At 47.5% G+C, this 121,896-nt stretch overlaps 4 protein-coding genes and 1 long non-coding RNA gene across 18 annotated transcripts; 1 reads left to right on the plus strand and 4 right to left on the minus strand.

Moving 5' to 3' along the window:
- Positions 1–14,732: 14,732 nt before the first annotated feature.
- LOC128342517 (uncharacterized) lies at positions 14,733–16,550 on the minus strand. Its single transcript, XR_008315037.1, has 2 exons — positions 15,073–16,550; positions 14,733–14,971 (listed from the first exon to the last, which is right to left on the minus strand). It is a non-coding gene; the product is annotated as an uncharacterized LOC128342517 (long non-coding RNA).
- A 1,171-nt stretch (positions 16,551–17,721) lies between these two features.
- On the minus strand, positions 17,722–22,543 carry TOMM5 (translocase of outer mitochondrial membrane 5). Its single transcript, XM_053288545.1, has 2 exons — positions 22,274–22,543; positions 17,722–18,174 (listed from the first exon to the last, which is right to left on the minus strand). The coding sequence occupies exons 1-2, from the start codon at positions 22,392–22,394 to the stop codon at positions 18,140–18,142; spliced, it is 156 nt and encodes a 51-aa protein (XP_053144520.1). The 5' UTR covers positions 22,395–22,543; the 3' UTR covers positions 17,722–18,139.
- Positions 22,544–32,682: 10,139 nt separating this feature from the next.
- Positions 32,683–39,001, minus strand: LOC128346397 (transmembrane protein 17-like). The gene is made up of 4 exons (XM_053299660.1): positions 38,769–39,001; positions 36,564–36,667; positions 35,778–35,891; positions 32,683–33,558 (listed from the first exon to the last, which is right to left on the minus strand). Exons 1-4 carry the CDS (start codon positions 38,878–38,880, stop codon positions 33,205–33,207), a joined length of 684 nt encoding a protein of 227 aa, XP_053155635.1. The 5' UTR covers positions 38,881–39,001; the 3' UTR covers positions 32,683–33,204.
- On the plus strand, positions 33,548–66,024 carry LOC128346396 (translation initiation factor IF-2-like). 7 transcript variants are annotated; one of them, XM_053299655.1, is made up of 5 exons: positions 33,548–36,710; positions 52,414–52,564; positions 52,813–53,194; positions 62,805–62,875; positions 63,386–66,024. In XM_053299655.1, the coding sequence occupies exon 5, from the start codon at positions 63,917–63,919 to the stop codon at positions 65,069–65,071; it is 1,155 nt and encodes a 384-aa protein (XP_053155630.1). In that variant the 5' UTR covers positions 33,548–36,710; positions 52,414–52,564; positions 52,813–53,194; positions 62,805–62,875; positions 63,386–63,916; the 3' UTR covers positions 65,072–66,024. The 7 variants fall into 7 exon arrangements, with proteins under 7 accessions (XP_053155630.1, XP_053155626.1, XP_053155633.1 ...); XM_053299651.1 differs by lacking the exon at positions 33,548–36,710 and adding an exon at positions 45,334–45,888; XM_053299656.1 differs by lacking the exon at positions 33,548–36,710 and adding an exon at positions 50,780–51,710.
- Positions 66,025–78,711: 12,687 nt separating this feature from the next.
- Positions 78,712–121,462, minus strand: LOC128348058 (sulfate transporter-like). Of its 8 annotated transcripts, none has more exons than XM_053303571.1 (5): positions 104,641–104,990; positions 101,900–102,010; positions 98,944–99,118; positions 84,533–85,183; positions 78,712–82,713 (listed from the first exon to the last, which is right to left on the minus strand). In XM_053303571.1, exons 4-5 carry the CDS (start codon positions 85,169–85,171, stop codon positions 81,223–81,225), a joined length of 2,130 nt encoding a protein of 709 aa, XP_053159546.1. In that variant the 5' UTR covers positions 85,172–85,183; positions 98,944–99,118; positions 101,900–102,010; positions 104,641–104,990; the 3' UTR covers positions 78,712–81,222. The 8 variants fall into 8 exon arrangements, 7 of the variants coding, with proteins under 7 accessions (XP_053159546.1, XP_053159547.1, XP_053159550.1 ...); XM_053303572.1 differs by lacking the exon at positions 101,900–102,010 and adding an exon at positions 103,595–103,654; XM_053303575.1 differs by lacking the exons at positions 101,900–102,010; positions 104,641–104,990 and adding an exon at positions 121,364–121,462.
- Positions 121,463–121,896: the final 434 nt, after the last annotated feature.

The raw sequence follows: 121,896 nt of genomic DNA on the forward strand, positions 1-121,896 counted from the left end.
ACTCTGGACAACACCTCCTGATGTCATATGTTCATTTCTAGAGAATTTCTCCCATTCATCCACTGTGTTAGGTCAAAGCTTGTGGGTCATGATATGGATACTGGCTGACAGAAAGACTAAATTACTCATAAGTAGTCCCGTGTAAATTAACTGGACATGTTAGTCACGACCAATTTGTCCCATTAATTTCAATAGGGCTACTCATGAGTAATTTAGTCTGGCTTCAGCTGATGTCACCAACCAATACATATGTGGAATTAAAATTCTGGATGATCTAAGTGGAAAGAGGGACATTTTGACATATAGTTTAGCCCCATGCACATAGGGAAAAGTGCTTTCCATTCACACATTGGACTAAATTAATCTTCATCCAAGATACTTTGAAATGTTCTTGAATAAACAATGCGCTAGTCAACCTTGTTGCTAAAATGAGGAGTGTTGAATTGTAGGACTTGACCCCAGTGTGTGTTGCACCAGCTGCAGTAGTAGCCTGGATAACATCCATGTTTATTTTTAGGGCTCCATCTAAGCAAAGAGCCTCATCAAGGCCAAGGGGATTCGCTTTTGAGCATCTGTGGCAAGCGGTTCAGATCACATCTCTGCCCATGGGAGCTCACCAGCAAAGCAAGGCGGGGAAGGGGGAGCAATCCCTTGCAGGGGGGAAAGGCTGAGGAGCTGAAATTGAGCTGGCACCTGAATATTGCTAGACCTACCAGACTGGGATGGTTAAGTTATTTGTATCAGCAAATAAACAAAAGGGGAGATCCCCCCCCCCGTATCAATAAAGGGAAGGGGGCAGGATTTTTGGCACCAATAAGAGGAGGATGTCTAGGCTTTGTAAGGAAGTGGTGGAGGGGAAGGGCATGAGGAAAATAGGAAACTGCAGCAAAAAGACGTAATAATAATAATAATAATAATAATTATTATTATTATTATTATTATTATTATTATTATTTTACATTTATATCCCGCTCTTCCTCCAAGGAGCCCAGAGGGTGTTCTACATGCTTAAGTTTCTCCTCACAACAATCCTGTGAAGTAGGTTAGGCTGAGAGAGAAGTGACTGGCCCAGAATTACCCAGCTAGTATCATGGCTGAATGATGATTTGAACTCGGGTCTCCCTGGTCCTAGTCCAGCATTCTAACCACTGTACCACACTGGCTCCACATATCAGGTGGTATAAAAATATGATAAATAAAAAAGGGATAATGCCACCACCCACCCAGGATCATGACTGGGCCCTGTCTTGGCTTCAAACCTTGGATCCTAAGTGGGAATCAACATCATCCATGCACAGACAGAATGGCACAGATTCCAGAACGGGGCAGGTGGGACTAAGGTGGGGGGGGGAGTGAGCCAAGCACATCTGAACCCCACCCCAGCCAAGTAAGGAGATACTGGCTGCTGCCCTCATACACTCCCTCTATTTCAAGGTGTTCCATTCCAGCAATACAGGGGGCAGCTTTGGGAAGGGGTGGTGGTTCAAGATGGGCAGCAGGAAAGAAGACAGCAATTAGAATCATAGACCTTCGGAGGTGGAAGGGTCCTTAGAGGTCTTCCAGACCACCCCACCCCCTGCTCAGTGCAGAATGCCAAGCCCCCATCCCCCTTAAATCTGGGGTTTCCTGCTTGGAAGAAGGGAAACAGCCAAGCAATTCCAATACTGTTTGTTATTAATTGGGGCAGTGGGGGAGAAGTGAGGGAAAGATGATTTTGGAACAGGCTCCCCTTAAGTTTGGGTAGGAGAGGAAGGGCCATTTATGGATTGACGTTGGGGGGCGCAAGGAAGGAGAGCAACAAGCACAGGGGCATAGCAAGGTTGGAGTGGGCCCAGAGATGAGATTTTAAAATGGACCCCCCCACACACACACACTGCTTTCCTCTTCTTCTAGTCCAGGGCCTCCACACACCCCAGGCCCCCAAGGATTTAAGTCTGATATTTCAAAATAAGTATGCTGCCTGGAAATACATTTCACTGAATACACACATGCACACTTCACAATATCCATTGCTCAGCTTTGTACTATTATTATTATTATTACATTTATATCCCGCTCTTCAAGGAGCCCAGAGCGGTGTACTACATACTTGAGTTTCTCTTTCACAACAACCCTGTGAGGCTAAGAGAGAAGTGACTGGCCCAGAGTCACCCAGCTAGTTTTCATGGCTGAATGGGGATTTGAACTCGGGTCTCCCCGGTCCTAGTCCACCACTCTAACCACTACACCACACTGGCTCATTGATAGTATGATAGTTAAGTCAAGTGACATATTTCAACTACCTTCAACTGAAAAGAGCACCTAAGGGAAAGGAGCACTATTTTTTAGTGAAGTGCTTAACAAATCACAAAACAACACACACAGAAGATGGTAATATATACACACTGCACTTTTTTTTTTTTTTGAAGAGTCTACAAGCAGCAGAGGGCATGAAGCACCAGCAGAGAATTGCCCTTATTGAATATGAAGCTGTAAAAATTGGAATTGACGTTTTATTAGGTTTTTCCACCTCTTGGGGTCAACCAGCCGGACTAGAGTGCTGGACTAGAACCAGGGAGACCCAAGTTCACATCCTCATTCAGCCATAAAACTCACTGAGTGGCTCTTGGCCTGTCACTTATCTCTCAGCCTAGCCTATCTCACAGGGTTGTTGTGAGGATAAACACACCACTCTGGACTACTTGGAGGAAGAGTGGGATAGAAGTGTAAAAACAAATAGAGTAAGAATACACAAATCTGACAGGAAACAACAGCTAGTAACGGGAGTAAGTACTGTATTCTTCAATGCAGCTGCACTTCAGATGTAACACTACTTGCAAAAGGCCACCACAGACACAGGTACAGTAGTTGAGTATAGAGGAAAGCCAGCTGCAGCAACTCAGCCTAACCTACTTCACAGGGTTGTTGTGAGGAGAAATATAAGTATGTACTGCACCACTCTGGGCTCCTTGGAGGAAGAGCGGGATATAAAATGTAAATAATATTAATAATAATACACACAAATTAAATGCAGTAGTCAAGTAAGCAATAGAAATATCAGAGCAACTTCTCTGGGGTACTGGTGGGAGTGAACCAAGTTTTAGGTCTAGGCATAGCACTTCTCTGTAGAGTAGAAGTTAACCGGAGACCAATATTATTATTATTATTATTATATCCCGCTCTTCCTCCAAGGAGCCCAGAGCGGTGTACTACATACTTGAGTTTATCTTTTTCACAACAACCCTGTGAAGTAGGTTAGGCAGAGAGAGAAGTGACTGGCCCAGAGTCACCCAGCTAGTTTTATGGCTGAATGGGGATTTGAACTCGGGATTTGAACTCCCCGGTCCTAGTCCAGCACTCTAACCACTACACCACGCTGGCTCTCATGTGACACCCCCCCCTTCCCTTCATACAATAACTCTAGCGCAAGTCTCAGACAGCTTTATGTTGAAGTCTTTGTTGAGAATTCTCTCTGGTAAGAGATACCCTTCTATTATAGCACAGGCAAAACACAGTGGAGTCTGCCTAGGCATGTGTGTATGCTGAGAGTAAAAGAAACTTGGAGCCAGTTCATAGTTTCAAATCAATATAAGGAGTCTTTATTAGTTAACTCCATTCTAGATAGGAAAGTGGAGAGATAGGATCTCTAATCCATCTAGCTAGCTGGATGCAGATGGGTGCATCTCTGCACACATAGTGCAGGGAGAGAGGAGCATGGGTGTTGCAAGGCCTAGAGACCTTCCGTAGTGGCAGCCCACCAATCAGAGCGCTCAGGCGGGCAGAAGCAGAAAGGAACCTCAGGCAGGCTCAGCTGAGCGGAGGGGAAAAAAGAGGGAGAGGCGCGAGAGTTGCTCTGTGTGTGTGTGTGATGATGTTGATGACAACATGATGATGATGTCTGGGAGGCACACTGAGACATGACGCACATGGTGGTGACTCAAAAAACTGGTTTGGTTTATATGGCTTTTTTCATGGTTAGTAAAAAAAAGCCAGAAATAAGCCAAATGGCCAAACAACTTTGAAATAAGCCAGTTTGGTTTAAGATTAGCCAATGTGGGAAAGGAAGTAAGAATACATACCAAAGGGATAGTGTCAGAGTAGTAGAGAAGGGATGACCAATGTCTTTTCTTGACCCCTCTAGCCCTCTGACTCACTAATCTGTCCCCCTCTGTCACTGAGACATGAAACAGAGCAGAGTCCTTCACTTCCAACAGTCTTTAAATCTACCTTTGGCCCAGATAACATTTCTATGAGAATACACACACACACTTTATCTCTGCCTAGTTTGTTTGGCAACAGTGGTGGCAAATTCTTATTCTTATCTTGCTGTAATCAGAGGTTCACCTTGGTAATTTTGGAGCCTGGTCCTAAAGGCTTTTGGACCCTGGATACCCCCACCTCCCCCCCTTATGCAAATTACGCATAATCATGCTCGGCCAGGTGACCAAAACACCCGGGACAGATTATTCTTGCTGAATACACTGGCTTCTTCTCGTTTTAATTGGGGTGGCAACCTCTCTCCTCTTTTTGTATCGGTAGAACTATATGCTGTGCTTATATTATGTTTGAAAGTTTAAACATTCAACTCTTTTCTTGGCATTAACAGAAGTACAGTATGCTGTTTGAAAATGAGAGAAACTGACTTTGTAAGAGTACCTAATCCACACACCACCCCGCCCCATGTAAATGGAAAATGTCAAAAATTGCATTTGAAAGGGAAGTGGGATAAATTTTCTCCCAACCCAGTTGCCCACTTGCAAAGTACAAGGAACCATTAAAAACAAAACACCACACCAATGCATTATTTAATTGCATCTTTTAACTGTGTTTTGTAGGAAGTTGGGGAGTATTTCTTATCTGCTCTTTTTCCCCTTGGCAATGTTGTGATTAACAGTGTCCATACTTGTCAGTTTAGAGAGAAAGATGTGAATTAAATCCATCAGCTTGGTTTCTCAAGGATATCTTGTCCCCTGTAGCCATATTCTCCATCCACCATATAAAGGCCAACATCCTACTGTTGTATTATACCAGCGTTGCATCTGCTAGCAACAGGTTAGAACAAAGAGCAAACTCAGAGCAATTATACTGAATAACTGAGCAATTTTAGTTAAACCAAAATGTCTTTGAATGTTTTAAAGATTTTTTTAAAAAATAGATAGAAAGGAATGGACACAACATTTTCTCCATTATCAACAGAATAGCCACTTTTAATGTCTAAGTACTACATAAATGCTTAACAAAACCCCAGAAATATATGTTTTCTATCTAGATTAAATCTACTGCACTATGTGTTTTCATAATAAAATGCGATATCCTTCTCACTATACAAATAAATTGAACTCCTTCATATATCTTCATCAAAATAGAACAAGAATAGGTCTGACAAAACCAGCATGTTTTGCAGCAGTAAGTCAAAAGCAAAACCAGACTCAGAACAGCACATAAAATAGTATATCACAATCTTCCAAATGTCTCCCACAAGCAGCACAGTTCTGCATCCTGTTTATACAATCCTCTCCGCCATACAATGCAGGTCAAAAAGAAAATCAAGACCTACTTTCAGCACAGCTGTAAGTAAAACAATGCCAGTTGCCACAATGTTTACTTTTTAAACTAATCAGCTAGCACTCCGTTATCAGACACTTAACTCCCCCCACCCAGTTTGTTTCAACTTCTATTAAGCCCAAGTTCAGAGGATTTCTTTTTTAGTGCGTCCATGCGAGTGGTGGGTGGGTGGGGAGAAGCTGAAGCAGAGTCCATGCGGGCGGGTGATGGGAGAGAGAGGCGGAGTCCATGCCGGAGGTGGGAGGGTGGAGGAGAAGTGGAGTCCATGCGGGTGGGTGGGAGAAGTGGGCCACCCATGCCCATGAGGGCGGGCGGAGAAGCAGGCCCGGCCATGCTGGCAGGAAAAAGTTGGCATGCCCATGCAGGCGGGTGGAGAATTGGGCCATGTGGGTGGGTGGGCGGGGTGGAGAAAGTGGGCTATGTCTATGCAGGAGCCAGCAGGTGGGCAGAGAAGCAGGGTAGTACTGTGGATCTTCCTTTGCTCTAGAAGATGTCCGTCGGACTCTTCTTCAAAAAGAAGCTTTTTTCATTCATTATTATTCAACCGAGGTACCTCTAGGTCTGAATTCTGCCAATGATCTGTCCTGTTTTCTATAGTATCTTCTATCTTGATACCATTCATAGGGTTTCCTTGTTCATACCCTTTGGATCTGTTTCATTTCAGTCTCCTTTTAGGTTTCCCTTTACTTATTTCTTACTAGAGGATTATCTACGTTTTTCTTCCTCTGTCTTGGTTACAGCTTATGAGGCATGTAGTTTTTTTCTTGGGGCAGAAATATACATATGTTCTGGGTTGGTGTGGCTCTCTTTCGGCTTCGCTTTTTTACATGTACTTATTCAGTCTCTTTCGGTCCCTCAGTGGTATGGAACGTTTTTTGCACCTTGTTCATTAGGTTGTTGTTAGTGAAGGGATGACTTATACCTAACAATCACCTCTTGAGTTGTATGATCTACATGACATAGCTTGAGGTTAGCATTCATGATAGGCTACTACTCCTTTTAAGTGCTGTTTGAGTTCTTGGGAACAGCTGAAAAACCTTTTGGGTTAATTTTCCCTCCTTTTATAACCTGTGATGAACTCTCATTAGCTAGGTGAACCCTGAGGCTTTAACATAAGGACTCCCTTATGGTCAGTTTTTACGAGTAAGATGTAACTCTGCCTGGGATGCAGACTTTGAGCGGGAGGCTGAGATTCTTGAGCAACAACTGATCCAGAGAGGTTACCCCCCTGTTGTGGTCAAGGAAGCAAGAGACTGTGCCAGACAAAGGGACCGAGCAGAACTTTTAAAAGATCAACCTTGGGAGAAAACACGTAGAGTCATCTGGTCCATCGACTATACCCCACCCCCCCAGCTTTTAAGATTCAAGGGATTATTCGGAAACACTGGCACATAGTTGATGATATTCCAGGCTGTGAATGTCCACCGATCACTGCTTTCCGTAGAACTATGAGTATAAGAAATATACTTATTAGATCAGATTGCTTAGAGACTCAGACACAGACGCAGGTCACTACAGGTTTCCATCCATGTGGTGCTTGTTCAGTATGCCATCTAGCTATCCACACCAAAGAGGTTCAACACCCCAGGGGAATTGTATATGCTGTTACCAGCCCATATGGTAAATGGTATATCAGCAAAAGTGAGAGATGTGCAAGCATGAGGATTGCTGAACACAGGTCCAGGGTTAATCTGAGGGTGATGGTTCTCTCAGGGTTCCGTACATGCCATAAGACCCCGTTGAGAAGATGGAGATGGCCCTGAACATTTTTATTTTAGATAAAGTTTTTTCACCCCTTGTCGATTCTTACCATGGATTATCATCACAAATCACATGGATTATCATACAAAAATCCAGAAAGAACAAAAAGAAAGAGAAAAAACAGCTGCTGTAGAACTTTTGAATGTCTTGGATTTACCATCTCCTCTCATTCATCTGAAGATCAGAAAGGAAATAAGTTAGTCACATGTGAAGTTGAAATTGTTTCAAAAGAAAGGATTGAAAAAAGAGAAAATGATGAAGTGGATAAAAATAGCTCTAATAATGGAAGTGGTTCTAGTAATATAGCAACTTGTTATCCGAGCAGCACTATACTATCTTTGGAACCACAATATGCGTCTGCAGATAAAACTGATGTTACCATCACGGAGGCTTGTTCTTGCACTTCTTGCTCGACCAAAAATAATATTGCCAACTTCTGAAATTGCGCTAAATAGTCATGAGAAGCTATCAAATTTTGATATTGGCCTTCTAGAATCAAATTTCACAGTCAATGAAACGTCATTTGATGAGGGCCAGAACCATAGCCTAAAATTTTACCATTTGATAAATATAGCAACCAATTTCCTATTTATGTATTGAATTTTTGCTTAAGGAATAATGTAGTTCCTCAAGATTGGTTGGTGTGGAGTAAAGCTAAAGAAGCCTTGTTCTGTTTCCCCTGTCATTTATTGTGTAAACTTCCAGAAGCTCATAATTCAATTTTCATGTCTAAAATTGGCTGGACCTTCTAAAGGTTATAAAAAAACTTTACAACAGAATACCTGGACACTGAAACTGTAAAAATCACTGAGCATGTTATGTAGAGTGGTGAAATCTAGAACATAATCTTAATAAGAACTAGCTGAACCCATGCAGAGCATCTGCGCGCTAGTACCTTATAGCTGTTATTCCTGTCCGCCACAGTATATATTTATACTCCTTTAAATATGCAGTTTTTGATCTCTGGTTGTGATGATACCACCATTAGTGAGTCAAATGATCTAACTCGCAATAGACCCATGTAAAGTTGTCTGTGGCTGAACACTTTTTTTCCATGTAAGTATAGGCAAATTTTTTCAAAAGTTTGTCCCTGTGATTTGTTGATTCGCAAACCCCTGGTCCATCACTTTGTTGAATTTCAGCATTCTGCAGATGACATCCGGTTTTTGTATTGTATGTACACCAGACGCATCGATTTGCACTTGAGGATGTCCAACAGTCCCTTTTGCAAAAAGAAGCCTTCTTTATCTTTGTATACCAGACTTTGGAGCCGGTCGGGCTCAATACCAATTTAGACTTGTCTTGCTATCTATCTATAGGAGTGCCCTACCCTAGTTTTCCTGGACAGGGGATGAACGCCCCGTGTTCGATCTGTTTTCTGCCGATTAGTACTAGACTATTTTGGTTCTCCCCCGGTTTCAGCTCCCTAATATTCCCTGTCAGGTGCTGCATGTCCCCTGCCCCTTTTTCAGACATGCTTGTCTCCACTTGTTCCGCTCCCTCTTTTCCTCCCTCTTTTTGTCTGTTCCCTGTCAGCATCCAGTCTCCTGTCCTATTCAGGCAGGATTTATGGCCTTTTATAATGTTAGATCTTCTGCCATGCTGTGTTTTTGTGCTGCTCTTCCATTATACACACCTTCTTTGCCCTTGGGCCATTACAGTTTTTAGCCATTGGACTGATCCTTATCGGATCAATGATCTGTTAAATATGAGTGTGGAGATAAAATTGTTATCCGAAAGGATGACTAGCGGGACATTTTTGTTGATAGGTTTGAGAGAGACTATTTTGCATAATGTCTCAGCTCTTTGCAATTCATTCCTAGGGACCCTTTGTCCATTAAGAGAAGTAGGGAGTTAATGGTCTGTCAACACGTCCTAACTTACTTTCTGCTTAGTCATCTACATGCAGGCGCACATGTTTGACTTTGATTTAAATGAAGCTGCATGCAGCTGTAGGGAATGTCTTGATTAGATTGGTATAAACTGAGGAGCTCATACCAGTATACATGCTCGACAGCACTGATAGGCTTTGGTTAGCCTGAGAAGTGAGGAATTGGTGTAATAGGAGGTTTGTGTTTATTTTTACATAGGGGTGTTTTTCTTTTCTCTTTTTTCTTTGTCGCTATATGCTCGGTGGGGTGAATGTTTGGCTGACTGTATTTATGTTTGATATCCAATAGGCTGATGAAGCATTTTGCAAAATGGCTTGTTTAAACATCCGGACAGAGCCATATGTACACTATTGGATATACACATTTTGTCATATGAAGGTCAGATTTATCTAATGGCATGTGGAGGCTGATACGTGCTGCCTTTGCAACATATTTATCTTACAGAATTCTACAGCTACTGCCTGAGATTTATTGAACTTGCATTTTACCGAGGCAACGCCCACAGCTGGACTTACTTATGGAGTTTGTACTTCATAACCCTTGCACGAATGCAAGTGAGACAGTGCCATTGAAAGTATTTTCTGTTAGAGGTTGTTGATTTTTACCCACAATAGGTAAAACAGCAGAGCACTAACATAGGAACATAGGAAGCTGCCATATACTGAGTCAGACCATTGGTCTATCTAGCTCAGTATTGTCTTCACAGACTGGCAGTGGCTTCTCCAAGGTTGCAGGCAGGAATCTCTCTCAGCCCTATCTTGGAGAAGCCAGGGAGGGAACTTGGAGCCTAGATGCTCTTCCCAGAGTGGCTCCATCCCCTGAGGGGAATATCTTGCAGTGTTCACACATCAAGTCTCCCATTCATATGCAACCAGGGCAGACCCTGCTTAGCTATGGGGACAAGTTATGCTTGCTACCACAAGACCAGCTCTCCTCTCCTGAGGAAGAGAGTGTGTGCTCATTCCTAAGGAATGAGCACACACTCATCCAGTTACAGAGTAGGTAGCAGAGGATGGTTTGGATATTGCAGCTATTTAGAGAAAACACATGGAGATCCTTGTATGACTAAACACGAAATATTTATTGGTTAAATACACTTGGATAGGAAAGACCTATCTCTAATCTAAAGGACTACATAATGAATAGGTAAGGAGAGAGAGAGATGTTTCCATCTGCTCTCTAGGAGGAAAGGAAGGGTTGTGACTCAGCACAGGAAGTGCTGCAGAGTCAGTTCAGGGGTCATAGAGTAGGGACAGATAGGGAGACCCTGACTCACTGTCTTTACTCCCAATGCCCCTAGTGGTCATTAGGACAGTTGGTGCAAAAGGTCGATGCACTGGAAGTTCATCTCCAACATCTCCTGCTAACTGGGCAAAGAGGCACCTTTTACCGTGGTGATTCTCTTTATTTAGCAGGGGGAGAGTAACTGGCCCTATCCACCCCCAGCACAGTACTTCCAGTGACTGTTGCTGGTGTCTATCTTAGGTTTCTTTTTAGAATGTGAGCCCTTTGGGGACAGGGAGCCATCTTATTTGTTATTTCTCTTTGTAAACCGCCCTGAGCCATTTTTGGAAGGGCGGTATAGAAATCGAATTATTATTATTATTATTTTCATCACATGGCAGCCGCACCCAGTAACAGTCCTCCTTCTGTCCCCCAGTACTGGCTGTCATGAATTTTTAATTTTCACTCTGTTGTTGTATTTCCATGGCAATTGGTTAAGTAATATATATTGCTTTATGTTATGGATTTTAAAGATATAACGTTTTAGTTTTTCCACTCTCTGAGCTTCATAAACTGTTTCAGTATTTAGGTTATCCACCTCAGTTTTGCAGACTTTTAGCTCTTGTATGAATTTCATGGCTTTATTTCAGCCACTCCTTTGATGTTAGCCAGTTAGGGACAGTCAGCTCAGGGCCTTATCCACTTCATTTTGTTGCTTTGCAGCCCCACATTTGTATTGCCCAGTATCACCATAAGATCGTTTTTGTTATTATCTGTTATGTTCTAAGCATTAGTTGTTATTATCTGTTATGTTCTAAGCATCTATTATTTCTGGTTCTAGTTATTATTCTTCCAGCCATTGGTTGGTTGGTTATTAGTATATATTTTCAGTTGTTATATTCCAATAAAAGGTCTTTCCAATATTATTTCTGTTTCATCCACAGGTGGGTTTTTCTCTTTTCTGTCATCCCCTTCTTCCCACCCCCCTCTCTGTGCCCCTTGGGCCCCCTCCCAGCTAGATTCCCTCCCACTCCCCCCTCTCTGTGCCCCTTTGGCCTGCTGTCCCCTTCCTCCTGCCATCTCCCTCTCCCAGCTAGATTCCTTCCCACTCCCCCTCTGCTTGCTTGCCAGATTGGCTTATTTTAAGCCAAACTGGCTTATCTCTAACTTGTTTGGCTTAAAAAAAATTGGTTTGGCCATCTGGCTTATTTCTGGCTTTTTTTCACTAGCCATGAAAAAGCCAAATAAGCCAAACCAATTTTTTAAGTCACGTGCATCACAGACTGAGAGAGAGAGACTAGTGAATGACTGACAGTCAGTGCGTGAGTGATACATTACTTACTGAAACTGAATGAGTGATGATGAAATTGAATGAGTGAGCGAGTGTGAGCTGACTGAGCACACGTGAGGCACACACACAAAGTAACAAAAGCAAAAGCAGTTAGCGCGTGTCGTGTGCGTGCCACTGCCTCAAGGCTCGGGACAACCCCAAAACCAAACCAACCAATAATCAGCCAGCTAGCCTTCCTCCTGCCATCTCTCTCTTTCACTCTTTCTCTCCTGCTCTCCTCCTTTGCTCTCTGCTCTCTCTAGTCTCTCTTCCTGTCTTTTCTCTCTTCCTCCTTCCATTCTCTTCTCCCACACAGCTGCAGCCAGCACCTGCCAGCCTTTTACATTTATTTTTAAAAGTATTTTGATTTAATTTGTCACTGCTTGGGGGTGGGTGAGTCACCTCAAGTAGTGGCTCATTCTGCCCTCACCCTTGACCACCCCGGCTGCCTTTGCCACCCTGTCTGTGTGCCAGCCCAGTGGTCGGTCGTTGGTTTCTGTCTTTGACCAGCAGTGTGTGGCAGAGAAGGACCGGAAGAAGAGGGTCGAGTGTGTGCATGCGCACCTTTTGTTGTCCTCCCCACCCCTAGTTGGTGGTTTTAAATAGGGCCTCCTTTATTTTGCAATGCATTTGGGTGTGGGGAGGGATATTTTGTGTATTGTTGTTTGCTTACAGAAATTGCTTTTTCTACTGCAGGTTGTTTCTCTTTTTTTGCAGTTCCCCCCCAGGCTGTTGTTGTTGTTGTTGTTGTTGATTGGTTGCATTCTTGTATTGCTTGCTGTGGGTGGGTAGGTAGGTTTTTGTTAAAGGGGTCATTTTAAATAGGTTAGGCTTAGCAAATAAATTTTTACCCCCCAACATTCAAAACTTCAGTTAGCACTAAAGAAGGATTTTGTTTGATTTTTAGGTTCCCCAGACTTTGACTCCGTCCCTGGTAGGTGCTCCTCGTTAATCCCCCCCAATTCTCTTCCACCCCCAAAAGCAAAGCTTGCCCCCCTCCTCCACCTGGTTAGGGTAACTGCCTGCCACCCAGGGGTCACCTCTTCTTAAAAAAAAAAAAAATCCTAATTGAACACCTTCCCCCAATTGGCTCCCCCCAAAAAAGGTTCACCTCACCTCAATTGGCCTCCCCCCTGCTAAAAGTCTTCCCCCCCCCACAATTGGCACTTTTCAAAAAGAGTCTCCCCCCCCCAATTGGCTTTTCTCCCCCTAAAAAACTTTTTTGCCCCTTTCCGGCCTTCCTCCTAAAGTCTCCCACCAAGGTTTTAATATGTCTCAGCAATGCGAGGGCCGTGTTCAGGCCAGGCCTCGCAGAAGGTTGCTAGGCAGAGGTGAGAGAGGCCAGGGCCCCGGGTAGGCAGTTGTGGCTGTGGGGCCCAGAGGACAAGGAAGACACCAGGAGCCTGAAGACACTCCAGTCCTCCCCATCCATGAACTTTTTGCCCCAGCTGAATCGTTGATGCGCAGGCTGGACTATGGTATGTCCCCCAGCCTGCTGCCAGTGCTGGCTGAGGCACTAGGAGACCTTGGTTTTGAAAAATATGTAAACCAAGAAATCATGTGGAGTTGATTTGCACTAAATGTTTAATAACTTTTTAAAGCTGAATGAATTCTCATGGTGATTATGGTTTTACTGATGTTGACTGATGAAAAAAAAAAGATAAGAATAGAACTTGTCAACACAACATATTGATTGATTGTCTTAAATGGGTTCTTTGTGGGGAGGGGAGGGAATTGGGACTGTGTAATTCAGTGTCACTGTGCTTGTACTTGTCTTGAGAGAAAGGTGTGGGGGGGGGTGAGAGTGGGTGGAGGCTGTTTCTGTTGTGTGTGCGTGTCTGTGTGGGTGGATGCTAGTACTGTCTGTGTGGGTGGATGCTTGCTGTAGTGTAGTGTCTGTCTATCTGTGTCTGCATGTTTTCTCCCCTCCCTCCCCTCATCCATTCCTCTATCCTCTTCATCACCCTTCCATCCTCCCCTCCACACCCACCTGCCCCAACCTGGTCTGGCAAAATAACTGGTCTCCCACCGAAGCACACATCACATGTGTATGTGTGTGGCATCCAACCTACTCTGAGCCGGACCTCTTCTCTCTTCAGAAACCCCTCCCCCTCCTATCTAGATAGCAGAACACACACATACACGCACACACAACACCTGGCCAAACAAACACAAACACACATGCACACTGGTGACACCACCACCTGCCTTGGGCCTCTGTGTCCTAGAGGAAAGATGTGGTGGACTAGACACAGAGGCATTTATTTCCACAAGCAAGGCAAAAGGCATGCACTGTACGCACAAAGAAGACACTAGACAAGCAGAAGAAAACTAGAAAGAAGAACTAGTAAATCAGCAGGTGAGTGTTGCTTTGCTCTCCCTGACCTACCAGCTACACTATGTGTAGACTGGTAGTAGTTCCTTCCAGTTGTTTCTATGTGTTAGAATTGCCTGCCCATAATTATGCCCTCCCATTTTTCTTGCAGTTGCATTGTCACACGGGTTGGCTACTACTGCCTTGCACCATATAGTTAGGTCTTGTTGGCTTGTGTGGGCAGCAGCTGCTGGCTGTGTGCTATGCTGTGGTGTGATGTTGGCGTAGCAGTAGCTAGCTAGTCTAGTCTGTGCTTGGTTTTGTTGGCATTTGGTCCCCTGCCTGGACCCCTTCTTGGCTTTTTCAGCTGTAGTGTGCATGCATGATGCAGGAGGAGAGCAGCAGAGCAGGTCTCCTCCTGTCTGTGGTGGCCTCAGTGGCACACATTCCATGCTTTCCAATGAGATATTATTTTAATGCTTTTAGAGTAATTTAATAGTTATTTTTAAGGCATGTGTGCTGCTTTTTGCCACAAGGCTTTTACATATCTGTTTTAAAAAACCGTTCTTGAACTTTACTCTGTGGTGTTCGTAACTTTGCTTTTGTCACCAACATCTTCTCATCATAATAACATGATGCCTCATGGAATGATATTTAGACCCACACGTGCTATGTCAGCATTTATTGACAAGGTTCAAATGGTTTCAGCCTCCATGGTTCTTTGGGAATTCTTCCTGAGTCTTCAAACAGGAGTGGTTTTGTTTCACTTTTTTGTTTTGCAGAGTCTTTAGTGCGATGAGTGACTTAAAACCAAGGTCACTGGACACCATGAAGATGAAAGGGCTTAGTCGCGGTCACGATCTCTCCTTCTCCTTCTCCCCCTCCTGTGACCACGTGATCTATGACCTGGAACAGACAAACACCAATTAGTTATTGTCTAATAATCAAACTCACCTCCAGTATATACTGATAAGATTCAATGTCCTAAACGATATAAGGATTGTTACCTCTCCTTCCTCTGCCTTGGTGTCGTCTTCTCCCCCTCCTTCCAGATCTGCCTCCTCGACTGGCCCTTTGGTGACGCCTGCGATGGATACGGGTTTGTCTCTGGCTCCTGCTGCGTTGGAATCTGGCCATTTCTCCTGCTACATTCGAATCTGGCCAGGTGCTTTTCCTTGTGTTTTTATGTGCTCTTAACAGGAGGAGCACCACCTGTCCTTGATGACCCTTCCAGAGCTTGTGGTTTTCTCTGGTATCTTTGACCATTTAATAAGCAAACTGCAGTGTTAACAAAGACTAGTGATGTCACATTCATTTGTGATGAAATGCAGGTCATGGGCCTCCCTATCTGGGACTACAAGGGGTGTGTGTGTGTGTGTGTCTGGCCATGTAAGAGAAATTAAAAAGAAGCAAGCACTGATCACTCAATATTCTAAAAATGTGTACCCTACTTTTCATTTTACACATCCCCAAAGCTGCTAAGAGAAGTATTAAACATGTGCACACACATTTTAAAAAGAAACATAAAAAGAAAAGGCCAAATGTAAAGAAGAGTGAAGCCCTGGCCAAAGAAGATGGTGTCCTGAGAACAATGGGAATGGCAGATGTTTACGCTGGCAGAATGGGAGGGGCAGCTCCTCTGACATGAGAGAATTTTGGAGGGCAAGCATGGGGAAAGGGGCTTAGATGGCATGGAGTTGAGAGCTGTCAGGGCCATTAGGAACTGGGGACAGCAATGGTGCTGATAAAAAGCTTCAGTCAGGCCAGATGTGGAAGGGTAGCACATTGGAGGTTTATGCACTACTGTTGATGGTGTGTCAGAAGAGGGCTATTCTGCTCTGTCTTAAAGTTGTGCAGCAGCCACCATTTCTAGTGGATACCACGTCATGCAACCCCATTTGTGCAGTTTTAAAGACGGGTTTCATAACGCCATCAGTGATGCTTACACACATGCAGCCTGTGTTTAATTGCACAAGGTTATTTAAGGAGAAAGGATTATCACTCCCTTGTCCCTGCTTCTGTGCCTTTAACAGTTGGATCTTTTCACATCACTTTATTTCCATGCCAGGAAAAGCTGTTCCTGCTTGTGTCAGGCTGCTGGTAAAGGCACAGGAGCAGAGGCAGAAAAAAGCTAGAAACCCTCCTAACACTGCTATAAACCTGCCATTTGGGTGGTGTTTGTGGGAGACTAGAGCATCTCTCAATGCTTCACCAAAAGCTTTTTTTCATCAAGTATATGGGTCTGCCATGCATGTAAGAAGTACATAAGAGCCCTGCTGGATTATACCAAAGCTCCACCGAGTCCAGAAGCCTGCTTCCCACAGTAGTCAACCAGATGCCTCTGGGAAAGCCAGAAAGACAGACTTGTAAGTGAATAGTCCTCTCCTGCTGTTGCTTCCTAGCAACTGGCATTCAGTTCTGTAGGCAGAGCTGTCCTTCACAATACGGACTGCTGCAGAGACAGCACTATTTCTAGCAGCCTGTATCCCCCCCCCCCCCGCCCTTTGTACAGCTTTGAAGTAGGAATTTGTTTCTGATTTTTAAAGAACTATACAAATCTATATATGGCTGGCCGCTGAAAATTTAAGTGTGGTAACAATTGTAAAGCAAAAATAGCTGACTGCTGACACCTGCTGGCTATTTTCGTTCAGGGAGATGCTCAGTTGCTGCTTGTCTCTATTAAGAACAAATTCATGATAAGTGATTTCTTACTATTTTGCTGCCACATAGTGAATATTGCATAACTGAATAATCAAAATGAAAATAAGTGGCTGGGTCATTACCCAAAGGAGGCTCGCTAATCAAGTTGAAGGTGTAGTACCTCTGAATACTGAGGTTCTGTTTAGGTTATCATGGCTTTTGACAGACTTCTCTTCCATGAACTTGACTAAGCCTTAAAAAAAAAAAAAAGTTAATCCTTTAAAAAAACATTACAAGTTACTTGTAATGTATGGGCCCAATCCATATTGTTTGGGAGCCAGTGCTGACATGGGAGCAGTCATGTTGCTGTGGTTACCCTGCAAACAAGTGGGTCACAGCTAAGCTAGCTGCTACGACCACCACATCTTGGGGCAGTGAAGTGCCTAACCTATACATTACATGAAGCAATTCCTGTAGTCTTTCCTGATCTTACCTCTAGTCCAGGGATTCTCAGCGTTGGGTCCCCAGATGTTATTGGACCTCAACTCCCATAATCTTTAGCCTCAGTGGCCTTTAGCTGGGGATTATGGGAGTTGAAGTCCAATAACATCTGGGGATCCAACGTTGAGAATCCCTGCTCTAGGCAACCACACTGAATGAAACCAAGTTCTAGTTATGAGAATGAAAAACATCTCTATCCACTCTTCGTTAATTCTTCCAGTGCCTTCTAACTTGGAATGATACCATGATTCATTAAACAAATAGTAAGACTAGTCACTTCAATTTTGATGGGCACAGTTTAACATCAGTTAGTTTTGAATCTCTTTGCACATGAACAGTGCCATTTTGAAAAGCCGCTGAGCACCACAACGCTCAGTATTCTTCATTCTGTCCATTCATGCTAAACTTATTTTTCCACATCTATCCTTGCCTGCTTTTGCTCTATATGAATGAGAGCTTGTGGTGGGGGTGGGGAAGAGATCAGCATCACTGATTTGACTACAGACACACTGTGATTAGAACATAGGCACCATTTTATTCCAACCATTCATGTTTTAACCACTGAGATTTCACATGACAGTCTTCACTGCACAGACGGAGACAGTCTAGTGACAACATCACCACTGTGACACTTCAGAGGGAGCTTTGTTCCAAAGCACTCTGTTAACAGCTATGTTTCCCCCAAATAAGGTTGGAATCTTTGAACTACCAAAAAATAAAGTATCAACATAAAGAATCTGCATTCTGACACATGGAAAGTGCAGTGACAAAAAATATTGTTTCTCTTCAGTTATTCTATAATTTCCCTAAGAAGTGTTTGGATTCATTTGCCAAGATATGATGTCTCTTCTTTGCACCCTATTTAGAAACAGGGAGAACCACCACAGTCCAGCTTGATCTTCCATGCAGACTGTCTTTGAAGCTCTTCTTTTCTCATATGCTGTCCAGCTTCTTTAGAATGTAGGGAGCTAAAGAAAAAGAAACATCCCTTTTGTTTAAAGCCATCTAGTTTAGCGGTCATCACTACATCTTGTGGCATGGAATTCCATACATTAAATTGTGCATTTGGTGCAGAATACTGTCAGCATTCTGAGTCATATACACTACTGCACTCTGAAAGCGGAGTATTTCTGCACAGTACTCGCTATGCAATTGTAAGGTCTGTGCACCCACACTCCAGGAGTCTACCATCTGTGGCTGACCTTGGTAACCAGGAAAGATTTGTGGCTCTGGGCCATACGGAGCTTTGAAGATACTTGGAGCATCTCTGAGGCATAAGATTGGGGATGATCTACCCTTCCAACTTCGGGGGAGAAGGCTCATGTGTGTCACACTGTGCTTTAGAGATTCTCGGAACTCCTCCCTGTCTCAGTGCAACCTTCCTCCAAGCCCTTCTCCCCAGTTCCAGTCATTTGGGAGAGGTGCAGGGGACATAACACTTGCCAGAGGAAAGGGCCACTCACCATGTGAGTGTATTTGGGATCCCTTGCAAGACTCATCCAGTGCTCTTGGACCACAATCCACAAAGTGCACTAAAGCTACTGCATTAACCACTGCAGTGTATTCTCTTACAATCAGAAGGTTTTGTGGATATTCTACTTGTACAGCAGTGTTCCCTTGAAGGCATGTGCAAGTGCCTGTGCTCGCAAATTTTTTGATGTCTGCTCAGTTAATTTTAGATCCCGCTCAGGTTGAATCAGGAAGGCCCCACTCTGAATGCATATGTGCGCACACTGCCTTGATACTGCTGCCCAGAACAAAACTCATTCCTCACACAGATGAATTTTTTTTAAAGAAAGAACACTTGATATTCTCCAAGGAACTGTGGCCAACTGAGGCCCCTCAACATGTGTTTCTACAAAAACTGTACATGAGGTGGGATGAAAGAAATGTGCGTTATCTGCTACCTTTACATTCTGCTATTGCTCCATAACCACCCTGTAGCTGAGAGAGCATAACTTGACCAAGAAGCTCCATAGCCGATTTGAAACTGGTTTTTCCCATATTCAAGCTCAATACTCTAGCATCTACATTACCCTGGGTCTTGGGTAGGCTTCAGGTATTGTGACTTTAGAGCAACTTCACAGGACTCAACAATGCCCAGGCACCAACTTACTACAATACCGAGAAGGTTAAAACCTGCCACCTGAGCCAGGCGAGGGACAGATACATAGTTACGAGGAATGATCAAGAAAGACAGGGTGTTCTCTCCTTCCCTGATCATGCTGATTCATCACCTGCCTGAGCAGGACAGATGCAAACAGGAAGAGGAGGGAGAAAACCACCCCCACCTTGCTTGCTTACTTCTCCACCTGGTCATGTCTGTCTGGCTCAGACAAGTGATAGACCAATAGACCAACACAACTGGTGGGGGAAGAGAGAGAGCGGAAGCAAACTCCTAGTTGCATTGGCCCATTGTGCAACCAGAAAGAGGAAGTATTAAATTAAATTTATTTATTTAGGTACAAGACCAAACAGAATGTACATACAAGCAGCAATAGCACAATTATCGGGGGGGGGGGGGGAAGGGGGGGAATAACACATAAAACATCAATTAAAATTAGTTAAAACATTTCTTAGAAAGAGGAAGGAGAAACCTGCCCCCACCTTGCTTGCCCATTCCTCCTCCTGATCATGTTTGTCTGAGCCAGATGGACAAGACCAAGAGGAAGAGAGAGAGTACAAGGTGGGTTCTTACTCCCATCAACGGAGCAGAGGGTGTTGCTGGGGGAAAGTGGTGAATCTACCCAACCACACCCACACACACACACACCCCAGAACAGAGGGTATCTGGGCTGGCTCCTAGAATAAAAGAAAATGTATCAAGGCCTGCCACTTCACATATTAAAGGTGACAAATGTTCCTTTCTACAAATGTACACCAGCGGGCTGAAGCTGGGCAGTTACACCTTCAGTAGGGAAAAGTACATCTATATTATTAATTCTCCAAGACAGGCCATGCGTGGGGATGTGGTAGAAAGGGCCTGGGCCTGTTAGCAGCCTGAGGGGAACGAGCAGCCATGGTGGTGGCAGCAGAGAGGAACAGCCCGGTCAACCACTGCTGCTGCTCCTGAAGGGAGGAGCAGGCTCGGGTGAGGGTGGGGAGGTCTCTGGGGATAGGGGGCTGCAGCTTGGCCAATCGGCGGCAGCAATGCTGCAGCCACGACCAAGAAGGGTGAGGGGGATGGAGGAGGAGCAGGAGTGCAGTTCAGGTGAGGGTGGGGAGATCTCTGAGGTGAGGAGAGCAATCAAGTAAACTAACGTGCAGATGCTCTAGAGCGTGCAAGAGTTCCAGTACTGATGCGGAGAGAAATAATGGCGGCGGTCAGGATGCAGAGGTGGAGGACCGGCAGTCGAAGCCACTCCGGCCAGAAGAGGTGAGTGGACAGCGGATGAAGCCCCGCCAGCCAGGAAGAGGAGCCGGTGGCAGGGAGAAATAACTGTGGCTGCAAGGAGGTGGGCAGACGGCGGGCAAACCCCTACCAGCCAAGAGAAGGAGGTGGGAGGCGGCGGCGGGATGGCCTGGCCCCAGCCCGCCCAATGGGGAGACCTGGGGGGAGAGTGAGCGAGCGGGCCGCGAGGGGGGAGAGAGCGAGAGCGGGCCGCGGGAGGGCAAGCGAGCGAGAGCCGGCCGCGGGGGGGCAAGCGAGCGAGAGCCGGCCGCGGGAGAGGTGAGCGCCCACGCGAGAGAGGGCCGCGGGAGAGGTGAGCGCCCACGCAAGAGAGGGCCACGGGAGGAGGGAGCATGCACGCGAGGGCCACGGGAGGAGGGAGTGTGCGCGCGAGGTCCGCGGGAGTGTGAGCGAGAGGGCCGCAGGGGGAGAGCGAGCGAGAGTGGGCCGCGGGGGAGCGAGCGAGAGCGGGCCGCAGGGGGGGCAAGCGAGCGAGAGTCGGCTGCGGGAGGGGTGAGCGCCCGCGCAAGAGAGGACCACGGGAGGAGGGAGCATGCGCGCAAGGGCCGCGTGAGCGTGAGCGAGAGGTCCGCGGGGGGGGAGAGCGAGTGAGCTGCTGGGGGATGCCACAGGTTCAGTGCACAACTGCACAAATGCTCTGTGCGGGGTCAGCTAGTTGTCATTTACTTCAATATTAAAGTTGTGCCTTCAAGTCAGTGTCTACTCCTTGTGACAACAGAGCCCTGTAGTTGTCTGGTAGAATACAGGAGGGGCTTACCATTGCCTCCTCCCACACAGTATGAGATGATGCCTTTCAGTATCTTCCTTTTTAATTGTTAACCGCCCTGAGCCATTTTGGAAGAGCAGAATAAAAATTGAATAAATAAATAAATCGCTGCTGCCCAATATAGGTGTTTCCCAACATAACAGTGGGGATTTGAACCAGCAACTTCTTGCTCCATAGGAAAGTTACTTCCCTGCTGTGACATTATTTGTCCCCCAGATGCTGCTGAAAATGAGCTAATTCAGCAATTAACCAAACTACAACGGTAAGAAGCTCTTCAGTGGTATCATTCTTCTATATAACAAAACTGTCTAGCTAAAATTGTGGAAAACAAGGGCGTGATAAAAGTTCTCCTAAGAGGAAAGATGATCAGCTAAGCACACACACAGCTACACATTTGCTGCTGGTAAATAATCCTCTGTATTCCTTCAGCTTTTCCCCTATGCTGATGAAAAGAACACTTTAATGCCTTTTCTCCGTGCGCTGTTCTGAAGGCATTTGGCGAACAGATTTACTCGCAGCAGAGGCATTTCAGTCTTAACAACACATGGATTAGCAGCCGGGGTGGGGTGGGGTGGTTCACTTTTCTGCGGGAGGCCAAAATGCAGCAATCGTTTTTTCTGGAAGAAAAATGCGAGTGAGGCCTGATGGGTCACCGCCTGAACGCCCACCCACTCTAAAAGGGCTCAGCAGACAATCCCGTTGCCACAGAGGCAGCTTCACCATATTTCTGTCTCTACGTTGGCAATTAAGAGGCCAAAAAGAGTTCTTCTCACACAGGGCCGAGTGGACTCCCCTACGTCTTATTAAATCGCGCGTTTAACCCGCCGCCCGCCACGCCCTGAATCCAGGCTGGCAACCTCCAGCACTCACTGCACGGCGAGACACTCACTGGCACGCAGCACGACCACATAGAGGAGGAACGTGCGGACTGAGGAGAGAACGTCCTCGCGCATCTTCCGTTTGAGCTCTTCTGGGTCCAGCTTGGGCCCCAGCCCTTCGATGCGGAACATGATCTGCTCTCCTCCTCCGTTTCTCTGGCGGCGGCTCCCCTTAGCTCGGTGACGCCTCCCGACCCCCGATCGCTTTAGTCAAAACCGGCAGCCACTTGCCTCCGCAAGGTCCTTGCTCGCTTTGCTCCGCCTCCCTACGGAGTCTCTACTGTGGACAAACTTCCGCTAGCTCACCCCTAGAGTCGAGCACTATTGCTGTCCTTACGACACTTCCGGTTAAAATTGAACTGGTTTTCACTAACGTACCACGGAGAATGCAGAGGAATTTCACCATAAAAATGCCGAGAGAGAGAGTGATGCCACTCTAAGTCCACAGAGAATCATGGACAATGGTTCTTGCAACTTTTACCAGTCCAGGCTGTATGTCACTCAATTTTTTATATTCCGTTACCCATGCTGTTACCCTGAGCTGTGCAAGCGCGCTAGGTGAGAACGGTCTATCTTTTCAACTCTGTGGCACAGGCAAAAAAATGTTGGAGTTAGGCCGTTCTTTTTGTTTCACCACGGTGGGGCACTTGAAAGGAGTCAGCAGCATCCAAAACACAAGTCAGCCTACATGCACATACAGCTACAGCATGCAATACCCCTCTCCCCCTCTTAAGAGTAAGATACACAAAATGAGCAGGCAGAGCTATTGCTGGGGAATCTCAAGGTTAGGAACAAATTAATTCATAACACTTAGGTACAACACTTATGAACACTCTTGGAATGTTAGTCAAACTGTTCCCTCCTTCCCCCTTCCAATAAATCAGTGCAAACAGCAGAGGAAGAGAGATTTCTTTTATTCTTCTGCAACAATCAAAAAATCCATGTGTCCATGAGTTGCTGGAAGGGTAAGCCAGCACGGCTAAGTGCCTACTCCCCTGCCTGCCCACCCCCTCCCCTCTAACCCCCTCCAACAACAATGGGGCACAAAGTAAAGCCCACCCAAAGAAAGGAAGATTGGATTGAGCGGGATGAGGGGAGAGGGGTTGCTAATTTAGAGCCTGCAGAAGTGTAAGGAAGTTTAAGGAATAAGGAAAGGAGCGCACCTTGGGAAGCAAATCCCACCCAGGCTTTCCCAAGGGTGCCAATTAACGCAGTCAGGCAACTGCCTATGCTAATAAGTTTAATGAGTCTAGTTTACAAACATCAGAGAAAAGGCAAAGCAGGAGGAATCACCTCTTGAACGTGAGCTGGTTAGCTGTTCATGGCACTTGACTTTAACCAGATGAGCAGGAGCCCCAGCGGCAACTCAGAGCAAGAGGAAGCAAGAGACCGCGAGGGAGGCAGGCAGGCTGGCTGGCTGCTAGGGGTGGTGGTGTGGCACCTGCTCCCTGCTTAGAACTTCGGGGGAACTCTCCCTGCAGGGCTGATGAACCCTCCATTCGCAGACACTGCCTGTTTGCCTGAAAGTGAAGAGCCAAGGCAGGGAGGGCTTGCTTGCGGGGTGCCTGTATCCTCCTGCTCTGCTGCCTGCCTCCTATGCACAGGTCTTCAGGCGCCGGGATACCCAAACAAAGATTTGCCTTAGCAAGTCAACGCACATGGCTGGGGCTGCACACACATCCGAGTTCCCCAGACCCCACAGACCCTTCGAGGACTCTGTATATTATACATACATTTGGGGGAAGGAGAAGTGGTTTATGCAAGGCAGCAGGATAGGGGCGCGCTCTCTCCCTCTCTCTCAGACCCCACCGAGGCAGGTAGCTATAAATCATGGCACATGGATGCGGGAAAGGGGGCAAGGGAGAGGCGAGGGGCTCCTCCACGCCAGCCAGGGGAAGCGCAAGCCTCCGCAGCAGACAGTGCAATCCTCCCTGCTCGAACTGACGGCTCTAAGAGCCAAGGCGCGGCAGGGAGCAGGACTCAGAGGGCTCTTGGGGCTGCAGTCACACACACAGCCCCCATCCCGACCCTAGACCCAAATGAGAACTGACTCTTACATTTGGTGGGACTCGAGTCCAGCAGTGGCTGCTTCACATTACATGGGATGGGATATATACAATCATTCATGTCAGACCAAACTAACTCTGGTGTCTGGGCTGGGCAAGCACTGAGGCTAGAAAGGGGCGGGGGAGGAGAAGAAAGCAAACTTGTCTTTTTAAAAAAATTCTCTGTGGGGGGAAGCTCTGGAGCAGAAGAAAGCCTCGCTCAGTCTCGGGCTGCTTGACTCACTCGAGGAGCAAAGCAGGGGCAGGGGGGCAGAGCTTCTTCTCACCCCTGCCTGGCTGCGCAGCCATGAGCTGCCGCCCCTCCCTCCCTCAGACGAAGTCCCGCCCAGCCGCACCAGCCTCTTCGCCTCCTCCTCCTTCTAGCTAGCCTAGTGGGGGGAAGTCTAGGAAGGAAGGAAGGCTCTCTGCCGCGCTGCCGCAGCCACCACTCAGTTGTCGCTTGTGGCCCACTAGGGAGGTCGCCCACTGCCCGCCCGCCCCCAGAGGAGAAGCAATTTGTGCCCCTGCCCTGAGCACTGCCCTGGCTGGTGGCATGGTGGGCCATTTTGATGATGGAGAGGAGGAGAAGGAGGATGGAGGAAAGAGAGGCAGACAGGCACGGACGACAGGGGCGGCTGCTGCTTTTTACCAGTATCAGCCAGGCTGGCAGCTCCCTCGCTCAGTCTAGGGCGGGCTGCGGGCACGAGAGAAAGGACTGATTCACTCGAGCTTAGCAGGGCAGGGACAGGAGACGGAGCTTCTCACCCCTGCCTGGCTGCACGCCATGATCTGCTGCCCCTCCCTCCCTCAGACTCAGAAGAAGTCCCGCCCAGCCACGTCAGCCTCTTCAGCAACTCTCTAAGTCCTTCTTCTTCTAGCTAGCCTAGTGGGGGGAAGTCTAGGAAGGAAGAAAGGCTCTCTGCCACACCGCCGCTGCCTCTCCTACAACTCCCAAAGTTGTCATTGTGGCCCACTGGGGAGGTTGCCCACGAGCCCAAGAAGAACTGCACAAACACCCTCCTCCCCGCCTCCTGGGTAAATTAAAATAATTTTTTTTAAATAAAAAAACACCACTACAAGTCAACAACAACACAGACACACATCAACTTGGGGTGGTCACCCGCCACCACCAGCCTCCGGTGCCCCGCCACTCCCAGCCCCGAGACACCCAAAGAAGGAAGCCCCAAGCAGTCAACTTAACCCTCCCCCCTAAATTTAAATTTAATTGAAAGAATTGAGTGGTTTTTTTTTTTGTTTTTTAAAAATAACACTGAGCCTGAGCTGACTCAGTAGAAGCTCTCTCGCAGCGTGCACAGCACGTGATGACACCACCATAGAGATCTCGTGCTGTGCAAGCGTGTGGGGGCAGGGGGAGTGCCAGGTCGTACGGCCAAGCCAATGCAGCAGCAGAAGAGCGTGCAGCGCCATGGAGGCGCCCAAACGAAAATGTTGTGGTCGGGGGGGGTGCCGGGGTGGGGGTGCCAAGGGGCGGGGCAGCCAGTGGCTTTTTTGCACCCCCCCTCGAGTGGCGCCTAGGGCACATGCCCTGCCTGCCTCACCCTGATTACGCCTCTGCTCAGATGGGCAGCTGCTTCCTTGGGCATCACAGAGGGTAGTGGGCCGGGATGTGTCGCCCCAGCCAATGCACCACGTGAGTGCGTGGTGCATTATGGGGATTCCCTCAATGCCACCCAGGAGCCCCGCAGTCTCCCAACCCCCTTTAAGAGGGTGGATGGCTTGGCAGGTTTACTGCTGAAGTGCTGCCGGGATCATGCTTGATCCTGGCAGTTCTCACACGCAGGTAAGACCAGGTTTGACTTTGTTCACCCAGTTTTACCTGCACATGAGAACAGCTTCAATATGTGGTCTGCTTGTCACAAACTAGGATAGGTGTGTCCCTTAGAGTAAACATCTATATAATTAATTCTCTTAGCTGGCACACGTGTCCAGGATTTGGCGGCGGAACTCTTTGGTGAGAAAAGCAGTGTGCGGGCGGGTGAGAAAAGCGATGGTGGGTGGGCGAGAAAAGCAGCGGCGGGCGGGTGGATGGGGGAGAGAGAAAAGCCATGGCAGTGGCATGTGGATGGGAGAGAGAGAGAAATGGCGATGGCGGTGGCAGGGCCCTTCTTGGCCACCCACCGAGGCTATGTGTGGGGGGAGGAATGGGAGGGGAGGAGGCCTAGAGAGCGCGGGGCTGGAGGGAAGGGGAAGAGAGGAGAGATGGGGGGGCAGGAGGAAGAGGGAGGGGAAAACAGCCAGCCCCAAAGTAATATCATTAATTCCCTCATTTCTCATCTACATTCCATTGGGTACCATTTAGCTTCCAATTTAGATGTCACATGGAACCACAGTCAAAACCTGGTCTTACACGAAATTCCTGAGCATATACTTGTCCTTCCCCTGCTCATGCAAATGCTAAATGCAAATTTATGAGAGGAGAGCTGGTCTTGTGGTAGCAAGCATGACTTGTCCCCATAGCTAAGCAGGGTCTGCCCTGGTTGCATATGAATGGGAGACTTGATGAGTGAGCACTGCAAGATATTCCCCTCAGGGGATGAAGCCGCTCTGGGAAGAGCAGAAGGTTTCAAGTTCCCTCCCTGACTTCTCCACGATAGGGCTGAGAGAGATTCCTGCCTGCAACCTTGGAGAAGCCACTGCCAGTCTGTGAAGACAATACTGAGCTAGATAGACCAATGGTCTGACTCAGTATATGGCAGCTTCCTATGTTCCTATGTTCCTGCTTCTGATTTAAGTTGGAATGAACCAAGATTGGTCATGATGTCCAAACCAATCCAACTTGATTTTTTTCTAACCAACTTACTTGAAACAAAACATCCTCTATAATAAAGAGCCAGGGTGTAATCCCGTGTCTCTCGGCCCGTGTCTTTCTCGGCTGTTCTGGGCATGCGCGGAGAGCATGCCCAGAACGTCCGAGAAAGATATGGCCACAGAGACACAGCGGCCATGTTGGGTCCCGGTAAGCGGCGGCGAAGCAGCAGCAGGAGGCGGTGGCGACTGGGGCTGATGCCGGCCGTGGCGGGGCGACAGGGACTGATGGCGGCGGCTGCGATGGGACAACGGGGAAGCGATGGCGGCAGCGAGTGGGGCCCATGGCGGCGGCGGCCACGGAGGGGCGATAGTTGGTGGTTGTGGGGCCGGCCCGGCAGTGGACGGGCAGCCCGCAGTGGGCCCCGATACCAGGGGCAGAAGGTGGAAATGGGGGGAGCGGTGGCTGTCCGGCAGCCGGCTGCAACGATGGACAAGCAGCGGCAGCAGCCACGGCAGGCTGCGTGGCGTGGCGGGCCCGCCACGGCCGGCATCGGACCCAGTCGCCGCCTCCTGCTGCTGCTTCGCCGCTGCTTCCAAAAATGTTAACTGTTAACTGTTTGCCGCCCAGGAGGAGGAGTGGAGGGCCGGTAAGAAAAAAAAAATTAAATGCAGGGGGCGGGGAGTGCAGGGGGGAGGGGCAAGAGGGAGTGGGGCAGGGGGAGGGGCCAGAAGGAGTGGGGCAGGGGAGGGGCAAGGGCAAGTGGGAGTGGGGCAGGGGGGCAAAGGCAAGAGGGAGTGGGGCAGGGGGAGGGGCAAGGGCAAGAGGGAGTGGGGCAGGGGGGAGGGGCAAGGGCAAGAGGGAGTGGGGCAGGGGGGAGGGGCAAGGGCAAGAGGGAGTGGGGGAGGGGAGGGGCAAGGGCAAGGGCAAGAGGGAGTGGGGAGGGGGAGGGCAAGAGGGAGTGGGGCAGGGGGGAGGGGCAAGAGGGACTGGAACAAGAGGGTGAGAGGGAGGGAGGGTGAGAGAGAGGGGTGGGAGGGGGAAGGAGGGCAAAAGATTGGGGTAGGAGGGAGGAGAAGAGAGGCAAGAGTGTGGGGCCAGAGGAGGCGGTGGGCCCGGCCGGGTGGAGGAGAACGTGGTGCGGCCAAGGCGGTGGTGAAGCCGGGCGGGGGCGGACGGAGCCGGACGGTGAGGAAGGCGGGGGCAGGCGGCACTCTTGATGGCAGCGGCGGAACTCTCCCCTACTAGCGTCCGTTATTTTAACAGGCTTGAAAACACTAGTGATTTATAACATGCTTCAAACCTTGATTGGAGCATGACCAATCATGGTTTATTTTAACCTAAATTGGAAGTAGGCCAATTTTGCGGACAGGGGAGGAGGGAGCTCCCAAGGTCTGAGGACCCTGCAGGGCCAGACTCCAGCCATGGTTCTGTGTGACTTCTGAACCAGCCACTCAGTCAGAAGAGAGAGAACAGCATTTGCCTTCCACTTTCCCATACTGACTTTTATTTGATTACAGTCAGCCAACCCAGAACAATTTGCCACAGAAGACCTTTCTCATATGGAAAATGTTTTGATAAGAAGTAGACTTTCCCTAATTGCATGCACTAGCCACTGGAGATTTTGAGGGAAATGGAGATGGGCATCAAGATCCATGACCCAAGGGCACATTGCCAAAGATCTTTTGTGGGTAATGGTAGAGGAGGAGCCAAGCAAGAGGTCTTCATTGTGTTGCATCAGCATAGCGCAATTTCGAGTAAGAGGCTCATTTGGCACATCCTAATGTGAGAACAAGCCAAGGTAACTCCCATTCTGTATATAGTTGAGGTGCATTGTCTTGGTCTTGTACTACTACTACACTCTTTTCAAAAATGTTATCAAAGTGGCTTACATAGAAAAATAAATATAAGATGGTTCCCTATCCCTAAAGGACTCACAATCTAAAAGAATCATAAGGTAGACACCAGCAACATTCTGTGATTCTGTGATTGATTTTTAAATTGTTAGTTTTAAACTGTTAGTTTTTAATTGTTTTTATGTGTTTTTATATGTTTTAACTGTTTTATCATTGTGAACCGCCCAGAGGCACGCGTGTGGGGTGGTATAAAAGTGTAATAAAAAACAAACAAACAAACAAACAGCCACAAGAAGGACGTTGTGCTGGGGTTGGATAGGGACAGTTGCTCTCCCCCTGCTTAATATAAGAGATCCAACACTTTAAAAGGTGCCTCTTTGCTCAGTTAACAGGGGTTTTCTCAAGATAGAACGTGCCTTCATCCCTTGTTGATAATTTTATAGCTCAAAAGAAAAAACAAGGTCAAAATTTTGTGTATAGAATTAGATTGTCCTGTTGCAATTTCTCTCAGAATACATTATTACATATAAAGGAGAAAGCTTAACAGTAGATTGCTATGGGCAATTTTTTTCCAAAAAACCCACCCCCCATTATTTACAAAACAGATCTACAATGGTTACCAACAGCTCTTCCTAAAACATATCAGAAGTAAATTACATTGAGTTCAGTGGGACTTTCCTCCCCACACCCGTAGCAAGTATGGTTGGGACTGCAGCCAGGGTCTCATCTGAATTTTGCCCAGTGTCTAAGTAATTTCTGCATCAATTTATCTTTGGTATTGGTTAGCACCATACTAAATTATCCTTATGGCAAATGTCACACAGTTCCTTCAGTACATCTTTTCTTTCTTTCACAGCTGTATTTTCAATCTTGGCTTATCACTATCATATTTCATGTCCCATGCTCCTGGGGGGGAAATTCAATATTGAAGAACAAAGTAATCCAGGGCTTTCCTTCATTTCTGTTTTTTATATTCTAAGGCTGTCCCAACTCAATGACCCAGTTTCGACTGTGTTGCATTTGGCTCTTGCTGCCTGTTACCAGCCAGTCTAATCCTTTTTGTGTCTTCTTATCACTCATTTTTGTAATTTGTCCCCCCCCCTTAATTTTCTCCATACTGCCTTCTCAAGCATTAATGCGTGTTTATTTCACTTCCTCTAAGAAGCTTGATACCTTCCCTTCATGTTCATTCAGGTTTCTGGTCAGAAACACAAAGACATGCCAGGGGTTAGCATCAAATCTTGACAATTAGTATTGCTTTCCCCATCATGCTAATCTCCTGAGTTAAACTGACTTTTGAATCTCCTATGTGGAACAAAATAAATAAATCCCACCCCCTGGGAAGTGAGGTAGAGAACAGACCACAGATCTATTTTAAGATAATTGTGGAAGAACTTTGTTGGCAACCTTGCAATGAAATTTATATTAGTAATGCTTGAAACACAGCACTCTACAAGGGCACCAATATTGTCATAGCAAGGATCTTGGGTATACCTTGGGCATGCTAATTGAACTGCAGGGGGTCCACAACTCCAGAGCATCAATTATTGCTAAATGGTACTGAGAGCTGTGGGGCTATTTGCATGGGCGAGTGGGCAAGGCAACGTTCAACCTACAGACATCCCACAGACGATCAAACTTAGTATTTTTGGCGCACAAGCCATGTGCCCACACGACCCACACTGCCAGGAGCAGTGTGGATCAACAGAGGCTTGGACCCATTTTCCCAGCCTCCGGATATCCCACAAGGCACCACACAATGAATGCGGTGCCTTGGGGGATTCCCCCATCAGTTGGGTGCTCTATGTGCCATCTCAGTGTCTTCTAAGGCTGCGTGCGGCCTGAGACACACGATCCCAGCAGCCAGGTTAAGGGTGTGCTCTTGCCTTTAATCTCAGCTAAGAGCTGGGCTACAAAGTGGGGTTAGGCTGCGCGGGAGCACCCAGGACTAGGCTACTCATGGTAACAGCCTCTGTTCTTTGCTAAAGCAAAGATTTCTTATTGTTTTACAAATTTACCTGGGAGGAGGGGATGGAAAGCTTAAAAAGGAGCCAGCTTTGCTCCGCAGAATTTGTAGATTAATCTGACATGATACTTACAAGGTGGAAACCGACTTAGTGATATTAATGAACCTTAATTTTGAAGCTAATAGCTTTCAACAATACTAGAAATGCAAGTCCCAGGGCAATCTCAGTCAGGAAACTCAGTTTCTTTCAGTCAGGAAACCCACCTTTCAGGATATTCAGGTTGGAAGAGAGGGGGCAGCATTGATCCTCCATTTTCCATAGGCAATGTTACTAGTAGTGGATTCCAGGGCAGCAGTAGGCATCTAACAAGTGGAATGCGATAATTAACTAAATCAAGTTCAATTGATGATCCTCAATATCATCAAATGTTTTAGTCCATTGACCATATCCACAATCCAAACAACCACTGCCCCCAAAACAGGTATCAGTCACCTCCCCATTAGTACAGGTTTAGTCTTGATCACAAGATTTAAAAACATTACCACTAAAAGAGTAACAGGAGAATCAGACCCATTTACATAGAAATCAAATAAGCACTCAACAGATTCTCCTGGGCTGTGCTCTGATCAATGGGAACACCAAATCTCCCTCAAATAAAATATGCAATTAAAAAATATGAATCTGAGAGTTTATCTTATCTGAGTCACATGGACAGAGCCTTAGGGACACCATGATATCTTGTAAATAACCTTCAAGATAGTTGGATGGTATAACATTAACCCTAGCAAAAAGGGGGGGGGGTTCTTTACTTAAAATGTGTGTTTGTAGCATTACTTATAGAAAGCATCAAAGAATGGGTAGATGGTATTGTTCAGCACACAGCATATGTTGGGCATTTTCCAGAGTGCAGGTTTGTGCAGATGAGTTTCAAATTGATAGCAAGAATAGTCAAAGCTCCTTCCATGGCTTGAGAAAGTTGACTTGTACACAAAAATACATTTTTTTTAAAAGCCCAGAGCAGTAATTCTTAAAATGTGTAATACTGAGGACCACTAAGTGTTCCCAGGTGGGATTGGTGTGGGACACAGGAAGAAAGTCTGAGATGAAATGGATTCGTAATTAGATTTAGCTTTGCAAATAAATTAGCAGAGAATTGCACCTGTGGTAGATGGATACAAATTGAGCATGATAAAAGAAAAGGGCTTGAACAGAAGGCAGCACTGGTAACAGAGTTAGAGAAAATTATAAAAGCAACTGCTGAAATATTTTGCTAAATTGCCTTTGTCCTTTTAATTCCAATGGGTGTACTCTGAATAACTTTCCATATGTCAGTAGCCTGACACAGAGATGAGGGAATCTCCCAAGGCACTGTGTTCATTGTGTGATGCCTTGTAGGATATCCAGAGGCCAGGAAAATGAGTCCCAGCCTCTGTTGAGTCACGCTGCTCCCAGCAGCACAGGTCATATGGGTGTGTGGCTTGCACACTGAAGAAACACATATCGATCATCTGGCAGAAGGTAGGTTCAATCCTGCCTTCCCCACAGCACGGTCATGTGAATAGCCCCTTTGAGTAACACAGGCCTCTCTGCCTTTGCTTTAACTTACTAAGTAATTATGAAACTTCCTTGATGTTCATCAGACCAATTCTGTTTTAAGTTTTAAAATAATTGTGAAGCCTTTTTACAAAGTGCCTCTTGTTACAGAGAAGCAATGTGCATAGTGAGAGCTATGCAACCAACTGCAGAGCATCATTTGACAGGAAATGCTATCATCACCATATACAATTAAAAGATAATTACAAAAATCTTTATTTTACAAAATATCCCTTTGCAACAGTTATTGAAATATTAAGTATGTAAATGTGTGCATGCTTAAAAAGTAAGCATTTTGGTTTTTTTCAAAACAAAAGGCATTCCCACTCAAGAAAAGATGACGTCTGAGCACTGATGCTGATATAAGGTTTTTCCACAACCGAAAAATGACCATGGATGAATACAAACAGAAATACCACAAAGCAGAGGAAAAATCCATATGGATTTTTTTAAAAAGACATGAGCAAGACTGGACAGAAATCTAATTTTCAGTTCATGAGGCATGCCGGCAAAGTACAGGTAGGTTACACAGTCCAATGTTATGTTTTGCATCACACCAGAAGATGACTCTCATTTCATAGATTACTTGTAGAAGAGTGCCTTCTTGTTTTCTCTAAAAAGGTGAACTCCAGAGAAGGATACTCAAAAACACAAACAAGGAATCAGGAACCAAGGGACATTTATCAACAGGTGGCTGCCTGCTTTTCCAGCCCATCAAGCTCTCACTGCAGCTCCCCAACCAACACTTGTTGAACGAATTTCTTCCACAGGTGGTCTCACCACCCACGGAGCATCCATCCTCCTTTGCTTCCAGGCTAGATGATCAGAGGGTAACTGTTCAGCGAGCCGGTCAAACTCATGAAGGTGGAAGCGTGTTGCCAATTGATTCACCATTCTTTTGAGGGCTAGGAATGCAGTAATGACCTGGAAAACAAGGAAGATTACGAAGATGATGTGGACAGCTCGCTCCAGCGGCTGGATCTTCAGGCTTTCATTTAAAAGCAGGAAGAGAATTAAGGGCAGTTGCAAAAGGAGACTCAGGAGCCAAAATCCAGCTAACTCGGGAACCTGGGAAGAGGAGGGGAAATGGCATCAATTCACCATCATTCTGGCAACGGTACAACACAAACAGAGGCTATGAAGGTGTAGAAAAGCTATTGGTCAGACTTTCTACACCAGTGTCCAAAATGCAAATCCTGAAAAACATCATTTCAGAGTCAAAGTTCAAGGAAAGGCTTTTCAGTACCAGATTATGGAAAATCTGCTCCTCTTCTGCACAAAAATCTCTTGCCCTATTAGTGCTCTCAACTCAATCCTGCCAGCTAAGTGCAGCACATCATTACCACTGCGAAACAGGATGCTGGACTAGATGGGCCTTGGGCCTGATCCAGCAGGGCTGTTCTTATGTTCTTATGACCAGACTTTTCAGTCAGGTGTCTCAGCCAGATGCCATTCTCTGAGGCTGTTCTCATGAGCAGCCTAGTCTGGGCCAGGCTACTCGTGTGGCGCGCCAGGCCCTACGCAGACCTCAGCCGAGGTTAAAAGAGCAAGCATTCCTTTAACCCGGCTGTTGGGATTGTGTCTCCTCGGGCTCCACGCAGCCTGTGGAGAAACAGAGACAGGCGCCTAGAGTGCCTGTCTGATGGGGGAATCCCCCATGGCACCACACTTGTCATGCGGTGCCATGTGGGATATCCGGGGGCAGGGAAAACAAGTCCCGGCCTCTGTTGATCTGTGCTGTTGGGAGCAGCACAGACAGTACACGGTGCTGTTCCCAGCAGCGTGGGTCGAGTGGGCACGCAGCTCATATCCAGAAGGGATAAGTTTGATCATCTGGGAGAAGGTAGGTTGAATCCTGCCTTTCCCCCCACCCACCTGGTCATGTGAACAGCCCCTCTATATTGTTCCAGTGACAGGGAAAATATAACACAAATAGAACTAGGGGTAGAGGAGAAGAAACAAATCGCTTGTCTGTCTCTTTTCAGCCGGAAGCATTGCATCTTAGCTGCTATGAATAGTAGCAGAGGGAAGATTGTATTGATCACATTCTCGACTGTCTTGCTCCTAATAGGGACCAAAAGGGCTCAGAGAACAATAGCAAGGCCTGATCTTGTAGCATTTTTCAAAATAGGAAGGCAGGATTTACACCAATAGCAAAAGCTAGAACAAAGAGACTATAGTTTGGGCAGAGTGGAGGGTAGTGGGAACAAAAACCTTGTACCTCACAATAGACTTAAACACACAGCATGGGATTTGCTGCGTTTTTCCAGCAGTTAAAGAAATATACTGCTCCAGAGCTTCCCCCCACAGACAATTTTTTTAAAAAGACAAGTTTGCTTGTAAAATTTTGGTTGGAGTTCAACTAGCTACGTTTCCTGGAGTTTGTGCTATGTCTTCTGTGGGGAGAGACTTTGGGAATCTAGAGTCAGCTATTACCTTTCAAGATGCCTTATTCAGATGAACTGCCTGCCAAATGTACCATTCTAGGGCAAGTCATGGCGCATTAACACCAACCTTTTCCTTGGTTATGTACTTGGCTCTAGTTGTATATCCTCTGTGCTCAGATTTTTAAAACAACCAAATTCGTTGGTTGAATTAATGTGGTATGTTCTGATCTCAGTAGATTCTGTATCCTTGTATCATACCCTGCATCCTTGCCTTGGTCTTCTCAATCAACCTACTACATAGGCAGGAGTTAACCCTCCAGGGAGTTGGGTCAGCAAAGACTGGGAACTGGCAAAGTGGTAGCTAGTGAGATTTCTCCAATCACACTGGCAAAGAGTCTACTTTGCTGGTAACTCAGAAGGTGGTGGCAGCTATCAATTATTTATATATTTCAGGGTGGATCTATTCTCAGTGTTATAACTGGAGCACCCAAACACTCCTTTTATTTGGTGTACTTAGTGACCACTGGGGTACCCAGGCAAGAACTCTTGGAGGGGCCCCAGGAACATCGCAATGCTACCGAGTTCTTACTTTAAATTATCCTGTGTTTTATCCAGTTCAAAGCAATTTATCCAATTGTCTAGAACAGTGATAATGAGCCCCTGGTGGCGCAGTGGTAAAACTGTCGCCCTGTAACCAGAAGGTTACAAGTTCGATCCTGACCAGGGGCTCAAGGTTGACTCAGCCTTCCATCCTTCCGAGGTCGGTAAAATGAGTACCCAGAATGTTGGGGGCAATATGCTAAATCATTGTAAACCGCTTAGAGAGCCCCGGCTATAAAGCGGTATGTAAGTGCTATTGCTATTGCTATTGCTATATTCAAGCAAATGAAGCAAACTTACCTTTTCCTGCAGGTTGCCCATATACCCCAGGTACAGGCGGATAATCTCAATCAGAGTTGATAAAATAATGACTGTCACCAGGATGAATTTGTAGTAGTCTGGTAGGAATGAATACTAGAATTGAGGAGGGAAGGGGGAAAAATATTTGGAGGCGACAAGAGATGAAGTGGTTAAAACAACTATGATAAAATGGGCTCAAGATGTGGGTCATAATATAGATATGGCTGCTTGGGAAAAATTATGGAAAACTGATTTAAAGTTTACTGCATGTAAGGGTTTGAAATATAGTAATAACAGCAGGTTGGGTAGGGTAAAATCGAGAAGTAATGTGGAGTATGTATGTTTCGAATTATTATAGCAATGGCTTATAGGTATAGTTAATGTGAATTGTGCAGACAGGTAAGCGGGAAGTCAATATTTACTTAATTAAATAAATGAATGTAATTTGATTGTAAAGCTATTGTAAAAGCCAATAAAAATTTTAAAATGCGAGAAGGGAAGAAAAAATAAATACACTATCCAGGCAAAGTAATTTTACTTACAGAGTCATCTTTCTTGAAATCCACACCATACGGAGAATCTTGTTTTTTTGATATTTACCTGCTTCTAAACCCATCTGCAACAAATGCTACCATTTGGAACATATTTTATGGAAATCATACTGTATCATCACTGCTGTTACTAGGTATGTTAACTAGCAATAACCGGTCTCTCTGTTTCAGAAAGTGTCAGGAAATAAGAATGGACAGAAGGGAAACTTAGATACCAGTTGTCTTCTGGACTCACCTTCAATTGCAGCACAACTACACTGCTCAACCACCAAAATGGGAAAAAGCAAAGGTTGAAATAGAGGGACATCTGCAAGGGTAAATTGGAGACGATTTCATTATCTGAAGAAACAAAAACAAAAAAGAGAGAGCAGCCACTTGAGAGGTATGTGCTGGAGACTGCAATCCAATGCACAATTACATGGGAGTAAGCCCAGTTGAACACCTATGACTTAATTCAAAGTAAATATGCATTTCATTAGGCTGAGACAGTCCAAAAAACTGCAATCCCTAGTCATGCTTTAATTTCTGAGCCTAATCTGATTGATCTGCAGTGTTCAAGGGCTGCATGATCCATGCTTGTCCATGGTGTGTTGTTTCTTTTTAAAGATGGTGCTATAAGAAGTAGGGACTGCTACTGCAAAATATAATATTAGTATTAGCATCAATATATAATATTTGTATAAATAATTAGTGCCTCTTCATATTTCCTGAGATGAGGAGCCATTTTCTGCCTTGCGTCAAAATACCATACTGTACACTGCTACAGGCAGAACAATTCTATCAGATTGTCTTGGCTGAAGTCATGCTATGGCAGCTGTCAGATATTTTTAAAAAACTACTCTTTGCTCAGTAAGTAGGGGTAACAAAGAGGTCATTCTCACAACCATTCGTGCCAGGGCTGGGGAGAAGGCAGGACATTACCTACCTTCCTCACATGATCCACACGGTGCCCAGCCAACCAATGTGTGAGCAATTCCGAAGTGGCGAGGGGGAGTGGGGAAAATAGGCTGCTTCCTCCCGTATCTCACAGTGCAAGGAGCATTATGGATTCCCCACTGCCAGGCCACTCCTTCTGCCCGGGCTTGCCAGGAGGGCACATGCTACCTCGCGGAGGAGTGTCAGGATCAGGTTCTAATGCCAGGTAGGGCAGTGCTAGCCCAGGTAGGGCTGGTCATGAGAACGGCCTTAAAGACTTGTTTAAATGGGTTATTCATTTTGTGGAATTAAGTGTGGCTGGGTTAATCTAAAACTAGCCGACCCCGCACAGAACATCTGTGCGCTCTTCAGGGCTGGCAGTTACCTCTCTTCCCCAGTCTCCGACCATCTCCGCAGCCGCCGCCACTTGCCTCCACGGCTGGCCCGCTGGCGGGCCGAGTGCCGCCTCTGCGGCCGGGCTGCCACCTTCCTCTGCGGCCAGGCCCGCCACTGCTTGCCTCTGTGGCCGGCCCGCCGGCGGGCCGAGTGCTGTTTCCGCCGGCGGGCCTAGTGCTGCCTCTGTGGCCGGGCCTGCCGGCGGGTCGAATGCTGCCTCCGAGGATGGGCCTGGTGCTGGGCCGAGTGCTTCCTCCATGGCTGGGCCCGCCGCCGCTGCCGCTTTCCTCTGTGGCCGGGCCCGCCTGCCGCTTGCCTCCCCAGCCATGCCCGCCACTGCCTCTGGTCTCCTGGGTGTGCTGGCACCCAGCCAATCAGCTGGGAGCCGGGACGCACATTCCATGGCACACCCAGGAAAATTATTATAATAGATTAAGGGCATCGTTCAGCTAAGAAGTTATTCACAACATTGAAACTTTCCCATTGTCTCCCTGATGCCAGATCATCCAGATGAGCTCCCGTGCTAACATATATAATACACTGAAGATAGAGAGCCAGAGTTATAGGCTAAAGCCTAAAGCACCATGTCATTATGTGGCAACACAAAAATCACAGGCACCATGTTGGGCCATTAGAAAAATCCAAAAGCCACATGGGGCCATGGAAAACAACACACAAGCAAGCTTTTGGATTCCCCAAAACTCTTCATCAGGTTGGATGTCAAGCAAAGCAAAAAGGAGGAGAGGAGAGCTGGGCAAGTTGTCAGTAGAGCCCGAAGTCTGCAGTTTAATCCTCTCATGGCGGAGGTGGAGTTTGAGCAGGAGATCTGCAGTCTCAGGGGGTTAGTCAGGACCACCCACTGAAATTAACTTAGTCATCTCTCCTTTGTGTCAGTGCTGCTTGGCCACGATCACCTGGCTTGATCTGGATCCTGCTCTTAGATGTGCACTTTGCGAGGCAGACCTAATGAAACCCGCGCAGCCAGCTCCTCCAAAACAATATGCGACAGGCGAGGCTGGGAATGGATCCACCCCACCCACCCCACCATCTGCTCCCTCCCGCCAGTCCGTTGCCAACGCTACGCCGCTGCCCGCCATCTTTGTCACTGGCACAAGGCAGGGACCCTCACCAGGAATGCCGCAGTCGCCACCTCTATCCTCGGGTTGGGTGCGGTTGTTGTCAGTAAACACTGTTCTGCTGAACGAGCTCAGCCGTTTCCTCACCGGCTCCGGCAGTGACATGAGAGAAGCTGCCGGCCTCCACTCGTTGCTATAGCAACGAGGAGAGGTTCTGTGTGTTCACGCAGCAGCAGAATCTCTACTCTGTTCAGTCGTCCAAAGAGACCTACAACGACAAGCGTACCACACACCACCCTTACTTCCGGTTCCTATTAGAACAGTCCCTGGACCACCTGTGAGTGGTAGAAGTACATGGGGATCAATATAAAGCATATTCATGAAAAAAGAGCAGGGTGAGACGTTTCTTTTCAAAACACTGCAGCGAAAGAAAGATGCTCTCTATACAGAAAGGTTATTTTGCTCACTGGACGAGCCTGCTCCCTCACAAGCATAGAAAATCTGAATTTTTATTTTTAATTTAAAAAAAAAATATATTTGGCCTATTTGCTGGAAAAGAAGACACTGAGGAAGAAAGCTGGTGTTGAGTAAATCTGAGTTTAATTTACTTTTTGAATTCGCAATCCAAGAACTCATAAATATTGTAATACTGGATATTGTAATAATGCAGTATTACAGATCCCTTAGGATTTACCAGCAAGAGGTTGCCACTGGGCCACCATATCATGAGCAGAAAAAGAAGGCCAGAAAGTCAAACTGATAGTTGATTTGTTGGAGAAACGGGCAATGTTTTAAAAGAAGTCCTATGGTGTCCAGTAGGATTCATTCTCAGGTAAATATGGGAGTCAAAGGCCCACTGAAGATTGATTGATTCATTAAGTGCCATCAAGTTGGTGTTGACTCTTAGCGACCACATAGATAGATTCTCTCCAGGATGATCTGTCTTCAACTTGGCCTTTAAGGTCTCTCAGTGGTCCACACTGCTGTCGTAATCTAGTCCATCCATCTTGCTGCTGGTCATCCCTTTTTTCTCTTTCCTTCAACTTTCTCCAGCATCATGGACGTCTCAAGGGAGCTGGGTTTTTGCATAATGTGTCCAAAGTATGATAGTTTGAGCCTAGTCATTTATGCCTCGAGTGAAAATTCTTTATTGATTTGTTCTATGATCCACTTGTTTGTTTTCCTGGCTGCCCATGGTATCCTCAAAAGTCTTCTCCAGCACCAAAGTTCAAAAGCGTCAATACTTTTCCTATCTTGCTTCTTCAAAGTCCAGCTTTCTCATCCATGGAGTATAACAGGAAAAACCATTGTCTGAACAATTCTAATCTTTGTAAATATAGAATGTTATGGCATCTAAATATCCTTTCCAAGGCCTTCACTGCAACCCTATGAAGTGCTAGTCTGCGGTGTATGTCTTGACTGCGGGATCCTTCAATGTTGATGATCGATCCTAAAAGGCAGAAGCGATCTACCACTTCAATGTTTTCATTATCAATTCTGTGCTCCCTGACTTTCATTAGTAGAGCTTGCAGATCATCCGCATTCTCAGCTACCAAAGTGGTGTCATCAGCTTAGCACAGGTTACTGATGTTTCTTCCTCCAGCTTTAAAACCACGCTCATCTTCTTCCAATCCAGCTTCTCTCCCTATATCTTCAGCACATAAATTGAATAAATAAGGAGAAAGTATACAGCCTTGTCTTACTCTTTTGCCGATCTGGAACTAGTCTGTTTCACCATGTTCCGTCTGGACTGCGGCTTCCTGTCCTGTGTATAGGTTTCTCATGAGAACAATGAGATGTTCTGGGGTGCCCATTTTCCTAAGGATATTCCACAGCTTACATGGTTGACACAATCAAAGTCTTTTCTGTAGTCAATAACACACATATTGACTTATTTTCGGTATTCTTTGGCTTTTTAAATTATCCAGCATGCATCAACAATAATGCCTCTTGTTCCTCGGCCTTTTCTGAAACCAACTTGAAAATCCGGCATTTCCCTTTCCATGTAGGGCTCTAATCTGCGTTGGATGAGCCTGAGCATTATTTTGCTAGCATGGGAAATTAAGGATATTGTATGATGGTTTGTGCAATCTGTTAAAGTCAATCATTCAACATCTTTATTACAGTTAAAGACCAGCACAGGATATAATACAGATACAGTAAAATAAAAGATCATGTGTCAATAAAATCTTTACATTAAAATTATTATAAAACAAATTATCATGAAATAATTGCAACTGCATTATTAAACATTAATATACTATAATTAGACTATATTTTTTTGATTTATAAAATACAACTCTAAGAATTGTGGGGAGACTAATAAAATAAAAATAAAGCAAGGGTAAATATATAGGTACTAGCCAACCCAGCACAGAGAATCTGTGCGCTCTTTGGGGCTGACTGTTAGAGGTTGTTGATTTTTACCCACAATAGGTAAAACAGCAGAGCACTAAGGAATGAGCACACACTCCAGTTACAGAGCAGGTAGCAGAGGATGGTTCAGATATTGCAGCTATTTAAAGAAAACACATGGAGATCCTTGTATGACTAAACACTAAACATTTATTGGTTAAATACACTTAGATAGAAAAGACCTATATCTAATCCAAAGGACTACATAGTGGATAGGTAAGGAGAGAGAGAGATGTTTCCATCTGCTCTCTAGGAGGAAAGGAAGGATTGTGACTCAGCACAGGAAGTGCTGCAGAGTCAGTTCAGGGGTCATAGAGTAGGGACAGATAGGGAGACCCTGACTCACTGTCTCTACTCCCAATGCCCCTAGTGGTCATTAGGACAGTTGGTGCAAAAGGTCGATGCACTGGAAGTTCATCCCCAACACTGACTGCTCCCCCCTCTCTCCTCTCTCCCCTCCAGCCCCACGTTCTCTTGCCCTCTCCCACTTCCGTTCCTCCCCACCACCACGTGTACAGAGCCTCATCGGGCGTTGAGCGGCCAAAAAGGGCGCCGCCACCGCTCCTGCTCCCGGGTGCTGAACAGGGAAGCCCTGCCACCCGTCTCCCTCCCGCCAATGGCCTCCCTTATGCTCCCCCCCACCTGCACAGAGCCTCACTGGGCCCCACTGCCGCAGTTCCTCCTCCAGGGCGGTGAACAGGGAAGCCCCACCACCCATTTCCCTCCCGCTCAGGCCTCGAACAGGCGCTAGGGCTGTGCCCCGCCACCTGTTTCTCTCCCACGCCAGGCTGCAACAGGCTCAGGGGCTTCACCCCCACCGCCTGTTCCCCACTCACCCCCGCCAGTGCTGCCCGGGCCAGGGCCAGTCCCTCCCACTGCCTACTGCCTCCTCCCAGCCCAGGCCGCGGCCAGTCTAGGCCTACAGCCACCGCCGCCACCTCAATGCAGCTGGGCCAACCAGCACGCAGCTAATCAGGCACCTCCGCCGGCCAACCAGAGCTCAGCCAATCAGTTGCCTCCTTCGCTGGCATGCATAGCCTTGCCACATCCCCATGCATGGTTGGCTAAGAAAATTAATTATGACTAGCCGACCGCGCACAGAGCATCTGTGTGCTCTTTGGGGCCGGCTGTTTTCCCCTCTTTCTCCCTCCTGCCCAGTCTCTCCTCTCCCCCCTCGCCCCAACCACCTGCACAGAGCTGCTGCCTCTCGCCTCCCCCCCCAGCCCTCCCCCCCCAATGTGGTTTTTGGCCTGGTGGCCCAGCCACCTCCTCACCCTGGCGGCTGGGCCCACCACCACCTCCTCGCTGCTGCCGCCACCCCCGCTGTGGCCAGGCCCGCCGCCTCTCCTTGCTGCGGCCCAGCCTGCCACTGCCATGCATGCTTCTCCTTGTGGGCGGCCGGGCCTCCCGCTGCCGCCTCTCTGCCGTGGCTGGGCCTGCCGCCGCACCTGCAGGGGCCACCGCTTCACCTGCCTCTCATCGCCGCCATTAGCTTCAAAGAGGCCAACTGGTGCCCAGCCAACCAGCTTCAAAGTGGCCAACTGGTGCCCAGCCAATCAGGTGGATCCCTTGCCGGCAAGCATAGCCTTGCCACATCCCTTCGCATGGCTGGCGGCTGGCTAAGAGAATTATGTATAATGAAGATTCATAGTTATATACAACTATCTATAGAAGTAAAGGCATGTAAAAAGTATATAATATTTAGCATATAAAGCAAAATAGCAAAAATGTGCAGGGCAATCAAGTAAAATAGTCAGTAGTTAAAAAATCTACTACATGAGTTATGGACTGGCAGTCAGGATCCGGCGGATCCTACACACTGCCACGCAGATCCTGGCAGCATTGTAAGGTACAATTTTCCTCTGAGAGCAACATCTTTGTGTAGTCTTGACTAGGGCAACCAGGGTATCTGAGGAGTAGAGGGAGTATGAGCTTCTCTCGGCTATCCTTATAAAAGGGGCAAGAGCGGAGTACATGTTCAATAGTTTCCACCTCCCCGAGTCACATGGGCAAAGCCTTTCCGTGAGTGAGATCTTCCTGTTCTTTCCTTCCAGAACAGCGGAAGGAAGGGCATGACAATGTGTCAAATAGGCAGAGGGGCAGACGGTGAATCTGAGACTATCCAAAGCCAGGAAGCCAGGTGCCCTACTTAGATACACCTGGCATTCCGTGCCCAGGATCCTCGGTTTGATGGCCAGTTTCACAGCCCATAGCAGGCAGGAGGGGTGAGGAGAAGCCTAGTAATGCCACTTTGTCGTAGACTGCCTGTTTCCAAGAAGATTGGAAATTGCCGTGCAGGGTTAGCGAGGCCAGGCTCTGTGGACAAAGGGCTAGTTTGAGCCAGTGGTCGAAAACAGTCATCCAAACTTTGGCCTCCACTTTTATCATACCAGTTTCCAAATGTAGAGTGGCACTGGAGACACAGCAAGGCACTTGCAAGGCCACTCTTAGGAATTTAGATTGGACACGTTCCAGTGAGGCAGGATTGGAGGGTGATCCTGGGTGGGCAACATATAGTAATTGTGCCAGCGGCTTGGCCTCATATAGTTTGAGACCTGCAGGTACATAATGGCTGCCTCTAGTCCGAAGGAACCTCAAGATGGCAGCGGAGTTCCTCTGTGCTGCTAGGGCAACATGGTCACAGTGGGCCTTTCTTGAGCCTGCCAGAGGCATGGGGGACCACCCTCAGGTATGTAAAGCAGGCGACCTGCTCACTTCTGTGTCTGAGAAGAATATTCCAATGTCAGGTCTTAGGTCTTCTGGCGAAGGCTATGACCTTAGTTTTTTTGGTAGTTTATTTCAGGTTATTCACTCTTGCAGTACTGTGACAATGTCACCAGCGCCCTTCTGAAGCCCATAGGGGTTTTTGAAAGGATTTCAGCATCGTCTGCATAAAGAAGGGTGGTGATGGTTCTTCCGGCCAACTTGGGAGGGTGGAAGTCAGGGTTGTTAAGGCGGCTCGCCATGGCATTGATGTAAAAGTTGAACAGAAGCGGAGCAATCTGTTACATCGCCTCTCTTTGGTATGGGTATGTAGACTGACCTCTTCCAGTCTGTTGGCCACTGTGTCGTTCTCCAAATTTGCTGGCATAGTTTGGTTAGAGCCTTGACTGATTCTTCTTCTGTTGCCTGCCATATTTCTATAGCTATTCCATCAATTCCTGTAGCCTTCTGACTTGGTAATGACCGGAGTGCTGATCTAACTTCATCTTCCCGTATTAGAGATTCTTGCAAGTAGGGAATATCTTCTAGAATATCTTGGATGTTGATGGCCCTGCTGTACAGGTTTTCAGTATACTCCTTCCATCTCTGTTTGATCTTTTCCTGAATCAGTTACTATCTATCCTTTGGCATCCCTTAACATACCAATTTGAGGTTGGAACCTCCTTCTGAGTTCAGAGAACTTGTTGGAAAGCTTTCCTTGTTTTTCCATGTCTATTTCCATCCTCAAGGTCTTACAGATGTCATTGTAGTACTGCTCCTTGTCTCTTCTTTCTGGAATTCCCTGTTATGTTCCTTCCTGAGGTCTTTATCTTTCTTGACTTTGGCTTCTCTCCTCTTCTTGGAATTTCCACCATCTGTTCTGATATCCATTTTGCTTTTTTCTGTTTCTTGGTCTTTGGCAGTCTCTTTTCACATTCGTCCTTAACAACTTCTTTGATTTCATTCCACAGGAGTGGGAGAGAAAGACTATCCAACCTTACAAGACTGGTTTTCAGACAGGTTAGCCCTCCAATACTGAGAAGGGAGGAGCAGCAGGAGCCATGGGACTCCCAAGGATGATGCCAGCTATGGAGAGCTGCAGGACCTGGCAACTTCTCCATGCAAAGCATGGGCTCTATCCCATAAGCCAAGCCAATCTTTATTACAGCCAAAGGCTAGCAAGGATTCCATCATTTTCCCCTGGACTTAGAAAGTTGCCTTGCATTGAGTCAGGACTTTGGTCCACCTAGCCCAATACTGGCTACCCTGAAAGGCAGTAGCTCTCAAAACTCCTTCCCAGCTCTGCTACCCGAGAACCTTGCAGCTAGAAACTGAATCTAGGACCCTCTGAATGCAAAGTGTATGTTCTACACACTGAATGCTTTAGATTAATGATGCACAGTGTGAAGAAATCCTTCCTGTTCTCCATCCTAAATCTCCTACCAATCTGCTTCATTGGATGACCCCTGCAGTGAAATGAGGCTAATAAAAACAAAGAAAGGAGACGTTGCTTGGAGGCTGTTGTTAGTTCTCTTTTATTTGTTCTGATTGTTGCCATCTCAGCAGGGCCGGCGCGTCCATTAAGGCGAACTAGGCAGTTGCCTAGAGCGCCAAAATGGAGGGGGCGCTGGCGCCAAAAAGTCCCCCCGCCGGGACAAAGCCTCCTTCCCACGCTCCGAAATGCTCGTTGCCCCTTCAGCGGCGCACGCCCTCCCCCATACCCCTGGGCCCTCTGCACGTGCTCAGAGGCACCCCTTCGCCCCGACGGAGCCTTGCCCTCAGGATCTGGATCCGGGCACAAGAAGAGGCTGGCTGGGCCTCCCGTCCCGTCAGCCCAGCGCTGGGCGGGGGTGTGTCCTGTCGGGCGGGATGGGGAGGGCGCCACCTCTCCGCCTTGAAAAGCCCCTCCCTGGCCCCGCCGCTGCCAGAGCAGCTGCCGCGCGATGAAGCCGGGCCCGAGGAGCAGGGGGGTGCGCGGAGGCGGCGGCGGCGGCAGGAGGCGCCTGGGACAGCCCCGCCAAGAGCGCCCCGCGGCGCAGTGAGCGGCAAGCCGAGGTGAGCGGGCTGGGAGGAGGCTGCTTGGCGAGAAGAGGGCGCGCCGGGGGAGCCCCATCACGGAGCCCCCGGCCCACCGTGGTCCGCTCCTGGTCCAGGAGGCGGATCCGCCGCCGCGCGCTCTAAACTTCTTGGCATCGGGGAGTCGTTCCGACTTCCCAGCGTGTGCAGAGGGCCTTCCCCGGCTCGGCTCGGCTCGGCTCAGCTCCACTGCAGGCAGGCAGCCCTATGCAGATAATAATAATTTTTAATTATTTTTAAAGCAGATAATAACCAAGCACTTCTGATATGAGAGCTGTGTTGCACTAGAAAAGCTTTAAAGAAAAATTAATAATATGGTACTAAAATCAGTCCACTTGGATATAATTCATGACCTTTATTTAGTGTTTGATAGTCATTGATTGATGACTCTCTCCCTCACTTCCTATCATCTATCTATCTCTTTCCTTCCTTCCTTCTCTCTCTCTCTCACTCGCTCTCCCTTACTCCTTCACTTCTTGTCTAGCTATCTGTCTATGTATCTATCTCTTTCCTTCCCCCTTCCTTCCTTTCTCTCTCTCTCTCACTCACTCTCCCTCACTCCTTCTCTCTCTTTCCTTCCCTCTTCTCTGCCTTTCTTTCTCTCTCTCTCTCTCCCTCACTTCCTATCTATCTATCTATCTATCTATCTATCTATCTCTTTCCTTCCTTCCCTCTTTCCTTCCTTCTCTCTCTCTCTCTCTCTCTCTCTCTCTCTCAAGCACTCGCTCTCCCTTACTTGTCGTCTATTTATCTGTCTATGTATCTATCTCTTTCCTTCCCCCTTCCTTCCTTCCTTCCTGGCTATAAATGTTTGCTTTAAGTGAAATGCAATTTGATGTTTCTGTACCTGACTTGGCTGCTGGCTTGTTGGAACACTGAGAAGGGGGTACAGAGGCTTATTGGAAAGTTGGTAGCCCTGGTGTGGTTTCTTGTGCTATCAAGTTGGTTTTGACTCCTGGCAACCACAGAACCCTGTGGTTTTCTTTGGTAGAATACAGGAGCGGTTTACCATTGCCTCCTTCCACGTAGTAAGAAATGTTGCCTTTCAGCATCTTCCTATATCACTGCTGCCCGATATAGGTGTTTCCATTCGAACCAGCAACCTTTTGCTCCCTAGGCAAGTTACTTCCCTGCTGTGCCATTAGGTGTGGCTTGTATTCCTTGTCAATCTAGGAGTAGGCAGTTGTGGGGTGTGTGTAGGATCTTGATTATGGAAGTTGGCTGAGTGTCAGGATGGGACAGGTGTCTTGTGTGTGTGCTGCAGTAGTATTTAGGAACATAGGAAGCTGCCATATACTGAGTCAGACCATTGGTCTATCTAGCTCAGTATTGTCTACCCAGTCTGGCAGCGGCTTCTCCAAGGTTGCAGGCAGGAGTCTCTTGCAGCCCTATCTTGGAGATGCTGCCATGGAGGGAACTTGGGACCTAGATGCTCTTCCCAGAGTGGCTCCATCTCCTGAGGGGAATATCTTCCAATGCTCACACTTCTAGTCTCCCATTCAAATGCAAACCAGGGTGGACCCTGCTTAGCTAAGGGGACCAGTCATGCTTGCTACCACAAGACCAGCTCTCCTCCTCCACAACATAGGAGTATATACTGCATGTTGGCATCTGATGTAGAAATCTGCTTATGGTGGGCAAACATGTGTTATGTATGCACAGTATGTTGGGGGTGTGGCGGGGGGGGCGCCAGAAGGTGATCTCGCCTAGGGCGCAAAAAACCCTAGCACCGGCCCTGCATCTCAGCTGAGGATCAAAGTGCTGACCACCTCCCCACTCTTTAGCCTAAAGGAAATTAGCTGTACATAGGGCCCCCCAAACCTAATTTTGTAGTAGGCCCCAAAACTTCTAGAACCAGCCCTGCTTTGCAGTGTAGATTTTTAAGGGCACAGTTCTGTTTATGAATAGAAAGTGTATTATATGTTTTAAGTTGAAGGCTTTAGAGATACCGTACTTTAGTCCAGACATCTAAAAACCATATCAAATCAATATTGTATCATAGGGGAAGGAAAACATTAAATGCACATTTCAGTGTTTATACAGATGGTCATCATACGCATCCAACTTTTACAACAGTTTTAGATGTTAATGTTCGTTAATAAGTATTTCATTATTGTGGCTGTACACATGTGAAGGCAAAGCCTACATATTTTTGCATTTTTGAGATATGCTATTAGAACAAGAGAGGGATAAAGACCCTCGTGATCACTCAGTATATTATTTCTCCTCACACATACTCACTGTAAAAATTTTTAGAAGCCCCTATATGAAAGTCTACCCATGAGGCTTAAACTGGAGAAATTGTAAATCTTTTTTATATTTACAGTGGTTCAGCTCCGCTGGTAGATACTGACCATGCTCCCAGACTGATGCTTCTGGAGCTTTCTGGCATCAACATGAAACCATAAACACCAGATGCACTATAGATTAGCAAAATGAAAATCGAGTCCCAAAGGTTTTCATACTTGGCATTTCAGAAATGCATTAGTTCACTTAAGCACAGTCAAGGCAGTGGTTTGGTGTTCCATCAGAATCACTGTTGCAAGGCTACTTAATTTGCTGATTTAGAGATAGCTACTGTAGCCCTCTCACTGGGTGGGCAGCTTGTGATATAGTCCAAGCTGTTCTGACCGTCCCTTAGAACCCATAGAAAAGATGGCTAGAAATTAAAAAGGGAGAGCCAGGAAGCTAGTCCAGGCCTACTTTTCTCAGTGTTTATTTAGAGCTGACTCCAAATTTATACCTCATCAACATTTATAGCTTGTTGTGTATATAAATTGTAACTCGGACATGCATTGAGAATCTGATAAAAGTCACAGCAACTATGATATTACATGTCTCAGCTTTCAGATTTTGTAAGAATGGATGCTCTTTATTGGTAAAATGAGTTAATGATGTGCTGGTCAAAAGAGACTTCTACCGTTTGGTACAAATATACAGCATTTCTTGATTTCAATCTTAACATTTTTCTTGCAGTACATGGAACAATAACTGTGGAGGAACATTGGAATGCAAAACCCACATAGATTTTATTAAAATCTATATTAGAGTCCCACCCACAGATTTATTAAAATCTATATTAGAGTCCCACCCACAGATTTATTTATTTATTACATTTATAAACCGCCCCATCCAGAGGCACATAGATTTTATTAAAATCTATGAGCCTCTGGATGGGGCGGTTTATAAATGTAATAAATAAATAAATCTGTGGGTGGGACTCTAATTGGGGGGGGCATGACTGAGGCTTTTAAAGTTATACATGGTGTGGAGAAAGTGGACAGAGAAGATTTTTCTCCTTCTCTCACAACTCTGGAACCAAAGGTCATTCAATGAAGCTGACTGGAAGGAGAATTACTGTCTTTACCTGAATCCAAGACTAGGTTTTCCCCCCAAGTTTTTTGATATTATTGATATTGATATTAAATCAGGAGGTAGTGTCATCTGAAATTTAGAGCCATCTTCAATTCAGGTAAATACACTAGGACAGACAAAAGCAAGTACCTCTTCACACAGTGCGTAATTAATCCCTGGAATTTGCTACCGCAAGATGTGATGATGGCCACTAGCTTAGTTGGTTTTTAAAAGGGTTTAGACACATTAATGGAAGACAAGCATATCAGTGACTACAGTAGCGGTGCTGGTGATGACTTTATGCTATCTCCAGGTTCAAAATTCAGGGGAGTAACTGCAGGAGAGGGAAATGCCCTCATCTTCTGTTTGTGGGGTTGCCAGAGAAGCTCTGGTTGGCCACTGTGCAAAACAGGATGCTGGACAAGATAAGTCTTTGTTCTGATGTAGCAGAACGGCACTTGGAGGTTGTTCTAGTGTTTCTGTTTAAAAACATAGATTGAGGAATTAGCAAGGCATGCTATTGGCCAGAATAATGTTAGAGAAGTGTTCTTGGCTCACAGTAAGCAGCACAATCCTCAAAGCACTCCACCAGTGTTAAGAACTTGTGAAGTGAAAGGGGTTAATGCCAGCAGAGCATTGTGAAGATCAGGCCATTAGACAATCTTCTCTGTATATCAGTAGGAAGAATTAGTACTACCGATTAGGTCTATTTGGAGCCTCTGCATGTACTCTGATTTGTTGCACATAACACCCAAGTGTCATCCAACACATGCTACTTATCATGATGGTGTTGGCAAGCTAAAGGTCCCATCTTGCTTTAACTGAACTCAGTATTGACTAATGGGAGCTGGTGTAAAAGAGTATTCATTCCAGCATTACTGTATGGTTAATACAGGTACAGCCCTGACTTTGAATTAACTGTCCCTCTAGATGGCCTTTTGAGCTGCTTTTCACAGGGTGCTTGCAGAACTTTTTGCATTTTTGTGATTTATTTATTTTTTTGTCACTGCTGACAGCATTAAGCGCTATATCAATGTGAAGCATCTTTATAATTAATTCTCTTAGCCAGCCAGCGTGGAGATGTGGCAAGGCAATGCGTGCCGGCGAGGGCTGTCTCAGCTGCAGCCTTGGCTGGGAGGAGGGAGGCAGTGGGACTGGGAAGGACTGGCCCAGGCGTGGTGCCAGAGGGGGTGAGTGGGACATGTGTGCCCAGGATTTGGCGGCAGAACTCTCACGACAGGCTGCGAGAGTCCTGAAGTGAGGACTGAGAAGGAGAGGGGGAAGAAAGTGCTGGCAGTGGCTGCCAGCCGGCCGGCGGGTGGAGGAGGGGGGAGAGAAAGGCAGCGGCAGGCAGGGGGCAGAGGAGAGAAAGGCGGCAGCGGGCGGGGGAGAGAAAGGCGGTGGCGGGCAGCGGGTGGGGGGGAGAGAAAGGCGGTGGCAGGCTGGAGGAGAGAAAGGCGGCGGGCGGTGGGCAGGGGACAGAAAGGCGGCAGCGGGCGGCGAGAGAAAGGCGGCGGCGGGCGGCGGGCGGCGGGCAGATAGAGAGAAAGGCAGCGGTGGGCAGCGGGCGGACGGGAGGGAGTAAAAACGGCGGCGGTGGGGCCCTTCTTGGCTGACTGCCGCGGCTCTGTGTGGGAGGAGGATCGGGAGGGGAGGAGGGCTGGAGAGCGGGTGCCGGAGGGAAGGGGAAGAGAGGAAAGACCGGGGCAGGAGGAAGAGGGAGGGGGAAACAGCGGGCCCCAAAGTGCGTTCTGTGCGGGGTTGGCTAGTTATTATTATGATTCTAATGTCATACAGACTCTGCAAGAATCAAAGATACAGAAACCATTTGGGTTGGAATTCACAAATAGCTCTCCTAGTGTTCTAGTTTTCCCCTGTGCCATGAATTATGCAAAATGCATCCTTGAATCTAAGTCTTGAATGGTTGTCTTTAACTGCCGCCATGTTTCTGAGATTTGCTAGCACATTGAGGGCCTTTAAACACTTTCCTCCTAAATCACAGAACCTTATGAAGATCTAGGATGGGGTACAACTGACTGACACTTGTGTTGTTCATGAAGAAACTGAGCAGGCTGCAGCCCATCTTTCTCTGTGCTCCTGTTTTCTGTACAGAAAATAATTCTGCAGACTGCAGAGAAGAAGCACTGTTTGTGTTAAGATCTCATTGTAAAGCACTGTTTAAAAACTCAATTTGCTATCAGCTATTTAAGGACTACACACAATTGCATGCATTGCCTTCTTTGTTCCAGCCTTAAGGCAGAAGTCATTAGAATGTCTCTCCCCCAGCCCTGTGCAGGTGGGAGGGGATTTGTTCCAGTCCTGCATGAGGCCCAAAAAGGCCCCTATTGGCTGCCGGGTAGACTCCCTGCCCCGGCTTCTTCAGTCCAGCACTGGATTCCTTCGAGAGAGGAGCTCGATCTTGGAGATCCTCTCTGGCCTGTGCCTCGGTGTGCTTGGCGGAGCGGGGGTGCAGCAGCTGGGTGGTTGGTTGGCGGTGCGGGCCACGGTGGCGAGACCGGCGGATCTGGGACGGCCCGGAAGCGGCCTCCAGAAGGGCGGTTTGGGCCTTTGTGGGTCCGCAGCTGGGTGGTTGGCTGGCAGCCAGCGGGCCGCGGTGGCAATCAAGGGTCCTGGGAGCGGCCTTTAGTAGGGCCGCATGGGCCTGTGGTCCCCTTTGTTTTGGGGGGGGTGGTTGGCAGCTGGGTTGGTGGCCTGAGGTCGCAGCGGCGATTGTTCCCCTGGTCGGGGTGGCCGGGCTGGTGCGTTCCCTTTGGGCCTTGGGGGTTTTCTTTGGAGCTTAGGGCTCCATTGGGTCATGCCTGCCCTTCTTCAGACTGTGCCTTGGTACTTAGCTCAGGGCCTGGTGGTGTAAGGGGACAATGCCTCCCAGGAAGGCCAAAGGAAAATCGGGGGGGCAGCCAGTCAAGCCCCCCAAGCAGCCTGTCCCACAGCCTTCATCATCGGAGGACGAGAATGAGGAGATGACTCTTATCAAGGGCCTTATTCAGAGGATGGAGGTCTTGGAGAAGGCCAAGGCAGCTCCGTCAGAAAAGGGCGCAGGCCCGTCTGGGGTGCCTCGCAAGCCCCATAAGCGCACGTGGGGGGCTGCTAGGTCGCAATTGTTGAAATATTTATCTGATCGATTGGCAGTCATGGAGCAAGGAGCTATGCCATCTGTGCCAGCTGGGCCCAAGACCCCACAAGAGCAGCCGGTGGTGATTCCTGATGATCCCAGCACAGCGGGTGCAGTGCTGCAAGGAGCCGGGGGTTCATCGGCAGTGGAGTCGGTGGCATCCAATGGGTGAGCCTGAGACAGTTGTACCACACAGCGGTACCGGCCAGTGGCCACTCTTACCCTGGCTGATACCAGCTGCTGGGGGATGGGGCATTGCCCCTTGGTGGGCCAACTACACACAGGGGCATAACTACGGGGGGGCAGGCAGGGCACGTGTCCTGGGCACCACTTGGTGGGGGGGTGCCAAAAAGTGCCATGAACCCCCCCCCCCCGCCCCGATCCCCTCCTTCCTTCCCGACAAAATTTTTTTTCAGGGCGGCAGCACGCAGGGCAGCAGTCCGCATACGAACGCATGGCACCCCCTCCCCCACGAGCGGTCCCGCCCCCCCCATTGCTCGGCTCTGGCTGGCTGGGCGCCGGGCGCCTAAAGTTTGCTGCCTTCAGCATTGGGCAGGCACATGGACCTCTTCCTGGGCTGGCACTCGACTCCCCACCCCGCCACCGAGTCGCATATGCGTGAGTCCCAGCTGCTCTGGTCGTGGAAGGATTTGTCTGGCAATGACTAGGGAGGGAGCATTTGTGTTTGCTGCTGCTGGGGCTCTGTCCTGCGCAGGACAAAGAAGAAGGAGACCAAACCAGCAAACAACATCATCATCGTCGTCAAATAAACGCAATAAAGCGTTCACAGTGGACAAGGTGTGTGTGTTTTCTTTTTTCAATTAATTTTTATTTAAAATTATACTGGGGCAGCGTGGTGGTGGGCAGTGCGCTTGTGGCTTCAAGTTCTTCTTAGGTGGTGGAGCGGCCGGTGGGGTGGGGGCGGCTTCCCACCCCGAGATGGAAGAGGGCGCCGTGGTGGTGGTGGCTCACGCCGCACCTGGGTCCCACGGCACTGGCAGAGAGCAGTCCTGTCCTTTTCCTCCCCCACGCCCCCTCGGGCCGCCGCGGCGTGCCCTCGCAACTCTCGCTCTCCTCCTCGCCTGGGCAGCAGCAGAGAGTGGCCGGCTTCCCTTCCTCCGGCTAGCTGCCCTTTCCCCTGGGCTGCGGTGTGGCACTGCACACCCTTTCAATCCGCCGCCGTCGTGTGCCTCTGCCCCGGCTGGTGGCTGCAATGGTGGCCCGCGGGTCACGGTGGCCTGCGCAGTTGGGAAATGACGCCCAGGCCAGACGGCAGGGCCTCGGTGTCGCTCGGCTCAGAGGCTCTCTCCTCGCCTCTCATTATCCACACCGGGACGGGGTGCAGTGGGGGAGGATAGGGCGGGGGGGCGGGCTACTATCTTGCTGGTCTCGTACACACACATGGATGGCCCCCAGACATCCCCGAGTCACCTCGGCAGCGCAGCAGCAGGCGGTGGGCAGTTGCCTCCTGCTGCAGGTACTCTCCCTCCTCACTTGGTTGGAGGAAGACACAGGACAACAAATCACTCAAAACGACGACCCCCGGGCAGTAGTCCTTCCTTCTCTTCCCCCACACACCCTGCCCTGAGTGCTGCTGCTGTTTACAATTCCCGTGAAGTTCATTGAAGCATTTCCGATGGTCAAAATATTATTATTATTTTATTAGATTTCTATACTGCCCTTTCAAAAATGGCTCAGGGCAGTTTACACAGAGAAATAATAAATAAACAAGATGGCTAAATAAAGAGAATCACCACGTTAAAAGGTGCCTCTTTGCCAAGTTAGCAGGGGATTCATCAATGCATTTTCCACTGATCCCAAAAAATAATATCCAGTGATTACATTTATTAAAGTCCCTCAACCACAGATCACAATTCTCAATTCATTTTATGGTCCCCTGTTACTTGACACTGTATTGCATGCCTTTTCACTTCACAGTTCACTGTGCATTTTGTAATTGAGGAGGGATTGGGAATATTAAATTCACTGAACTGACTTGGAAAGCTTCATAAATGAATTCAGTTTCTGAGCCCCAGCTAATTAAACTATATTTACTGATGTGAGATCATTTGTAATGAGAGAGACCTCAATGAAACTTGGAACCATACTGCATTCAACACATGGGATAGGATTTCTTACACTATGTGTGAGTAATTTGGATTTTTGCCCATTTTAATGTCAAAAACCAAGGGGCAATGATACAGCTAACCTCATGGCTTGAGTGGACCTGAATGTTCATCTGCTATGATACAGTAATGTAGGCCTGAGATCTACCATGAAGTTGCCATCTCACAGTCATAATTCTGATGTTTGGGCCACAAGCCCTGGAGGGACTTCTAAAGAGTGAATGAGCTCACTGGCCACACACATCATGTGCTTCAGCTAGGACAGTTGCCACCTCTCTGCAACATGTTTGTATCCAGGCATAGAAAAGTTGGTTTTAGTTTTGTGGAGCCAGCATGGTGTAGTGGTTAGAGTGCTGGAGTAGGACCAGGGAGACCCGAGTTCAAATCCCCATTCAGCCATGATACTAGCTAGGTGACTCTGGGCCAGTCACTTCTCTCTTAGCCTAACCTACTTCACAGGGTTGTTGTGAGGGGAAACTTAAGCATGTAGTACACCGCTCTGGGCTCCTTGGAGGAAGAGTGGGATATAAATGTAAAAATAAAATAAAATAATTCCCCTTAGATTCATTTTTTTTTTTTTGGCTGATCTTGTAGCAAGCATGAATTGTCCCCTTTGCTAAGCAGAGTCCACTCTGGTTTGCATTTCAATGGGAGACATGATGTGAGCATTGTAAGATATTCCCCTCAGGGGATGTGGCTGTTCTCTGGGAAGAGGATTAGCATGCAGAAGGTTCCAGGTCCAAGTGCCCTCCCTGGCATCTCCAGGGAAAGACAAGGGAAGTTACTTCATTAAGTGCATAACTGTTAGTTAAATAAATTGGGCTTAAAAGTGCTGCATTGCATTCTTTTTTGGAATTTTATTTGGGCCTTTGGAGGAGTTCTGGCTGTTGCAAATTGTACCACCCTATTTGGGTCACAGAGGTTTTGCAATCAACTCCTCAGAATCTGCAATGTTGTGACACAGATCTGACATGAATAGCAAATAAAACATATTTCCAAAGTTTTAAAGAGAGACTTAGTTATACTTTGAACATTCACCATGTCTTATCTTTGGCAAAGATAAATTGCAAGTGCAAGCATAGCTGAATAAATTGTTTGAAGACCTTACAGCAAAGCAGCTTTAACCAGGATGTTGGTCTCTAAAGGAAATCAGATGATCTGGATGAGATCCATTGTACCCATAAGGAATGGGTTCTGCGCCTGCGCAAGGACCTCACGGGCTGAATAACTAGCTCCTCTTGACGCCCCGCCCACCTGCACGTGTCGTGCTGTTGATATTGGCAGTTGGGGCATCTCTCACTCAGTTTCTTTTCGACCGCCTTAGCGATCATACCTCATAGCTGTAGCTCCTCGGATAGATTTATTTGGACTGAATACCTGAATAGGACTGGTTTTTGGGAAATTGCTATATGTTTATTTGGACTTAACATGGTGACAAATAGTTTGACTTCCTGGTTTTGACACAGAACGGAATTTGGATTGTTTACGTCGGATGGACTACTGAGACGATGGAGACTAAAACAACTTTTAAACGATGCGTGAAATGCAGAGCTAAGCTTCCTTCTACGGATCACCATGAAGCTTGTTTGATGTGCCTTGGTGAGGAACACAATACCTCGGCTTGCAAAATATGTTGCGCTTTTTTGAAGCAGACACATCAGAATAGGGCGCTGCGCCTTTCGGGCAGCTCTTTATGATGAGGCGCTTCGCCCACCTACACCACAGCCTCGGAGATCTCCGGAACCCTCGACATCGAGCGCTCACGGAACTGCGAGAGAGCAGTCTAAAACAGCGGCGGCGAGCAGTGCAAAACGTCCTGAGGAATGCTTTAAGCGACTGAAGGACGTATTGAAAAGGAGGCGTAAGCATCGTGCTCAGCAGTTGGAGGACGGGAATTTGGCTCCAGCAGCGTGTGAGTCGCGGCAAACCCCGTCACCGACTACAGCACAAGCCTTTGAGGGTGACTCGGACGAGTCTACCTCAGATATGCCAAGACGACACTGCTGCTCTCAACCTGCGGCCACTGGCCTGATTTCGCAGCCAGGCTTGGCAGCGAATGCGCTGTCGGCACCGACGTCGGGGGCACCCCAAGCTTCGACACCAGTGGATGGCTTGGCAGCGAACATAATGTCGGCACCGGCATCGAGCGCACCCCAAGCTTCGGCATTGTGGGCTGCCTCAGCTTCGACATTGAGACAGGACTCGACTTCACAGCATGACTCGGCATCGGGTGGGCTAGCAGAAGTGTCGACACCACAGGTCCCGTCAACATCGGCTTCGACATGGACTGCAGCAGATCACCCATCGACATCGACAGCGGTGCAGCTTGTATCTACGGCAACAGGACGGGTCCTACGTCTGCTCTCACCGGCTGCAACTCTAGTTCAGTCCCCCTCAACCCCGAGAACACCGGCTTTGGATGCGGGGGGACAGGCGCATTATATACAGCTGCAAGATCTATTAGACTCTGCTTCGAGCACTCCTTCCGGTTCCACTTTTCGAGGTTTCTTGAGTGCCGGTCTGGATGTGGAACATGAGGAGGAGGAGCCTGTCTGTTTGCCCAGAACACCCTCTTATGCACGGCAGGAACAACAGGTACATATGTCTGCTCCGTCGGTGGTTTTGCCTCTGGATCGACAGCATATGCTTCCAGGGTAAGGGGTGCCCCAAGCTTCGGCGCAACCCACACATACTTGTGGTTTTCACCACACTTTGCCTGACGACTATGCGGAATACCTCCGTTGGAGATCTTTGCAGATGCCTGCGGTGCAATCTCAGAATGCGCCACCTGGTTTGCAACCACTTGTGCAGCCGCCTCCTGCTATATCGCAGCCGCAACTGCAGCCACAATTACCGATTGGCCAGCCCGTGCCACATCCACCTGAGGCTGTGCGACCACAGGAACAAATTGTGCAACCACACTTGCCTCCTCCTCCGTTGGATGAGCTTCAGCATGCTCCTTTCAGGCAACCTGACCATAGTCGTCCTCAAGAAGCCCAACGGCCGCTGGAAAAACCAGGTGGCAAGAGGAAGCGAAAGTCGACACCGCCACCTTCACCACCATCCTCGCCCAGCGGGTATGATACTGGGGAAATTTCTGAAGACAGTTCAGGGGACGTTGATATGAGTCAGACCCACCATCTGATGTGCCCCCCAGACTCTCCACTTCGCCAACGGAAGAACTAAAGGCGTATCACGCCCTAATACAGGATATAGCAGAGCTCTGGGAATGGAGCTGAAATCTCCAGATGATGAAGACATAGATCCTGTTTATAATATGATGAAGTCAAAAGCTTCTCATCCGGTCTCGCTGAGGATGATTCCTGCAATTAATAGGGCAGCTATGACAGCATGGGAAGCCATGAATGTGGCAGCGCCAACGTCAAAGCGGCTAGAGAATTTGTATAGAGTCGTGGAAAAGGACAATGAGTACTTGCTTCATCATCCTGGGCCGAATTCATTAGTTATCGATTGAGCCTCTACGTCCAAGGGTGGTCGCCGCCACACAACACCTGCGGATAAGGAGGGCCAGAAACTGGACGTGTTAGGAAGAAAGTTTTACAGCACTGCTAGCCTTGCAATTCGTATAGCGAACTATGCTGCCTGTATGGCCAGGTATAGCCACTTATTATGGGATGCGTTGTTACAGGACTCTGCATCAATGTCTCCTGAGGAGTTTCAGTGGAAGTTCCAGGAGACCTATGAAAGGACAACTGCTGTCACAAGGCAACAACTGAGCGCCTTTAAACACTTGGCGGAAACAGAATCCCGCATGATGGCTACGGCGGTTACCATGCGTCGCCATGCTTGGCTTCGTGCCACCTCACTACAACAAGATATGAGAGATAGGGTGGAATCACTGGCATTTGATGGGAAAGGACTTTTCCATGAAGAGACTGACACTTCTATGGAGACTTTAAAGAAGTCTAAATTTACAGCCCGCACCTTCATGTCATCAACGGGTGTAGCTGGCACCGCCTCTAAGAATCGCCCTTACTACCATCAACACGGCAATAAGTACCAAGAGAGAAGGGACTTTAAAAAACAATACCGACCCTACCAGCGGTCGAGGGGATACAATCAAAAACCAAAGGGTAACGTGGCTAAGCAGGCGAAGGACAACCCCAAGCAAGGATTTTGACGGGAATGTTCTCCTACTGCACACTCCACTGTACCCAAACACCGGAACTGTAGCCCTAAGGACTCTTTTGAAATCCAAAATATCCAGGATCACCTCCATCAATCCTGTAGTTGCCGGACCTACCATCAAACTGGCAAGCCATGCCCAAGCATGGCACAATATAACATCGGACTGGTGGGTCTTGAGAATAATACAGACAGGATATGAGATAGAGTTCGAAACCCGGCCTCCGTTTTTGGGACTGAAGTTTACTCCTGCCACAGCGATATTGCAGGAGGAGGTCAAGGTGCTGTTAGGGAAGCAAGCGATTGCACCAGTGCAGTGGGAGAACAGGCTTTCCGGGTATTATTCCCGGTACTTTCAAATTCCAAAGGACGACGGCGGAATCCGAGCGATTATGGATCTTCGGGGTCTAATCGCTATGCAGTGACCAGAAAATTCAGAATGATGACTCTACAATGTATTCTTCCATTCTTGGCCCAGGGGGCTTGGGCAGCGACCTTGGACCTGAAGGATGCCTACTTTCATGTAGGCATTCAGAGCGACCACCGCAAATACCTCAGGTTCATGGTGGGGGATCAGTTGTATCAGTATATGGTTCTCCCGTTCGGGCTTTCGACGGCATCAAGGGTCTTCACCTTGGTCTTCACCAAGGTGATGGCTGTGGTGGTGAACAGTTTAAGAACGCGGGGGATGATGCTGTATCCGTACTTGGACGACTGGCTCCTGGTGAACTGCTACTCCAAGGAACTGCTACTCCAGCAGATCCAACAGGTCATTCGTCTGCTAGAAAAATTAGGTATCAACATCAACTGGAAGAAGTTGAATCTGGCTCCAGTACAGAGAGTAAATTTCATTGGGGCTGTGTTAGACTTCAAAGAGAATCGTGCGTATCTGCCGCGGGATCGCATTCAACAAATACAGTCGCTTATTCAGCAGTTTGTGGTCTCTACATGTCAACTAGCACTAAAGGTACAGAGACTGCTGGGCTTGATGGCCTCCTGCAACACCACTGTACGTTATACGAGACTGAACATGCGGACCTTGCAGCAGTGGTACCTCTGCAGCTTCCGCCCCAATGTGGACAGTCAAAGGATGCAATTGACCATGCTGCAGTGGGTTTTAAGCAGTTTGAAGTGGTGGATGGAGGAGAGCAATCTAACGCAGGGCGTCGAGTTCGCGCCACTGACCATCACCCGCAGTGTGACGATGGATGCGTCCCTAAGGGGATGGGGAGCGCATTGCGGGCACCACCGCATCCAGGGGGCTTGGACACCGCCACAGACTCGACAACACATCAACTACTTAGAGCTGATGACGGTGTTCCTGGCCCTGAAGGCGTTCGCACCATTGCTTCAGGGGGAGAATGTACAGGTTCAATTAGACAATACAACCGCAATTGCTTATATCAACCACCAAGGGGGAACAGTCTCCCGGTCTCTCTGTCTCCTCGCCCAGAAGATATGGAGTTGGTGTGTGCGACATTCGGTTTATCTGATGGTGCTCCACATAAAGGGGATAGACAATTGCTTGGCAGACAGCCTCAGCAGGGTCACCGATTCCAATCAGAAGCACGAATGGGAGATGAACCCCAAATACCTCTGGAGAGTATTCGAGAAATGGGGGGTCCCCTCAGTGGACTTGTTTGTGACCTCTGCCAACGCAAAGTGTGCCAGTTACTGCTCACGTGCGGGCATAGGACGGGGGTCCCTGGGGGATGCGTTCCAACACAGTTGGAGTGTGGGACTGCTTTATCTCTTCCCTCCATTGCCCCTAAAGGGCCAGGTGTTGGCGCAGATTATACGGGACAGAGCAAACTGCATAATGCCGAACCCGTGGTGGCTGCGCCAGCCTTGGTTCGCACCTCTGCTGCAGCTGGCCCAGGGCGCTTACCACAGGTTTCCGGGAGTACCAGACCTCGTACAGAGGGATCAGGGATGAGTCTTGCATCCTGAGGTGCATGCCCTGAAAATGACGGCATGGAGGATCAAGTTTTGAAGAATATTTTGTTGAACAGTAGGCGGGCAACCACGCGCCGTAATAACGCTTGCAAGTGGAAACGTTATAGAGCCTATATTGTACAAAAGGGAGTCAGGCCCATGCTTGCCACTCCGAAGGAGGTTTTATTATACCTGACTTCATTGAAGATGGCTGGTCTAGCCAATGTGTCCATCAAGTTGCATCTGGCGGCGATTTCGGCACGGCACAAGGGCTGGGATGGGAAGACGGTATTCTCCCACCCACAATCCAAACGTTTCTTGAAGGGTATCAACAATGTGTACCCACCTGTCCGAAAGCCAATGGAACAGTGGAGCCTGTCATTGGTTTTGTCAGCGTTAACAGAGCATCCATTTGAGCCACTAGCTGTTGTGCCCTTGCGTGTTCTCACACTCAAGACAGTTTTCCTGGTGGCGATCACGTCTGCGAAGTGAGTGGGCGAGCTGACTGCGCTTCGCGTGGACAAACCGTATACACAGTTCTACCCCCACAAGGTGGTATTAAGGCTCAATCCTCGTTTTCGCACAAAGGTGGTGTTGGAGTTTCATTTAAATCACGAGATAATTCTGCCGGCTTTTTTCCAGAATGCGTCTACAGATTTGGAAAAAGCACTGCACTCATTGGATGTGCGTAGGGCGCTGCTGCATTACCTTGACAGGACCCGCAGCTTTAGGAAGAGCAAGAAACTATTTGTCTCATACAGAGGCAAATGTAAGGGACGGGCAATATCGCGGCAACGCTTGGCCCACTGGATTGTTGAACTTATTTTCCAAGCATATCGGTGTCAGGGTGTTGTGCCGCCCAAAACAGTGCAGGCGCACTCAACAAGAGCCTATGCGGTGTCTGCGGCCCATTTGTCAGGCATCAGAATATTGGATATATGCATGGCTGCCACGTGGTCTTCTCAACAGCCATTCATCAAACACTATGCACTTGATTTGCGGATGGTGAGGGAGGCAGATTTTGGGAGATCAGTGCTGAAAAGGGTTTTGGCATGAGCTTAGGGACGACTGCACCCGCCTCCATGAGAGGTAGCTTGTGAATCACCCATTCCTTATGGGTACAATGGATCTCATCCAGATAAACAGGTTGCTTACCTGTAACTTATGATCTGGATGGGATCCGTTGTAGCCATAAGTCCCTCCCGTACCATCCCCACTGCAGTCCTGCTGGGTGTGAATTTATTTGTAGGTCGTCTTGAAGCGGTCTGCAAGAAACTGAGTGAGAGACGCCCCAACTGCCAATATCAATGGCACGACACGTGCAGGTGGGCGGGGGCGTCAAGAGGAGCTAGTTATTCAGCCCGTGAGGTCCTTGCGCAGGCGCAGAACCCATTCCTTATGGCTACAATGGATCCCATCCAGATCATAAGTTACAGGTAAGCAACCTGTTTTTACAGTTCCATAATGTCTAACATTTATTGTGTCAATCAAACTAAAATAGATGAAAATAGTGCCTTCTTGATAGGAAGAGAGCAGGCGTAAACCAGTGGGTTGTACCAAGACCAGATAAACATTGCATAAGAAAGATCAGTGGACTGAATTTCTAAATTTGTCTGACAAGATGACCATATGAAAATGAGGAAAGGGGTCTTATTCCTTTAATAGAGATAATTTTGGCAGATGAATCCTGCTGCTTCACATCTACACGAAAAGCTACTCCTGATGAAAGAGAGTAAGCAAAGAGACACCTTTTAAAGTAATGATTCTCTTGTATTTAGCAGGGGGAGAGCAACTGGCCCTATCCAGCCCCAGCACAGCATCCCTTCAGTGGCTGTTGTTGGTATCTGCCTCATGTTTTTTTAAGACTGTGAGCCCTTTGGGGACAGGGGACCATTTTAGTTATGTATTCTTCTTTGTACATCACTCTAATGAGCCAGCGTGGTGTAGTGGCTAGAGTGCTGGACTAGGACCGGGGAGACCCGAATTCAAATCCCCATTCATCCATGAAACTAGCCAGGTGACTCTGGGCCAGACAATTCTCTCTCAGCCTAACCTACTTCACAGGGTTGTTGTGAGGAATAACCTAAGTATGTAGTGTACCACTGTGGGCTCCTTGGAGGGAGAGCAGGATATGAACTGTAAAAATAAATAAAATGAAATACTAAAAATAATAACTATTTTCTCTCAAAAAACAATAATAGCACCTCTGCTGACTGGAAGAACTGTAGGCACAACCAACCACAAACCAGCGCTTAGTAACAAGCCTTCTAATGTAAGTAATTCAAACATTTCTAAGTCAAATGCAATTTAATGTTAAGCAATGTAATTTATTGTAAATGAATTAATTGAAACACTTCAGTCATGTCTTTCTCTAGTACTATTAATTGACTTGCATCATCCACAATTTAATAAACCTTTAAAAAAATAATTTAGGATGATGTTCTATTGTGGCACATAGGTGTGTATATATATATATAGCTCTGCTTTTTGTTACCACTATTCAGCTTCATTTAAGATTTCTTCATGAGCTGAGCTTCAGTGATGGGGGGGGGGGTAAATGTTAAAATCTTGTCTCTGGGCCCACTACAACCTTGCTACGCCCCAACTTCAATACAGAAACAGGTGTGGGGGTGTGCTGGCTCTCAAGAATGCCAGTATACTGGAAAGCATTGTTGTGTAACCAGGGGTGTCCAATGCAGACATAGGTGTGGGGGTGCTCTGGGTTCCTTGGAGGAAGAGTGGGATGTTGACATAACAATGAACAAATTCCCTTATACTGTAGATTCGAACATCATGATGCCACGGAAGAAGGCGAGTGGAGCTGAAGGACGGAAGAGGCGGATGTTGGAGGCAGAGGAAGCCAAGAGGCCGAGCAGGTTCTTCGTGCCCTTCTTTTCAAGGGCCGGAACAAGTAGCTCCACACCACCTTCCACAGAGTTGCCAGCACCTGCTCCAGTGTTTTCGGAATCCGAAGGTGGATCAAGTGCACATCCGCCACAAGTGGAGGAGGAAGTCCAGTCAGATGAAGAGCCTGCCACAGAGAGTGTGGACGTGACAGGAGGGGAAGCTGGTGGTGATGTCAAGTCTACTGATGAGACTGAACCCGAGGAGGAGGAGGACACTACGTGCAGTGAACCAGATGCTGCCCAAGAGCCTCCAACTGTTCGGCCGGAAGTGATTGATCGGCATGACATCGGACTTCTGCAGTTTGACAAGGATACTGGAAGACCAATTCTGCCTGACACGATGAGAACAGAAATAATAAAGTTGGGTTCAAACTATTTGAACGCGCGCCTGCGGCATAGACGAGCGCATGCACCGCGAAGGGCGCATGCGGTCCGCCAGCTCTTCTGCTTTGCAGGCATTAATGGACAACGACGGGGGCAGGGGTGGCAGAGAGGAACTCTGCCGCCCCAAGAAGATTCTTAAATGCACCAGCGCCGGAGGGGGAAGAGCGGCGGGGGGGGAAAGTACTACCACCCACCCCTTAAAGTCACACCCCCGCAAGTGCCAGACCACGCTGCGTCCGGACCATGCACACCACTATTTGCAAGGACATAAGGAGTCACTTCAGCTAGACAAGGATGACTCCAATGTAGGAAATTTCCTTGGCTTAGTAAAATTAATGGCTACTTGTGACCCAGTCATGAAAGAACACCTGACCCATGTGGAAAGTCATCCTGGATCCACCTCTTATCTCTCACCGGCAGTCCAGAATGAATTCATCCACCTGATGACATCCACTGTTCGCCAGAGTCTACTGAGAGGCATTTGCAAAGCAAAATACTATGGCCTCATGTTCGACTCGACTCCTGACCTGGCACACCGTGAGCAGATGTCACAAGTAGTTAGATATGTACAATTTGATTTTGAGAGGAAAACAGTCCGTGTGAGAGAGTCCTTCCTTGGTTTTATCCAGTTAAGCTGGAAGGATGCTGAGAGCTTGACTGAAGACATCTTGAAAAAGTTAGAGAAGGACGGAATGGAGCTACAAGATTGTCAGTCACAGTGCTATGACAATGCTGCTGTGATGGCTGGACACAGAAGTGGTGTTTCCCAAAGGATACTTGACAAAAACAACCTGGCAGTGTTTGTGAATTGCGACAATCACTCACTCAACTTGGTGGGTGTACATGCAGCCAAACAGGATGTGATGATGGTGACATTTTTTGGAACCCTTGACGCCATCTACGTGTTTTTTTCTCGCTCAACACAGTGCTGGGAAAAACTCAGAAACGCCATGCCTGTGTCTGTTAAGTCAGAGTCTGAAACCAGGTGGAGTTCAAGGATGGAAGCAGTGAAACCAGTCAACAACCACCTGGAGGAGAAACTTCAAGTTCTTCAGGACATGACAGTTGATGAAGATGAGAACCTTGAAACCAGAAGTGATGCAAGGCATCTGTGCAACCACTTGTTGACTTATGATTTTCTGACTCTACTACGATTTTGGAATAACATCCTCATTTGAATTGACCGTGTTCAAAAGAGGCTGCAGGATCCTAGCATGAACTTCCACGATGCTGCTGTAGATTTGAAAGCCCTCCAGGATCGTTTGGATGATGAGAGAGAAGTGCTGGTCAGTGAGGCATTCAACGTAGGGCTTGGTCTCTGTCAAGAATGGGATGTTGGCTTTGAAAGACGTCCGAGACGGAAGAAACGAATGGCTGGTGAGAAATCAAGAGATGCTGGGTTAACAGCTGGGGAGGAGATGGAAAGAGTCATGAAGGGAACACTCGACCGTCTTCACAGAGAACTGGACGAAAGGTTCACTTGTCTGCATGACACTGCTGCCAAGTTTGAGTTCCTTCTCGATATCGAGGGACTGTGCTACAGTGCTGACAGAGAGAAGCTAAAGAAGAACTGTGAAAATTTTTGCAAACTGTACAGCTCTGATGTTGATGTGGAGCTATATGATGAGATTTTGGACTGCAGAATGTTGCTAGCAGCGCGGACCAACATGAGAGTAGCAAGACCGGAACAGCTTCTCGAATTTATTGTTCAATATGGAGATGACAGCGTCTTCCCCAACCTCCGCATTGCTATACAGATCATGCTGACCATTGCAGTTTCCATTGCCAGCTGTGAAAGATCATTCAGCAAGTTAAAGCTGATACTTTCCTATCTGAGAGCTTCCATGGGTCAAGGCAGACTCTGTGATCTTGCTCTGCTGAGCACAGAGAGAGAGGAAACTGACAAAACTGACTTTGATAGCATCATAGACCAATTTGCATCCATGAAAGCAAGGATGGTCCAGTTATGATTTTCAGGCATGTCATAATTTGCTAATTAGAAAATTAATGAGCGTGAGTTGTAATTTCTGCATTTTTGGTTATTTATTGCATTTTTGGTTGTTTATTACATTTTGTAATTTTTGGTAATTTTTGTGGTAATATCATGGAAAAATAAAAGTTTTCTGAAACACGGGTGTCAGATGTTTGGGGGAGGGGCGGGGGGTGCGCAATTTCAGTGCTTGCCCTAGGCGCCATTTTCCCTAGTTACGCCTCTGACTACACACAGTCCTGGGTATGGTACACAAGGGACAGCTGAACAGGTGTGGCGGGGATCCGTGCCACCTGCTGGGGCACCCCTGGTAAGTTCTGAGCTGGGGGCGGGTTTCTACCCGAGGGGTGTCCAGCCCTCACCGCAACATTCACCCTATGGGGCCCTGGGTTTGCCGCTCGGGGATCACCTCCTGCCGGCTACTAGGGAGATGATTTTAAAGGGGGAATTTGTGGGCATGTTCTCCTTGCTGTTTCGGGAGCCTGAAGTTCAACATAGGGAGGGTGAATCCTGCAAGGACAACGAAGCAACGAAAAGGAAGCTAGTGGAAAAAACATGGAACGACTGGCTTTCTGGCTATACCATCTATATGGGGGTGGTCCTGAAGTCCCAGCCCGCCAGGGGCCTGGCTTTAAGTACTTAGATATTATCTACTGGGTGGTGTCAGACATTTCCGGCAACGCTTGGGTTAGATACAATGAAAATTTTAGAATGCGTGCTGCATTGGACCCCTCCTTGACCTGGGAAGCGCCCCATTTGGAGCTTTTGGTGCTCATCATGTCCCCCACATGGCCTGTGGAAGGGAATAGATCAGATAGCGGGCACCTGCTCTCTAAGCCAGGGGCTGCAGAATCTCTGGCTGCAGCGGGCCAGCAGTGGGTTCAACCCCAGCTGGTCTGTTGGGAATACAACAGCAGCGGCTGCTGCGGTAGGCAGACCTGTAGGTTCCGGCATGCCTGTGGCGTGTGCGGGGCCAAGCACCCGAGTTCCTCCTGCCCAAGGGCCAAGGGGTGGGGAATGGGTCCTAGACCCCGACTGGGTGGTGGTAAGAAAGGGGCCCCCCCACACCCCCTCAGGGTAAAGGGGCCCAGCCCAGTTAAGTTGCCAGTTCTGGAGCGGTTGTTGGAATGTTATCCTGACAGAAGGGCAGCCGCCCTGTTGAGTTCTGGGTTTAGGGAGGGCTTTAGGATCCCTTCCACTTCCAATAGGGCCACTTTCCTGGCTAGCAGTCTTAAATCTGTGACCAGTATGGAGGAGGTGGTGTTTAGGAAAATAGATAAGGAGGTGCGGGCGGGCAGGATTGCCAGCCCCTTTGACCGCCCACTTTTCCCAACTTGAGGGTGTCCCCACTAGGTGTGGTCCCTAAAAAGATCCCGGGCGAATTTCGCCTCATCCACCATCTGTCATATCCTAAGCGGGGTTCAATCAATGATGGTATCCCTGACATCTCTGCTCGGTCCGCTATACATCATTCGATGAGGCTGTGGGCATGGTTAGGGGGAAAGGTGTTGGCACCTTGCTGGCCAAATGTGACATAGAATCTGTTTTCCGCCTGCTTCCCATTCATCCCAATGATTTTGACCTGCTGAGCTTTGCTTTTGCAGGGAAATATTATTTTGATCGGGCACTCCCTATGAGTTGCTCAATCTCATGTGCAGCATTTGAGGCTTTTAGCACTTTTCTGGAGTGGGCGGTCAGGAGATTATCGGGTTCTATGTCCACGGCTCATTACCTACATGATTTTCTTTTCGCTGGCAGAGCCGATTCCAGTGAATGTCACCTCCTGCAGAGTTTCACACAGCTAGCCAGGGAGCTGGGGGTTCCCCTTGCTCAGGGAAAAATGGAAGGGCCGGCTACCCAGTTGGCTTTTCTTGGAATTGAACTAGACACGGTATCGTGTTGCTCCCACCTCCCGTTGGAGAAGTTGGAAACCCTGCGGGGTCTCCTGGGGGCATTGCAGTTTGCGCGTAAGGTCTCCCTTAAGGAGCTCCAGGTGTTGGTAGGCCACCTCAATTTTGCTTGTAGGGTGGTTGTGCCGGGCAGGGCTTTTCTCCAGCATCTCTGTAACCTTATGGCAGGATTAAAAGCGCCCCAACACAGGACGCGGATCACTGCAGGGGTTAGGGCGGATCTAGCTGTATGGGCCACCTTTTTGGATGGCTTCAATGGCGTTTCGTTTTGGAGGTCAGAGAAGCTCCTCGAGGCCAAGCTTCAGGTTCACTCCGATGCTGCTGGGGGCATAGGCTTCGGTGTCTATTTCAGGGGGCGCTGGTGTGTGGGTCGGTGGCTAGCCAGCTGTTGGAGAGGGACGGCATTACACGGGATCTTACCTTCCTGGAGCTCTTCCCCATCGTCGTGGCTGTGCACCTATGGGCTGGGGAGTTTACTAACTCTACGATCCGTTTCTGGTGCGACAACCAGGTGGTAGTCCAGGTGGTTAACTCCCAGACCTCCCGCTCCCCTAGAGTCATGGGTCTGTTAAGGGCATTTGTGCTACAGTGCTTGAGGGCCAATATTTGGTTTGTGGCTAGACATGTTCCCAGGCTTCAGAATAACATTGCTGATGCCCTGTCTCGCTTTCAGTTGGATAGGTTTCAGGAACTACGCCAGAAGCTATGAAGAGCCCGGAGCCTATGCTGGAAGCCCTTTGGAAGCTTGGTGCATAGAGGCGCAGCAGACTATAGAGGCGTCCTTGGCGCCTGGCACCACGATCAGTTACAGGGCGAAGACTGCGGTTTCCGCTGCATTCCGGAGGAGGGAGGGCCTTGCTGAGGAATGGCCAGTGCCTGCAGAGCATTTGATGCCGTTCTTAGTGTCTCTTTATGGGGCTGGTAAGGCTGTCTCCACGATGGGCGGTTATGCATCCGCTCTGGCCTTCAAAGCCCAGGTTAGGGGAGTGTTGGATTCAATGGCAGACCCTCGGGTGAGGCAGATGCTTGAGGGATGGTCTAGGGGAATGCCTAGGTGCCCCGACAAGAGGAGGCCCCTGACCCGCGCCACTCTGTCAGCTTTGATTTGCCATTGGCCGGCTTGTTGCCGGTCACCTTGGGAAGTGGCATTGATGAAAGCAGCCTCCCTAATCGTTTTCTTTGGGGCTTTTAGGCCCAGCGAGGGCCTAAAGCAGTAGGTCGCCCATGGGGCGCTGCCTGCAGGTTGCAGATTTCTCCTTCGTTGGTCAAGAAGTCTCCTTGGTCCTGCGTGCCTCTAAGACGGATCAGAAGGGGGTGGGACAGGTGATTCATTTGCACAAGGCCCCTGACCCGCAATTATGCCCAGTGACTGCACTTAGGCAGTATATATCTGGCTGCCACCATCAGAGGCGTAACTAGGGGAAACGGTGCCCGGGGCAAGCACTGAAATTGCCCCCTCCCCCCGCCGCACCCCCCAACTAAGCAGGGTCCACCCTGGTTTTCATTTGAATGGGAGACTAGAAGTGTGAGCAGTGGTAGATATTCCCCTCAGGAGATGGAGCCACTCTGGGAAGAGCAACTAGGTCCCAAGTTCCCTCCATGGCAGCATCTCCAAGATAGGGCTGCAAGAGACTCCTGCCTGCAACCTTGGAGAAGCCGCTGCCAGACTGGGTAGACAATACTGAGCTAGATAGACCAATGGTCTGACTCAGTATATGGCAGCTTCCTATGTTCCTAAATACTACTGCAGCACACACACAAGACACCTGTCCCATCCTGACTCTCAGCCAACTTCCATAATCAAGATCCTACACACACACACACACACATACACACACCCCACAACTGCCTACTCCTAGATTTACAAGGAATACAAGCCACACCTAATGGCACAGCAGGGAAGTAACTTGCCTAGGGAGCAAAAGGTTGCGGGTTCGAATGGAAACACCTATATCGGGCAGCAGTGATATATGAAGATGCTGAAAGGCAACATTTCATACTACGTGGAAGGAGGCAATGGTAAACCGCTCCTGTATTCCACCAAAGAAAACCACAGGGTTCTGTGGGTGCCAGGAGTCAAAACCAACTTGATAGCACAAGAAGCCACACCAGGGCTACCAATTTTGCAATAAGCCTCTGTAGCTGTGTGTTTGATAGTTGCTTGACAGGCAGAAATTTGCAGCTGAAACGTTTCACATCCATAATGTTTATCCTTCAATTTACGCAGGCTGAGATGCTATTAAAAGCCACAGATGCAGAAGCAAGGCTGAAAAACTGGCAACCCCCAGTGAGGAACAGAAGAACAGCCCTGCAGGATCAGGCCAGGGGCGTATCTACGGAAAATAGTGCCTAGGGCAAGCACTGAAATTGCACCCCCTGTCCAAACATCTGACACCCATCTTTCAGATAACTTCACCATAATATCAGCTCAAAAATACAAGTCAAGCTCGTTAATCTTTTAATTAACAAATTATGGCACTACTACATGAACATTATAATTGCACCTTCCTTGCCCCTGAGGCTGAAGGTGGCCTAAAGCCCTCAGACTAGTAGCCATTGATAGAGCTGACTATTGTAAGGCTGCAATGCTATGCTCCTTGACTTGGAAGCAAGTTCCCTGAACCCAGTGGCACTTCTGGGTAGATAGGCACAGGATTGGGTTGCTCGTGAAGTTGTGATTTTTCTCTTTGTTTGTGTCAGCTTAGTAGAATGCTGAATCCTACATGTTTGGATGCAGCATTTAAGAAGTGCCCATTGCAGCTTTAGGGGCAAACTAGGTCTAGGCAAAAGGAAGCAGCTTTTGAGTTATTTAAATTTAGGGTGGTGAGGTTACTAAACATGTTCTTAGTTCTCTCCCTCTGAAATAAATGCTTCTTAAAATTGCTTAACTTTGTCTGGAAGAAGAAATCAATAAGAAATCCAGATGCTATAATCTTACAATCCTTCTAAACATATTACCTGAATGTAAGTCCATCTGTAGAGAATTGAATTTATTACAAGTAAATTATTTACAACTGGTGTATAGGAGTTCATCAATGCTGAACTTAAACATAAACTGTAATATATGCATAAACTTCACAAGGGTTTCTCTCCCTCTCCCCGTTCTTGTTTCATTCCAGCAGCCTCTTAATTAATGGCAGTATTTTGAAGAGGGTGGGTGGAGGGAAACCACATATCCCCTAAACAGGACATTTCTTGAAAGGCTGAAATATTCTAATAATGCACAATACTTTTAATGTGCTCAGAGTAGCTCTTAAGCTTGCTAAATCCATGTTATTTCCTGTTTCAAACTACAAAATCAGACAAATAATTAAACTTTGTGAAGGATCAACTCTCTCTTGTTTTAAGCCCCACTCTCTCTTGCGCGCGCTCTCTCTCTCTCTCTCTCACACACACACACACAGCACCTTATACTTCCCAATCAACGCTTTAAACTCCATTCCATTCATTATCTTCCTACAGCCATGGTTGAGAAAACAAACAACACACCAAGAACTAAGCGAGATAAGAGCTTCAAGTCTTTACAGTTTCATTGTAAGAGCTGCTGTGTCTTCTTAAGACAAGTAGCGGCTGGGTGAAAGAGAGGAGGGGGAGGGGAGTCAACTATTCCCTTAAAAGGGTGTGGGGAGCAGAGGTAATCTGCTGCACACATGCAGGTTATAGCTAGGAGAAGAGTGAAAGCAAATAAAAAGATTTAGGAACAAGTTTCAATTAGTGCCTCCAGGAGAGAAGTAAAAAAGAATGGTCAAATGCTTAAAGTTGGTGGGGACCCTCAGGATTGGCTGCCTGCCTTGAAGCGGCATTGCTTTCATTCAGGTCCTTCTCACACACAGCAGGCTCCGTTGTGCAAGGCTCCAGTGGGGACCAGGGGGAGGCACACGTTGAGCTGCCTTTGGCTTCTTGGATCCTGGCGGGGAGCCGGTCCGAGGGGGAGGGAGTGGGGGCGGTGGCGCCTTTGGTTTAAATTGGAGGACGTGGGTCTCCTCGTCCTCCTGCTGCTGCTGCCGTTCTTAGTCAAGGCGCGTGCGGGGGGAGGGAGGGGGCGCGCTGCCGCGGCACACAAGCCCTGCTGTGGCACCCCCCGCCCGGCCCGGGAGCTGCTTTCACTTTCGCCCAGGAAGCGGCGATTGGGGGCGATTGATGAGCCCCCCGGGCCAGAATTTAAGTTTTGGTCTCGGCTCTTGGAGCCGAGCAAGGCAAGGAGGATTCAGGAAAAAAAGCACCCTCCCTCGATCACGTCTTCGGGCCAACCAAAGGTTAGGCAGCACAGGTGGGGGGTTAGTTGTTGGCAGGCCTCCTCTTTTCCCTCGGCGCCCGCCCCCCCGCCCCATCCACAATGTTTGACGTTTGAATGATTCACTCAGAGTCAGCACCTGAAGGACCGGCGGCGGCGGGGAAAAGCTGCGTGTTGTCCGGGAGTCTTTGACCTGCTGCGCGCTGGCTCCTTTGACTTTGTTGCTGGTGCGCTGTGCAAACTGCGGTGCGGGGAACTCGGCGGCCCTGCGCCTGCCAGCCAACCCTCACGCTCTCCGTCCGGCTGGGACCGCGCCACGTGCATAAGGCGAGGAGGAGGACGGACGTCACGCACGCATGCGTAGCGCAACTCAGCACGCCGGCTGAGTCGCGCGTGCGTGCATGAGGAGACTGAGACTTGGCTGGCAGGCAGGCAAGCAGCCACTAGAGGGCCTCTGCCGATGAGTTGTCGTCGTCAACACTAGTTGACACAGTGAACTTTAGGCACCCGACACGGCGCCCGCCAAGCCAGCCAGGCCAGTAGCAAAGGGGGGCGGTGGGGACCGCGCGGGGACCGCTCTGTAAAAAATTTTTTAAAGAAATCTTTTTGGGGAAAAATCTTGGAACAAATTTGTGGGGGGATTGGCGGGGGTCATGGCGGCGCCCCCCACATGACCTGCGAAGATGGCGCCGGGGGCACGTGCCCCCCCTATCGTTACGCCTATGGCCACCATTCCTCGGGGTGCTTGTTCGTTCATGAGAGTGGGGACCCCCTCACCCAGTATCAGCTCTGGCCGGTCCTGAAGAAGGCTATGGCCCTGGCGGGGGTGTCGGCCCATGGGCTCAGCTTGCACTCTTTCAGAATTGGAGCAGCCACTATGGCCAGTCGCATTGGCCTGCCCCCTGGGGAAGTGATGAGGATCGGGCGATGGCAGTCAAAAGCCTTTTTGAGCTATGTGCGCTGAGTGGGTGGCAGTCACTGTTGTCATGTTTCTGTTCTTTTGACAGGTGCTGGCTGGGCGGCAGCTCCAGTACAAGTGCTTCTCTGTGGCCATTCATTGATATTTTGGGCATACAAGAGGGCCAGCACCTCCCAGTTTGGCACCCAGCTTGGCTTGGGGCTGAGAGCCAGGGTGACCTGGCTGGGGCTACATGGCATGCTATGGGGGCAGTTGCTCCCGGCGTGAGTGGATTATGTAGATAGGTATTCCTGTCCCAATGTTTTGGTTTTACATTTAGGGGGAAATGACCTGGGCAAGCGAACTGGGCTCTCCATAATCCAGCAAGCCTCTTCTGATATTATGTCCATTCGGAGTAGTTACCCAGGTGTACAAATTGTGTGAGTTGAATGGCTGCAGCGTAGGGTTTGGCGGGAGGTGCAGTCTCTGAGAGGGTTGAGCGGGCCCATCGTAAGGCCTCTTCTGCCATAGGGAAGCTTGTGGTCAATACTGGGGGGTATGTGTTGGCACAGCCGGGCCTTTCGGCCTCCTTCCCCCACTTATTTCGGCCTGAAGGGGTACATGGTCCCTGGTTGTGATTTATATTTATCTAATATTCAGAAGGAGCTTAGGGATGTGTTGGAGAGTGGTGGGGCAGGAAGGCCAAGCTAGGCTGACCTCCCTGTGTGGCAGGGAGAATGTGGGTTTGGGTGGAAAGTAGTGGGGGTTTAACATTGGTGAGCACCCTTGGATGGTTGAATGGGGATTGGTCAATCGCTCCCTTGTGGTTTGTGTGGCCCATGGATGACAATTTGTCATGAACCGGCTTCAGGACCTTGCTAACCCTTGGGCTGCACGGTCTAGGGTGGGCAAAGGCCTAGGAGAATCCAGACCCCCTCTGGGGGGTTGGCTGTAAGGGGGAGGTATCAGGCGGCTGCCGGATGCCTTCCTGAGCCAGAGTGTGTCGCCCAAGGAAGGCACGGGGGAGGACTAGGGTGTCCAAACCTGGCCGTTGCTAGGCCCCACACTGTCTTTGGGGTTCGCTTGCTCTTTATTATTGAATTTAATAAAGCTATGGCCAATTTACCCATTAAATGGTTGTCTGTGTCTTCTTGGGCTGGGGTCTGGGGACAATTACCATTTTACAGGAAGGAGACTGAGGCTGAGACAGACATTTCTTGAAACAGGCTAAATTAATCTAGTCTCCTAGGTCCAAGTCTTAAAACTGTCTAAGCCACATTAGACAATGTTATTTCTCTTTATGCAAGTGCAACCCACCCACCCCCCCAAAAACACACCTTGAGAGAAGGGAATACTTATCCTTCTAATTGCCTGCAACTGCTAAAAAGCAACATGGTAGGTAACAAGTGCATTACATTTCCCACTTATCTAGGTCCTCAATGGTTCTAGATCTGACCAGTGAAATAAATGAGTTAGCAACAATTTACTGTAAACTCAGTACATAGATCCAGCTGACCTGCATTGAGGCCAAGTGTTTAAAAGGCACTCTTTCTCCCATAAGCAAGCTGAAGTCACATATTTCTCTTAAACTGTGTTCATATCAAAGTTAGACCAATATGGTTTGGGTCTCCTTGTATTAAACACACATGCGTGTGCGCGCGCGCGCGCACACACACACACCCCTCTGTGTGTGTATCAGCTCTTCCTTTTCCACAAGTAACATCCTCTGCAGGCTATGGGTGAATTCTTGCATTCAGTTTGTGTAACCATACATTATGAGTGATAGGATTACCCTGACTGCTTGAATTGGAGACCGGGGTTGGGGTGGAGTGAGGCAGGGTCGTGTAAAATGTTACGCTGCTGTCGAAAAGCCCAGTTCATGGATGATGACACCCTCTTCCCTTCCATTCACCACATCAGTTCACCCTCATCACAATCGACCCCCGGATTGATGTGCCCCTTATCACTGGCTACGCCATTTCGCCCCTCCAGTTTGTTGCCCTTTTCCATAGGACTGGAATCCCATCTCCTCCAGTCATGCCATCCTGATTAAACCGACCTGGAGGCAGCGACGATGGGTGCAAAACAAAGAAAGATCCCGACCCCAGCGACATGCGATACCACCAGCTGAGCCAAGCAACACCGACGACCGTCCATCCTCCTAAAGCCCGACTCCGACCGGTCCGGTACGCTGAGCCAAGCAACACGGCGACCGTCCGTCCTCCGAGAGTCCGACTCCGACCGGTCCAGGCACGCAGCACGCCAAACTTGGGGCCTCTGGGGCGGAGCCGTGGAACTTAAGGCTGGCTAAGCTGGGGGTGGGGAACGGAAGGGGAGGAGGCTGGAGGAGGGAGGGACTGGGCAAGGAGGATGGAGGAAATGTGTGTGTGTGTGTGTGTGTGTGTGTGTGTGTGTGATGATGTTAATGACGTGATGACATCGGGGTAGGCACGCTGACGCACATGCACGTGGTGACAAAAAAAAATGGTTCGGCAAATTGGCTTATTTGGCTTTTTCATGGCTAGTGAAAAAAAGCCAGAAATAAGCCAAATAGCCAGACCACTTTTTTTTTTTTTAAGCCAAACGCCTGTCCACGGGCCTAGTGTGTGTTCCTCATTAGTTTCCTGTTGCAGCCTGTAAGGTTTGCGAGCCAAACAAACTGTTGCAATGTAGGCCCTGGAACTGTGCATTCAACTGTTCCATAAGGCAGCCAAGATCCTGCAGTAAGGTCAAAGAGGGAGAGAGAGTTCTTTTGAAACTCAATAGTCTGTCATTACTCATGCCAGAACAAAATGCGGTTGTAAAGTAGATTCTTTCTATACAACATCCAGATGGAGTTGTGAGGACGGGTAATGTGGTTTCTTGCATTCTTTTAAGATGTCAGGAATGGGTGACTGTGTAAACAGATTCTGATCTTTTGAACCTGATTCATCCAAAATTATTTAATTGGCAGTTTAAGCAGCAACAAAGGGAGAAAACGTCCAAAACAAAATGTAAGGAATAGGATACATTCTTTCCATTTTGCCCTCTAACCTTCTACCCTAACTCACTCCACTTGGGCAATTACCAGCCACTGGGGTAGCTTAAAACTGTTTAGAATTAACAGTCAGTGAATGTGTGGGGGGACATGGTGCTACCATATACAGTTCAACATGTACACTGCGGCTGGGAAGAAAACATCTGTATACGGTGCAAAGGGCTTTTACAATTTGTGGGCTGCAAAAACAGAAGGGGATCTTAACAAATGCAATATCTAAGTCTGTATTGTTGAATGTTACAGTTTCTGTGAAATTCACCTGTAACTTGTGAACTGTATTGTGAACTTCACAGGAACTATGTTTTATTGTTTCTGTGAAATCCAGCCTCAGGGTGTGGCAATTCAGTAGATGGCAAGGAGTTGTTCTGGTTGCATTAGAGTTCTGGTTGCATTAGGACCTTTGCTTTCTTAGCCAGCAATTAAGAACATAAGAACAGTCCTGCTGGATAGAAAGGCACAAAGCCCATCTAGTCCAGCATCCTGTTTCACACAATGGCCCACCAGATGCCTCTGGGGAGCCCACAGGCAAGAGGTATGTGCATGCCCTCTCTCCTGCAGTTGCTCCCCTGCAACTGGTATTGAGAGGCATTGTGCCTCTGAGGCTGGAGATGGCCCACAGCCATCAGACTAGTAGCTGTTGATAGACCTGTCCACCATGAATCTGTCTAAGCCCCTTTTAAAGCCATCCAAGCTGGTGGCCATCACCACATCCCTTGGCAAGGAATTCCATAGATTAATAATTCACAGTGTGAAGTAGTATTTCCTCTTGTCGGTCCTAAATTTCCCAACCTTCAATTTCATGGGGTGACCCCTGGTTCTGGTGTTGTGAGAGAGGGAGAAGAATTTCTCTCTGTCTACCCTCTCCACACCATGCATAATTTTATATACTTCAACCATGTCTCTCCTTAGTGCCTCTTTTCCAAGGTAAAGAGCCCCAGATACGGTAGCCTAGCCTCATAAGGAAGGTGCTCCAGGCCCCTGATCATTTTAGTTGCCCTCTTCTGCACCTTTTCCAGTTCTACAAAATCCTTCTTAAGATATGGTGACCAAAGCTGTACACAGTACTCCAGATGTGGCCGCACCTAGATTTGTATAAGAGCATTATAATATTAACATTTTTATTTTCAATCCCCCTCCTAATGATTCCTAGCATGGAACTGCTAGGTTCCATTCTTCCTTTATTAAAAATGCTAGTGCACTGGGTACAATCCCACCCTTCCCAAGTTGACAGTCCCAAGGTACGTGCTTCTACATCCATGCTTCTATATTCTATGTGCTTCTACATTCTATGTCTTGCTTGAAATGGATGCTAACTCCAAAATTCAGGGGGAGAGATGTGCTTTGGTAACATAGCTCTCCACATGCACACACCAGAGCACCCGCTTTCTGAGGAAAATTTCTCACAAGCAGTGTTCCCTCTAAAGTGTGCGCATACGCACACACGGTTTTTTAATGTCAGCTCAGTCAAATTTAGATCCCGCTCAGGCTGAATCAGGAAGGTCCCACTCTGAATCCATGTCACACACACTGCCTTGATACTGCCACCCAGAACAGAACTCATTCCACACACAGATAAAAACAGAGGGAACACTGTTCATAAGCCGAGTTCAAATCCCCATTCAGTCATGATACTAGCTGGGTGACTCTGGGCCAGTCACTTCTCTCTCAGCCTAACCTACTTCACAGGGTTGTTGTGAGGAGAAACTTAAGTATGTAGTACATCGCTCTGGGCTCCTTGGAGGAAGAGCGGGATATAAAATGTTATAATAATGATGATGATGATGATGATGATGATGTTGTAACCATCCTCTCATTTGCATGTGAAATGGTGCATTGCTTTCCTACACTCTTGCCACAGCTTAAAGACATTTTCCTGTCTCACTCTACCTTCCAGGTAGTTTCCCTTAGTGTTTTCCTTCCAGTCTCCCTTCATGGTCTCTTCTGGAAAGCCTCATTCCTCCCAACCCAAATTATAATCCCTTATGACACTTCAAATATAATATCTTAAGACAGCCCAAAACAACTTTACAGGGTCACTCCCCAAACGGTGGAATTTCCCCCCCTTACAACACCATTTTAACATCCATTTCCCACCATAACATCCGGTTACACCTTCCCTTTTTTCTTTCATGCAGATACCCCTACTTTTTAATATAAAATCCAGCAGTAACTCAGATCTGCCTCCAGCAGTGAACAGAACATACAGCCCCCTTGCAACTAAGGCAGAGAACAGAAGTAAAGAGAAACATGGGGCAGCCTTCAAACTAACATTCCATCAGCAAAAGCTCCTTCTGTGAATGGAAGGTGGGTTGTACTAGCGCAAGAGGTCCATTGTCCATATGTGAGTGGAAGGGTCCTTGAGTGAGTGCACACTCTTTCTGTTCAAAGATGGAGTTTCCACTGACAGAGCACTACTTTGGATGCTGCCCATGGCAATCTTTGAGATTAGCAATGCTTGAGATTAATTTTAGACAGCTTGCCAGGTAAAGAGTCAACAACAATAAAAATTGGATATTACTACCCAGTGGTTAGAGGGCATGTGACCACTAAATCAAGTCCTTTCTTCATTGGCAGCAGACTGTTATAAACTGCAGGCTCTAGTGGTTTCTACCAGGCCCCACTTTGTCTCCATTCCCCACATTTTGCTTAACATATAACCTGATAATAAGCAGGGCCGGATTAAGCTAGTGCAGGGCCTGTAGCATATGTTATAAAGAAGCCCTAATTTTTTTAAAAATGCACATAAATATTAAAACATAAATTATTTACTTGCATAGTAAAGTGATTCATTTTTCCCCATTTGCTATATTTTGGAGTACGGGAGACCAAACCACAAACTCACACTTACTACAACAGTGAACATGTATATACAGTTTTTCAATTCAAAATTCTCAAAGTGGTTTACATAGAAAAATGAAGAGTGGATAGATGATTCTCTGTCTCCAGAGGGCTCACTCTCTAAAAAGAAAAATGTGGTAGGCACCAGCAACAGCCACTGGACAAATGCTGTGCTGAGCCTTCTCTTAAAAGAGACATTTAGCAGAAAAGGGATATTTTATCTAACATGGACCAAATAAAACAGGTAAAGTTTTAACTTTAATTCCCAGTTGGAAGCTGGACGTGTGGGGCCCGCAAAAACGCGGGGCCTGTAGCAAATGCTACATTTGCTACTACATTAATCCGCCTCTGATAATAAGGACTCAGTAGGTGGCACAGTATTGTAATATTATAGTTGCTATTAAAGATGCTACTTTACTTTGTTCTTTTTCCCCCCTAATTGTTAAAATGGCTACCAAGTGATTCACACAAATAATACCATGTTGTTGTTTTTTCTCCTTGCATGTTTATTTGTCTAATCTTTTAAAAAGCTATCTAAGATAGTGGCCACCATCACGTCTTGTGACTGCATAACCAGGCATTTAAATGGGTTGGTTGGAGTACTGTCTGAACTGCCATTGGTCTAAGCCAGTTCTCAGCATTCTGTCCAATTATAATGTGTGCTGTATGCACCAAGAGTCCTTATGTACCACGGGTAGTCCCTAGTTTCTGGTCCCTGTCCTGGTAAATTATTGCTTCTAAATTGTCCCTATTTTTGCTCTAGGAATAGGAAATTTTGCTTTGGGAATGCTCACAGATTTGCTCACATGCTGGAGTTAATCTTCTTTGTATAGGTTTCTCCATGATGCCATTAATCTGAAACATGTAGTTTGACTCATTTGCTGAAGACGATCTACTAGGCATTTTACTGTGGCTGGTATCTATGACAGTTTGCAATGCTTACAAAGAGGCTGAACAGGAAAAGTCTTTGCATAACAATCTCCTGTATTAAGATGTTAAAACTCTTGTTCTCATGTGCTAAGAAAGCTAATAATTACACACAGGAGTTACAGAGCTTCCTTTCTTCCTCCCATTCTTATGTTCTGTTCTAGAACATTTTAAAATAGAAATAGTAGTTAGAAAAACTATGCAAAAGGATGTTTCCTCCCCTCCACCAACAAAATAAATCCTTTACAACTGAACATGCAGACACATAATTCAGAACTTAAATAGCTCCAGTATCTCACTAACAGGTAATGTGGGCGGGGAACACCTCTTTGGCTGTAAGTGGCCATAAGAGGTTTTTATTTCATTCTCACGTATCCCTGGCATGCAATAGCTGCTAGTTTCCAGAGGAAGACCCCATTACCTGCTTCTCGTGTGTGTGTGTGTATGTGTGATGTACACGGAGGGCAACTACTTACAAACAAGCTTTGCAGGCTCTGATTACCCTGCAGTCACCATCCATGGTCCAGTGCTTTGGTTTCCAAATAATTAAGTGTCCAGTTTGTTTCATATGTTACAGAACACACAGCTTTTAAAAATCAAATTATAAAATTGGTAAAAGTGGCTGATATACCAAGTAACGAAGTGCTTTGGCTACCAAGAGAAAGACGTGCTACCAAAAGAGGGTCACATAGCTGTGTTGAAAGACAGGGATTTGTGGAAGGCACTCTTGCTCTATTGTGCAAAAGTTGTGCTTAACACAGATGAGGCCTGCCACAGGTTGTGCAACTGTTGTGCAAGCATGCTTGCTGTTGCCCAACACCAGTCTGGAATGCAAGCTCCAGGCGCAGAGCACGTAGCCAGTGCAGCAGCCTCGCAATAGTGGAACATCCTTCTGCAAGTGCTTCTTTAGTCAGGATGTCAGCCAGTGTCTCCTGTCCATTTTAAATCTCCATCAAGGCATTTTTGATCAGCAGAAGACTCAGTCAACAAGCCAAACCTCAGCCATATGTATGTTCTTACATACATATCAGGGAGTAAGACACATCAGGGAGTAAGAGACCTAGGAAAGCTCTGCGCTAGAGAATGACTGTTCTAACTAATCAGCCCAATAAAATGACACATTTACTGTTTTATGGCAAAGTCGCAACCAAAAAGATGTTATTTTTTCCACAAGACCAAATATGTGTGGTCCTGGCATCAATGCAAGATGGAAAACTTGGGACTTGAAAGCATCAAAAGGTGATGTGTGAGGCACTTCTAGCTTTAAAAGTATTTCTTCTGAGAGAAATGTGGAGATAGCTGTCCACATCACCACACACTAGTCGTTACTGCTTTCTAAATGCCCTATCCAGCAGAGCAAAAGTAAAGCATCAAAACACATGTTTATGATATTGTAAAATCAATAGCATATCAATTTAAATGTGTGACTGCATGTCCATCATCACACACACACACTGCCATTTTGGGAAGTTTGTTAATATTCAGGGTGAACTTTTTACTTCCACGAAGCTTCAGAGGCACAGCACCCATATTCCACAGCTTGCTGCACACTATGGAAGAGGACAGTTTTCTCCCCCTTTTTAATGTACTCCCCTCGGTGCAGGGAATCCCTCACATCAGGATTGCACCGAGCCAGCAGTACCTGGATGCCAATTTCCCCATAATCTTTGTGAACTTCTTTGAGAGTGTGGATCCCTGCTGTATCTAAGAACTGCACTGCACAGCAGTCGATCACAATGGTATGAAATGCCAATGGCTGAGTGACAAGCTGTACAGAGACTTCTGCTGGGTTTCTATTGGAACTGGTCATTTTCTCACCCAGCTTTTGCTTTTGTACCTTTCTCTTTGCAGCTAGCTCCAACAAAGGGTTGACTCCAGTCCGCTTGTACAGCATGGACTTGAAGTTCTCTTTATTGGCATAGTAGAGAGGTGCTTCATAACGAAAAACCTTGATGCCTAGCTTTGTCTGAAGATCTTTGTATGCGGGAAGAGGTTCATAGATTTCAGATTCTGGGACCCAGCCCAGTAATTGTCCTTCTGGTCTCTGGGTCCGCACAATGATACAAAACATGGAGAAGCAGACTCCGATCAGAAGACCAAGTTCAGTACTTATCAGTGCTGATGATAACATGGTGACAAACCAGATTACTGTGTCCACTTTGCTTAGCCGCCACATTTTGGGTAAGTCCCCGAATTTCTGCAAGGCGCCTCTGAGACTGACAATGGTTATAACCCCTAGGACACATATCTGCAGGGAATAGAACAGGGGAGCAATCACAAGGAGGACTAACAAGGTGACCAAGCCAGAGACTAAACCAGAGATCTGAGTCTTACAGCCAGTTGACTCTTTGACAAGTGTGTTGGCAAGAGCTGCACTGGTTGTGAAACAGTGGAAGAAAGAAGGAATGATGTTGCAGAAACCGATGGCATACATTTCCTGGTTGGGTTTAACTGTATAGCCATGCTTCTTGGCAAACATCTCAGAGAGAGACACAGTAATGGCAAAACCAATAATGGCTATGGCCACTGCATCTATAGCCACACTGGGAATAAGAGTCCAATCTGGTGGTTGTGGTGGCAGAAACCCAGTTGGGATGTGTCCAGAAACACTGGAGTCATACTTCTCTTTCAACTTCCCAAAATGAGATGCCAGGGTAGCTACCACCACCACCACCAGTTCAGTGGGCAGGGGAGCCTTAAGTTTGGATTTGAATCGTTCGTTTAGCTCTTTAGTTGGTATAAGAACAAGAAGGCACAAGAAGCTGGTGATGACATCACAGAGGTTGGTTTTGTGGATGTTTCTGAATATGTTTATCCAAGTGGTTACAAGGGAACCAATGCCATTGCTCCGAGGAATGTCTAGGCCCAAGAGGTATTTCACTTGTGAGGTAAGGACGGTGAAGGAAGCTCCTGTAACAAATCCACTGAGCAAGGAATCAGAGAGGTACACAGAGACAAAGCCCACCTGGAAGAAGCCCATGGCAACCTGAAAAGAAATGCAAAGGATCAGTGAACAATTTTTCAACACAGGACAAAAAAAGAATGATAGCATCCACACAGTTAGGTGCAGTTGCATCTGAATCAGTTTAAACTTGAATTCATTACAATGAGTTGGGAAGAGGAAGATTAAGCAATATGGTTTGTGTTTGTTTCAGATTTGTTATGAAAGTAATTGTAGCGTTCCAATTTTTTTTATTAGGGTTTCTTAGTTGGTATTTAGCCATTCCAATTTTGCAGTTTTTAAGGACTGCACATTGATGTTTTTTAAATCATCACATAATATTATTTCCCACAGTGGGACTGATGATCAAGTGTGTTTGCCTTGGTATGATAGTGTATATTATAGTATGATTGTCAAGGCTGGGATGTCTTTTGTTTGATTTAAGATGTTTTGAGTCTTTACACATTTTCTAAATATTAATCTATGCTGCTTAGGGGTACAAATAACAACAGACCATCTAACATGATGAGGTGGCCTGATCACAAGGTTTTCTAAACCTGGGAAGTTATAGCAATTAGAAAATGAAGAGTAGTAATCCTGGGTTTGGGGGTTGGCTGGGAGGTATGGAGGGAAAGGTTGAGTCTCCATTCTGTCATACACACCTGCAAACAGCATAAGGGAATGGAGCAATGATAAGGGAGATAGAGAGTGGATGGGGGCAGAAGTGTCATTCACAACACACCAACCAACATTGATCCTGTATTGCCCTCTATAATTTGAAATCTCGTTTTCCTATTCAACTGCCATCTTACAAAGGTAAATTCCAAGGAAGTTCCCCCTACTCACAGTTACTACGACGACGACGGGTATTTATATACAGGAGAACCTCCATATTTGTGGAGGTTCCATTCCCCGCAATTACCGCAGATACAGAAACCACAAATACAGAGTCATTGGGGCAATGGGATCGTGGGGGTTACGTTCCCAGAGGCCCCAAAATTGCCAAAAGAATGGCAGAGGGAGATTTTAAAAGGGCAAAATAAAGTGCCCTATCATGCTCTGTAGGCATCCAGCGATCCAGCAATGCCCCCCAGAAGTCAGAAATCATCCATTTGTAAGCATTTTCCCATTATTTTTCACGGGGTTTTTTCAAGTAAAGGAGTCACAAAAAAGGCTCCATTTCACAAAATTGTGGCCAGAAATGATCTCCATGATCATTTCTGGCTCCCTTCAACCCACAGATACATGGAATTAACTGCTTGTGGGCTGTTGTTCCCTCCATGTATGCCGAGGTTGGGTATGAATCACCTGGCCACAGACAGACAAAACTGCGGGTATTAGATCTGCGTATAGCAAGGCCCACCTGTACTGCTTTTCAACAAAGGTTCTGAAAGTGGTTTACATAGAGAAATAAAAATAACTGAAGATAGATCACTGTCCCCAAAGGTCTCATAATCAGAAAAAAAACAAAAACCCCATAAGATAGACACCAGAAACATCTACTGTGCTAGGGCTGGATAGGGCCAGTTGCTCTCCCCGTGCTCAATAAAGAGAATCACCACATTAAAAAAGGTGCCCCTTTGCTCAGTTAGAAGTTAGTTCATTAACAATCCCTACTATCCATCTAACATCAAAAGAAAGGTGGTTCAGTATCAAGTTTCATTGCAGTGCAAGACAAATGATATACAACCATCTGTGGGTACTAAGAGTGTCTATTAATATCAATGTTGCTGTTTATTTCTAATCAAGAAGAAATGTGCCACATCCACACTATAATGCCACTCGGTCACCAACCTTGTATACTTTTTTAAAAAGACAAGAGGAAGCACATAAAATAGATGCTCTTTGGATTATCACCTCTTACCTGATAAATCCCAGCGATAAAAGTCAAAGTGGCTCCAACAGTAATTGCATAGCAACTTCTGTCACACAACATCGGTGACGTCTGGTTCATTGTCAGAGGCCTCAGTGTGCTGCTATTTAAGTAGACATCTATTTGATAACGGCTAGGAATACTTGATTCCAAACCATAGCCGGCCCTCTGCACTTCGCGGTCCACCACTTCTCCCACCATCAGGCAGAGTACACCAAAAATGCCAACGGAGACGTGACGAGAAGTTCCAAACAGAAAATAAATAATGCTTCCAAAAAATGATGTATACAGACCATAGATAGGTTCTTGGCCAGCCAACAGAGAATAGGCAATAGACTGTGGAACCAACAAGATGCTCACAATCAGACCAGACATCAGATCTCCCAAGACATTCTCTTTCAGCTTGTACTTGGGGAGCCACTTCAGTACTGGCAGGAAACTGAGAAGCAAGTCTTTGGCTCTAGCTGGGGTGCAGCTGCAAGTTTCCTCCACCTTCTTCATCACCTCTGCTTTGAGATCAGTGCTCTTTTCTATAGGCTCCAGGAAGATCTGAGGGTGAGAATTCCATTTGCTATCATTTGCTTCTGCCAGCTCAAATGCTGAATGGACACAATTGGTTTCTGCTGCCATCCTCAAGGCTCACTAGCATGGTGGGGAAAACAAACAGGAAGTCAGACTTGCTTAGTTATTCCACATATTAAACTCAGCAAAACAAAACAAATTGAACCAATAGTCTGAAAAGGAGAGGCAGGACTTATCTGGAATGTTTCATCCTTTCTATGAAACAGACTCCAGTACCTTAGCATGAATCAGTACCATAAATCTAAACTTTGCTACAGATATATGGAACATATACGGTGCTTCTGTTTGAACAGATTTCATCAAGGACTTCAGTGTTGGGAACAGGTATGATACAGTGGGTAAAGGAATCAATGGTGAAATCCTTGTGCAGCTCATGTGTGTATAGTGACTGTGAGAGGTACTGCATAGGCCATGAATGAAATAAGATAAATCAGCTCAGTTCAGCTTTTAAATTAGCTGTTCAGAGAACGTTAAGGATGGGGACAGAATTCTATCTTTAACCTCAGTCTCTTGTGCTTCACCACGGTCAAGGACTACAGGGCAGCACACACAGCATGCTTATGTTTATTCTTACAACAATCTTGTGAGGTAGATTAGGCTTAGAGTGATTGGCCCAAAGCTATTCGGTGGACAACAAGGTTGAACAGAAATTTCGACCTGGATTTCCAAACCAATAATCACAATGGCAAAAACCACAAACACAAAAATAACTGCTAGTGATGGTGTCGCAGGTTGTTTTTTTTTACATGAAACTAACATTTTTAAAACAAGCTTTTAATTGGTCAGGCTATATTCCTGACAATATTTATTTATCATATTTATATACTGCCTGATGTGCATCCCTATGTGGTGTACACAAGTTAAAATGCAAGATAAAACAGGATAAAATTATTAAGACAATTGTATGATATAGAAAATAGACCATTTATAATCAATCGATCAATCAATTAAATGCCTGAGAAAACAGGTGTGTCTTAAGGGTCTTTTTAAAAACAGCCAGAGATGGAGGAGATTTTGATAGTGAGCACATTCCAGAGCCCTAGGGCAGCCACAGAGCAGGCCCAGTCCTGAGTAGCCACCAAACCAGCCGGTGGTAGCTGCAACTGGACCTATCCAGATGATCTTAATAGGTGGCAGGTTTCATGGCAAACAAAGGAGGTGCTCTCTTAAATACCCTGGACCCAAGCCATTAACGGCTTTATAAGTAACTAGTATTTTTAAGCCCGTTAAAATAACGGGCGCTAGTTGCTGCTGCACCACCACGGAGACCACCTGCCGTCTTGCCTTCCTCGCTGCAGCCACCGGCTCCCCTTCCCCGCTTCGTCCGCCGGCTCGCCTCATCCGCCGGCTCGCCTGCGCCGCCGATGCTGCCGTTGGCTCATCTCCGCCGCCGCTGCGGCTGCCGGCTCGCGGCTGCCGGCTCGCCTCTGCCGACTTCTCCTCCTGGCCCCTCCCGGTTCCCACATGTCGGCATTTGAGCTCCATACGGCTGCTTCAGCGGCAGGGCCGGCCCCGCCACTGCCGCCTCCACCCTCCCCGGTCCCCGCTTCTCCTCCTTTCGCGCGGAGAGGCAACATGGCCGCCTGGTGCCGTATCTTTCTCGGACGTTCTGGGCATGCGCTCCGCCGAGAAAGACATGGGCGCAGAGACACGGGCGCACACCCAAGCCTTTTATTATAGAGGAGGATAACCAGCACTTTGTATTTCGCTCAGAAACATATCGGCAGCCAGAGCAATTCTTTTAAAATTGGTGTTATATGGTCTCCTCAGGTTATCCTGGAGACTAGTCTGGCTGCTACATTCTGCATCAATTGTAGTTTCTGGACTATGTACAAAAGTAGTCCCATGTAGAGTGAATTATATTAGTCAAGCCCGGATGTTACTGGTATACTGTTTTAAGGTCATTTACTTCCAGAAATGGGCATGGCTGATGTATCAGCTGAAGCTGATAAGAAGTGCCCCTGGCTGCTGCCTCAAACTGGGTTTTGGATCCAGGAGCACTCCCAAGCCACCCACAGTCAGTACCTCCATCTTGTTTGGATTCAATTTCAGTCTGTTATCCCTCATCCAGCCCATTACTGCCTCCAGATAGGCATTTAGGGAAGTTATGCCATTACCTCATTAAGTTGATATGGAGAAATAGGGGTGCTGGTTGTTCTCAATATACTGATCACACCCAAATCTATTTCTCTTCGTCATCAATATCAGGAAATGGCATTAACCCCTTAAATACCTATCTACAGGAACTAATGGTCTGGATGAGGGATAATAAACTGAAGCTGAATCCAAGCAAGAAGGAGATGCTAATTGTTGGGGGTTGTAATCTGCAAGATGGAATAGCACTTCCTGTTCTGGACAAGGTTACACTCATCCAAAAGGAACAAGCTCACTGTTTGAGAGTGCTCTTGGACCCAGATCTCACCCTGGTGCCTCAGTGAGGCTGTGGCAGCCAGATTTGTCTCTGAGGTATCCTGGAGAGACCACATTACACTTGTTCTTAAACAGTTGCAATGGCTGATGATATGTTTCACAAAGTGCTTGTTATTACCCTTAAAGCCCTGAATGGCTTAGGTCTGGGTTACCTGAAAGAATGCTTTATTCAAGAACTGCAATGCTCATTAAGATCATTAGGAGAGGTCCCTCTTTGGGTGCCACCGGTTCATCTGATGGCGACCCGGGATCGGGCCTTCTTAGTTGTTGCCCTTAGGGTGTGGGACGTGCTCTTGTGGATAGAAGAGGATTATCTTCCTTGAAGGCCTTCAGGACAGCCTTAAAGACCCATCCTTTTAGTCTAGTTTTTAATGATATCTAGTTTTAACTTTAATCTTGTTTAAATGTTTTCCTATTTTAATTGTTTTATTGTGTATTTTTTAATTTTAGTGGAAATCACCCTGAGCCACTTTAGGAAAGCTAACCCCAATTATAAACCAATTTTTAAATTTAAATTATGCCCCCTGAATTATGTCAAGCAAAAAAACATAAAACATCTAAATATGTCAATGCCTACCTGGTGGGGAGGGGGAGTGAAATACCTCAAACAATTTCCCTAAGGCAGGCTTTCCCCAATAATGTGCTGCATGGCTGGCCAAGTGCACAGCAGAATAAAGTCTGCTCCAAGCTTGGGAAGCTTAAAATCCTTGCATTTGGAGCAAATGTTGCTTTGCTGTGTGCCTAGTTCCAGAGATTCAGCTCCATGCCAAGGGCTTAAGTCCCAATTTTTAAACACTGCTCTAAGGTATTTCAACAGCATACTGGCAATTGCAACAGGGCTGCAGTTAAAGTAGCAAACCCTTTACTACACTATTACTTGCTTCTCAATCTTGTAAAAACAACTAAAAAAGATAAGCAAAAGGAAAAACACTAAAGAACATTCTTCATTATTTAAAACTTTTTATTATACTGCCTGTGGCATTCATAATTTTGCATTAGAGAAATTTGAGCCAAGGTGTAAAAACAGAAAAAGAGAGAGGTCATATAGAAGGCTAACAATCCCCAAAATAAAAGATGGGTTTGAGGGGACAATAGGCTTTTTAAAAGGTAATGAAACCTACTTTGTCTTCTTGCCATCTGCTTTGTAACTGTATATTATTTCTACTTTCAAGGTTTCCTTTGAAACTAGAAAAAAAAAGCCCTTGCCATTTTAGTACAGAGATGACAGCTAAGATTATGAGATTTCATAAAAACATGAAATAATCCAGGGTAGGCTTTTTACAAAACTCCAAAGTCTTCCCACCAGAAACATTTTCATTGAACACTTGCAACAACCATTAACGTTCTTCTTTGGTAGTGACATTTGGAGGGTAAACCCCAACTATTCTACCACAGACAACCACAGGGCTCTGGTTGCCAGGAGTCGAAACCGACTCGATGGCTCACTTTACCTTTACTCTCTTTTTAGGTTGTAACTGAATTTTGAGGATGTTGTTACTGATGTTTTATTATTTTTTTAACTTCTTGTTCTCTACCCTGGAGTCTTAGGATGAAAGGCAGTATAAAAATATCTCACCTTAAAATTTACTAGGTGATCTTAGGCAAATCATTATCACTCAGCCCTTAATCCGCAAAATGGGAGCAATAGTACTGTCCTGGCCTAATTTCCATGGTTGTTGAAAGATGAGAGAGAGAGTCAAATGCCTGAAATGCACTATAAAGTATTCTCATTGCTCCAGTAGTGAGTGCTCAGAGAAAAGCTCACTGTCTATGGCTACGCTAATCAACTGGCATGTTTGTAGAAACCAATAACCAGTACCCAGAAACCTTAGATGTGCATTGAAGAATATCATCAAATGGTGGATATTTATGCTAATTCTTTAAAATTACACATCCAATCCAGTATGCAGGTAATCTAGTTATTCCTCCTTTTTTCTTCTTCAGCAGCAGTGTCTTGTGTGGTGTAAAAGGCAGTTTCTAAAATGTCCTTAATATTGACAGTATCACCTTGTTGGCTGTTGTGTACAGGAGTTCGCTTTTTATGCAGAGTATACAGGTGGCCCTCACCACCCATGGTCGGGCAATGGAGACCTGACTTTGGTATACGTGCTTTAAAATAAAAATAGGAATTTGTGTATCCACCATTTCAGGGTGGTCAGAAATGACATCCAAAGTCATTTGGCGAACATTGGTGGGAACGGAACCCCGAGGATAATGAGGGCCACCTGTACCACATGGCCCTCTGGATAGGATTCCATATCTTCAAGTTATAAACTACTACATGTTTCTTTTAGGATTTTCATTAACATAGCATACAAGACTAGAGTGCTTACTGATGCCTCCCACCCCTCCTCAGAAGAAGGGACAGAGTCATAAAATTATGAAAGGAAATTATTAAAGATTCCAAGAAGGCACTCTGTACTAAAGAGCCTGTCTAATCCTTGAATGTGAATATAGTGAAACAGCTGTCTATTTGTCTGTTCATCATACGAGCGCTGTACAATGTCTAGACTAGCAGATGTTTACCAGAGGAAAAATGATTTTACTACCAAGTTGCTGGCAAAGTTGTTGGGTTGCTTATGGTGTTTCTCAACCTTTTTGGAGTAAAGGACCGCTAAATTCTTCGTGCAGAGTTTCAGGGACCGCTACATTCTTCATGCGCAGTTTCCCAGGGGTTTCAAGTTTAAGTCTATCTATCTATCTATCTATCTATCTATCTATCTATCTATCTATCTATCTATCTATCTATCTAACAGACTTCTATACTGCCCAAAACTTGCATCTCTGGGAAGTTTATAATTAAAATAATATAAGCATCAAAATAATTAAATTGGGAATCTTTTGCAAACATGGAATATTAAGGGTTCTCAACCTTGGGTCCCCAGATGTTGGTGGATTTAAATTCCCATAACCCCCAACCACAACGGCATTTGGCCATTATGGCTGGGGATTATGGGAGTTAAAGTCCACCAACATCTGGGGACCTAAGGTTGAGAACCACAAATCTAAAAGCCTGGGTGAACAGATATGTTTCCAGTATGTCTTCAGTATGTGCGGGGTGGGGGTGCTTGTGATTACTCAATGGAGAGGGGATGTTGGGCCCTAGGAAAAATTCAAAAGCTGCATGGGGCCAACAAAAACAACACACAAGCAAGCTTTTGAATTCCCCAAAACTCTTCATCAGGCTGGATGTCAAGCAAAGCAAAAAGGAGGTGAGGAGAGGAGAGCTGGGCAAGTTGTCAGTAGAGCCCAAAGTCTACAGTTTAACCCTCTTATTATGGAGGTGGAGTTTTAGCAGGAGTTGTGTAGTCGCAGGGCCGGATCAAGACTACATTAGTCAGGACCACCCACTGAAATTAATTTAGTCATCTCTCATTTGTGTCAATGCTGCTTGGTCATGATCACCTGGCTTGATCTGGATCCTGCTCTTAGATGTGCACTTTGTGAGGCGGACCTAATGAAACCCGTGCAGCTCCTCCAAAACTCCTTAAAAACGGTTACATGGCAGGCACTGGGAATGGTTTTTTTTAAATGGTGAAATAAAATGTGAAGAAGAGCGGTGGGGACCTGGCATTAAAGGGAAGGGGGTGATTCTGAGATGGCGGGGGCGCGGGGTGTTGTAGTGGTGGATGCCTCGTCTTCCTCGCTGGGGAGACAAGGCACTGTTCAGGGTGGGCTAGGCAATGGTGCACCAGACCGCGCTTGGAAGGTCACCTGTGTCCAAGAGCTGTCGCCGCTGTGCTTGCGCACCAGAGTGTAGCAGGTGTTCCCCCATCCTCTTTCACAGCACGTGCCTCTGCGCCCCCCTCCCAACTCCCCTGCATGCACGAATCACACCAGCCTGCCTTTGGGGCCATGCAGCTCACGTGGTCCCACATGCTGACCGTGCGTAGCTGCAAGGCAAGCCAAGGCAGCCCTCCTCCCTCCCTCCACTGCTTAGCTCTCACCGTGGCATGATCCCGACCAGAGGCTGTCCCCCTCCCCACCTGGCGAGGTCATAAAGGGGACTGCCGTCTTCCTCTGGTGGTGCAGACCAGAGGGTTATAGGGGGCTGAGGGACCACAATGCCCCACCAGTGCAAGAGGAAAACAGCGTTTCCTCTCAAGGTGCCTTGGCCGCAACAGGCAGCTGGTTTTAAATTGGTTGGGATCGGACACAAACTGCGCTGGGCATCAAATTCCCAGGATCACTTCATTCCAGTGCCATTCATCCAATGACCCTTTTGCATGAACGCACAAAATGGTATCTTGCCTCTCCCCTGCACCACGCCATCTCCCTCTGCCACTTAGCTCTCCTTGGTACGCATGCTTGCTCCTCTTTCCCTGAGGAAGGTCCACCTGCACTCCCTTTCTGCAAAGCCTGAGCCAAGGCGGCCCTCCTCCCTCCCTCCCTCCACATAGCCCTCACCATGGCATGATCCCGGCCAAAGATTCCACCCCCTGGCATAGTCACAAAGGGGACTGCCATCTTCCACCGGCGGTGCAGACCAGGGGGTTACAGGGGGCCGAGGGACCACAACACCTCACCGATGCAAGAGGGAAACAGCGTTCCTTCTCAAGGCACCTTGGCCGCAGTAGGCAGCTGGGTTTCAATCAATCAATCAGTCTTTGGCTGCAGACAATGAGCATGCAAGAACCAGCAGCCCTTCAAGTGGCGCCCACTGCCATATCTTTTCCTCTATGCCCCCATACCACATACAGTTTGAAGCTGTAAAGATAGGGAATAAGATAGCTATAGGAAGATCTCAGCAGCATGGGGAGGCAAGGCGAAAGCAGGGTCCCGCGCCTCCGTGATACTCCTCCTCTTCCTCTTCTGTGCCATGTGCAAAATTGAGGAAGTGAGTGCCTTGATTGCAGTTGGGGGGGGGGCGGGTTTGACTCCCAGTCAGGGACCGGCACTCAACCCTTCGCGGACCAGTAGCGGTCCAGGGACCGGTGGTTGAGAAACTGTGGCTTATACTACACCTTTGTATGTACTAATATAAAAGCTTTCATTATGTAGTGAAGAAACATAACACTGTCCCAATGCTTTGCAAGCTAATAAGTTAACATTATCCGATTTTATATGAGTTTCTTGGAGACAAATAATGTCAGCTTTTTCCTTTTTTCAGTTTCAAAAAGGTTTTCTTCCTCTTAAACAGGCTGTTCAGACCATTAACAATAATTGAGACAACTTTCTAAGGGCCCGCCATTTTCAGGTGTTCTTAAAAAGGAGCCTGTCTTAAAAAGCAGAGGCTTGGTCAGGCTTCTGTTGTACTGGGAGATTTTCCTCAGCTGTCTGTCTCATAGTGGACAATGGTTCCGTTGCATCCAGAGACTCCAAAAAGTCTTTTGCATCAGATACAGAATATATCTGGGATTTCCCACGTTCTAGAAAGACTTCTAGACAAAAAGGAATATACCACCTGTACCTAATATCTCTTTGTTGAAGGACAGTAGTAAGAAATTTTAATTCTATTCGCTTCCTTAAGATATCAACTGGCACGTCAGGAAGAATTTGCAATCGCACGTTATTATGTTCGAGAAAAGAATTCCTTTGTGTCTGCAAAATTTCCTCTTTTGTATTTTTGCTATAAAATTTGACAAGGATATCTCTGGATACTTTCCTCTCTCGGGCGTATCTAGAGTTTATTCTGTAGTTTTCTTGAATGTCCATATGGTCCACAGTATGACATCCAAGGAATTGTAAAAGCAAAGTTTGAATTTCATCTTGGAGAGAAGACTGGCCAAATTCCTTTGTCAACCCTCTAATCTTAAGATTACATATACATGCCTTGGGCTCCACAATCTCAATCAGATTTTCTAAACACCTAATTTCCAATATTCAGGTTGTTTCCTCCAAGGCACTCTATTGTTGAACTTGAGAAACTTGAGGTCCAAGTTGATCATATTGTGTAAGCCTCTGGGATACTGAATCAAACTTTGAAGTAACTTCAAGCCTGGAAAGTATCAAATTTACCATGAAAACTTGTCAATTCATCACCAAAATTCTTCATCTGTTCTTCAATTCGGATAGAAAAGTTACAAAATTCTGTAAGGAAAGTTTCTTGAAGTTTAAAAAAAAGCTTGTGAATCTACTTGAGATGTCATTGTTTCTGGGTCAAAAGCTGATGAAGATTCTTGCTCAGTTTTCCCTGGCCCTTTCCTGCTCATTTTCCTTGTAGATTTCACACTAAAGTATTTCTTCATAAAGAAACAAAAAATGTAACCCTGAAAAGGTGTATATAGTAACTGATTTCCCTATATAATACCAAAAACCCCTGCATTTGAAATGATTGGGAATTTAAAATATGAAAAAAAATTGAGAAAAAATATTTTATAACTATGTAAAAAGGTGTACACAACAGTTCCCTAAACTAATGCAAGTAAACCACACAACTAATAATATCAGGAATCTAATGTAAAATTCAGCACCTTATGATAAAGATAATAATCAATAGGTCATATTAAGCAAAGACTAAGATATTAGAATAACAATAAAAAGAACCATCAAAATATGTCAATACCTTCTATATAACCATATGACCAACTCAATGAATAAGGAACATGGTAATACCTTAAAAAACCCCACCTATCAATACACCTCTTCAAATAACCATTAGTTAATAATTGATCAATAAAATAGCACTCAGACAATAATCAGAAACGCACAGTCAAAATTGATATATACATGTTGATGTTCAAATTGTGGTCTTGGGTTCCATCTTGTGGCCAGCCATAAGTTTATACTGAAACAGAGACATGAACACACGAACTGTTTATGTTCAAGCAAAATCAGGGACTCAGTTGCCCAAGGTCAGAGATAAAGAAAACAACCAATGATGTCTGTGGTAATCCAAAATCCTGCATTGCCAATAGAGTCCAGAAATTCAGTAATTTTTATGAAAGATCACAAAGAGAGCCTACACTTTAAAAACAATTTTCCATTCCAAACCTATAATCCGGGGGGGGGGGGAATAATCCATAAGGCAGGGAAACGTTTAAAACGTTTAATAAACATTTATTAAAAAATAATCCATAAGGCAGGAAAAGGTTCAATTGAAAGGGGCTCACCACATACATCTAGCCACTCTTAATGAGTTATATAAAAATAAAAGTAAAAATAAAAAATATAATAATAATAATAATCCACAAGAAAGGAAGGATAGCAATATCCAATAAAACCACGATTATATCCAACAGGCTAAAAACATCAACAAATGAAACAAGAAAAAAAAGTCTTATTTCTTCTGCAAAAAGCCTCTGATGAGCCAATTATAACACGTGTACCCAGCCGGAATCATAAATCTTGCACAAGTTTCAAATAAGTATTACAGAGTTAGATGCTGGTCATTAAAAAGTTGTAAATCTGTCCAGACGGTGGAAACAGAGATAAAATAGCTTAAGAATTTAAAAAACAACAATAACCCACCACGGGCTATGTTGGAGATGGACTTCCAGTGCATCGACCTTTTGCACCAACTGTCCTAATGACCACTAGGGGCATTGGGAGCAGAGACAGTGAGTCAGGGTCTCCCTATCTGTCCCTACTCTATGACCCCTGAACTGACTCTGCAGCACTTCCTGTGCTGAGTCACAATCCTTCCTTTCCTCCTAGAGAGCAGATGGAAACATCTCTCTCTCTCTCTCCTTACCTATCCACTATGTAGTCCTTTGGATTAGATATAAGTCTTTTCTATCTAAGTGTATTTAACCAATAAATGTTTAGTCATACAAGGATCTCCATGTGTTTTCTCTAAATAGCTGCAATATCCAAACCATCCTCTGCTACCTACTCTGTAACTGGGGTGTGTGCTCATTCCTTAGTGCTCTGCTGTTTTACCTATTGTGGGTAAAAATCAACAACCTCTAACAGGGCTCCAGATAAATCAGAGGAAAATGAAAGCAAAATGAAAAGAGCTATGAAAGTCTAATATTCTAAATGTAATGAAGAAAGTGACCAGAGTTTTCAAGAGACCAAGGAGAAAACAAACTAAACGAACAGAAAGGGTGTAGCAGACCTTAAAACCATTGTTGATAATACGGCTATTCCTCTCAAGACAAGACGTCGGGCAGATGTTTTCCGCCCGAGAAGAGTCCAAGACTGAGAAGGCTCAGAATCTAAGAATCCCTCCCACAGAAGATCAAAGACTCAAAGCTTCCCTCATAAATCAAAAGATCAGCTCTCTGCTTCTGAATCAGTCCATTGCAAGGCTGATTTTCTTGGCTTGAGAGGTAGAACTCAGCAAACTGCTGGTAATCAGGTCGCTATGACACCCGGAAGCACGAGCTTTTTACTCTTAAAGAAACATTTACTTTATTTTGCCATCTTTAAAATTTGGCATGTGCCCTTTTGTCTGATTACATCCTCAAGAAGTACCCATAGACTTCAGATCGCAGCATTTGTAGAAGTGTTAGTGAGTAAAGCACAAAACCAGAGTTACTAGATGCAAAGGACACATTAGCATGAAAAAAATCAGATATGGAAATACACTCATCATGCTCCTTCAAAGATGTGTATTGGAACTGTGAACTAATTAGATATCTATAGCTGAATAAGCATTGTTTCTGACTAAATGGCTCACTCAAGAGAATTTGCATATTGTCAAACAATCACTGAGGACAGGGCATAGATGTTTATTAGCATGTAAGTTAGTATTCACAGTTAGGAAGCCATTTTTTCATCATATAGAATATTCCCCCAATGACAGTTAATATACCAAAATGGCATCAAAAAATATCAAGCATCTCATCAGCGCTATCTTAATCACGTATCGAGTACTATTGGTTCAGAAACCCTGGTGATTTAAGTAAGAAGTATCTGCTAGTGTTGGATACAGGGAGAAGTCAACATAGAGGCCTAGCTTGCAAACTGAGTACTGTTGGTTCAGTTGTCTGTAGTTCTTACAGCCTGAACAAAACCCCACTGTGATTTAAGTAAGAAGTATCTGTTAGTGCTGGATAAAGGGAGAAGGGCATAGCTTGCATGGTGGTGTGCTATGCTCCCTCAACCCCAGGGACTTAAATTATCCCCCCAATTAATACACAATCAAACCAATTAATTACTGCCCAGGAACATTTTTGTATGGGGCGGTATATAAATGTTCTAAATAAAATAAATAAATCTACCAATTAAATCAATTAAAGCTTGCAGCTCTTTATAGAGCACATGCATACATTATTCCTTGTGGTTTAACATGCTGAACCTTTCTCTCCTCTTGCATTAAACCTCTGCCCCCAACCCCAAGCTGAACTACAACTGCATGCAGGCTATGCTAACCAGAGGCGTATCTAGGGAAAATAGTGCCTAGGGCAAGCACTGAAATTGCGTCCAAACATCTGACACTCATCTTTCAGATAACTTTACCATAGTATCAGCTCAAAAATAAAAGTCAAGCTTGTTAATCTTTTAATTATGTCAACATTGCCGCAATATGGAAGAAGACCTAACTGGGCTGGCTCGGCCCTGAAATGGGAGCTCCTATTTTTCGTCCTGTTTCAGTAGTGCAGTAATTGTGACCATTCCAAAAATAATCAGATGGGGGGAATTTTAAGTTCACATGTATCAATGCAAGGGAGAGGGGAAAAATCCACCAAAGCGGTTGGTTGGATCCCTGTCTCGTTATGGCCAATGCCTGCTTCTAACTGTGACTTTGCTTCATTGGTGTATTAAGTGTATTTGTTTTATAGAAAGACAGTATTTAATAAAACTTGATACCAGATCAAGGAAGCCATTCTTTTTTAATTGGGTCAGCTGCAGTTTGTCTTAGATGTGTATCCTTAGGGTGGGTAGAAATAATGTTCAGACTTTGTGCTGAGATTACTAGTCTTTTCAAACAAACCAGTGGCATTTATTAGACAGCAAATAACAAAACAATCTACATCTGGATGATTTAGGACTTGTAGCTTCTAAGAAACTTAACTATAAACAATTATAGACTCCTGTACATGAAAACCTATTTACAAGACACATGCTAACACACCATGTAAGCTATTCAATTCCTTCTTGTTTGTCTTTGATGGCAACCTGAAAGGAAGACACAGAAAGAAGATGACCCACAGTGAAGTCTGAGCAACCATCTGGGAGAAAAAGCCCTACAATTTCCAACTAAGCCTTTAACAGGAAAGAAGGTGCAGTATTGTGTCAATTTGAGGTCCTGTCACAGGAAGCTATGCTGCCTACTATGTTTACACCTCTCTTACTGGGGCAGGAGATGTGATTGAAGCCCTCTCCTTCCCCTACACCCAAGAGAGAACTGGCCAGACAACTTATTTACAAGTAAAACTTATTTACAAGTAAGAGTTTGAATCCCTTCCCACTTCTTCATATCTGTTTATCTTGCAGCTGTCACCAAATTCCACCCTGCCTCAGAAGAAGCTGCAGAGATACCACAACTTGATCAGTCAGGAAACTAGATACTAAAAAAACTGCAACACACTCCAAAGGTTTGAGGCACTGCAGAAGTTTGAGGCGCTACGCCTTAGGGATGTGCCTGGTCCGGAGTAGTCCGGACCGGCACTGAAGGGGGGCCTTTCTATAAGGGCGGGGAGGGCTTACTTACCCCTCCCGCCTCTTTGCCCCCTCCAGCGCTCGTATTTTACCAAGTAATTGGGACGCTGGAAACCAGCCGCCCCCGCCGCGCCCCCCCCCCCCCGCGAGCAGATTAGGGCCAAAGCTACTACTGCCGCCGTCGCCCGCGCTCCCTCCCTCCCAGTCGCCTGCCCTCCCTCCCTCCCAGCCGCCCGCCCGAGTCCTCACCAGATGTTGTTTTTTAAAAGGAGAGGAGCTCGCGAACAGAGTTCCTCTCTCTGCAAAGTCCCGGACGCTACTGAGGCTTTGCGCACGCCGCAAAGGACGCCTGGGAGTTCCGCCGGAGCTCTACCTGGCCTCGTCCCGGCGGGTAGACCGGGCCTCCGGCGGAACTCCTAGGTGTTCTTTGCGGCGCGCACGCAAAGCCTCAGTAGCGTCCGGGACTTTGCAGAGAGAGGAGCTCTGTTCACGAGCTCCTCTCCTTTTTAAAAACAACATCTGGTGAGGACTCGGGCGGGCGGCTGGGAGGGAGGGAGGGCAGGCGGCTGGGAGGGAGGGAGCGCGGGCGACGGCGGCAGTAGTAGCTTTGGCCCTAATCTGCTCGTGGGGGGGGCGCGGCGGGGGCGGCTGGTTTCCAGCGCCCCAATTACTTGGTAAAATACGGGCGCTGGAGGGGGCAAAGAGGCGGGAGGGATAAGTAAGCCCTCCCTGCCCTTAAAGAAAGACCCCCCACCCGGACCCAGACTGGCCAGGTCCGAACCGGTCCGGACAGTTCGGAGGCCTTTAGAATGGCCTCCGGACCGGTTCGGACACACCACTACTGCGCCTTTCCTGCAGATAGGCCACCCCCCGCCTGTCCCATGAAAGCAGTGCTGTCTTACCCGGAACTTTTCCTCCAGGAGAGAGAGAGAGCTGATGAGATCTGTGATGGCATTGATGAAAGCTTCTTGGGGACTGTAATCGGGAGTGATCTGAACCCGAATGATGATCTTATGCTCAAGGGGGTGTGGGACCTTGTACCCAGCAAAGAGTACTTGGGGGTCTTTCAATAACTGCCTGGAAAGAAAGAGAAACATTTAAGATGATGTTATTGCTGGATTGTGCTTACACTGCAGCATTATAGAGTACAAGCAAGGAAGTTTACAACCTAAGATTTAACATGGGAGAAAAGAGGAAACAGAGCAATGTAACCATTCCTTGCATTCAGGCATTCTTTCAGTAGGGCAGGATAGCAGTTTTGCTGGTTAGCCCAAATTCTGACCAAGCCAGGATGCTGACAACAACGGCCAGATCAGGGTTTCTGGATTACATTAATTCTGTTAATGTTTTAATTGGTCTTATATTGTGAACTGCCCAGGGACTTTTTTGTATGGGGCAGTATATAAATGTACTAAATAAATAAATAAAATTAACAAATTATGGCACTACATGAAAATTATGGTATTTATGATCCAGTTTTATTCCATACTATGCTCATTAAAGTGGGGAGGAGTGTTACTTGTTTTGCAGGACCTTCAGTGAATTTATGACAAGAACTGATAGTTGCAGTCATTCATTCCTAGGCATCTACAGCTAAACAGTTCTTTTATTTCTTGTCTTGCATGGGAAAAGCCCTTTCTTTGGTATTTCTGTAGAAATCAGAGGCTTGTTTTTGCATGCAAATTGCACTTGTTGGGCCATGAAGCTAAAATACAAGTTTCTAGCTTTAAAACTAGTGGGTGGTTTTTGCTCAACACAAGATAATGTCTCCAGTTCTGTGTCCTGCCTATTTCTACCTCTGCTTATAAATGACTTTGCCAATGTTTTATAAAATCCCCACACATATACCAAGCATGTAGCACATCTCACAATATAGCCATTTTAAAATGTGCAGCCTGGGGCACTTATACTGAAGTAGTGCAAAAGTCAACAGCAATTACAGTTTTCTGAATCAGTGTCTAAGGAAGGCAATAAAATTTCACATTTCACAATAAAATTTCAATCCCCCTTCTGTCTCTCAAGAGTCCAAATGCACATTTTTGCCCTTAATAAATATTTAGATATAAAAAGACAAAATTTGGTAAATGACATTTTTCGTAATACAATGGAGCAGTACAGAAAATTCATCGTAATCACAGATGCTCCCCTCCGCTCTGTCAATGATTTATGCACAAGCTCTTAAATCTTAAGTTGCAGTTCAGAAAACAGCTTGCATCATGGTGAAGTCTGCACACTCTCAGGAGCCATGCAGCCTAGTCACAGCCAACAAAGCTGAACTTGGGAGAAACTGGTTCTCCAACTAATACCCACAATTAGTGAACACACAGGACCACCCAGAGTCAGAAAGACAACCGCAGGAGCAAAAGCGGGGGAGGGACAACCATCTATTCCCCACTGAATCTAGGTTTGAATTTACCAAAGGCAACTTATGATAAATGAACATAGCAGTTCTGGAAATTCCACTGTTTAATATGCCAATTCTTTCACTGAGAGAGCAAAGATTGCTTTACTGGCAGGTCTCATTCAATCCCTGCTCCTCCCATCCATGTCATCAGGTCGATCTCCCTCCCTCCCTCCCTCCTTCCTTCTCACTCATTCTCCGGCCAACTCACCCCCACCCCAGTCAGACAGACACTCCCAAGCTTGTTGCTGCACAGTGCTGCTTGCCAGGTTTTGAGGTGCACACAAAGACCCACATTTTGCTGCAGAGAGTGCAAAGATCATAAGTAACTTAACTTCGCAGAGTGCAGGGCTAGAAATTGATGTGTTTAGAAAACCAAAGAAACTCCATGTTTGCCCAGAAGACCTCTTTTTAACTTAAAGTAACTCCAGCCCAGCTCAGGGACATCACTGCCTCTCATGATTAACGTCATTATCTCTCTCCAGCTAAATTGTATCTATGAAACTTGCTAAGACAGCTAAGCTTCCTACTGTAAGAAAACAGAATTTAACCAAATAAGGAGTAATCACCCGATGAACAATGGATCATTCGCATGCGTACTAGATACTTAGACCACCATTTTATTGCCACGTATACTGTGTCTAGGGTGTCAGCACCATTTAGATTGTCTGTATAAATGTAAGATACAGCTGTAACCAAACTGTAATCGGTTTGAAAGCGTGAGCCTATTGATTACCTATTGCTGACTGCAGAGCAATAAACCTCAATTAATAATTCCCAATCCTTGTGTCTGACTGATTGGCTAAGTGGACCCAGGAACGAGCCCCATCCACATCAAGATGAGAAGCAACTTTACTCTGCCACTGGGCACAATCAGGAAATAATTAACTGCCTGGCTGCTGGCAAGATAAGAACACTGATAAGAACACTTAGCAGGCAATTAGCATACAATGGTTGCTGCTTCCATCCTGAGTGGAAGGCTGTAAATGATCTGCAGAAATCACTCAGGAAGCATGTCTTGCTTTCAGCTAAAAAGCACTGAAAATGGTCAGCCAGGGCTAGGGAGTGCAGAGAGAGAAAGCCAAAAACCCCAACAAAAATGCACCCGCGCGGGTCATTCACACAGGCGACAAAAGAGGCAAGAATGCACTCTTCTCTGCTCTAGTGGCATGTTGCAACCCCTCCTTACACTAAAAAGCCCCTCTTTCTTCTCCCCCCCCCAAAGATTCCCAGAAAATGAAAAGAAACCAAGCCAGGCAGGCGTGGGCATCCCTCACACCAATGAGTGATCTCTTGCTTGCTCACGCTGGCCAGCTCTCTCTCTCTCCCTCTCCCCCACCCCCACCCCTGCCAACAACAAGGAAAGGTCTCTCTCTCTCTCTCTCTCTCTCTCAAGTTTAGACTGACTTGAGGAGCAGGCTCCTCCATGTCTTTGTATATCTTGCTGCACCTCTCACCATATATATGGCCAGGCTGCAGGCGTGGGCGTCCATCAAAGCAATGTGCGATCTCTGTGCCTTTCCTCTGGATCCTATCACGTGTCCATCCACCAGCCAATGAGAGCTCTCCTTGACCATGAGGCAAAAGGGAGGTAGGGAAAGGAGGAAGGGAGAGACTCCAGAGTGAGCAAAGAAGCAACCAGCAGTGGCTGGTTGGCACTGGAACTTAGAGGAACAGTGTGAATCCACGGGTGGGGGCATGTGGGCAGGCACCAGCTCGCAACGAGGGGGTGGGGTGGGGTGGGGTGGGGTGTGCGAACGCCAGGTTTTGAATTTTTTTGTTGTGGGTTGTGGTGCGGGTGGGGCAGCCATTGCACTTGGGCCCCCTCGTGGCGCCTAGGGCACGTGCCCTGGCAGCCCCACTCTAGATCCGCCTATGATGCTAACTGTGCTATTGTAACAGAAAATGAACTTTTTATCTTGCTTAGGTTAGATCTGCAGTATTTTAATTTTGTCTAAGAAGATCACTTTCATTGAAAGAGGTCTGTTAACAAGCAAGACTGTTTAAAATCACTCATGTGGATCATAATGAGCTTGAGTCTGGGTCAAGGAAGCACTAAGAGGTCAAATGAATTCACTGACCTTGTAGTTTTCCAAGGCAGAGGCCCAAGTCTTTACAACTAGCTACCAGAATCTCTGTGTCTCTGTCTCTCTCTCTCACACACACACACTTACAATATGTGCAGTTTGGGGCAGTTTAATTTCAAAAATTAAAAGTGCAGCCTAGATTACCTTTAAAAATATTAAGCAGACACATAAACAGCAAAGGCAACCCTATCAAGCAAACCATTTACCTGTACCAATAGTCTAATAAATGCTTTTTTGAGGTGTGATAGGTTGGTTTTGTATAGTGGAAACGTATCCTGAGAGTGACTTTGCATATCTGTACCACATCTGGCTCACCAGCGTGGTGGCCGTGTGCAAATGGTCACTTCAGACCATTTTAATTGGTATGGTTTTGATTATGTTTTTAATTTCTGTATTCAACTGATTTGATTGGTTTGCTTAATATGTATGTATGTATGTATGTATTTCATTTATACTGCATAATCATTAATCTCTAGGTGGATTATAACCAATAAAAAACAAACAAGATGATTACATACAAATCTCCTGGAGGTGGGAAGGTGACAAACGTGTGTCTCATGAAAATGGTGTGAAGGGGATCTATTATTTATTCTGAAGAATTTGTCTGTGCAAAATAAAGTAATACTTCCCGATGACCCAAATTTTGCATGAACGATCCTGCCACTTAAATTAGCTGATTGCACTACTTTTTACACTGCAATATGCTCAGGGAAAGGTTTTTAAAAATGTATTTTTAAATGTATGCAACAATGGAAGTACCAATGGAAAGTGAACATCAAATTTACAGCGAACAGCACATTAAGAGAAAATTGGTACAAAATGTATTTTCGTTGGTATATCAATCCAATGATGATTGCAAAAATGGACAGAAAGTATCCCAGAAACTGCTGGGAATGTATGAACCAGCCGGGAACTTTGTATCATAAGTAGTGGACATGCAGAAAAGCTCAGACATTTTGGAAGACAATCCACCATAGGATGCACCAAATTTTAAACACAGACTTTTGCTTTTTACTAGACATTTACCAGACATTTTTATGTTAAATATCACCAAGCCTTATATACCTGTAGAATACATGTAGCTGTCTTTATATATGATAACTGCCACTAGGATCCTTTATGCTTCTAATTGGAAAACACATTTAGTCCAGGCGTTAGAGGAATTCCCCTCCCCTTGGCCCCATGTAGAGGGGAGGGGGTTTGTCCCAGCCCGCTCTACACAAGGCCCAAGAAGGGCTCTGATTGGCCCGTCAGGTTTGGGGGCGGGGTTTCGGCCGGGAATGGCCGATCCCCGCTTCATTCTCTTTAGTTGGGGCCAGACAGCAGCAAGAGAAGGGGGTCTCAATCGAGCTCCTTCTCGGCTGGTTTCTCGGGGTGGGTCCGTCCGGCAGCGGGCGAGAAGCGTTGTCGGCGAGGACAGCAGGTCCGCCGCGGGCTGCTCAGGGGAAGCCGCGGCGGCGGCCAGGGAGGCGGCGGCAGCGGCCTGGTAGGTAGGCCCGGCACAGGACGCGGAAGGCCGGGTAGGCCCGTCACAGGACGTGGCGGCGGAGGCGCCTAGGCCTTTACAGCTAGGCCCGGCGTGGGGCCGCGAAGGCCAGGGGGCAGCAGGTCCACCGCGGGCGGCCCAAGGGAAGCTCAGTGGCGGCACCTGAAGGCCGGGAAGGCCCGGCGCTGGACGCGGCAGCGGCGCCCAGGCCTTCACGGCGGGCTTACTTCAGGCCGCACAGCGGCCTAATACGAAGCGGCGCGGGCTGGCGCGGGCCCAGAAGAGGCGGCGGCGGCCACGTGGGCCTTCTCGGCGGTGACTAGGCCTCTAAGGCAGGCCTACTTCGGGCCGCGGAGGCGGCGGCTTCAGCGGCCACGTGGGCCTATTCGGAGAGGCGGCGGCAGCGGAGTGGGCCTTGTCGGGGCCTGGGAGCACGAGGGCTTTAGCCCCCTGGTTTGTCGACCCCCCAACCCCCATTAATTGCAGCTTTCGCCTGCGGGTGGGCGGCCTTAGCTGGGCGGAGAAGGGAGATTTTAGGAGAATAGTAGGCGCCACGCAGGATCCCCCACTGGATTTTGGGGGGCAGTTGGTGCCACGTAGGATTCTCCTTTTGGTTGGGAGGTACCTTAGCTAGGTGGCTGGTCTGCGAGGGCGGCCTAGGTCTTAGGCTGCTTGGCTGCTCCTTTCGGTGGGGCTTCTGGTGTTTTCAGGGGATACCTCTGCTCCTCTAAGGGGCTGGTGTGCTGTTTTCCATTCCAATTATACATTTTCCCCCATTTATACATACATACGGTGCAGCCTTTCTGCTGCAAGGCTTAGGGAGTATAGAATGCCCAGGAAGGCTAAAGAGAAAAGGGGGGGAGGCCCATCAGGCAACCCAAGAGGCCTCCTCCTCCGCCTTCTTCCTCTGACGAGGAGGATGAAGAAATGGTGCTGATCAGGGGCCTGATCAGTAGAATGGAAGCACTGGAGAAAGCCAGGGCGGTCCCTTCTGACAAAGGGGCTGGCCCGTCTGGCGGGGGGGGGGGGTTTCTCCTCCCAAGGTTCCCCGCAGGATGCGCGGGGCTGCACGGAGCCAGTTAATAGCATCTCTTTCCCGCAGGCTAGAAGCATTGGAAAAGGGCGGGGCCCCCTCGGGTCCGCTTCCTCCTTCAGAGCCGGTAGATCCAGGGATGCCGCCACCTAGTGGTACTGTCCCGGTGCTGCCCCTATTGCCAGGTGATGCTGTTCCTTCGCCGGTGGATCCTCCTCCTGCGCTACCGGTGGATCAGTTTCCTGTGGACCCCGCCACCCCAATGGCGCCGGGTGAGCCTGCAGCACCAACACTGCCCGGCGGCACCGTCCAGTGGCCTTCTGTTCCCTGGCCGATGCCTGCCATGGGCGGATGGGGATCAGCCCCTTACTTGTCCCCATACACACAAACTTGGGGTTGGGGCTTACACCTGGGTTTTCCTGGGGTTACAGCAGGTCCTCAAGGGACTGCGGAGCAGGTTTGGCTGGGCAATAGGCCCGCCCAAGTCACCCTTACGGCACCCACAGGGGCCGCACCGCTTACAACCTCAGGCACTGGGGGACAAGGGGTTTTTTACCCTATGGGGATTTTGCCCTCTACTCGACACGTGCCCTACGGGAACATGGGGCTGCCTTTAGGCGACCACTTGCTACCGACTACCAAAGAAAAAATACTCAGAGACGAGTATGTTGACATATTCAGCCTTTTGTTTCGTGAGCCCGAGGTTAAGCATAAGGAGGGCGAATCTTGCAAGGAACACGAGGCGACTAAACGCAAGCCCGTCGAGAAGACCTGGAACAATTGGTTGTCAGGTTTTACTATCTATATGGGGGTAATAGTGCAGGCTCAACCAGCTAGAGGCCCAGCGCTTTTGAAGTACATGGATATCATCCATAGGGCGGTTTCCGACTTTGCGGGCTCCTCCTGGATCCGCTATGATGAAAGTTTTCGCATGCGGGCTGCACTGGGCTGCACTGGACTCCACTCTGCTGTGGGACGCCCGCTACCGGAGCTTTGGCTGGTGACCATGTCCCCGGCTCGCCCCATTGAAGGGGACCGGTCCGACAGTGGGCATATGCTCTCCAGGCCGCAAAGGGCCTTGGCGGCCTCTGCTGCGGGCCAACAGTGGGTTCAACCCCACATGGTCTGTTGGGAGTTCAATAACGGGGGTAAGTGCTCCAGGACCCCCTGCCACTTTAAGCATTTGTGTGGGCTCTGTGGGGCTAAACATCCGAGTCCCACCTGCCCCAGGGCCAGGCTGGGGAGTTCCGGAGCCAGGTTCCACCCAGGGGGCAATAAAAAGGGGGGGCCTCCCCCGCCTCCTACGGGAAAAGGGGCCCAGCCCCATCAGGCTGGAGGTACTTAGGCGCCTGTTGGTTGAGTACCCTGACAGGTCCACTTCCGCCTATTTGTTACAGGGTTTCAGAGATGGGTTTCGAATCCTGTCTTCTTCACAGAGGGAGCCAATTATGTCCCGCAACCTTAGGTCCGTAATTGGACAAGAGGCTGTTGTAATTTAAAAAATTGAGAAAGAAGTTGCGGCAGGAAGGGTCTTGGGCCCCTTTGACAGCCCTCCCTTTCCATGTTTATGTGTTTCTCCGTTAGGGGTGGTGCCTAAGAAGGCCCCAGGCAAATTTCGCTTAATTCACCATCTTTCGCACCCCAGGGGGTCCTGTGTTAATGACGGTATACCCGACGTCCTTTGTTCGGTGCGGTATACGTCTGCTGCCCGTTCACCCAGAGGACTTTGAGCTTCTGGGCTTTGCCTTTGCAGGAAAGTACTATTTTGACCGGGCCCTCCCTATGGGCTGTTCTATTTCTTGCGCAGCCTTCGAGGCCTTCAGTACTTTCCTTGAATGGGCGGTGCGGCGGAAGGCCGGCCTGGGGTCCACTTCGCATTTTTTAGATGATTTTCTTTTTGTTGGCAGGGGCAATTCGGGGGAATGCCTGCATTTATTGCGCTCCTTTATGGAGCTGGCCGAGGAACTGGGAGTTCCTCTTGCCAAGGATAAGACAGAAGGGCCGGTCACACGGCTCTCATTTTTGGGGATTGAATTGGATACGGTAGCCGGGTGCTCGAGGTTGCCTCAAGCAAAGCTTGCGGTCCTTCTGGATCGGGTTAGGGCTTTGGGGCGGGCCCGTAAGGTGACATTAAGGGAGCTGCAAGTAGTAGCCGGGCACCTCAACTTCGCTTGTAGAGTGGTGGCTCCCGGGCGTGCTTTCCTCAGACGACTCTGTGATCTGATGGCGGGTCTTAGGGCCCCCCATCACAGGGTGCGGATTTCTGAAGGAGTCAGGGCAGATATGGCAGTGTGGGAATCCTTCCTATTGGACTTTAATGGTGTTGCCTTTTGGAGAACGGAGCAGCTCCTTGAGGCGGATTTGCAAGTCCACTCAGACGCTGCTGGGGGGATTGGTTTTGGGGTTTACTTTAGGGGCCGCTGGTGCGCTGCCCGCTGGCCGGTAGAGTGGGTCTAACAAGGGATCACCAGGGACCTGACACTCCTTGAGTTTTTTCCCATAGTGGTAGCAGTGCACATCTGTGCTGACGAGTTGTGCAACTCGTCGGTTAAGTTCTGGTGTGATAACCAGGCTGTTGTTCAGGTAATCAATACGCAGACTTCCCGTTCCCCCAGGGTCATGAGGCTGATGAGGGCTTTTGTGCTACAGTGCCTACGGGCCAACATTTTGTTCCAGTCCTGCCGCGTGCCGGGAGTCCGGAACGCTATGGCTGACGCCCGGTCTTGTTTTCAGGTAGACAGGTTCAGGGAGTTGGCACCCGATGCAGCACTGTGGCCGGACCCCATGCCCACATTTCTGTGGCATCTTGGGAAGTAGAAGCCCAGCTCGCCATAGCGGCCTCTTTGGCCCCCAGCACTAGGGGGAGTTATGCGTCCAAGATTGAGGCTTTTTCCCTTTTTCAGAGGGCCGAGGGCCTGGCAGAGGTTTGGCCTGTACCGGTTAGTCATCTACAGCAGTTCCTGGTGTGCCTCCATAGGGAGGGGCGCGCACCGTCTACTCTGGGAGGGTACTTGGCCGCTTTGGCTTTCGAGGCCCAGGTGAGGGGGGTCCGGGATTACTCCGTCGACCCTCGGGTGAGACGCATGTTAGAGGGTTGGGCCAGGGAGTGTCCGGCAATCAAGGATGCTAGATGCCCATTTACATTGGAGGTGGTGGTGGCCCTGCTGGGACAGCTGCCTGGTTGCTCCTCGATCCCCTGGGAAGCTCTTCTCTTCCGAGCAGCAGTATTGGTCGCCTTTTTTGGTGCCTTCCGGCCGGGGGAGTTATTGCCTAGAAGCAAGAGGTCCCCTAGGGACAACTGCCTGAGTTTTTCTGATCTCTCCTTAAAGGAGTGGGAAGCACGTTTGTTGCTTCGCCATTCCAAAACTGATCAGAGGGGCAGGGGACATATTATTCGCCTGGCGGCGGCAAGTGACTATCTGCTCTGCCCGGTAACTGCCTTGCGGCGTTACGTAGCCATGGGACCCCTCAGCTCGGGGTTGTTTATTCGTGCACGAAGACCAGGCTCCCCTTACTCAGTATCAATTTTTGATCGTCATTCGCAGAGCCCTGACTGCAGCTGGGATTTTGGTGGAGGGCCTTACTTTGCACTCCTTCAGGATTGGGGCCGCAACCACTGCATCTCGCATGGGCTTGCGTGAGGACATTGTCCAGAGGATTGGGCGATGGAAGTCCAAGGCGGTGAGGCGCTATGTGTGCTAGACGCAGACAGTGTACATGACACTTATGTGCTATTTCTTTTGACAGGTGCTGGGGGAACAGCGGCTCCGGTTTGGGTCCTGGTGTGTGGTCATTCCTTGGTCTTTTGGGCCTTCATTGGCCACCTCTCATTGGGGCACTCAGCTGGGCTTTGGAAAGAGGGCCTCTGTTTATTGGCTGGGGATGCGGGGTATGCTGTGGAATCAGCTGCTCCCCGCTATTCGGGAACATTTAGCTATGTTCCCCAAGCCCGAGGTTATCGTTCTTCATTTGGGCGAGAACTATTTAGGCAGGCGGTCTGGCCTCTCCATAGTTCAGCAAGCCTCTTCCGATTTTTCAGTACTACAGGGCTGGATACCCGGGGTTCGTATTTTATGGGTTAACTGGCTACAACGCAGGGTCTGGCGTGGGGTTCAGTCTGTGCTCATGCCGAGAGAGCCTGGCGTAAAGCTTCGGTGGCAATTGGAAAGCTAGTTAGGGCGAGAGGTGGTGAGGTTTTGTTTCAGCCAGGCCTGGCTGCTTGTTTCTCGGAGATGTTCCGCCCTGACGGCGTACACCTTTTGGAAACTGGCTGCGACTTGTATCTGAGTAACATCCAAAAGGGGCTTGCTGAATATTTGGAGGTATGGGGCAGGCAGGTCAAGCAGGGCTAACCTCCCTGTGTGGCAGTTACAGTGCGGGCAGGGTGGTAATTTGAGGGTTAGAACATCGGTAAGCACCCTTGGATAGGTTAAAGGGTGATTGGTCAATCGCTCCTTTGTGGCTTGTGTGGCACGGGGAGAATAGATTGCCATGAAACCTGCTTCAGGACTTCAACAACCTTTGGGCTGAGCAGTCCAGGGTGGGTGAAGGCCTAGAGGTATCCAGATCCTCTCTTACAGAAGGGGGGGTTGGCTTTGAAGGAATTGGGCGGGGCGGGCCTGCCCATTCCCGAGCCAGGGTGTGTCGCCCAGTAGGTGCTGGGTGGGACTTCAGACTTCTAACCTGCTTCTATTGGCCCGCACTGTTCTTTAGGGTGATTAATCACCTGGTGTTCAAGACCACCATGCCTTGTGTATAATTAATAAAGTTGTGGCCCTTTTCAACCATACTAAGTCTGTGTGTCTTCTTGGGCCGGGGTCTGGGGACAATGGCAACTTAAACTCTGGGAATATGCATCAATTGGAAGGATTACGCCATACATAAAGAATAAACCAGCAGATAAATTTGAACTTACTTGGGAACCATTTATACAATACAATTTGCTAAAGGGCCGGATACCTCATCCGAGATTTGGATTTTCTCTGCAAACTTGTGAGCGAAACTTTTTTTTTTTTAAGCATCAAGTAAAATACATTGTGGAGGGAACATGCTGTGGTTTCAAAGTGTACCATTGTTTGCCACCTAGTAAGTCTATTAGAGTATAAGGGTTATCTGCTCCCTGCTGCTACTACTACAATGAATATTAAATACCACTCTTCAACCAAAGTTCTCAAAGTGGCTTACATAGAAAAATAAATAATACAGGAGTAAAATGGTCCCCTGTCACTAAAGGGCTCATAAGGACTTCACATAAGTTGTGCCACTTTGGCCATTGCAAAACTATCAGATGCAAAGGGCAAGGAGGCAAACATACTGGAGAAAGTAGTTTGGTGGAGTTGGGCCATGATGATCGTATGATGAGGATGAGGAGAGCAGTTTCCAAACCAAAGCTTGAGGCTTGCCCCCTAAGCTGTAATCATGAGCAGGCAACTAACTGCAGGCAGTATCCAAGTTATCCCAGATCTCTCTGTACTTATCAGCCTGAAATATGCGATTGTTGTTGTTGGATCTTTGGTCCAAAATTACATAGAACAATTTTTCATGCAGTTGATATGAGGAAATACTACAACATGTGTGGCAAAGAAAGCAAAGATGATGGCTTGAAGAAAAGTGCCTGGGTAAGACCAATGAACAATAGTGTGAATTCCTGAATGTGAATGCTGTTTGGCAGGAGCAGTTGTGTCATTGAAGCTGAATAGATGGGATTGCAACATTAGATATATCACCTCCCTGTATTTTTTTTTAAAGCATCTTCTCAAGGATCGAATCAGGGTCACCTAGTGAATGTAAGAACGAGCAACATTACTCCCTAAATCAGGCAGTCAAATCAGAAGCTTTCTCTAGAAAGATGGACTTCATAGTCCATTTTGAGACATTTAGAAGTGCAGGTCTGGCATGGGTATGGTCAATTGTACAGACAATGGAAATGTCCCCCTATGAAAAGTTCTTCCTCAAGCGTGTCCATCCAGGAGTGACTTTGGGGGACCGTATTGTGGTCTGTTGCTTTTATCATTCTTTTCAAAAGGCTCACCAGATGGCTAGGGAGAGAAATCTGCAATATCATGTTCTCTTTCCCGCAGTGTTTTGTGTTTTATTATGAGAATAAATTGAGATCCTTCCATGATTCTCTAACAACTGAAAAGTTTCTTTCTATATTGAATCCTGATGGAGCAGGATGATTGTTTTGACGATCTCCTATTCACATTTGAACATATACAGTGGACTCTTATCTTCATTTAAACCCGGGATTAAATCCTGTTTTGCTGTCTTTATCCTGACTTTAATTGCTTTTCAGAGGGGGTCCACTGGAGTGCACTGTGAGCCAAGATTACCACGCTAGACTTGGGAGCGCAAATTGTTTTTTAAAATTGAAAATCTTCTTCTCCCCCCACCCTTATTGGGTTAATTGGTGTTGGTATTATGTGAAGTTTTGCCTATTCATAACTATGTACTGGAATATTAGCACCCTATTAAGTTCTATTCATTCACCTCTTTAACCTTTTTCTATGAACCAGTTCAGGTTGTTTGCCCTCTGCTGTTTTGGCTCTTTCCTGTGATGCTTTTAGTAATTAATTATGGTGGTTTCTAGGGTTCCTTGGAATGTCCATGGGTTGTGTCAGCATTTGAAGTTCGACCAGGTTTTGTCCAAGTTGGAGAAAATGACGATTGCTTTTCTAAAAGAAAATCATTTTTTGCCAATTAATAGATTGCTTTTGCAACAGGCGTGGGTGGGGAATGTCTACGCAAGTGGTAATTTTACAAGAGTGATGAGGATTGTGGCTATTTTAATTCACAAAACTTCTAAGCTAATTGTTGAATAGGAAATAGATGAAGGTCCCTTTCTTATACTTATTGCTAGCATGGGTGGTCAATGCTTGGCATTAATGAATTTGCATGGTCCAGTCACGGATTCCCCAGAATACACAGATGTTTTGCATATTTACATACTTTGACATTTTATCACTTGATTATTGGTGGTGATTTGAATCAAACTCTTGATCTCCTTCTTGACCATAAATACCCACCCCCAATCTAGGCTACACTCTTGAACCTGTACTACACTTAAGGTCTATATGTTAGGTTTTAATCTAATAGACATTTGGCGTCTTCTTAATCCTTCTCAATGAGAATATACCTTTATTTCTCCTGTTTATAAAAACTGTTTTAGGTTGGATTATTTCCTGGCATCTTTTTCTTTAGTATCTCAAGTTCATGCATGCAACATTGACACCATAGCAATCTCAGATCATGCCTGTTAAGTTGGTTGTTTGATTGGAAAGTTGTTCCGGCACCTCATTTAGGTGGTATATGAATATATCCCTGCTGAATGATCCTCAGTTTACTAGACAAATGGAACAGGAAATTGACAAAGTTTCTCGTTTTAACAGGAGTTCTATTACATCATTATTCCTGGTCTGGGATTTATTTAAAGCATTTTTGCAGGACCAAATCATTGCTCATTCTTAACACTAAAAAAGGCAACAAAGGCTCAGATAGTATCTCTTAAGACGCAAGTTAAGGGTTTAACAACGTTATATGTATTATACCCTTCTCCTGAGAAATAGAGAACTTTACTTATGGCTAAATATGAATATAACAAGTTATACTCGTTAGAAACTCAATTTTTGTTATATTACACTAGGCATAGATATGGGCGGGGGGGAGATCTAGTAGACATTTGGCTTCTAGACTGAAGCAGATAAACAGTGTAACATTATAACTTCTAACTGTGATACTCAAAACAATATCTACATGGACCCTGAATTCATAAATCAGCAGTTTTTAGAGTTTTATTCTAAGCTGTATTGTAGTAGTATATCTAACTAATTGGCCCAGTGCACAGCATCTGTGCACTAGTTCTCCCTGTCTCCCCACCACCACTGCTGATCCGGCTCCTTGTGCCACCTTCCCCCACCCTAGCCACCCCCTGCCATCCAGGATGGCAGCAGAAGTGGCAACACCTTCTTCTGGCCCCACAATGGTTGATTCAGCCCCCCGCCTTGCCTTAAGCCACCCCATGGTGGCGGAGAGAGTTCCTTCTGTGGGCCCACCTGCCGCCCAAATGACAGGTCGGGCCACTTACAGCCCATTTCAGGACTCACTCAGGAAGCTCCAAAATGCGGGCCCATGGAAGGAGCTTTTGCAGCCCCCTCCACCGCCACGCCCTGTCATCTCAGTCTCCACTGCCATTCCACCTCAGACAAAGGTTGTATGTGCAAACCCTGTCCCCACATTTTCATTGGTCGTGGCTGTGGCAGGGTTTGTTATGTACAACCTTAGTGTATTATTGTAGTGACTAGTATTTTTAAGCCCGTTATGATAATGGGTGCTAGCTTTCTATCCCGTCTTTTCTCTCTCTCTCTCTCTCTCTCTTTCTGTCTCTTTTTTTTCCCCTTGTCCCCTCTCTTTTTGTTGTTGTTGTTGTTGTTGTCTCTGTTTTTGTTCTTCCTTATTTTGCTTTTACTTTTTGGGGGGGGGGATGAATAACGGCCAAAATGGCCCATGAGAAGGTGGCCGCCCCCGCCTATCGCCCTCCCGCGCACCCAGCTGCCGGAGCCCACCTTACCTGCTCCAGCCCGAAGGAGAAGAGAGGAACTCGGGAACAGAGCTACTCTCTGTGTTAAGCTGCTGCCCATACTGTCGCAATGGACGCAATAGGCGTCCTTTGCGTCCATAGCGGCAGTTTGAGCAGTGACTTAGCACAGAGAGGAGCTCTGCTCGTGAGCTCCTCTCTTTTCCCTCGGGCTGGAGTGGGTAAGGTGGTCTTCGGCAGCTGGGAGGGCGATAGGCGGGGGTGGCGACCTTCTCATGGGCCATTTTGGCCCTTAATCTTTTTTGGGGGGGAGCGGGGAAGGTGATTTTGGGCAGCTGGGAGGGCGGGTGAGCAGGCGGCGGTGGCTGTGAGCGGGTGGGGGCCTCGTTGGCGGCTTCGCCGCCACCTCGCCCAGCTTCATTTTGGGCAGCTGGGAGGGCGGGTGAGCAGGCGGGGGCGACGGCTGTGAGCGGGCGGGGGCCTCGTTGGCAGCTTTGCTGCCACCTCGCCCAGCTTCCCTGTCCCCTGTCTCGGTCTTCCCCCGCCGCCATTGCCCTCGCCTTTTTCAGGGCGGCCGCTTCTGGTTGCCTCGGCCTCCTCTCGCCGTGCCGCAGCTCATGGCCGAGGCGGCGGCTCTGCCGCCGCCTCGGCCACTTCCCCCTGCCGCCACACACCGGCTAATGGCCACCCATGGCTGTGGGACACTGGTGTCTGCGGTCCTGTGTCCCTTGGGCTCAATGGCCGCCCGTGGCTGTGGGACACTGGTGTCTGAGGTCCTGTGTCCCTTGGGCTCAATGGCCGCCCGTGGCTGTGGGACACTGGTGTCTGAGGTCCTGTGTCCCTTGGGCTCAATGGCCGCCCGTGGCTGTGGGACACTGGTGTCTGCGGTCCTGTGTCCCTTGGGCTCAATGGCCGCCCGTGGCTGTGGGACACTGGTGTCTGAGGTCCTGTGTCCCTTGGGCTCAATGGCCGCCCGTGGCTGTGGGACACTGGTGTCTGCGGTCCTGTGTCCCTTGGGCTCAATGGCTGCCCGTGGCTGTGGGACACTGGTGTCTGAGGTCCTGTGTCCCTTGGGCTCAATGGCCGCCCGTGGCTGTGGGACACTGGTGTCTGAGGTCCTGTGTCCCTTGGGCTCAATGGCCGCCCATGGCTGTGGGACACTGGTGTCTGCGGTCCTGTGTCCCTTGGGCTCAATGGCTGCCCGTGGCTGTGGGACACTGGTGTCTGAGGTCCTGTGTCCCTTGGGCTCTTCTGGGCCTGCACTTCGCGCAGGCCCAGAACAGCCCAGGGAGGCAGGGACGCAGATCCCCAACGTTCCAAGGCCACGGCCACTCACTTAGCCTTTTATTATATAGGATGATCAGCCACCCCTCCCCCTAAAGAGTTAACAGAGAGTGAACCCTTGTCTTGACTGACACGGGGAAATCCAGGGCAGCCAATCAGTACACCAGGTGGGTGGGACCTAGAGGGTGGTTGTATGGAATTCTGGGAACAAGAAGAGCAGTTCTTTGTAAGAAGAGAGCAGCACATGTGGCCATGGAGGATGGCTGCAGCTCTTGGAAGATAGAACTGCAGGGGCTTGATTCTCAAACAGAGTCAGACTTTGCGTTTGGATTTCTCTTTCTTTGGTGTGTGTACTTACTGTTTTTACTGTTCACTGGCAATGTAATTAAATTAAGAAACACTAGCCTACATCTAACCCCAACTAGGACATTGTAAAAGAGTTTATAAACATTTAAACATGTATTAAAACAACTCTTTTTTGTATCCTACTAAGATTCTCAGCTGTACCTAAGAAAGCTAGAAAGCTTTAGATGGAAGCAGTCTGCAGTAAATGAATAAAACTGTTTTTTAAAGACTTTTCTTTTTACTTGCCTGAGTCGGTTTTTAACTCAGGAAAAAGGAGGGGCGAAGGGGAGTTATTTCTGGTGCAAGCATGTCCTCAGACATTCAGCAATCTGTTTTCTCATCCCGTGTAAGCTTACATGTGGAAGGTTTTTGGTGCTTACCCAATAGCAAAATAAAGAGTTTTTCCCCTGGGATGCCACCCCAATCCCAGAGAAGTTCAAGCTCTGTCGATAAAATGGGTGGTGGTGGCAACAGCATTTTGACTCTACCGATAATACAGAATAGTTTTAGGAGAAGCCTAGCCAAGTAGCTCAGCAGGGATGATTCAGCATTTCTTTCCCTCATGTGGGCTTGCTCTGAGGTAAAGGCTTTAATTTGCTGCTATATAGATAGAGAGAAAGAGAGAGAGAGAGAAATGCAGAAATAGCTTCCTACAAAAGGTGAATCTTCTACATTTAACACAAGATCAGATCAACCTTTTAGATGTCCCTCTCTACATGAAATAATTACCCCTGCTAACTTGGCAGAGGCACCTTTTAATGTGGTGATTCTCTTTATTTAGTAGGGGGAGAGTAACTGGCCCTATCCACCCCCAGCACAGTATCTCCAGTGACTGTTACTGGTGTCTATCTTATTTTTCTTTTTAGATTGTGAGCCCTATGGGGACAGGGATCCATCTTAGTTATCTTATTATTTCTCTGTGTAAACCAACCCTGAGCCATTTTTGGAAGGGTGGTATAGAAATTAAACAAACAAACAAACAAAAAATTTAAGAATAAATAAATAAATAATGGCCACAATTAAATGTATGAAATGCAGAAGTGCCCCAGGGCGAGGTGGATTTCCCATGGGGTTTTACAAGAAATAATATTATTTTCCTGGCTCCAATTTTATTGATGTATAACGATGCTTTTAAAAATAAGTAATTCCCTCCTTCTTTTAAATGAAGCATAAAACTGTTCTTCTTAAGCTCGGTAAAGATTCTGGATTATACACTAGCTATAGACCTATCTCCTTATTAAATGTTTCTGCGAAGATATTAACATCTCTGCTGGCATGTAGGGTGCAGACTGTGCTTCCTACCGTTATTCATCCAATTCAGACAGGTTTTATATCTGGTTGCCAAGGATCAGATGACATTAGTGTATTGATTGATGCGTTAGCTCTATCCTCAGAGAAGCAAGACCCGGCCGCTATAATTCCTTTACATGCGGAGAAGGCATTTGACATAATGAGTGCTATAAGCCTTCAAGGGCATCTAACGAGTGCTATTGTGACTCAGAGAGGTGTTAAGCAGGGTTGCATACTTGCTCCACTATTATTTAATTACTACATAAATTCTATGGTGGAACAATTGAGCCATTTAGATTTCCACCCTCCTAAATTTGCAGGGAGGCATGTATCTATCTTGCTTTATGCAGATGATGCGGTCCTCTTGTCGAGGACGCCAATTGGCCTCAAAAAAATGCTGAGCGCATTAAGTCTGTACTGCAAGAAGGAGGGTTTAGAGATAAATTTCCAGAAAACCAAAATAATGGCTTTTGCACGGAGACCTAAGATTCGCACTTGGAGGATCGAGGGTCAACTTATTGAGCAGGTATCATTCTTTAAGTACCTAGGGGTAGTTTTCCATGCTGGGGGCACTACAAAGGCCCACGCGAAGTACGTAGCCTCCAATGCCCAGAAAAGCTCACTTGCCATTCTACAATACTTGTGATCAAAACGTGGCTACTACTTACCAGCAGCTTTTAAGCTATTCAAAGCAAAGTCACTTTCCCAACTACTATATGGAGCGCAGCTGGGGCTTTTTCCAAATATAACATCTTTGGAATGTGTACAATCAAAATTTTTGAGAACTGCCCTTAATATTCCAAGATCTGTTTCAAATGCTGCTGCCCGTTTGGAGACTGGCTTTATTAGGGTGGAGGCCAGTATCTGGATTAATCTGGGTCGAGATCCGTCGAAATCCATAAGTAGTGGATTACTGCGCCTGTGCAGGGACTATGCGGTAGCTATGCCGAAGCTTGTCGAGGCGTCCTGGCCACACCCCACGCTCTGCGCGTGCTATTTAAGGGGAGCCAGGATGCACGTTCCTCAGTTCTTTTCCGACCGCCTTAGCGTGAAGACCTTGGTTTGCCGCTAGTCGGGAAGTTCCTCGTTTTTCTCTTCTCCTCGTGAGTTTGTGATTTCCTCTTCTTCAACGGACTGCTTCTTGGTTTTACTGACTCAGACTGGCTGACGTACTCCCCTCGTTTTGAACTTGGACCGGCTGACGAAAGCTCTCCCTCCTCCTTTGACTCGGACTGGCTGACGGAACATTCTAGCACTACACGATGGATGAGGAAAAGAAAACCTTTAAGAGGTGCGAGCGCTGTAGAGCAAAACTCCCCTCGAAAGATTTACATGACTTATGCCTGATCTGCTTGGGTGAGCAGCATAATGTAGCCACGTGTAAAATATGTTTATCTTTCTCAAAGCAAACGCGTAAGAATCGTGCGCTTCGTCTTTGGGCTGCTATTTATGATGACATGTTAAGCCCTTCGACGCCGGGGAAGCCTTGCCCTTCAACATCGGGACGGCGTACTCCCCCCAAGTCCGCCTCAGCCCCTCCATCGACACCGGCTTCACGCGGACATAAATCGCGCCTTCGACAGTCCTCCACACCGAGCCCGAACCGTCCTCCTAAAGTTCCATTGAAAAAATCTGACAAACGCTCCAAGACGCCACCTTCTACGTCGACGGCAAAAACGTCGACATCGATGAGAACACCAACTTCGACACGAAAGGCGAACGATCCATCGACATCGACCGTGACGCCTAGAGTGTCTCCTCCATCGATACCGACTCGTCCCTCGACATCGACCGCAGCATCGAGGACACCTCTCCCTTCGTTGCCAACAACACCTAAGCGTAAACATATCGAACGCCCCTCGACACCGAAGGAAAAACGCCAGAGACTTACCGATCTCACAGTGGAGCGGACCCTGTCGCCTTCGAGCGTACTCCCCCACTCCCCTCGATCAGGACCCGTCAACACCGACACCTCACTACAACCTCCGATCGGCACTGAACCGTCAGCGCCGACGCGAGAGACTCCAATACAAGAGGTAGAAGCCCCGAGAGCTTACTCCCTTTCGCCAGCTCCAGTTGCCTCTTCTCCTCCGCCCACACCGAGGGCTCCAGCCCTTCTACCCTCGACGCTTAACACTTCAGTGCTCTCGATATCCAGGCAAGTCTCCCCTCGATACCGAGCACTACCACCAACTTTCGACATCGAGGCAGAAGCTCCTGTCGATTCTGCCGTGCCTCTCGACGCATCGGAGTCCAATGCCCTACTTACCTTGCTAGACTCGACATCGAACACTCCATCGACGTCAACATTCTTAGGTTTTCTCCCAGAGAATACGGGAGCAGCATCCTCACTGCCTCGTCAACCTTCTACTTTGACACCTGCACAGCCCCCTCTCATGGCACACATGTGCCTTTCCCCATGCGGGTTCTGTCCAGTGTTTAGACTCCTCGTCATGGGCTACCACTTCCATGAACGCCCCACTGGGACCATGGAGGCCTGTTTCTCATCTTGCCCAGCCGGCACCACTACCTGCTCGCCCGGAAACGGCCACAGCCTCAACACAGACCACTGTTATTGCTACATTGCACCAAGCCTCGCAAACAAAAACGCTGAGTACACGCACCATGTCTACTCAAACAGATCTTCCCCCTCACCATATGTCTGCTGCGGAGACGCAGACCCTTATGCCAGCATCGCCCTCCTCGCACTCTGACCATGCGGGCTCCTCCGACTTTGTATCGGACCAGGAGGAAGAGGGAGAGGAAGTAATTGTGGAACCGCCGACGGATGTTGCCCCCACCACTTACGTGTCGCCAAACGAAGAGCTCAAGACATACCATAAACATGTACGAGCTATGGTTGACGCTTTGGGTCTGGACCTCCGTTCAGAGTTAGCTACCATCGACGATCCAGTCTATAACTTCATGCTAAAGACTCAGTCGACGGCGCCGGTTGCCTTGCCCATGCTCCCCGTCATCACATGAGCCGCCAAATGCGCTTGGGAGGTGCTTCACACCTCCACCCCGACTTCAAGGTGCCTAGAAAGTCTTTACCAGATACAAGACAAGGATAACGCCTATCTTCACAAACATCCTGCACCAAATAGTTTGGTGATTGATTGCGCTGCCGCGTCAAAGTCTGGAAAGCGCTACACGGTGCCATCCAACAAGGAAAGCAGGAAGTTAAACCTCATAGGTAGAAAAATTTATTCAACCTCCTGCCTCTATTAAAGTGGCGAACTATTCCGCTTGCACAGAAAAATATAGCCACAGCATCTGGGAATTCTTACTCTCGGACGTCGACACGTTGCCCCCAGATGAATTTCGGAAAAGATTCACACCTTGGAGCACTCCGGTGACCCAACCAGACAGCTTCTTAGCATTGCAAAGCATCTGACAGAAAGTGAGTTCAGAGCGATGACTGCTGCAATTACCCTACGCAGACACGCCAGGCTGCGCTCCACCAACTTACAACCCAATATGAAGGATAAAATTGAAGGGCTGGCCTTTGATGGGACTGGACTATTCAGCGACGCGACTGATTCGACAATGGAACAGCTAAAAAAGTTGAAATTCACAGCGAAGACCTTTACAAATCAGGCCTCCACCTCGACCTCCTACCAATCGCGGTTCCGTCCCTCTTTCCAACGCCAAAGACCCTCATACCACCGCCAAGATCGCCGGGATTACCATAGACCCTACAACCAGTTCCAAAGGCATAACTATCAGGCCAAATCTAAGTCGGGCCAGACTCAACGCAAAACCACCGACACACAGAAGCGTCCCTGAACCATCTCTCCGCTCACTGACACCTCCTCTTTCCCTGTCCCTGCCTGCGGGGGCTCATTCACCACCTTTACCGCCACATTACATCGGACTGACGAGCCATGCCTCCGCATGGCACCGCATAACATCGGACCGCTGGGTCCTGAAGATCATATCCTCGGGATACACCATCGAATTCAGGACAGTACCACGGTTCACAGTCATGCAATTCACCCCTCCAATGATTGCCTTATGGGAAGAGGTAGAGGAGCTGCTGCAAAAAGAAGCAATAGCCTCGTGGGCGGACCGGCGAGAGGGCTTCTATTCCTGCTATTTTCAAATCCCAAAGCGGGATGGAGGACTCCGCCCCATTATGGACCTCCGTCATTTGAACAAGTTTGTGCACGTCCAGAAGTTTCGAATGATGGTGTTGCATCAAATTCTCCCTCTCCTACAAGGAGAAAGGTGGCTTGCGACGCTGGATCTCAAGGACGCCTACTTCCACGTCAGCATCAGACCTCAGCATCGGAAGTATCTGAGGTTCACCGTAGGAACCCAAGTGTACCAATACAATGTCTTACCCTTCGGACTGTCTACGGCCCCAAGGGTTTTTACAAAATGCATGGCCCCTATAATTGCCCACCTCAGGACACTGGGAATCTCGATATACCCGTACTTGGACGACTGGCTCCTGACCTCAAGGAGCAAAGATGAGTTACTTTCGCACATCTGTTGTGTGTTGGACCTACTCTGCAACCTGGGCATCCAGGTGAACTGGAAGAAGTCTCATCTGGACCCAGTCCCAGTGACCACGTACATTGGAGCTGTCTTGGACACGAACGCCCAAAGGGCATACTTGCCAGAAGAGCGATTTCTGCGCATCCACGACCTAGTGCATGTATGTCAACAATTCCCTGTCCAGTTGGCTCACACAATTCAACGCCTTTTAGGCTTAATGGCGTCTTGCAACAATGTCATCCACTTTGCGCGCTTGAAAATGAGGAAACTCCAACTATGGTTCCTCTCTGTCTTTCACCCGGCCATACACAGCCAACGCAAACATCTAAGACTTCCACCCCCAGTCCTGGACTCACTCACCTGGTGGACGATGAGAAGAAATCTCCTCGAAGGCGTGCCCTTCCAAGCTCCGGTCCCAACAGTCTGGCTGACAACAGATGCCTCTCTTCTGGGTTGGGGAGCACATTGTGGCCACCACCGGACACAGGGCCTGTGGACACCAACACAAGCCAAACTCCATATCAATTTTCTCAAATTGCTTGCAGTGTTTCTTGCCCTACAAGCCTTCCAACCACTCCTCCAGAGCTCATCCGTACAAATACAACTGGACAACACAACGGCTCTGGCCTACATAAACCGTCAAGGCGGAACAGTGTCCCACAGCCTGTGTACCCTTGCTGTTCAAATATGGAACTGGTGCCTCCGTCACCGAGTCTCGCCTGTAGCTGTCCACATCAAGGGGGTGGACAATATCCTAGCGGACGATCTCAGCAGGGTCTTTCCACAGGACACACCCCACGAATGGGCACTCAAACCAGAGTATATCACCCCCATCTTCAACCAATGGCTTCAACCGACGGTGGACTTGTTTGCAACATCCCTGAATACAAAAT

This window comes from Hemicordylus capensis, chromosome 2 (genome assembly GCF_027244095.1).
Source record: "Hemicordylus capensis ecotype Gifberg chromosome 2, rHemCap1.1.pri, whole genome shotgun sequence".
NCBI classification, from domain to species: Eukaryota; Metazoa; Chordata; class Lepidosauria; order Squamata; family Cordylidae; genus Hemicordylus; species Hemicordylus capensis.

Excerpts from the sequence above, each read along its gene's own strand:
- LOC128348058 (XM_053303575.1), bottom strand. The coding sequence starts at position 85,171 with ATGGCAGCAGAAACCAATTGTGTCCATTCAGCATTTGAGCTGGCAGAA. Across the intron at positions 82,714-84,532 it reads TTATCGCTGGGATTTATCAG|GTTGCCATGGGCTTCTTCCA; the intron begins GTAAGAGGTGAT and ends ATTTCTTTTCAG.
- LOC128346397 (XM_053299660.1), bottom strand. The coding sequence starts at position 38,880 with ATGTCACTGCCGGAGCCGGTGAGGAAACGGCTGAGCTCGTTCAGCAGA. Across the intron at positions 36,668-38,768 it reads TGGCGACTGCGGCATTCCTG|ATAATGAAATCGTCTCCAAT; the intron begins GTGAGGGTCCCT and ends TTGTTTCTTCAG. Across the intron at positions 35,892-36,563 it reads TAGTTGTGCTGCAATTGAAG|TATTCATTCCTACCAGACTA; the intron begins GTGAGTCCAGAA and ends CCTCAATTCTAG.
- LOC128346396 (XM_053299655.1), top strand. The coding sequence starts at position 63,917 with ATGCACCGCGAAGGGCGCATGCGGTCCGCCAGCTCTTCTGCTTTGCAG.
- TOMM5 (XM_053288545.1), bottom strand. The coding sequence starts at position 22,394 with ATGTTCCGCATCGAAGGGCTGGGGCCCAAGCTGGACCCAGAAGAGCTC. Across the intron at positions 18,175-22,273 it reads TGTGGTCGTGCTGCGTGCCA|CTCCCTACATTCTAAAGAAG; the intron begins GTGAGTGTCTCG and ends CTTTTTCTTTAG.